Raw genomic sequence first — 103,157 nt, 5'->3', positions numbered from 1 at the left:
AGATTGTAATATAAAATTAAAAACAAACATACATATTTTCGCTCATTTTTAACAATCTTGAAAAACTTGTTGGACCTTGCAAATTTGTGGATGTTACGGTGGGTTTTGGAAATTTATAAATCTATAGGAATGGTGTGAAGGTTTTTAGAGGGTTTGGGGTTTTATTTTCCGCAACAGTAAAATTGCACTATATCGGTCGATACAGCACCGAAATAGGTCAATATTACCAGAACATTACCAATATGGGCACAATACGCTTCCGACATGACAAAAAGGGCCGGTACTAAGGATTTGCTATCATTCCCCATGCCAGAACCTCAAAGATACAATACGTATCAATTGATACATAATAGAATTTTGAACCTTGCTTGCACCATACTTAAGATGTCATTTGAACAAGATTGAATGTACTAATTCACCGCATTACCTTCAAGCACTAAGGCTAAAGTCTTGGGACTATGAATCTGGTTGGGAAGATATCACCAAGATTGAAAAGGAAGGGCATGAGAAGACAAGAAATTATTCTTTCTTAAATTTTCTGTTTTTGTCCCTACTTTTCTATTACTAATATACATATACACTTCCTATAACTAGTAGGGCCAGTTTGATGAATAAGCCACTTGATGCTTCATATGAACAGGAGGAGAGACCCTATGATCCCCATCAATAATTTCTTCCTGGGGAGGAAAGAGAGAGTTTGGATCTCCTGTGCATTCATCCTAAAGATATTTCTATACAAAACAGAGGGTGCCATGTCAACAACCTATCATGTGCCAATTAGGCATGTACGAGGGAGATTAATGGACATTTTAAACGTCCTCTCATCTTACTTTTTACATATTAAATTTTAAATCAAATATAAAATAGTGGATTAGGTTTCTTCTTCCTCTTTCCTTCAAAGCTTTCTCCAACAAATTGAATACACCACAAGAAAAGTACCACGAACCACATACAAAGAACCAAATTCTTAAGACGACTCTCACCTCTTTCTCTCGATACCAATGAAACAACACCACTTAGACCAACAATCAGGGTATTGAACTCACCTGTTCTTTTGATTTCAATAAGTATAGATAAACAATAAAAATTTGAAAATATAGGGGAGGAAGAAACCCTTTCTCAAAAACCCTCATCCCCTATTTTTTATTGATGTATTTCGTCTCAGGCATTCAGTTCTCTATCGGTGGTCCAAGGTGCTTAGGCATGTGGTTTTGTGTTGGTTCGTTTTAGGCACGTTCAGTTCATTGCACTATTGGAGAAATCTTTGAAGGAAAGAAAAGAATAAACCCTATCTCAAAAAGACAAAAATCCTTATCCTCTATTTTTTAATTTGATTTAAAATTTGGTATAAATTTTAATATGTAAAAAAGTAAAATGGGAGGACGTTTGAAATGCCCGTTAATCCCCCTAGCACATGCCTAATTCGCACACGAGTGGATGCTAACGTGGCACCCTTTGATTTGATGTATAGGAATATGTTCAGGATTAATGTGCATGAGATCCGAACTGAAAAAGAGATTATAGGAAAAATAATAAGCATGCCCTACCTCACTTGTTAATAGAGGTGTATCATTTGATTGATTGATTGATCATTTGTTTATTGGCTCAATAATTTCTTTATTTTTTTTATTTTACTTGAAAGACTACACAATGGGAGTAGCTTATCCCCCAACCTATAACCCCTACCCAGGTGTAGGCAGGATTCAATCCCAACTCTTCACTATGACCGGTGGAAGACCTTACCAACCAGCTAGCTGCACTCAATAATTTCTTCACGAGGGCAATTATTGTTAACAACATGCTCTCATGTGTCATGTCCTACCTTGATGCTTGTGCATTATATCTTCTTTTTTCACAAATCTAAATCCAAAAAGTTATAAATGATTTTGATAATGTCTTGCATAAGTAGACAAATAGCTACATATCTTTGTGTTTGATCACTGCCCCAAAAGTTCATCTATACAAAATTTATGAAGGTCAATAAACATTTCATTCCATTTTTGTACCATTTCCAATGATCTTTTTCAGTCAAGATTCAACCTATCCACCTCCATTCCAATGGTGACAAAACTGAGATATGGGGAACCCATTAGGTTGCTACTAGGTGCTTGAGGTATAGTAACAGCCCCTGATTCAACATATATTTAATATAATCCACAATGGGAATTTTAGGTAAGATTTAATCCCATATATAATTCAATGTTGGTGAATAGAGGGAGTAAACTAACCTTTCATTAACACATGAACCACAACGAAATACAAGAATCTAGAGAAACAACACTAACAAAACCTATAGAACAATCAAGAAACAATACAAAGGAAAAGCAAACCTACACTATAAACACAAAGAAAGAGAAACAACAATAGAACTTAAGAAACCCCTAAAATAGGGTTAAAGAGGTCTTCTAAAGTTAACATAGGTGTCACAAGCCAAAGAAGACACACACCAATCCAACATTCAGTCGGCAATAAACCTCTCTAAGTAGAAACAAGAGTTGATCTATTATCTAAGCATTTCACAAAAGAGAAGGAAAAATTCAGACCTTGAGCCATCTTTAAGCAATCTTGAATAAAAAAAGCTACATCAATAGAACTTCCTTCCCCACTCAGAGTGAAAACTAGGCTTCCACCCATTGAGGGGAATAAGCTAGAACTGATATACATTTTGAAGCCAAACAAAAACATGAATTGTCAATAGCCACCACTTCAATGGTCACAGAGTTTTTATTCAAAAACACCCTTCCCACATCTATTTTGATCCAGCTATTCTATGAAGCCAACCAAAAGGAAACAAGAGCTACTAACAACCTTAGAAGGGGGCTGTGTTGGTGATGATGTAGTTGCAATCCTCTACACCTCCATTGCTTGCTTTAGTACCCAGTCATTAGTCAATGACAGATAAGTGATTAGGAGAATTGTTGTTAACAACTAAATCATTTCGTTGTAAATCAAATGTGCCATATCATAAGAGTAGAGTAAGTCATTAGCTCCTCCTTTCTATCCTTTTGAGAGCTACACAGCAAGAACCAACTACTTAGCTAGTCCTAGAAGAGAACCTAGAAGAGTGTTGAAAGACTAGACTAAGAGAGCCACCAAACCAGCAATGATTAGCAAAATCACGCAAGCACAGGGCATGAAAAACCCACTCCTCTTCCTACAAACACATAGGGCACATCAGATCATTTGATAGATCTTCCTACAAATAAAATTGCTTTGCAACCAAACACAACCTTACAGTCATAACACATAGGGTTAATTACTTATATAGACCATGTACATTTCAGGAACTACTTATATATGTCCTGAACTTTTAAAAACAACTTATATATGCCTTATAACCCTAGCCCACAAACTGACTCCAACTAATCTAGTTAATTTCCTTGCTATTGATTTTAGGGGGCACAAAGAGGGACCATAAATGCTTGCCCCTCTCACACCAAATTCTAAGGGGCTTAACTTGATTCTTTACAATAACGTAAGATGATTTATCTAAAAACCTATCGTTTTTATCATGGATCTAAATAAGTCTATCTTCCTAATCACAATGTAGGATTTTAATTCTAAAATTTTCTCAACTAATGGGGGAATGAAGAGAGGATTTATAAAGATGGCATTCCACTCTCTACAATTTGAGGAGAAATAGGTCACTCACCTTTGAAGCATTTAGACCATCAGGTTTAGGACCAATTGCTCCAAGTCCAAGGATCCCAGGATTGAAATATTTCTGCCCAATCCAATTTACCAATAAACACCCTCCATTAGAACTCCTCTACCACTAGAGTGCTCTTCCAACCAAATGAACCAAACTCAAGTAGGTTAAAATTTTAGGAAGGAGCATTTTTCACATATTTTGTCCTAATAATCTTGGCCCACAAGCTGTCCTCTCCCTTAACAAAGTCTTAGCAAGGAGTGCTTATTGAAACCAATAGGGTCACAAAGGTCCAAACCACTCACCAGCTTAATTTTTGTTATGCTAACTCCCTTGCTATTATTGTCTTCACCCCATTAGAAGTACATTTTGTAACTTATTTAGCTTCTAAGAAACTCCCACGAAGAGTTTGAAACAAGACATACAATAAGCATGAATAACATTTAAAATCTTTTTTAGCAGTGGAAATCACTGGAGTCTCATACGAACTAGGAAGGGAACTATACTTGAGCTTATTAGTATTTGCATTTTGTTGTTATATGTCTTATAGACATGTAGCGAGTATGGGCTGAGAAAAGTGCATGCACACACGCACCGGGCTATGCTACGCTAACACACGCATGTGTTCACGTGTCATGTCGTTTTGTTTTTTCGTTGTCTTCTCACCAAACTAAATCTCTTTTAACTCATTAATGAATCTACAATTGCATGTAAGGCATGCTACACAAGTTTTTCTAAGGAGAGGATTTAGGTGAGGAGAGAGAACTCTATGAGTGTGGTAGGAGTAGAACAATCATAAAGAAGATGGCTGCTCCTTAATGTCCCGTGGCCAAGCCCACTTATTTTGTTCTTTCTTTCTTCCTCAAACACAGGGTTCCTACTGGTTTTACATTGGTTTTCACTTTGTTTTTTAGAGAATATCAACCTATTCAAGGACCTTACCTAACAACTTAAGCTTTTAGGTTGAATGGTTCTTTGAGATGGTATTAGCACCACTTTGACCAAGTGGTCTAGCGTTTGATCCTCGTTACCCCCATTATATAATTAATTGAGTTTCAACACAAGGTATGAGTGGGCCTATGTTTATTCACACTTCAAACTCAATGGACTTTCATGTAAGGGGTGTGTTAGAGAATATCTACCTATTCAAGGACCTCACCTAACAGCTTAAACTTTCAATCTTTGCTCTTCTGGAAAAGACTTACCAAACAGGTACTAATTCTCTTCTCAACTTTCTGTTTCTCTCCTATTTTCTGTCAAATCAAACACAGCCTAGTTTATATGTAAATCATTCAAGGGACTGGTTTAGGGAGCTTGAACTGGGTAAATTATAAATCACCACCCGTTTTGTTCAATGGAAAAACAAAGCTTTCAATCAGGCTGTGTTTGGTGTGAAGGAAACAATAGGGAAAGGTAGGGAAACCTATAGAAGGTTTGTAAAGGTTTCCCTACATTTCCCTTCTTTTCCCTACCTTTTCCTTCAAACCAAACATAACCTTAAGAAATTTATTTTGAAAATTTGCAAAAATATAATTATAAAATTCTTTTGATAAAAGATCCAAAGAATGAGACCTAAAAAACTTATCTCTCTCTCAACTAGTACTGTTGTGAACTGACAATGTAACAGGGCTCCACGTTTCGTGGAAATTATATTATTATCAGATTCCCAACGGGAGCATTTGCCATGTTAAGAATCAAAACAACTTGATAAGGCCAACAGTTTCAGCTAATTAAATCAAATAATAAACCCTTGAAAAGGTTAATTTATTAGTATAAATGGGTAACATGTGATCTGGTGGTCGGACAAAGTATTCATCTCTTACAGTAGGGAGTAGGGGTTAGGGAATTCTTATGGTAAAAAATTCATTAGACTCATAGCTGCTACAGATGTATTATATGCCGTACATTAGAAAAGTTATATAGAGCCCAGCGAATTAAAGTTATATTAAGAATACATCTGGCCCCGTAACAGATCCCTGATGCCAGGTGTTTGATGCACTTGTGGCAGATCTTAGCAATTAACTACAACTACAAGTTTGATTAATTCATAACGTTAGAATTTTTTGTTTTGAGGGTAAAATATAAAAATCTCCTTAAAGTTTCTGACAATCATAAAAACTTTTCCTGTAGTTTCATTTTAACAAATATTTCTCTTGAACTTTTGAAAAATTCGGCAAAAATCCCCCTTCTGTTACCTTCCCAAACGGAAAACGTTAGACTAATGTACCACTTTCTTTCAAATACCCATTCTACCCATTTATAAATTATTTTACATACAAAATTATTGAATAACCTTATTTTGATTTGACAAACACATTAGAAGATGATTGTTTTTGTCAAATAAAAACAAGATTATTTCAGTAATTTTGCATGTAAAATAATTTATAAAATGGTAGAATGGGTATTTAGAAAAAATTGGTGCATTAGTCTAACATTTTCCATCTAAAAAAGTGACAGAAAAAAGGTTTTTGTCAAATTTCTCAAAAATTGAAGGGAGGTATTTAATAATATTAAACTATAGGAGATGTTTTTATGATTGTCAGAACTTCAGGGAAGGTTTTTGTATTTCACCCTTTTAATTGGACAACTTGGATTTCTTTGGTGAACTACTTTGTTTTGATTGATATGCTGACAATGTCAGAATGTTGGGTTTGAGTTTGAGTTTTTCACAGTGACCAAAGCTATGTAAAACATGCAGTTCAGAGCAGCCCTAAAATTGTATTTTGTTAACTTTTCCTCTCAACTTGCTGTAATTCTCTTATTTTCTATAAATTCGTATACTGATATAAACCTTTCTTGTGGAAGGTCGTAATCGTATCTGCCTTCAATTTATAGTGCCAGAGCGTCGCTCAAAGACGGTCTCAGCAACCGAAAAATCAATTCGTTAGGCATGATTAGGAATGATTTGCCCAGTTAGAAAAGCGTTAGCAATCTTTATCTAGAATAACAGCTCAGGTTCTGACATGAATATAGCCACGTCATCAATTGGAGTGGCCCACTGCCTCTTCCATGCTAGCTTTGGGATTTTACTGTGTAACAAATTCACATCCGAACCGTGTTTTGTGAACATATCACAACAATGACAAGTATGGGAGATATATTCAATGCACAGTCAGATATGCATACGAGTAGACCTGTTCATGGGCCGGGTGGCCCGACGAGCCGGCCCGGCCCGGCCCGACCCCCGGACGGGCTTGAACAGAATTTTTGGCCCACGGGCTTAACCTCGGGCCAAAAAGCCCGGCCCGCATAAAATTCAAGCCGGGCTCGGGCTTTGCCAAAATAGCCCGGCCCGGCCCGACTTATAGTTAAACTTAAGTAAACCCGGCCCGACCTATAGTTAAACCTAAGTAAAAACCCTATGTGATGTCTATTTGAATAAATGTTTTGATTTGAGGTCATTGATTCACTTGTAGACCCATTGTTCATTTAAATAGGGAAAAAAAAACATTTAAATTAAAATAGAAAATGTCAGAAAATTTTGAATTTCTTTTATTATGTCGGGCTTCGGACTCGGGCCTAACAGTTTTCTGTTAATAAAGAGTCAAAGCCCGGCCCGGCCCATGAACAGGTCTACATACGAAGAATCTGTGGAGTACTGATGTACCAAGTGCCAACCAGCTGGTTGATAAGGTACGGAGACTTGGGATCCAGTCCCACCTGCACCTGGGTTGGGGTAAAGCCCAACATGTTTGTTTCAATAGGGTATAAAAAATGTGATCAATCAGTTGAGCTGCTTTCTGAGTAAACAGGCCATGGTTGTCCCATAGAAACCCTTGAAGTGTAGATTTGAAACAAACTACATGAACGATTTTTTCCTACCTAGGATCCCGAAGCATTCAGCAATCATGCATTATTGCATTGGAAAGTCCTTTTTATTTTTATTTTTTTTTAATTTCAAATCGTGGAACTTGATCAATCTTGCCCATTCTCTGCAAGAATGAACGATAATGAGCAGCCACACATAGCCTTGGACAATTTGTTTTGTTTTTTTTTTTTTTTTTTTTTCACATTGTACCAGCCAGCCTACTGAAGGAAATAATACATGTGGATGGGGAATGAATCAGCATGACGCGCTTTAGTTGCATATGATGCCGGGCTACTGATTATGTTGTAATCATAAATCCTAATGTGCATTAAGATCCTTTAGCTTTGTCTGACAATGAGGCAAAAATTGCAAACTATCTTTTAGCTAAGGCAACATTCATATATCAACCAAGGGTCCATTCCATTTGGTTCTCAGTTGGAATCAGAATCAGAATTATAATCAAAATCAGAATCAGAATGGCCTGTTTGGTTCAGACAGAAATTGGAATTGGAATCAAAATCAACTAACATAGATTCCCATTTCCAAGGGAGGGGGAGGGAATAACCATTCCCTCAATGAAAGAATGTCATTCAATGGACCCTGGATCCAAACATGCAATCCTGGAGTCAAATAAACGAGTTGAACTACTGGTTTTTAAATAAAAGAACTGTAGAACCGACTTGTATGAACTAATGAATACCTCCTCATAACAATGACTCAGGCTGAAATAGTAAAACCATGGTACTTGGGTGTTACCAAAGATTGCCACCCCTAGATACAAGGCAAAACAAATCAAAAGGAAAACAGTACGAAGTGAATAGTTGTGAGATAATTCGAACAATCAGGGAAAGAAAAAGAAATGAAATGGTGAAAGCATTTCTTTCTCAGAGATGACCTTAACTGCTGTAGCAAACAAACTTGTCCACATCATAGCTGATACTTATACATGATAAAGATGACAAGGGCTGGCAAGAACATCTAACCATCCCAGTAAATAATTAGATGTAGAACTAAAAATATAAGTTTAACAATAGAAAATGGAAGAAAAACACAAACTTCTCGTAGCCACAGTTGAGGACTTGAATCTAACTTCCTCTCATTGTACAACAATAAGCCGCTTAAGTTTGATCAAAATTGATTTGGTGTTCAAGCTACGTTTACCAAGATAAGTACTTGGATCCTTTCCAGTGATCCCAACCAAGTATTGCAACCAGAGTTGCTCTGCAGATAGTTCTAGTTCCCATGAAAAAGGAATAGAATACGGACCGCGCATGATATGAAGCTTGTGCCAAGGAAAGAGCCATCTCTTTTAACGGAAAAATCCATCTGTATCCTCTCACAAGATTTGATATCAGCATCAGAAACTTGAAATAATTTCACTGAACTTGAAGCATCTTTACACTGAAAAGAAGAGATGTACATACGGTTAGAAAAGGGTTGATGCAAGATATTTTGTGAAACGCTAGTCCAATAAACAAGATCTCTGGAAGTGGAAAAATGATTCAAATAAACCAACGTAACAATCCAAGACACATATTTTCAAGAGTTGGGGGGAGGAGGGACAGTTTCAGGGCAAATGGGTTGAATTGTAACGGCATTTTGGCTTAGTGTTTTCTAAGAAAATTTTGTAGGCAAGGATGTCCCACTGTTGCAAAAAAATAAAAAAGATTGTCACAAGTTTCACTACTTTAAAGGGAATCATTTCATTTGTATCACCAGAACTACCTAGCTGACAATGTTCTGCCAATTGAGTACCAGGGCAAATGGGTTGAATTGTAATGGCATTTTGGCTTAGTGTTTTCTAAGAAAATTTTGTAGGCAAGGATGTCCCACTGTTGCAAAAAAATAAAAAAGATTATCACAAGTTTCACTACTTTAAAGGGAATCATTTCATTTGTATCACCAGAACTACCTAGCTGACAATGTTCTGCCAATTGGGTAACAAATCATGCTCAACAAAAGGAATTCTACACAACTCAACCAAGGTTTGTCCTAAGTCCCAATTTTATGGGGTTATCTACATGAATCCTGTTATGCCATTCTACTCTGTTCAGTGCCACATCCATTGCTAAATATGGGCCCTTAAATGCAGTAGAAGATCAAGACTGTGATCAGTCTTGAATCCTAATAGGTTTTAGGTTTACAAAATAGAAGAAAACTGTAAGAAAGAAGAGAGAATAGAAGAGGAACAGGAGAACACAAGTGGTTGAAAGGAGGAACAGATTCTAACAGATCTGCTGCTGCCACTTTCTTATTATTTATAGGTTATGTTTAGTACACAATGGAAAGGACACATCTGACTCAAACTGACACTACTATAACTGAAACAAATAACTACACATGTTGTCCTACGAACACAGTGGGGACCACTGCAGTGGGGCCCACATCAGTGTTCTCTACACTCCCCCTCAAGTTGGGAGTAGATATCTATCATTCCCAACTTGGATAGGTCTGTCTCTAACTTCTTCTTTGGTACAGCCTTGGGGAGGATATCCGCGAGCTGCATATTAGATGTGATGTACGGAAGACACACTTGTGATGTGATCCTTTCTCGCACAAAATGTCGATCAACTTCGATGTGTTTAGTTCTGTCATGCTACACTGGGTTGTGGGTTATATTAATAGCTGCCTGATTATCACAATACAGCATTAAGGGTTTTTCATAGTCAATACCCAACTCTTCAAGTAGTGACCTCAGCCATAAGATTTCAGCCACTCCATTAGCCATTGACCTGTATTCCGCTTCAGAACTGGAGCGGGAAACAACACTTTGCTTCTTACTCCTCCAAGAGACAAGGTTACCTCCCACAAGAGCACAATATCCAGAAGTAGACCTTTTGTCATCAACACTCCCAGCCCAATCGGCATTTGTATAGACTTCCACCCTCGTGTGATTATTGTTCTTGAGCAGAATACCTCTACCCGGGCATCTCTTCAAGTATGCTAATATTCTCTCTGCCGCAAGAAGATGAGAAATTCTAGGGGAGTGCATGTACTGGCTAACAACACTAACTACATAGCTGATATCCGGCCGAGTGAGGCAGAGATATAGGAGCTTTCCAACCAACCGTTGGAACATAACTTTGTCTTCAAGAGGCTCCCCGCCCTCTGCACTAATCTTGTGATTTTGTTCGATGGGTGTATCAGCCGGCTTAACCCCCAACTTTCCAGTTTCCGCCAACAGATCTAGAACATATTTTCTCTGAGAGATAAAAATCCCCTGCTTGGATCTAGCAACCTCAATACCCAAAAAGTACCGTAGTGCACCAAGATCTTTCACCTCAAACTTTTGATGAAGGAGCTGTTTGAGGGACTCAATCTCATGATTGTCATTTCCTATCACCACAATATCATCAACATATACTGCAAGTAGTGTCAGAGAGGACTCCATGAATAGTGTATGATCTGACTGAGCCTGTACATACCCAAACTTTCCAAGGGCTAATCTGCACATATCAAACCAGGCTCTAGGTGACTGCTTCAAACCATACAATAGCTTGTTTAGTCGGCAAACCTTCTTACCTGCCTCAGTATCATAGAATCTAGGAGGCAACTGCATGTAAACCTCTTCCTATAAGTCTCCATTCAGAAAGGCATTTTTAACATCCATCTGAAACAGGGGCTAAGAATGATTTGCTGCAAGGGATAACAGAACTCGGATGGTGGTCATCTTGGCTACTAGAGCTAAGGTCTCCAAGTAGTTTATACCATAAGTCTGGGTGAACCCCTTTGCAACCAGCCGGGCTTTGTACCTTTCAATAGAGCCATCAACATTATGCTTCACAGTGAACACCCATCTGCATCCCACCGGTTTCTTTCCTTTTGGTGGGTCAACCAGTGCCCAAGTATTATTCTTCAACAGGGCATCCATTTCAACTTGCATTGCATCTTTCCATTCTGGAACTGATAAGGCTTCTTGCACTGTTCTTGGAATAGGGACATCGACAATGGAAGTAAGATAGGACCGGTAAGATGGAGACAGACAATCATAGGAAAAGAACTGTGAGATGCTGTGAGCTGTAGAAGTGGTGCAATGTCGTTTCCCTTTGCGAATGGCAAAAGGGAGATCAATGTCATCCACAAGAGAGGAAGTGGCAACAGTGAGGGGTATCTCAGTAGGCTCTGGATCTTGACCCGCAGAAGGAACTGAAGCTGGCCGGGACTACCGATGACTGGGATCAACCTGCCTGCATCGCCTGTGATAGACTCTCAACTCCGGCTCCCTTTGACCACCCTCACCACTACAACCTTCATCATCCAGTGGAATAGGTAAAGGAACAGCCCCACTTCCACTCTCACTACTCTCCCCCTGAGGAAAGAAACTCAAAACAGCCCCACTTCCAGCCTCACTACTCTCCCCTTGAGGAGAAACCCTAGGATAATAGGGTGTCTCCTCAAAGAAGGTGACATCCATGGAGACAAACCGTTTCCCTGAAACCGGATCATAGCAGCAATAACCCTTTTGAGCTTGTTCATAACCAAGGAAAATGCATTTGGAGGTCTTAGGTTCAAACTTGGAATGATGAGGCCCGAGAAGCTGAACGAAATAGGTACAACCAAAGGTTTTAAGGGGAACAATGAACAACTCCTCGTCTGGGTATAGAAGGGAAAATGGGGTCCTCATATCAAGAACTCGTGAAGGAACTTGATTAATGAGATAAACTGCCATGAGGATAGCATCACCCCAGAAGCGAATAGGTACATTGGAGGTAAACATAATGCTTCTAGCCACCTCCAAGATATGCCTATTCTTCCTTTCAGCAACACCGTTCTGCTGTGGTGTATAGGGCAAGTGCTCTGGTGAATAACTCCATGGCTAAGAAGGTAGGAAGTCAATGGCTGAGCAAAGTATTCCTTTGCATTATCAGATCTAAGGACTTTGATTTTGGTCCCAAACTGAGTGAGAACCATCTGATGGAAGTTTTGGCTTAGAGCAGGAACCTCATCCCGATAGCGCATAAGATAGACCCAAGAAAATCGGGTATGGTCATCAACAAACAATAGAAAATATCTGTACCCACCCATCGAAGAGACATGATACGGCCCCCAAACATCAGTATGCACAATATCAAAAGAGGAATTACTCCTTTTATTACTTAAAGAATAAGAGGTTCTACAATATTTGGCAAACTCACAACTCTCACACCTCAACTTTGATAACTCAACAGACTCAAATAAAGCAGGAAACAGACTTTTCAAAGACTTAAAGGGCAAATGACCTAATCGGTTATGCTAAAGCATAACCGAACTCACAGACTGGGAAACAAAAGACTTCTTACCCACTGACTCCTCCCGATGAGAACTCTCTCCAAGCAGATAGATCCCGTTCGTCTCACGGCCAGTCCCAATCACCTTCCTCGTCTCCAAATCCTGAAAAACACATCGGTCAGGGAAAAAGGTTACTGAACAGTTCATGTGTTTGGTAATACTACTAACTGAAAGCAGGTTAGTATCAAGTTTAGGAACATGCAAGATAGAAGATAAAGAGATAGTATCCGATACCTTGATGTCCCCCTTGCCCGAAATGGGAACAAGAGAGCCATCAGCAATGGACACTCTATCTCGGCCAGAGGACAAGTGATAAGAAGTGAACAAAGATGGCAAGCTAGTCATATGGTCAGATGCACCTGAATCTATTACCCAACAGTGGTCAGTATTACCTGGTGCTGAAGCATGGTAAGCTGAGGCTCGAGTACCTGAATGTGCAAATGCAGATGTGGCAGGAGCTGATGGTGACTGAAATGGCTGAGCTGAACTCCCAACTTCCTTTTCCAACTGTATGAGGGCAGCCTGAACAGCAGCTAAAGTCTCTAGGAATGCGCCTACTGAGGATGTTGAATCAGTATTCACGGCCACATGAGCATTACCCTTCTTATTTCTTAGTTTTGCTGGGACCAAGTGAGGATGTAGCTTCCAACAAATATCTTTTGTGTGCTTGGGTTTCTTGCAATGTTCACATACCAGATCCCGTTTATCTTCCTTCTTCCGGTCCCTTTCTGAGTCACCCCCTGGCTTAGGTTTGATAGCTGTCAAGGCTGGGAAAGAGGGTTGAGGCTGCATCATGACTTTCCTCCTGGTCTCTTCACTATGCACCAGGGAGTATGCTTGAGAAAGAGTCACACTATCTCTTGTCAATATCTGTTGTCGCACAATGTCATAATCTGAATTCAAACCAGCCAGAAACTCAAATACCCTATTCGTCTCGACTTGCTTTCTGTGAGTCTGTGCATCTTTGGGACTCTCCCACTCAAGGGTCTCTAGATGGCCAATCTCATGCCACAAGGATTTCAAGGTAGAGAAGTAGACAGAAACTGGCTTCTCTCCTTGTTTAAGGCTGTTCACCTCAAACTTCAGCTCATAGGCTCTGACAACATTAAGGGGTTGGGAATAGGTTTCTTTCACAACATCCCATATCTCTTTGGTTGTCTTTGCCCACAAGAAATTTCGGCTGATATGTGGCTGCATAGAATTACACAGCCATGCCATAACCAAATAGTTCTCTTGACCCACTTGGTGTATGTTGGGTCCTCCTTGGAAGGTTCTTTCACATCTCCCAAGAGGTAACCCAGTTTTCACCTTCCTCCAATAGCCATCATGGCTGATTGAGCCCACTCCAAGTAATTTGACCCATCAAATCTCAAAGTTGTAATCTGAAACCCAGTTTCAGATACACCACCAAAACTGTTGTTTCCAAAACTACTTTCTCCCTGACCCTTAAACTCCATCTTTGATCGAGAATCAGTGGCTACAAACTGTTAGAGCCACTACTGCTATACCAGAAAACAGAGTAAAACAAGCAGGTCTGAAATCTGATCTGAAACCAATACAAAACTGATCTGAAATCAAATCTGATCTGATCTGATCCGAAATCTGATCTGAAAACAATCACCTATCACAGTATATGCAAGAAATCAATTCAAATCTGATCTGAAATCAATCGGCATGCACAATATCAAGCAGCCTGTCAATCTGAGATGCTATTTTCTGAAATCACTATTGTGGGGCCCACTACTGCGAGAGCAAAGTTAGGGTTTCAACTGTAGGTCTGAAATAAGTGCGCAGCTGCACTCTCCAAACAGTCCACACAAGTGGGACTTATCGTAGGGCAATATGAAACCCTAAAAACTAATCACCTCTGAGAGGGAGGAGGGGGGATTCGGCCCAACAGTCAAACCCTAGAAACAAACTTAAATACAGTTCGACAAGTCAAATCCTAGAAACAAACTGGAACACAGTTCGGCCCCTCCTTCTAGACAGGTTCAACCTATCTCGACTGATTGCAGTCTCTAAAAACTCAATAAAAAAAAAACTTACTTATGTACTTTCGGTTTACTGTCTTCTAGGGTTACCTGAACCCTAACCTTCGCTGCTTCTTCCTGATTACCAACTCTCTGCAAGCCGCGACAAGTCTTCAACTGCTGCGAACCTCTCCTGGTAATCTCCAAGATTCAGCCACCGAATACTTCTTCAAAGCTTCCAGCCCTAGCTAGTCCTCATGTGGTCGGCCGGACTAGACACATATGAGAAGCCCTAGATAGGCTCTGATACCAAGTAGAAGATCAAGACTGTAATCAGTCTTGAATCCTAATAGGTTTTAGGTTTACAAAATAGAAGAAAAGTGTGAGAAAGAAGAGAGAATAGAAGAGGAACAGGAGAACACAAGTGGTTGAAAGGAGGAACAGATTCTAACAGATCTGCCGCCGCCACTTTCTTATTATTTATAGGTTATGTTTAGTACACAATGGAAAGGACACATCTGCCCTTAGTACTTACATAATAAATAAAGTAAATAAAAGCTGAAATAAATAACAACTGAATTAACAAACTGACTCAAACTGACACTACTATAACTGAAACAAATAACTACACATGCTGTCCTACGAACACAGTGAGGACCACTGCAGTGGGGCCCACATCAGTGTTCTCTACAAATGCTTTCCTAGAAAATAGAAACTCATAAGTCCAGAATCATGGCATAGAAGGGCCACCAGGTCAACCACCCAATTTTGGTCCTTATCTTAGGAGGAATGGACTATGGAGTTAACATTTAGTATTTTTGCACAATATGGCTGCTCTTACACTTGAACTGCATTCTCACACTTTGTTAGCCCAAGGATCCATCCTTGAACAATTACAATATAATTGGTTCTATATCTCAAACTGCGAAAAACAGAAAAAAAGGTAGCAACTTAGTTTGGGGATCTCTGATCAATCTAATCCGGTAACTACTGATGGTCAGGTTTTTCATTTCAGTGAGCACAAAACAAATTTGGACACATAAATTGGCTAAAAGCAACCTCTACATGATATTTCCTAAATTGCAGGCATTGAAGCAAAGACGATTTTTGAGAAATATTACCTCAGGTACACTTAGAACTGTGAATTGCTGAGAAATGTAATCATACATCTAGCACTTTGAAACATTTTATCCATTCTCTGCCATGTTGGACTATGAACTTCTAGAAGTTTCCTTGCTTTATCCTGAAGTTTTACCTGGCGCCTTACCGTTTCACCATGTATCTGACAAGAAAAATTTGGGAGATGTTAGAACAAACCCCTGAAGATCTTCCAAAAAATGGCCATATTATTCATATTATTCTTTTATTGGTTTCAACTTTAGCACATCAACGTTGTTAAACTTCAGCATGACATATTTACCATTAAAGATAAATTTCCATTATTTTTGTCCATATATGAAAAACAAATATGTGCATTCAACAAAAAAATGACCATTATAATTTGTTTCTTTTATCATCCAGATCCAGGGAATGAGGAAGGCTAGCAGACAGCACATATGCACTTGCAAGCACTGCAGGCACAATAGGACCCATTTTAATTTGTTTCTTTTATCACCAAAACTGATCCCTTCTCTCTGCAGTGATCTCAAGTCAGGACAAGAAAACATAATGAAGCAATCTTCCACCCCTACCCCCAATCTACGGGCCATTTCTTGATGGTCTAATATACATATGGTATAAAGACATACAACAGCTTAACCAATAAATTAACCCCCCCCACACAAAAAAAAAAAGAAAAAGAAAAAAAAAGAAGGGAAAAAATGGCAGCAGAGTTGTTACTTTTTTGCAGCTATTGCAAGAAAAAAAATTGGAACAATTAGAGATAATTGTCAACTGATACCTTCAAAAACAATCTAAGTAGAGCTTGAATAAAATCATAGTTGTCTCCACGGGAAATTTCATATATGAAATAATCCAATAGCAGTTCAATAAAAAATAGCTCGGGTCTTTTTTCAGGTTCTTGCTGATCTTCATCATCTATAATTTGAAGCATGCGAAGTTCCATGTCCAGTGTGGAGGGAGATACACCTTTGATGTAATCCGTGAATGGCGAAACTGCAATCAGAAAGGGTATGAGGAAGTATAAATGCAAAACCTTTTTCCCAACGATTCAGAAAAATCAAGTTACAATCTTGCGCCAAAGAAGAGATTTACTAGAGAATTAGCATTACAACACAAATGAAATCCAAGGAACTGTCAAGTAGCCTACAAGTACAACCCATCCAGGGAACAATGATGTCACATACACATTATTTCACACCTTCTGATGGAAGATATCCAATGCCAAAGAAGCTTCATAACGGATGGCAATAACCATCCGATCTCTAATGATTTCTTGCTTCCCTAAATTTATTTTTAGTCATCCAAAAAGGATGTTGCAGATTAGTATGTTCATCAAATCAGGTTGATCTCTTTATAGTAAGTTCATCCACATTAAAGAATCTCATATGGCAGGTCTTCCAGAGTAACAGTTTCTTAGTCTTGGATGGTTCTTACCATCTGTCAATCAGATTGGTAGATGAAGATTTTGTCAAGGATCCAAGGGTATAAAAAGACTTACAGTTTTTTCCTTCTGCAGAGGACTGAAGAAGTTGCACAAATTGGGAGGCTGGTAAGTCAAATTTCCTTTTACTATTTTCCAGCTCACCAACTTTTCTATCCTTCTCTTCAGCAGCTGGTTCACTAGGTTTAAATGATATTTCTCCAGACAATGATGGAACTGAAGGCAAAAAGAAAGGGGCTTTTTCTGGTTTTTTTGGCGGCTCGATTGGTTTATTACGGACCTGAAAATTGTGGAGAAGAATAAAAATCCACAAGGAAGAAAAATAAGTTAAAAGATAAATATAATTTGAGTACAAGAATTAGAAGTGCCACAAAACCAAATAGCAAACCCAAAATTAACAAAATTTAGAATATTATATGGAAACAAAGAGTATGAATTCAAAAATGACACATTCATAAAGTAAACCTTTATAATGTCCAAGTTGATCAGGCTTTGCCACTGGCTCTTGGGTAACAATGAGAGAGTAACTAGATCTGGAATTTGGCAATCCAAATGTGAAGGACAATGAGTTTCCTTCACTTGCGATTGATGAATCTTAGGTTTACCAGAACCCTCTTCCATAGATCCTTCCTTTGAAGAGACAGTAGGCAACTTAACACTCACAACTTCCTTCCCACTTGTATAGAAATCCAAATTGGAAGCTCCAGAGAACATTGCTTGATTAACCCTGATAGCATCCCACAGTCATAATTGGATTTAGAAAAGAACATAATATACACAAACATACATGAACAAACAATAATCATGGTACCAAGCAATGATAGGTTATAATGTTACAAACTGGAGATTAAATCGTACCTTCAGTCCTCCTAACCAGGGTGTACAGTCACAAGGTGTAAGGTTTATTTTCTTAACAATGCAAGGTATAGATTAGCTTCAACAGGTAAACAAAAATGGGCTATTGCCATCCAGTTCTGTGATCATAGTTCGAATTATTTGTTCACCATGAGTTGGGAGAACGAAATCTCAGTGTAGTAAATCATCAAACTAGGTGCAAAATGACATACAAAAAAGAAAAGAACAGAAGGAATCTCAATTATATACTTACCAGAGGTATACTCCATTTTGATCAACATGAGAAGTGGCCAAAACATCCATATTGGGTGAAAGAGACAATGCTGTGATAGACACATCAACTTGTATAGCATCTATCTGTCTTGCCAAGATTACATCCCAGATTCTAAGAGTCCCATCCATACTAGATGACAAAATCCATTTTCCATCCTCACTGAAACACAAGTCTGTAATACGATCTGAATGACCTTCAAACTTACGAACCATCCTTAGGGCAACGATATCAAACAAACGGATAATCATATCATTTGATACGGTTGCCAAAAGCCCTGAAATCATGTTGTTTATGTTCTGTTCAAAAATTGCTCCACATAACGTAAAACGAAATATAAAATACCAGAATACAGACAAACTAACTAATAAATAAATAATGAAAAAGCACAGAAAATTACAGTACCATTGTGACGGTGATAAACGAACTTGACCACATGGCAACCAACTTCCAATTTAGATTTCAGTTCACAATTTTTGAAATCCCATACCTGCACAAGGACTCAAAATATAGTGGAAACAGTGAACTTAGTTTTAGTGGGCCAATTAACACACAGAGGAAAGGAAAGAAAACTGGAGGTAAATCCCTCAAAATGTTAAAGCAAAAAATCATTTTCTTCTCTGTTTTTCAAGAATTTATACAAGTCATCAATTATAAGGGCAACTATTTATGTCATACTGATTCATGCACATTCGAGAATTTTGCATGGACTCGTGACTCGTCAAAATGGACTACTGTTCATATTGGCAAGAGTTAAATTTTGAAAAACCAACAATTCTTCAAGGACAATTCCCTCTATGGTTTTCCTTTTCTTGGGTAACAAATTAGAAATGTACCAAGGAAAAGAAGAATTCGGTACAAATGCTAAGTGACTTTGTGGTACCAAACAAAACAATAACCCAAAAAAAAAATACAATTATATACCGACTCCAATACCACAAGCAGCTCAAAATCATCATCAAAAAAAATTATGTTTACACATTATTTTTATTTGCTTGAATACTTTTCTGGGGAATTATGCTTCTGTCCCTTAAATGGTATTTACTACAGCTACAATGTAATGGGCACAACTAGAAACATGCTCAGGCACTGGTTTTTTAAGCTAAACTAATGAAAAATATGAGAATGCCATGACATATGGAATAAGTACCTTCATATCTCCATGATATCCTGCACTAATCATGAAAGTATTTGTACTATCACAAGCAACACCCACCACTTCCCCATCATGTGCACAGCTTCTTCTTTCAGACAGGTCTACATAACTGCCTCGCCTTAATCCTGATTGGAGATTAAATCGCTCAATCCAACCACTCTCTGTTCCAAGAACAGCATAATTGCCACATGCACTGATTGAACATGCCTGACACATGAACAATAAGGTATCAACTTTGTTTCAAATCTGTGCTGCCAAAATCATTTGCAAGTGTGCACAAGCAATTTTCTATGGAGAAGCAGCCATTGTATGTCTATTTAAAAACTGTCTAAATAAAAGGAAGCATGATGGAAAAAAGTACAATTTTTTTGAAACAGCAAACACAAAAACTTTATTAATTACTTAAATTAAAAAAAAAAAAACAGTTACAACAAGAGGTTGTGAAAACTGAGATACCCATTACAGCAAACACCTCATCACCCTGTTATAATTGCGCCCAACACATTTAGAAAGCATACCTTAACAGGTGTTTGATTCTCCGGGCATGGTATCAAAATATGCTTGCCAATGACAAAATTCTGAAGTCTCCAGACATATGCCTGTGAAGTATCCATATGACATGTAACCACGTTGCACCAATCTCGCTCACGGATTTCAGCTGAAATACATTTTGGCAGAGTTTAAAGACAAAATCAGGTCATCTTTTGGATTATTGAGAGAGGTTTCTATAAGCCAATGACTTCCATTTTCACACTATTTTAATAACTAGAAAAATATTACACTAGCCTAATAAACAGTTCATTCAATTTACATTTGATTCCATATGGATCATACCACTACTAGATTCCTTTTGGCATAATAACCCTAAATCCTAACGTTTATATAGGTATTATTAACTATCCCCCTTTTAATTACTTTCTTCTATTGCACATTATGATTTCATTCCCTGGATACCCGCATAGTTTAGTGGGTTCATCATCAATGTTTTAAAATGCAGAGGCATGACACTACCTAAGCCTCCCGAACACAAGGAGGCGTAAGCCTACTTAAGAGGAGGAGGATGAGGAGGAAGAGGGAGGAGGATCTCATTTTTCTTTATTTTTAATATTTTATATTAAGAAGAATGAAGATATATAGCACTAATTAAAGGGGGGCGGGGGGGGGGGGGGGCGAAGCCCCCCAACCGAAGGGGTCCAAGGGCTTAGTCCCAGGTCCACTTTCTTTCCCCTTATCTTTTCTTTCCTTCCCATTCCTTTTCTTTTCTTTCTTTTTCTCTTTTTTTCCTTCTCTTTATTTTTCTTTCCTTCCCTTCCCTTTCTTTTCCTTTCCTTTTTCTTTCTTTTTGTTTTTTCTATCTTTTTACATAAGGTGTACATGAGGCACGTACGAGGCATACACCTCAGAGGTGTCAATGCCTCCGGCATACACCTCAGGGCGTTTTGGGGGCACCTCCCATGCCTTTTAAAACACTGTTCATCATAAAGATATCCTATTCTTTCCTACATAATGTTGTAATACAATTAATTGAGAGCATCAAAGCAAAACGTAGTCTGAAAGCAGAAGCAGCAGGAAATGAATTTGAAGTTAAAGTTTAATCAACACAGTTCTAGCAGTATATTTCTGCTTAAGTTTAAAGTAAACAGATAACTGCACCAGGATTATCAGATAAATATATTTCTGCTGCATTGACAAAATTTAGGATGAAAACTACTTGGACTTGGAACCCAACGATTACAACTGGATGCAAGCTTTTCCATTAGCCTTTAGGGGGTCACTTTTGTTTCTTGATAGAATTTTTTGGTTTCTCACCAGTAAAGGAGTGAAATGGGGGAAAATGAGTCTTAAAGAATACCACCTGCACAGGGGAGTATCCAAGTATTGATAGAGCACAGGGACTTTTGTTAGACATGTAATAAGGGGTACTTCTGCGGTTCTGCCTTTTCTGTTAACCTGAATTTATCTGGACATGTATGAAGGTGGTTAGGTATTTCCACCCTCATTATTTGATTCTACAAAAGATGAATGATTGTGAGGGCTCTCTTCCACATTTTCTCACTAATAATGCGTTTTGTCTTTTATGTGGCCTTAATTTTCTGGACATGTATGAGGGTAGTTCTGTCTTTCCACTCTCGTTATTAGTCTCCTTAAGTCCTTATAAAATAATCAATTGTAAGGGAGAGTGCAATTTTTCTCTCCCACAGTTCTCTCTCTTCTGACTTGATATCAGAGCATATACCATAGGTTCTTCAAGGGATCATTTTCTTTCTACTGCTGCTCATGGAGCTACTGATAATTTGATACTTAGCTGCACCTTGTAGATGATTTGGTTTTACAAGAACAAAGTGTAAAAGCTAAAATGGATATTTCAACAGTTTATATTCAAACAAGGGGGAAAATGGTGAGCATGATATCTTATAACTGACAGTTAAGAAGAACTACTTTTCAATGATTCCACTTACAAATTAAAAATATACTTGCAAATACAAGGCCAATGTTAGGTTCATGGATTTTTATCTTTTAGTGTGTAGCCTCTATCTATAATGCCTTCTGTCAATCACCATTACATATAAAAACAAAAAGCAAATAGAAAAGAGCAGCTAAGAGAAGGAAACTATACCAAAATCAAATGCAATAACAGGCTTCAATTTTATCTCGTCCTCCTGAAAAAAGAATCCACAAGGAAATAAATCTGCAAGTTAATAACAAGACTAATGGGAAAGTTGGTAAAGTCTAGAAGTAGGTGACAAATAGAGAGAGAGAGAGAGAGAGAGAGAGTTCAGCAACAGATCATTCAACAAGATATTCATTGCGGTTGTTGGATGAATTTTCGTGCTTTTGCTAACCAAAGAAAAACAGCAGAATAGAAGATAGACATGAGTGTTGTTGTTGCTGTCACTTTTCTATTTTTAAAAATTAATATGAAATTCATTTTCTTCTATTTTCTTCCTACGTGTAGCCCATGGGTCCTTTGACAAAAGATTATTGAAACAAACATATAAAAGTCCATCATTCACTCTATTCTAAATGGCAAGAAAAATAAACTTTTGGTTGAGAAAAAAGTCTTCAAATAGGTTGTTATGATCATCCATGCAAACCGCACTGGTGAAGGAGACTTCAATGCAAATCAAATGGAAAGTGCCAGCAACAGCTAGAATGAATTCTGATTATCCAGAACAAGTGCTGTGTCATAAAGTGATTGAAGGGTTTGGTGCCATATTTTCCAACTTGTAAATTACACCATATACAGAACTAATCAAAATATACAAGCACAAGGAGAACAAGAGAAGATGTGTAAAACACATACTTAGCTACTGCCATACCTTCACCTTGAGTTTCTTTGCTCTCTTAGATACATGACGCTGAGAAAGCTCTCTACTTTGTTGATCCTGACAACCCAAAATTTGACTAGAATGTTAAAGAAGTTGAAAAAAAGGTGCATATCACCAATAATCCAAAACCAAAAGAAAAATGGCATTGCATTTAAAAGGAAAAGAGGTAAAACATAAGACAACAGGCAAAGTATAATCCACAGAAGAGCAAATTCCAGCCATACTTATGTCTATGTTCTCTCTTTTCTTGATGATGTTTCAAAAAGAACAAAGTAATCAACGAAGTGCCATGTTATGGTCTAGGATGTTAACCATGCCTCGAGAAACAAGGTAGCTCTATCAAGCAAATAAATTCTAGCAAAAATACCAACCTTCAAATATTTTGTCCCTATTTGGAATTTCAACACATCAACATCTCTAGCATTTGCAGCATAGTTTTTAAGGCACCAAGGTGAGGCTAGGCGATAGGGGGGCATCTCGTCACCTAGATCCCTGACACAAGTCAGCGATTGAACGGCCTAGATCCAACTGTTCTCTGGGAGGGTCCCCATCGGCTTCCAACTACAAACCATGTGTGGTGGGAGAAGGCAGTTCCCCTAGTCCCCGGAGGGAGAGAGTACCTCTGGTGATACTAGATCTACCACTGGCCTTTTCTCCTCTGATTTTTTTTTTATTACTGAAACCACCAACTCCCCTATATCATGGCCTTTCAACTTCATCGAAACCCAAACATCTTCAGCCTCTACCATCTCAGCCGGTGTTGTTGCACCCCCTCTAAACTATGGGCCTAGTTCCGACTAGAGAGCCACCGTCCAAATATCATCTCCATCGACTATGTTCACCAATGAGGGAGGTGGGCCTTGTCAACAAACTTTTACTATTATCCACTCCATTATCTTTTTGGCGGAGACAAAGTTATCCAACTTTTGGAAGCCTTCACAGAGGTCTCCTATTCTTCACCAGGTTTTTTTGACCAAGGATACAAGGGGAGACCCAAGATTCTAACCCAGAAAGAGGTGAGTTCGTTGTTCCCAAAATGCCAACTGCCTTGCTTGGGATCCCAAGGTTTCAGGTGGAGTTCCCCAAACAAGTTTTGAGCACTAGTTTTCCAGATACGTAGGGCCTCCAATTCAAAAGGAAGAATACATAAAAAATTATTGTTGGAGAATTACCTTACCTTCACTCCGAAAGGAACGTTCCAATTTCTACATGCTCAACGCCAAATAGCCTCCACCGAGAAGCTTTTGGTAACAGAACCAACCAAGTATTTTTGAGGTAGTCCAATCGTTGTTAGACAGCTTCTCCCTCCAACCCAATGTAGAAACAACTTGGACCGACTTTGATGGAAGCTGCTACTTTCGTCCAAGTATTCTTACGAGTTGCTTCTACATATGGGGTAGCATTTTATGGAGCATGCCCAAAAAGCGACCTCTTGAAACTCCACCTCCTCTCCTGCATCCAACCCTCTCAAGGGAGGTGCCTGCTTGGGAGCTCGGGCCTCCTCTAGAGGAAAGGGGTAGTTGGCATCACTAATTTATAAATTGTTTTGTATGCTTTTGTTGTTAGATTTAAACAGTTTTTTTCTTTATTTATGATGTTACAATGCTATCAGCTTAGACTGCTGTCAGCATGTTCTTTTCTTTTGTATTAGGGTGAGCCCCAGGGGCCTAATTGCAATTTCTTATATTTGTTATAAATTGTTAGAATGCTAGAATGATGTCTCTTTGTATGAGTTTAAGTTATCCTGTAACTGGGCCTGTGTTAATGGGCCTAAGCCTGTTTAATGTTTTAAGTAAACTGGGTGTCCCATGACTAATCAGGGGCATTCCAGTAATTACTTGTATCTTGTACTACATTCAAATATAAATAATAGCATGGTCGACTGGCTAGTACAGTTCTACATTCCAGCATCTCTTCTTCTTCTCCTCTTCTCTGCTACTTCGGCTACAGTAGTTCAGCTTTCATAAATTATAACACATTTTAAATAAAAGTGAAGCTGGTAACCGCCAGCTCTAAGATTTTTGACTCTCACATCTTTTCTCTTCTCCTTCTCCTCCTCTCCTCTCTTCTCTCTCTTCTCTCTTCTTCCTGTTTTCTTGTATGTTTACATGGTATCAAAGCGACACTCTGGGCAATAGAAATTGTGGTTTTCTCGCTGAGAAGTATTTCCTCAACCCAGGCGCCAATTTTCTTGGACTGTGAAGACAAAAATACTCAATCGGACTAATCAAAAATATCTCTTGTCACTTCTTCTGGTCTCTTCCTTGGTCGTAGCACCAAGGTAACCCTATTTGGTGGAGGCTGATGCTATGAAGCTTCCTTGGCTCCATCAACTGATGCTGTGAAGACCTAAACTTTCTTTTTTTGACCTTCGGCTGAGGCTGTGAAGGCCTGGCACCTCCGATTGATGGTGTGAAGACATAAACTTCCTTTTTTGACCTTCGGCTAATGCTGTGAAGACCTAGTTACGTCTTTTTTGCACCTTTGTACAGGTGCTGTACAAGGGTGTGTGTTCCCCGTTGTCCAGGTATGTGCTAGAATTGGTGTGTGAAGTGTGGAGTAGAGCAGTATTCTTCTTCTTCCTGGACTATTTAGGTGCTGCAATAGTGTGTGCACGTTTTCAGAAGTAGTGTGTGGAGTTTTGTGCCTTTTTTTTATGTGACTATTAGAAGTAGTACTGGTGTGAGGACTGGTCTTGTGCACTTGCAGTTTTTTGTTTGTGGCTTGTAGACCTGCCATTGAAAATGGCGAATAATGATTCTGCACCATACGCAGTTACTTCGACCCGTGGTACAGTAGGTATGGGGACTAAAAGCATGATGTTTCCTATGACGATCACTCCTTTAAATGGTCTGAACTACCTGGAGTGGGCTAAAGGTGTCAAACTTTATGTAACAGCAAGGGGGAAAGCTGGTTACATAAATGGAAGAGTTAAAGAACCCAAGAGTGGGACTGCTGAACATGACCGGCGGGACAAAGAAAACAGTATGGTGATGTCTTGGCTCCTTGCATCCATGGAATCTGATGTGAAAAAGAATTTTATGTGGGCAGATACTGCAAATGAGATATGGGAACAGACCAAAACCACCTATTCTGAGCAAAGGAAATTTGCTAAGATCTACCAGTTACAAGCTGAATCCTCAAATTATAAACAGAGAAACCGCAGCTTATCGGCTTATTATTCAGCTCCTGCCTCAGTTTGGAAGGAATTGGACCACTATCGGGCTATAGAATGGAAACATGAGGATAATGCTAGCGCCTATAAGAAGCTGGTTTCTCAGCAGCGGGTTTTCGCCATCTTGTTGGGACTAAACCCCATATATGAACCCCTTAGAGTTCAGATTTTAAGAAGTAAAGAGTTGCCTTCAGTCCAATAGGTGTATGCCCTTGTTCAGTCTAGGGAAAGTAGACAAAGTGTGATGGTTACAACTAAGGGGTGCAACAGGTAGCATTAGCTGCAATGGGTGGAAATAACATGGGAAAGAAAATTGGTTCCAAGAAAGAACCAAAGTGGGCTGTAAAGAACCAAGAACAGGGTAAGGTATAGAGTCAAAAGAGGCCAAATACAACCCACAACGCAGCAATTATGGTAACCCAAGAAGCTCAGTCTGTGGGGGTGCCAACTGATACTACTCGAGAACACTTCATTGGTTTTGACCCCAAGGAAAACATTATGAACTCCTTCTGTAGTCACTTGGAATCATATGGTAGGGCCTTGCGCCAAATGGACAGATCAAACACTAGTAACCCTTCTACTTCATTTGCGTCTACATCAGACAATGCAACTTTTGCCTTCCATGTCTCCACAGCCACCAATTCCCCTTGGATCATTGACTCGGGGGCTTCTAATCACATGACCGGTAAGCCAAAACTATTTAGTTCTTATAACCTTTTGTCAAGAAGGGATAAGGTGAGACTTGCAGATGGATCTTTTTCTTCCATTGCAAGTCAAGGATCAATATCCCTTCCCCAAGGACTTAACCTGAATAATGTTTTGCATGTCCCTCAGCTTCCTATCAACCTTCTTTCTATTAGTAGTATCACAAACTCATTAAATTGCAGTGTAACCTTTTTTCCTGATTCATGTATTTTTCAAGACCTAACTTCTAGGAGGACGATTGGTAGAGGAAGCTTAGTGATGGTCTCTACACTCTTAACCGCAAAACTGGTTTCTCGATGTCATCTTCAGAGTCTCATAGTCGGTCAAATAAGGGTAAAATTGTTGTGGCATAACCGGTTAGGTCATGTGTCTTTTGAAATGATAAAGTCTTTGTTTCCGTTTTTATTTAAGTCCTGTTCAGTGTCAGATTTCCATTGTCAAACATGTCAATTGAACAAGCAATGTAGAACAATATTTTCTTCAAGTAATAAAAGATCAAGTTTCCCTTTCCATATTGTGTATTATGATGTGTGGGGGCCTACTACCATAACTTCAAAGGACAGGTATAAGTACTTTATCACATTGATTGATAATTTCTCCTGTTATACATGGATTTTTCCCATGCGTAGCAAAGACGAAGTCCCAATGATCGTAAAGATTTCCAAAGGATGGTGTTTACATAGTTCCATGTGGAAGTTCAAAATTTTCAATCCAATAATGTGAAGGAATATTTCCATGGTGTGCTAAATGAGTTCTTTGCTTCCCATGGATCGATTCATAGAAGCTCATGTGCAAGAACACCACAACAAAATGGTGTTGTAGAAAGAAAGAACAAACACCTCCTTGAGGTAGCCCGAGGGATGATGTTACATATGAATGTTCCCAAACAATTTTGGGTTGATGCAGTGATTTGAAAGGTGCACCTAGGCACACAGGCGAGGCGCATTTCAAGGTATGCACCTCGCCTAAGTCCTAAGCGCAGGCCTTTCAAAAGGCGCCTTGTTTGGGCTTGCCTCGAGGGGCGTGGCACAAAGGCAATTAAAACTATAAAATCATTATTTTTTATGTGAAAACTAAGAATTTAAGACCTAATGTGGACTTGTTTGGGCTTGCCTCGAGGGGCGTGGCACAAAGGCGGCTCGTAGAATCAGGAATGTAATATGCTTTACATTACATTAGCTATGTGAAGTACTGAAATTGAGTGAAAAAAGAGATTAGAGGTTTTACATGCTTAAAAATGTTTTATATGTTTGATTTTAGTTTTAAATTCTCATTTGAATATGCTTTACAACTTATGTTATGTATTTTAATTTTAGATAATAGGTTTTTTAAAACATTATTTTAAAATTTAACTTTATATTTTCTAGTAGTATTATGTTTAATATTTTTTTGACTTTTTTGAAGTTTTTAGCTTTTTTTTTTGAATTTTCCGACATTTTTTTTTATTTTTTTTTTTGTATTTTTGCGCCTTGCTTAAAAAAGGCGCACGCCTCACCTTGCGCCTTGCGCCTCAAGCGCAAATTGACCCCTTGCACCTTTTTTTGCGCCTTGCGCTTTTAAAACATTGGATTGATGTTGTACTTGTTACTGCTTGTGTCATAAACTGCATGCCCTCTAGAGTGTTAAACTACAAGGCCCCTCATTATTTATTGTTTCCTCAGTCTCCCCATTTTTTCCATTCCCATGAGGGTGTTTGGTTGTCGTGCTTTTGTCCATGACTTGTCCCCGTCCTGTGGTAAGTTGGATCATCGATCTACTCCATGTGTTTTTCTGGGGTATCCCTCCTCGCAAAAGGGTTACCGACGCTTTGATCCCGTTGGCCAAAAGTCCTTTGTCTCCATGGATGTCTCCTTTTCTGAGTCTAAACCATTTTTTCTTGCCTCTCCTCAGGGGGAGAGTAATGTGGAAGAGGAGACGCAGGCTTAGGTTTGTCAAGTCTCCCTTCCTTCTATTCCGGATCTCGCTCCTTTTCGTGTCTTCCAACGTCAACGCCGTAGAGATCAGCAATGTGACAAAGAGGTGGAGCCACCAAAAACATAACAACCAACACTGTCTGATTCCCAGGAGGTAAGTCCAACACCTGTTGATTGATCCCATAGCCCCTGTCAGGTCATGCATTACCAAACATCCCATTACCCAATACGTGTCCTATGACCGCATTTCCCCCTTTCACCATGCCTTCTTATCTGCAATTGATAGTATTCCCATACCCAAAAACGTGGCAGAAGCTTCAGAACACCCTAAATGGATAGATGCTATGAAGGAGGAGATCTCCACAAGAATCAAACATGGGAGTTGGTGGATCTTCCAACAAGGAAAGACCCAATGGGGTGTAAGTGGGTGTTTACAGTGAAACGCAAGGCAGATGGGACAGTTGAAAGGTACAAAGCAAGGTCAGTAGCTAAAGGATACACCCAAGTTTATGGTGTTGACTATGATGAGATATTTGCCCCAGTAGCCAAGATGAATTCAATACGAGTTCTTCTATCATTGGCTACAAACCTTGATTGGAAATTGCATCAACTGGATATTAAGAACGCCATTTTAATGGTGATCAGAAGGAGGAGGTGTATAAGGAAGTGAAAGGTGTGCAAACTAAGAAAATCTCTCTATAGTCTAAAACAATCTCCTCAATTGTGGTGCAGTAAATTTCATATGGCAATTCAACAAGTGTTTTTTTTTAATCAATAACAATTTCATTAAACTTCATTAAAACAACATAAGGATAATTACAACAAGGAAGACAAACACTCTTATCTTCCAAATACAGCTTAATCCCTCAAGAAAAGAAAAGGAAAGGAAAGGAAGGAACAGTTAAATTAAAACTTGGCCCAAAACATTGAGTCCCTTTCTACTCCTTGGTTAGCTAATCCATCAACTACAGAATTAGCTGATCTTTTAACCCAACTCATCTTAACTTCCATCTCCCACACCATCCACTTAAATTTCCTCCTCCCATTGCTATAATTCCATAAGCCACTGTTGTCTTTGTTCAACCACCCTATCACCACCTCCGAGTCCCCTTCAATTATGAGTTTTATAATATTCATCTCCTTAGCTTTCTGGACTCCTTCCATAACTGCTAAGATCTCAGCTCTAAGGGAGTCACCCACACTAATTGGGCCTGAGAACAAGGCAAAAATGATCCCATTCTCATCCCTAAAAACACCCCCAATCCTTGATTGTCCAGGATTCCCCCTACTACTCCCATCAAAGTTTAATTTTAAGAATCCAGCAGGTGGGGGGTCCAAGACACACTCATTACTGATTTGGTCTGTGTACAATTTGCAATCTCACCCCACTTCCTCAAGCATATCATCCACTGTGTAATCTGTGAATAGCTCTAAGGATTTCAACCACTGTACAACCCTTATATGTAGACCTGGCAAAAAGTTGACCCAACCCGCGAACCCGACCCAATCCAACCCGAAAAAATAGGGTTAGGGTCTCATGTTTAGCTACCTGAATGTGAAAAAGACCTGACCTGACCCAACCCAAAAAAAAACTGGGTTGGGTTGGGTCAACCCACTGACCCGATTGTCAAGTCTAAATAGGACTATTTATCCATTGTTATAAGTTTTAACTCTTTAATTTTTTCTATTCAATCGTTACTCTTTAAATTATTAAATGTTCAAGTTTTTCTATTTTATATTTGGAATTTTAAGGTTAATTCCTTTAATTTTGGCATTTTCGTGTAGTTTTTCTTTATTTTTTTAAATTTCAATTATTTTTTGGGATGACCCAAACTGACCCATAGGTCAACCCTAACCCAAACATTTAGGGCTAGGGTCTAGCATTTGATAATCCTACCCGAAATTCAACCCGACCTAAAATCAACCTGAAGCGCCTTGACCCAACCCGAACCCGACCCACCCAACCCAATTACAGGTCTACTTATATGGATTATAGCCCTCAGTACTTCAGCCCCTCTCTCAACTTTTGAGAAGATCCTGGAATTTCTTTCTTCCCATAATGACCAACATACTGCAACCCTTAGTCCTCTCCACACAATCCTTCCCCTTTTCATACGCCACTTGAAAAAAGGAGAGAAGAGACTCTGCATGTCTGATGGAGGGTTCCAAATACACCCAAATAGAGAAAAAGCTCACTCCCAAATTGACTTTGCAAATTGGCAAGACAACAGTAAGTGAAAACCAATCTCCCCATCCGCTTTGCAAAGAACACACCAATGAGGTGACAAGCAAGTATTGGGTCTCTTCTTTTGGAGCAGATCACCAATGTTGAATCTTTCTAGATAGGCTTCCCAACAAAAACTACTAACCCTAGGAGGAATTGGTTGGCACCAAACCTCATTAACAAGGAAAGGGGAGGTTGTAGGACTGGTAGACTGGCTTAAAACATTGAAGAATGAAGCACGAGAAAAAGAGACAGTGGGGGTAGGGGTCCAAATTCTAGAGTCCACCTTAGAGGGGTCCAAGAAAACATTATCAAGAAGTTCAAGAAGTTCGAGGTCTAAGTCCCTCACATCCCTTCTCAAACCCAAGTTCCACCCAAGCCCAGAACAGAAAGAGGAAGGGGTGATGAAAGAAGAAACTGGCTCATTTTTTAAATCAGAAAGAGCATACTAAGAAGGAAACTAGTCCTTTAGAGGAGCATTCCCCACCCAAGTTTGTTCCCAAAATTTTATGGAGTTACCTAGATTCAAATCATACCTGACAAGAGGGGAGAATACTAGTAGCAATTCATGAATGGCTTTCCAAGGTGAAGTGCTTGTGGTCCTAGCTCTGATTCCAGCATCCCATCCATTTTGCTCCAGCCCATGTATGCCTGCCACTATTCTAGCCCATAGCTTCTCTTGCTCCAAAGGGAGCCTCCACAACCACTTCCCCAAAAGAGCCATATTCCTTTTTCTAATGTTCCCAAGCCCCAAACCACCTAGTTTCTTCTTGCATTGGGACAGTACTTGGCAGCTGAAGAATGGTCGTAGTGATTGCTTCAGTACTTGGCTGCTGTAACTCTCTAATAGATGAGAGAATCTCGGATCCATCATTGGAAGCACTGTTATAACCCATGCCTGAGAGAATGAAAATAGGGTAAACACCCAAACTGACTGAGAAAGAATGAAAATAGAGTAAAGAAAGAAAAAAAACAACTTTCTTAAGCTTGAATTAATAAAATAATCTTCTTTTTCCCCTCCGTAAAGCAGCTAATAATGTTCTTATATAGGTGTTCTGTTTAGGTTGGCAGCCAATAAAAACCCTAAAATTACAAAAACACCCCTGCCCCAAAATAATAAGAAAACCCAAAAATAACTTTATCTAATAGCTATATACCCTATAAGACTCTTCGTAAGAGTAATATTTCACTAGAAATCATTAAGTGACTGAGAAACAACCTAGGAAATCATCAAAACAAAAAAATATATATATATATATATATAGCAAAATTCAAGGCTTCAACCTCACGACTGCTTCACTTTCTTGTTCCTTTTAGATTTTTAATGTGTTTCTTCATAAATAAGTGCAGCAGCCTCAACATAAATTCACTTTATGTTAGAAACTTTCAAAACATAGTATTTTATTAGTAAAAAGGCCACTACCCAATTTGGGGTCTTGGAAGGAATAGACTGGATACAAATCTAACACTCAGCACTCATAATGAGGGGAGTTTGGAGGCAACTAGGGTGTTGTGAGCAATGCAGGATGGTTGCAGGGTTCCGGATCTTTCAGATGCTGCAAGGATTGAAGAGTGGAAAAGAGAAAGAAGAGGAGATGGGAGGAAAAGGAAGAAGGTACAAGGGAAGGGAGTGTTAAAAGGAGGAGCTAGGGAGCAGCTGAAAGGGTTGAAGAGGAAAGTCTGGAGTTTGTTTGCGACCAGGAGAATGTTGGTAAAGTGGAAGAGAGTAGTGCAGCAGGAAACTAAGAAGAGTTTTCAAAAGCTGAAGTGGTTGTTGGCAGGTTAGGAGTCGATCTGGGTTGGAAAAGGAGGGTGATTTCAGATGGCTTCATGGGTGAGCTGGAAGTGCCAAAGAAAGCCTGAGCTGCAAATAATTTCCAAATAGTGCATGTTACAAATTCAAGATTGAACGGGGGGATGGTTGGGGCTGGTCTAACAAACAAAATCAAAGAAGTCTACAAGAAAAGGGAAGAAAAAGGACAAAAGAGAACGAAATTCAAGGTTCTAACTTCCAATCAAGGACAGTCAAGAGAAGGGGCTCCAAGTTTCAAAGGATGGTTGGGGGGTGTCCCATTCAGTTGGGATTCCTGAGAAAAGAGTATGGCTAATTGTTGGGTCAGAGGGTACTGAAGAGAGGGGAGGTCTGGAAGAAATGAAATTTGATGAGTATGCCAGTCACCAAGGGAGAAAAGGGAGGTTCTGTGGAGATCGAGAGTCTAGCTGTTAGAGATGTCAAAGTTGGCAAGAGTTCAGGTTTGTCATTTTGGGGAGGTGAGAAGTTTTCTAAACGTGCATTTGAAGCTTTCAAAAGGTGTAAGGAGGACATGCTAAAGAAATACATAATAGGGGAAGAAGAAGAGGCATGGAATGAGGAAGAAGATGGTCAAGAAGAAGCCTTTGAAATAAGAGATTAAAGGTGGGGGGGTTCATATTGGGTTTCTTCTGCAGGGTCGGGGTTTCGGATTAGGAGTTTGTTTTTCTGCAGATCTTTGGAGTGTGTGTTTCTCTCTTTATTTTTTCTTTCTTTTGGTCTACTGTAATTGGGCAGTGTTGCTCCAGGTGTTGGCTCAACACCTTCTTCTGATTGTATTCACCTTTTATTTTAATGAATTTTTCTTTTTACTCTTTAAAAACGGAACAGATAGCATCAACACTCTCTTGAAAATGCAAGTCACACCTAAATGCGACATCCAACTCCAATCCAGAAACAAAACAATTGGATAATAGAGATATGAAAGATTTGACAATAGAGTAAAGGGAACCTACGATGTATATGGTTTGGGTCACTGAAAGATACGACATATATTAAAAGCAAGGAGCACAACTAAATTGCAAGGGCATATCAAAAAAACAGGAAAAAATAAATAAATTGCAAGGGCTTCATAGAACCTCAGGTGCAAGGCTCAATGAAAGGTGTGTGCTTGAATAAACTGTTGCACCACTTATGTATAAAAGAAATGGAAAAAAATAAAACTTAACATACAAGAATATGCAGGTCTAAACTCTTAAAAGAATAAAATTGTTCCTAAAAACCTATTAGCTTATTTTCTTACTGCACCATATTTTCTTAGAGAGGTTCGAGATGCTACCTCTCTATAAAAAGCAAAGAAAAATTACAACTGAGCCCAAAACAAATTATCCTAAATCACCCCTTACTTAGACAATGCTCTGCCATCCCGTTTGCTGATCTCCTCACCCATTGTATCCTGAGATTCATGATTCTATTGTCACTTAAACTTCTTCATTTCATTCCTGTAGCACCAGAGTATAGAGTCTGGGTCATTTAGCCACCTCACCGCCACTTTTGAATCCCCTTCTATTACCACATTTGCTAGCTGTAGCTCATTTGCAATCTGCACTACTTGAACTGCTGCAAGCATCTCTGCTTTGAGAGTCACCCAAACCCATGGGGCCTGAGAATAAAGCTACAGTTTGACCTTCTGAATCTCACAATACCCCTCCAATACCTGATGGGCCGGGATTACCTTGACGCTCCCGTCAAAGTACAGTTTCACAAAACCTTCAGTTGGAGGTATCCGATGCATCTCCACACTTTCCTTTCTAGAGGAACTTCTGGCAATTGCTTTCCTGCTCCTCCAAGCATCATCAAAGTAGAAGTGGGAGAAAAATTTCAGAGCCTTTATCCAATGGATCACCCATACCATTACACAATACCTAACAGCTTCTTTGCTCCTCTCTTTTTCTAAAAATATTCTAGCATTTCTCTCTTCCCAAATAGTCCACACAAGGCTGCTCTAACACATGTTCACATTGTCCATCCCCCCTTTTTTGGCAGCATAAACATGGAAGGATTGAAAAGCATGTTGACCTCCGATGGTGAAGTCCACCTACACCCAAACAAAGAGAAAAGCCAAAGCCAAATCTCTGCATCAAAGGGACAAGAGATCGACAAGTGAATAGCAACTCTCAGTATTGGAGTTACATAAGATACACCAGTTAGGAGAGAAACAAGAATTAGGCCTTCTCTTTTGTAACATATCCAAGGTGTTAATCTTCCCACATACTACTTCCTGTAGAGGAGATGGGCCGAATAGCCCATAGACTGTCATTTCATGTTATGATATGTTTCTCTCTGTTATGGGCCTTATTCTGGGCCCATACTCTGTAATGTTCTTTTTTTTTTTTATTATTCTGTTATTGGCCCAGAATAAGGTCCATAACAGAGAGAAACATAACATAACATGAAATGACAGTCTATGGGCCATTCGGCCCATCTCCTCTACACTTCCCAACACAAAGCTCTTACTTTAGGTGGAATGGATCTACACCAGAACTCTTTAAAGGGAAAAGAAGGATGACCCGACGGAATGCAAAGAGTCTTGAACAAAGAAGCACAGGAGAACAGACCCTTGGGGTGGGGAGCCCAAACACGCTTATCAGACTTCTCAAGGTCCAAACTAACATTTTGAGGGATTTGTAACAAATCTGAGCAAGCTGAGATCACACCATCTCTTAGACCTCTGTGGAAACCAAAATCTCAATTGAGGCCCACAGGGAGTATTGATGAACAATAAAATTCGAAACACACTCTTTTTATACAAGGAAACTGAATATAAAAAAAAATACTCTTTCAACAGACAAGATCCGATCCATGTATCCTCCCAAAATTTAACAGAGATCCCAAAGCAAACATCATACCTGATAGACCGACGTAAAAGAGGCAAGGTGCGGTGGATGGATTTCCACGGAGAGGTCAGTGTAGCCCTGTTAGATACTCCTACACCCGAACCATTTCCTAACCTCTCAAGTATGCTAGCAATGACATCATGCCACAACCTCCCATTTAACCAAATGATCTTTCTACCCATCACCCAGATCCCAAAGGAAATCTCTCCTGATTTTTTCAATTTTTTTCGCCTCCCTTTGGGGAATCCTAAAAACTGACAAAATATAAATTGGTAGGTTGGCAAGAGTGGATTTGATCAAAGTAATTCTTCCGCTCAATGATACATAATTTCTCTTCCTAGCATCCAGCTTCTTTGCACACCTTTTGACAACTGGATTCCAGAATCTGCTTTCTCTAGGGTTTGCTCCTAAAGAAAGGCCAAGGTAGGTCAAGGGCCAACTAGCTATGGAGCACTCTAAGATGTTGGCAACAGAGTTTGTTCCCCTTCCTCCAAGTTGATCCCCGCTACACAGCTTTTCTTAAGGTTGAATTTCAGGTTAGAAACAAAACCAAACTTCCTCACCACCTCCTTTAGGTTCCTCGCTACACCTTGCCCCCTCCCCCTTCACAGATAATTGAAAGATAATTTTATCAACGAAAGATGAGAGCTCTTACAAGCAACCCAAAGAGAGGCACGAGGTGTGACCTTCCTTAAAGTACGAAGATTACATCAAAGCACTAGAAGAAGAAAATAACAAAGTAGCCCAGTACAGATGTTCCCTCATAACCCCTTGTTTGACAAGATAATCAGCCAAAGTGTTTGCTGATATGCCCACCCAATCTAAGCTAACATTCATGTTCCTTGTTAACTAGCTAGCTTTCTTTAGGATGTCCTTGTAGCACCAAATGACAAAGTCCGAATCTGTTAACCAACCCACAACAACTTTAGAGTCTCCTCCATTTAGTAAATTCTCCACACCAGATTGATTTGCAATCTGAATACCTTGTAAAGCAGCTAGTAACTCCCCCTCTTATACCCCCTCATAACCCCTTGTTTGACAAGATAAGGACTTGAAAAACAAAAAAGAGACACAAGTAAAGGAACCTTTTGGATGGGGGGCCCAAATCTTCTTGTCTAGATTTACAAGATCCAAGCAGACAGTACCAAGAACAGGAAAGAAATCGGAAACACAGCCAACTTCATCATCCCTTAAACCCCTACGGAAGCCGAAGTTCCAACTTAAGGAAGGAGGTATAATAGAGGGGAGAAAATTAAAAACAATCTCATGCTTAAAAAAAGAGATTGCTTGAAAAGAAGGAAAAAGAATTCTTAGCACAAACACCATACCTGACAAAATTAAGAAATTGAGGAGAGATATTGTGGATTGCTTTCTAGGGAGTGGCCAAGCTATAACGACATGATACACCAACATCCCAACCATTTTCCAAGCAACCTTCAATACTAGCTATCACCTCATGCCACAACCACTCTTTTTCCAAAGACCATCTCCACAACCACTTACCTAGCATAGCTATATTCTTGAGAACCAAATTCCCTATCCCCAAACCACCTTCTTCCTTACTCCTACAGACTATCTCCCACCTTATCAAGTGATCCTTTTTCTCTTCCCCTAGCTCCCAAAGAAGGTTGTAGCCTTGTAGGTCCCAATCCTACGATTAACTGCTTAAACTTTAAACATCATAAGTACAACTTACAATATAGTAAATTGCCTATTCAACATCAAATTCAAAGTTAGTTCATCAAAATCTAGGAACAAGCCAGATAAGGTGCACTAAGTTCAACCTAGGAGCTCCCCATAAAAAATCCTTGCCTATGAGCCTATGTGCACTATCTAGAAAACTGTTTAAAAGAAAAACTAGATTGAGCTGACTGAAGCAATCATGCTCTATAGAATTGTGTTACTTGGATTTACTTTGAAATTTTTTTTTTAAAGAAGTTAACTGATTTCATTAAAGGAAAGAAGGGTACACGAAGGTGTACAAATACAAAACAAGGGCCAGACCCCTGAGAATGTGTAATTCTCATCTGGAACAACAAAATCAATAACAAATCATCTGGAATGACAAAATCATATCAGAATTTGATAAAATAAATACTACCGGAAAAGTACACAAAAAGAAACCTGATGTTCCTTCTACATGTAAACATAAGAGATGTAAAACTAAAAGAAAGCAATTGGTGCACTTTTCTAAACCATAAGCTAAACGATGGGAAGGTAGGTTTCCTATTAGTTTTTCAATATATATTTCTTATAATGGATGGAGAGGGCAGAATGGTGGCACTATATTCTGGTCCCATAAGAGTGGGGAACTCTCTGAGAGCTGAAATTTTGGCTCGCCTACAAGGCCTGAGATTTGCCAAGCAATAGGGATTTCAGAACTTTGAAGAGGAAGGGGATTCTAAACTGTTAATAGGGTGGCTGCAGCAAAATGTATGGGTGTATGGACTTTTAGACAACAAATAAGGGAAATAATTTGCTTGGCAAGGGATGTTGAGTTAATATTCAAATGGGTAAGGAGGTCAGCCAACTCTGTGGCAGATAGTTTGGCAAAGCAGGGAACCTTCAGGGAAATTTTCTTTTGGGCCGAATTGTAATTCTTGATGCTGATTGGGGTCAACACTCAGATTTTGAGTGGTTGATAGTGTATGATGTTTAATTGAGATCTTTAATGAAAGTTACCATTTCCAATCAAATATATATATTCTTATAATCACTACATATGAATCTATAAGATCATACGGAACTCAAAATCAATCATCTGGAATCATAAAATCGTTATGAACACTTATAAAATAAATACTACCAGAAAAAGTAAACAAAAAGAAACCTGATATTCCTTCTACATGTAAAACATAAGAGATGTACAACTAAAACAAAGTAATTGGTAAACATTTCTTTTATCAATAACAACAATTTCATTAACCAATCAATCTGAGCAGTAAGGTACAAGGAAGGGGAGGTAAACTTTCTTAACTCCCTCTACTGAGGCTAGAGCCTCCATAAAAAACTGCAGTTACAACTGAGCCCATGAAATAGATTCCCTAACCACCCCTTGCTTAGTTAACCCATCAGCAAAAGAGTTAGCAGATCTCTTCACCTAGCTGAGTTTGATATCCATGTCCTTAACCATACACCTGTACTTTTTCCTTTCATTGCTGTAAGCCCATAACCCAGCCTTGTATTCTTTCAGCCACCCTACCACCACCTCCGAGTCCCCTTCAATTACAAGTCTTCTAATGTTCATTTCCTTAGCAATTTGGACACCTTCCACAACAGCATAGATTTCTCTCTGAGAGAATCACCCATCCCAATTGAACCTGAGAACAAGGCAGAAACAATCCCATTCACATCCCTAAACACAGCCCCAATTCCTGACAGCCCCGGGTTCCCTCTACTACTACCATCAAAGTTCAGTTTTATAAAACCAGAGGGAAGGGGAATCCAGGACAAACACTGGCCTGTTTTGACCTGGGTACACTTAGTAACTGGTGCACTTTTACAAACTATAAGCTAAAAGATGAAAAGACAGGTTCCTTAGCTTTTCAATATGTAATTCTTATAATCACTATATATGAAACTGTTGGTTTTTTCTCCCCCTACCCCCTCCCTCACACACAAATATAACATACACATACACATGGCATTAGTAGATCTGACCCAGACAGTTAGTTAAACAGGGGATCATGATCCTGTCACTTTTCCAGGTTATCATCTCATTTCCGATAACTACGATAAGAAGCAAAAAAAAATGATAATGCAGTAAGGACATAAACATTTGAAGAAAGCACAACTTAATCTTTCTGCACAAATAATGTCAGACCTGGATAACAGAGAATAGGCGAAAGGCACGGTCCTGACCAGCAGACAAAATGTGTCTTCCATTGGCATAGAACCTGAAAGGATTATAGACAACTTAAGACCAAAGGGAACCTTCAATTCAAGATCTGACATAATAAGCAGGAAAAGAAGGAGAGACTAAATTTTTCATGCAATAAACATATAAAGGTGGCATAACATGCCATAAGGGATAGAGACCTCAAAGTTAATAAATTTAAGTCTTCAATTCACAAATTGTTTACCATGGGCATGACTTGTTGACACTTGACACTGCACACCACTACCACTTGTCAATATAAAGGTTGGAAAACTAAGGGGTATCAACAATTCTTCTCTTTAAGGGTATCAAAGAAACATCCCATTTTTCACAACCATTCAATAGCTTGGGAGGTAAGCTAATGCAATGGCTCATACATAGCTAAGCAAGGGGTATCAAAGATTCAAGCGAACATTTTTTTATCAGCAGATTCAAGGGAACACTTGTTTTGGGCTCAGCTGTAATTTGCACTCTCTTTTATTTTGGAAGAGGTTGCATCTTGCACCTCTTTCCAAGGGATGCTTGTATAATATGTAACTATTGAAGTATATTAATACATGTTATTATTTATCAAAAAAAATGATTAAATTAAACACAACAGTGGTTTTGTCTTTTAAAGCATGTAATGTTTGAATAGTAGTTAGGAGTGTGATCCTTTTTTAAGAAAAGATTACATCCAAATCACTCATCTGGAAAAAAAAGTCCTGAGATTTATATGGACCATTTAAACAGAATAATACAGAAATTGTTTCTTATAAAAAGATAATACAGAAATTAGTTGTCCAGTACTTTGTTAAGAGATTATCAAAGTATATCTGTTCATCAGGAAGTATAAATATAATCAAAATGTAGGAATTGTTGGAAGGGGAATTCTCTCGAATGATTACAATGAAAAAGATATGGACTCTTTTTGCATGTGGAAGTGCCATGAAAAAGATGTGCAACTGTTAGTTCATAGAGCAGCAGAGTTCACTTGGTCATACTCTTTTTGCATTGTTCAGGTGCACCAGATTTGAACACATGGGAATTTTCTCTTTGGCTTCCTTTCTCTGCAGAAAGGATTTATTTTATGTAGTACTATTATTTTTGCAATCTTTAGCACATTCGCATGAGAAAAATAGGAGAATATTTCAAAGGACAAGGAATGGTTACAAAATGTTTAAGGAAAAGGCACATCCTATATTTGAAGATATCAACAAAAATTTGGTGGAATATAGTTCTAGTTTCAATGTTGATTGAGCTTTTATCTTGGTCTTATGGTGGTTTGTTTGGAGTGCCATTGGAGGGGTTGCCACCTGGCTCTTATTACGGACACTCCCTCGCCCCCCCCCCCAAAAAAAAAATAAATAAATAAAAGATGCACCCTATGCCACGACTTATTAAAATACTAAAGAAAATTTCCATGAACAATTTGGAAGGCATAATTAATCTTTCAATGCAAGTTATTACCTTATGCAAAGTGGTGGAGCACTGTGCCCACTTCGGAAGCGCAAAAGCCGAGCATCACCATCACTTGTGTCAAAGATCCACATCTGTTACAATGTTGAAAAATGTTAAAGTCGACTAAAGAGGGGTATTTTGGTATTTTCCCCCAAGTAAGTTGTTAGCTGTATGTCTCCTCATATGCAGGGGCATTTCAGTCTTAGTACTTTATTTTGTCTTGTCACTTGTGTCAAAGATCCACATCTGTTACAATGTTGAAAAATGTTAGAGTCGACTAAAGAGGGGTATTTTGGTATTTTCCCCTAAGTAAGTTGTTAGCTGTATGTCTCCTCATATGCAGGGGCATTTCAGTCTTAGTACTTTTATTTTGTCATGTTTAAGCATATGGTCGACCGGGTTAGATGAATAGTCTTCTCAGCTCGACACTATTCTTCCTCTTCTCCTTCTCTCCTTTCTCTCTCTTTTCTCAGTTCGGCTGAAAAGCACTAAGATGGTATCAGAGCGCCATTGGCAGCAATCAATTACAGCTTCCGCAACTAACATTTCTCAGTTCTTTTTTTCATTTTTTATCTGGTGCAAGAATCTGGGGTTGAAGACTGCGGCACAACCCAGATTCCTGCGGCAACCTCTAGGGCTTCATAGGCTTGGCTTCTGGTGACAAGGAAGAGTACAACAGTCGAGTGAACAGAAAAAAAAAAGGTTTTTTTTGTGTACTGCTATCACCATGCGTGTGACAGCTATGGTGGTCGAGTAGGTGCAGTCGTGGTGGTCTGAACCCTCTAATGAGCAGTTCCAAGAGAGATTCTTTGTGGTTTTAAATCTGCCTGTTAGCAGTACAGTGGTGTTTGAAGTGGCAGAATGTATGCTAGGGCAAGTATGTGGTGATTGCAAGTGTGCTTGTGTGGTAGTTGACGAACAGTAGTGCAGTGGTTGGAACTGTTTTTTTTTTGTGTGTGTGATGGGCAAAACCGACTTTGTAAACTGAAATGGCTTCGATGGATGATGCGAGTGTTGACCAGAAATCGAGTGTCATGATCTCTGATTTTTTAAATGTCCACATACCCTCCATCAAACTTAATAACTATGTCCCGAGGGCCAAGTCAGTGGAGGTGTTTCTGAAGGCTAAGAAGAAAGTGAAAAATGTACGGGAGGAGAAACCTAGTACTAAATCCCCGGGTTTTAGTGATTGGGAGCAAGAGGATGCTCAAATTATGACGTGGTTGTGGAACAGTATGGAGCCTAGAATCAGTTTTAATTTCATGTTTTTAGATACAACAAGGGATATATGGGAACATGCCAAGAAACTCTATTCTGGACAAGACAACACCACAAGGGTTTATCAGCTTTATCAGGAATACTTCAGTTTGTAGCGGAGAAATCTGACTCTTGAAGAATATTATGCCAGTACAAAAAATCTTCGGAATGAACTTAATGTCTATCATCCCTTGACTCCAAACATCAAAGTTCTGCAGTAACAAAGGGAACAACTAGATGTTACTCGATTCTTGGTGGGACTGAAAGCAGAATATGAACCCGTCAGAGCACAGATATTGGGAGGGTTTGCTCTCCCTACTCTAAAAGAAGTGTTTGCCCGTCTCCGTAGTATATCTCTCACCCCCACAGAGTGTAACATACCTTCCGACAGATCAGTACTTGTTGGCAATCAAGGTGGTCCTTATGGGCACAGAGGAGGTGGTCGTATAGTTAAGGGAGTCCGTGGTAACCCTATGGGTGGTCGTGGTAGTGGAGGAGGTCGTAATTCAGGGGGAGGTCGTGGCACTACTAGAAAATGCACACACTGTGGGAGAGAAGGGCACAGTTAACTTCTAATATGATTTGCATGGCCCACCATCAACATGGGCTAATCATGCAGTTGTTGGTGGTAGTGAAGTCAGTGATATTCAACCAGTTGATCCAACACCCTCTACGGTCACAACTACTTCTAGGAAGGAGATGATGAGTATTCCAAGAGAAGAGTATGAGAGATATCTTTAGGCCACCCCACATCAGAATACTGCCACCCTTGCTCATTGAGGTATAGCTTGCCTAGCATCCAAACCTTCACCCTGGATAATTGACTCTGAAGCCTCTGATCACATGATCGGGACTCCATGTGTGTTTTCCTCCCTTTCTCCAACCTCTACATCAAATAATGTTACCCTTGCCAAAGGATCAACTTCCCCCATCTTTGGTGTTGGTAATGTTAACACAGCATCTCTTTCATTGACTTCTGTTTTATACGTTCCCAAGTTTCCTTTTAATCTTATGTCTGTTAGTAAACTAACCAAATCCCTCAATTGTTCTATCACATTTTACCCTTCCTCTTGTGTTTTTCAGGATCTAAGATGGAGAAGAAGACTGGTGGAGGGCATGAAGCTGGCAGATTGTATTATCTTGATGGTGGTGGATCTACGATTGCACTTCAAACCTCTTTGACTCCTCTTCAGTGGTATTGTAGACTCGGCCATCCATCTCTTAAAGCTCTCAAGCTTCTTGTTCTGTCATTGAGACGTCTATCATCTTTGCAGTGTGAGTCGTGTCAATATGGGAAACAAGGTTTCCTATGATCTTAGAGTTGATAGTCGTACGTTGAGTCCTTTTGATTTAGTTCATTCAAATGTTTGGGGTCCAATCAGAATTGAGTCTTATAATGGTTACAAATATTTTGTTATCTTTGTTGATGACTATTCAAGAATGACATGGCTTTATGTAATGAAAGAAAAAAGTGAATCATTTTCCATTTTCCAAAAGTTTCATGCTGAAGTGCGTACATAATTTGATGTTTCACTTAAAATTCTTCGTTCCGGCAATGACAGAGAGTATTTTCTTTCTTCATTTCAGCAATACTTGGAACAACATAGTATTATTCACCAGACATCTTGTGCCCACACTCCTCAGAAAAACGAGGTGGCTGAGAGAAAGAACCGACATCTACTTGAAACAGCTCGGTCTCTCCATCATATGAATGTTCCTAAACATTTCTGGAGTGATGAAGTCCTAACTACTTGTTTTCTCATTAACCGCATCCCTCATTTATTCTGGAAGGTCGTTCTCCGTTCTCTATCTTATTTCCCACTTTGTCTCCTTATTATCTGACTCCCAGGATCTTCGGGTGTGTGTGCTTTGCTCAGAATCTTGGTCCTGGGCTAGACAAGTTGGATGTTCATTCCATTAACTGTATCTTCCTTGGCTACTCTACGACCCAAAAAGGGTATAAATGCTACAACCCTATTATTTGAAAATCCTTTGTGTGTCCTGATGTTACATTTTTCGAATCGGTGCCATACTTCTCTACTTCTGATATCCCTTCTCTTACAGAGGTTCCTCTCCCTCTTCTGATTGACAATTCCATCCCGGTGGTTCCCATTATGCATGAGTCTACACCTTCCCCAATGCAAGAGCGTACTAAAAGACCACCAATCCATTAAGTGTATACTCATCGACAGATGCAGCACCTCCACCACCTTCTACTCCGACAGTTGATCCAGCTCTTTCCACAACTAAATTGCCTTCGGATTTGACCTTCCTATTGCATTGCGGAAAGGTAAACATATTTGCATGCTACATCCTATATCCAAATATGTTTTTGTATCTCACCTTTTTGCTTCCCATCGTGAGTTTATTACCCTATTGTCCTCTGTATCCACACCTAAGGATGTTCAGGAGGCTCTTACTTCACCAGGGTGGCGAAAAGCTATGGAAGAGGAACTCTCTACTCTTCATCACAATCATACATGGGAACTCACCAATCTTCCCCCAAGTAAACATGTTGTTGGTTGTAAGTGGGAGAATGGAACAGCTGAAAACCTGTTTAGTTGCAAAAGGATACTCTCAACTTTATGGTGTAGACTATGTCGAAACCTTTTCTCCAGTTGCAAAGATTGGCTCAGTACGTGTGCTGATTTCCTTAGTTAGACTACATGATTGGCCTCTCTTTCAGCTTGATATTAAAAATGCCTTTCTCCATAGTAATCTTCTAAGGAAAGTGTAGATGAGCAACCACCAGGATTTGTTGCTAAAGGGGAGGATGATAAGGTGTGTAAGCTCAAGAAGGCAATCTATGGGCTCAAACAGTCTCCCCGTGCTTGGTTTGGAAAATTTAGTGAAGTGGTAAAGGAGTTTGGAATTAGACAATGTCAAGTTGACCATTCAATATTTAGCTGTCTCCGTGGCTGGGAAAATCTTGCTAGTAGTGTATGTGGATAACATAGTCATAACTAACATTGATAGAGTTGGGAACATAACTGACATTGATAGATTGAAGCCATTCCTACAAAATGACTTTCAAACAAAAGATCTTGGAAAGTTAAAGTATTTTCTAGGTATAGAAGTTGCTAGATCAAAAGAAGGCATCAACCTCTGTCAGCGGAAATATGTTCTTCACCTGTTGGAAGAAACAATGTTGCTAGGTGCTAAACCAACTGAAACTCCCATGGAACTAAATGTGAAGTTGGGAAGTGACACAGGTGAATTTTTTGATAATCCTCGAAGGTATAGAAGGCTAGTGGGAAAACTGAATCATCTAACTAACACTAGGCCTGACATCTCCTTTGCTGTCAGTGTGGTAAACCGGTTTATGAAGAATCCTTGGGTGCCTCACTAGGATGCAGTTCATTGAATTGTGTCATATTTGAAGGGGGCCCCAGGTCGTGGGTTACTATACAAGCCAGGAGGTGATCTTGAAGTAGTTGGATACATCGACGTAGACTAGGCTGGCTCTGTATCAAACAGGAGACCCGCCACAGGTTATTACACCTTTTTGGGAGGAAATCTAGTGACATGGAAGAGCAAGAAGTAGACTATTGTAGCAAGGAGCAGTGCAAAAGCAAAATACATGGTTATGGCACATACTACATGTGAACTAGTATGGTTGAAGAATCTATTGCAAGAAATTAGGTTTTCAATAAGCAAACCCATGAAGCTATACTGTGACAACCAGGCTGTAACTCACATCTCATCCAACCCAATTTTTCATGAGAGAACTAAACACATAGAGGTAGATTGCCACTTTGTAAGGGAAAAGGTCATCAATTGTGAGATAAGTACTGAGCATGGCGAACAGGTGATCAATGGGCAGATCTGTTCACAAAAGAGTTGAGTTCGGGAAGAGTGAGTTATATATGTAACAAGCTGGGATTATATGATATATACTCTCCAACTTGAGGGGGAGTGTTAGAGTTGACCAAAGAGGGGTATTTTGGTCTTTTCCCCTAAGTAAGGTGTTAGTTGTTTGTCTCCTCATATGCAGGGGCATTTCAGTCTTTGTACTTTTATTTTGTCAAGCTTAAGCATATGGTCGACTAGGTTAGATGAATAGTCTTCTTAGTTCGATACTATTCTTCCTCTTCTTCTTCTTCTCTCCTTTCTCTCTCTTTTCTCAGTTCGGTTCAACAACACTAACAAAAAAAGAACAGTATATTAAAGGAAAAATGAAACAACACAGAAACAACTCAGCAAGGCACCTTTTCGCCTAGTTATTTATGAAAAGAAAATGGACGAAAAGAAATTTTAAAAAAATATAGGGACCGAACTCATGCTTATGTCCTAGGAAAAGAAGAGAATAGGTGGAAGAAGAATGCATTGACTGGGCAAAATTTCCATTCTTCCTTGCTGTTGGTTCAGGTTTTGTCATCTTGGAGGGTTCAAACCAACAAGCGTGTTAATTGAACCCTAACAAATAAGAAAATAATAAAAAGAAACTAGTAAGATAAACTGACAATGAATATTTTTAGTTTAATAATGTCCATTTTATATTATTATAATCTTAAAAAATTAGGAATATAAAAAGATTGCATAGTGCTATGCACAAATTAGCTTACTGATTAAGCAATGTAACAGCCCGTTGGCACCTTGTTGCTAGGCATCACCTTGACAAAACATGATCAACATATCCCCAAAACCAACAACCAAAGCCTCAATTTTTGTTCACTTAACAATATGTCAATCAGATTTGTGATGAAAAACCAAAAAAAAAAATTATAAGCAATGCAGAGATATCATAAATATCATCTTATGCATATAACAATATAACAAGACGAGCAGTGCTGTTTTTTACCAAAGATTGTTCGGACCTGTAATCCAGCATATGTGAAATGTGGGTGAAAGGAAACAAGTATACCTTTGAGGCTAAGTTATGCACCATACCATCTCTGCATCATGGACTCATGGTTCACAATATCAGCAAGGTTTAGTGAAATTTCCCTGAAATTTCCTCATTTTGCTAGGTGGCAATATGCTCCTAATATGTCTAACATTTATATTTCATTGATCTACTATACATTTAAGATTTAAAATTTTAGAATATCATTAAAATAATCATATTTTTTAAAACGTTTTCTAAAAGAACAAATAGGTATTCAGTGATTATTGGCTTACCATTTCGATATTCAATTAATATGTCACTATAATTCAAAAGAAAGAAAAAAGGCACCTAACCACAAAAGAGAATTCTCAATCTAATCAGAATGTATAACAGTGTTTTAAAAGGCGTGCCTGAGGCGCAAGGCGAGGCGTTTTCGAGAGTAGGCGCCTCGCATGGGTCAAGGCGCTTACACTTTAATAAGGCGCTTACCTCTGCGCCTAAGGCATGCACCTCAGACCAGGCACCAGTCGGTCCAGGCACACGCCTATATTTGTTGCCTTTTGTTTTTTAATTTGTTTTTAAATTGACTTTTACAGCTAGATTATAATGCTATGTATATAGATTATTTCCTTTTATAGATAGATTATAATTCAAAAGAAAGTCACGACCCTCTCGAGAGAAAAAAACTTGCCATGCAAGGCTTCTCAGACTCCCAGTATCAGTCAAAGTCTCAAGCCCTCAGCCCCCACGTTCTTCTTGGATCAACAAGTTCAGGCCATCTCTCAATCGAACAGCCACCTTCGATGTTCTATCAGAGGCAATCTCTTAGTCGGACGACCAACAGGCTTTCAGAAATCAGCATCAGGTATTTCAGTATTTGTTTCCTCTTTTTTTACACTGAAAACAGGGGTTCCGCCCGCCCCCTTCTTCTTCTTCGTCTCCTCCTCCTTCAGTTCTTCTTCTTGTTCACAGAAAAATAGGAGCTAATAATTAAGTAATTAACTTTGTTTTTTATATTTTTTTCTATTTTTTTAGTTTTTTTAATTTTGTGCGCAAAAAGGCGTGCACCTCGCCTTGCGCCTTGCACCTTGTGCCTCAGGCGCATTTCGAACCTGTCGCTTTTTGTGCACCTTTCGCTTTTAAAACACTGATGTATAGTAAAAAAAAGAGACAAAAGTCAAAACGGCAAATAAATGGCATACATAATGAAGAAAAGATGGCAATTATACTTATCTAATTTGATCTGTACAGTAATTTTCTATTGTTGTGCAATTATACTTTTTCTAACAATTCCACGAAGGTTTATTTACTAACTCCAAGTTTTCAAAAAATTTCACTGATTTTTTAGATTTTTTTGATAAGTAAATAATGATTTTATTAATAAGAAAGGATGTGTACATTCACCCCAAGAGGAAGCATGAGATGTTACCTCCCCTTAGACGTGAGAGCATAAACAAAACTTAACAGAATACAATCATAGAGTGGCAGAAAATAACTCAACCTTTGAGACCCCTTGTTTTACCAAAGAATCTGCCATGCATTTGCCGATCTGCTGACCCACTGATAGGTAACTGACATATTCCTTGTGAGCCAATTAACTTTCTTAAGAAGATCTCTATAGCCCCATAGAACTGTTTCTGAACTCAACAACCAATAAACTAACCCACTACCACCTTAGAATCTCCCTCAACTATCACATTTTCTAAAATATCTTAGTGAAATATCCCTGAATTTTCCACATTTCTGCATGGAAAAATGTCCATCGATATCAAAATTGTTAACCATGCTCTGCATCACAAAATCCACACTTTTCTTCTTGTGGGCATAGGCACAAAGAAGTCGCTAAAATAAGCTATGTGGATTTGGGCCAGACTTTTCTTCACTCATCCTTTATGGAAGTTCACTACATTTCCAATGAATCCAATATAAATATAGAATAAAACTTTGAGGAAAGTTCTCTTGAAATTTTGGTATGATACAGTATAAATATGTTATTAACAGAAAAGATGATAACAAAGTATTGTTGTGTTGTGGCCTAGGAGGACGTTTAATACAAATTCTGCAGAGGATGTGCTTGACAAGTTCAAGGATTGCTACAAAGAAGTGCCTGCTGCTCTAAGTGTTAAAGTTAACATCCTTAATACCCTAAGTTGGGCAAATCCCCAAAATGTACACTTTCAAGTTAGTGAAGCTATCTCATCAGATTAAATATATTAGAACCACATTCTCAGCTAAAAATAATAGCAAACAAATAACAACGTCAATGGTAAACAAGTTTAAAGCAGCTTACTTTTATAGAGTTGTCTGCTGAAGAGCTCATCAGCACAGGTTCATTGGAAAAAAAGTACAATGATATTATTGAACTATCATGTGCCTCCCTTATGACCGATTGGAGCCTTCTTTTCTCAAGATTCCATATGCTTATCACACCCGATGAACCTCCAGATGCTAGAAGAGGCTGTCCATCTAAAAGTTATAATCAAGAAGATAATTAGGTCAGTTATAAATGCTAGAGGATTCCAAGAAAATGTGTCTAAATTTACTGCCAAATATGATTGTATACAGAGATTTAAAAGATTCATAGGTGAGGCACATTTCAAGGTCTGTTCCTTGGCTTGCGCCTTAGCCCAGGTGCACACCTTGCACCTCCCCCTTTTTACTAATGTGCAATCTAGCATGGACATTTTTGGGCTTTTGCCTCAAGGGACCCAGTACAAAGCAGCTTCTAAATTTAGGGTAATGCAAGTAGAAAGAAATAGATTAAAAGTTTCACACACCTGAATCATTGAGTGCTTGTATGTGTTTTATATGCTATATTTAATTTTATTTTTACATTATTCACTTTTAATAAGTTTTATATGTTATGTTTATGTATTTTATTTGAGCTAATAGGCTGTTTAAAACATTTAGTTTAAAGTTTAACTATGAATTTTTTTATTAAAACTATTTTAATATTTTATTTGAACAATTTGTATTAAATTTTAGCAGTTTCCCTTTTTTCTTGAAAATTTTAAATTTTGTACCTCACCCTTGCACTTTTAGAACATTGATTGTAAATAGGTCTACCAATGGATTGGATCACAACTACTCCACTGAATTAAATAAGTTTAAGGTGGATGGAATCTTAAATATGATCTGTTTATAATTGGACAAATCCCATATGAGATATGGCAATATTTTCTTTTTCAGAAAAAGGTAAAGTATGCATTAAGATGGAAAAAGGGAAGAGTGTACAATATAACAATATGTGGAAAAATATACATTTCTATTCATAACTTTTGTTGACCATCAGCTTTTGGTATTGAATTTTCCTAACCAAAAGTTATAAGCCCAAAACTTATGGTATCCTATTTTTAAAGCATGTATTATAACCAAATTCAACCCAAGCCCAATCAGCCAATTCAAATAAGGATATACTGGATGCCTGAATACTTGATCAGAAAATCTTTAAGCATAGTTACATATCATATTTTCTTTCTAGGTGAAACTTAGTGCAAGTGGTAATTTATTTAGGGAAAATCTATGATACCAGAAAGACATGGTACCGGAAGAGCTTTGAGCAATCAAAGCACCCTCTGATATCATAGTCGAACCCAACTGCTTAACATGTTTTTTTATTAGTATATTTGCTTAACATGTTTCACATACACACACAATTTAATAATCAATTAAAGAAACAAACCGCAAGGATTTACCAGTCCTAAAAGACAGGGCGGTCACAGCACCTCTGGTTGCATGTGTAAATGTTACCAATTCTTCATCATACTGAATATTATGAACATGAACTTTTCCATCAGCACAGCCAACTGCAACTACATCCAACGCAGGTGAAGAAACACAGCAACAAATAGATGAGTTCCATCCTTTGAATTCATAAAGTTTCTTCTTTGTACTGATATTCCAAAGCTGCAAAGAACCTTCCTGGCTTCCAATTATAACCTGCACATTGTGTACCTCACATTAAGAGGTTCCTTTGAGACAGAAATATCTAAAACATTCTGTCAAAGGAAGTATTGCAATGGAATACTTCCCTTCACACATCAACAAATAGACAGAAATATCTAAATTTCCATGTAACATTTCCCTTCACAAATCAATAAAGCCTTCTCTAAAGGAGTAAGCATTTACCTTGTTTAAATAGGTATCTGGATGCATTATGCATGTAGGGTTGAATTTGTCTTCTAGCAAAATGTGTGTGATAGGAGCAAGGTTCTGGTTGACTTCTTTAAATGCCCAAATGAAAAGATTACCTTTAACATCAACACTTAGAATGTGTTCTCCAAACAAAAGCAATAAATGGACCTTCTCATTATGCCTACTCCATGTTGCTACCTGTTCATAATATTATTATCAGAGACAACCTCAGAAACAAGAGAAACATAAGCATGTAATTTATTAAACTAAAAAAAGAGCAGCATCTGCAATAGATATAGATATAGATATAGACATAGATATAGATAAGCGGCACTAAATAGAATTTAACTGTAAAAAAGAAACAAAACAAAAAACTAAACCCTCCATTTGAATATTAATCCTTTGAGAGGAAGTAACCATTACTTCAGTGAAATAAAAACAAAAGTGAGCATAAAAGGATGTAAAATAGTATGCTAATACCAAAAATACTATTTTTTCATAAGAGGTAATTAATACTTCGAAAAAGGGTACATGAAATGATGTCCAGAAAGAAACAAACAAAACGCATCTCAGGAGTGACACAGGCATAATTCTATTAATATACAGAACTTCCATGTGAGCACCAGATTTGGCAAATCCATCGGCTATTGAGTTTAGTTCCCTAGAAATCCAGTTAAGATTACAATCAGTGAATCCATAAGTCTCTAGCCTCAGTCAAGTAGTCGGCCAATCTCCAGGAACCACCATCCTTCTCCCCTGATCAATTTATAGTTGTAGCAGATTTTTTTAAGATAAATAATATAAATTTTATTAATGATAAAAAGATACAAATGTATTGGGTGCCAAGGTGTCACCACCCAGCAATACAAAAGAGAAACTACAATATAACCAAACTAAGACAGACCAAACTCAAAAACCATACAAAACTAAACCAACAAAGTATACCAAAATTTGAACCAAAAATCTTCTTTTTTTCTGCTACAAATTCTGGAAAAATTAAAACCCAACCAACAAGCTTTGAGCTGATTGATGCAAAAAAAATTTCCTTTGCTCTTCATTTTTCCATCAAAAATTCTACTATTTCTTTCCTTCCACAACTCCCAACAGACAGCAAAAGGAATGCAGCTCCATAGGATTTTTACTTAGATGTTTCCTTATAGCCTTGGCTATGCTTCCGAAATATCCACAGGCCTAGCAGGAGACCAACCATCAAAGGTAAAAAGCTTGAGGAAAAAAGCCCATATTCCCTTCTACAAAATTACAGCTAACCATTAAATGGAAATGTCTTCTTCCTCTGAAAAACACAAAGCAATCTGCTCGGCATTATAAAACCTCTCTTCAGGTATAGTATCAGAAAAAGGCCCATATTCCTTTTACAAAATTTATAGTTTTAGCAGAATCACCTTTAATGTTTTGGAAAGACATGCCCAACTCTTTAGCAATTCAGAGCCCATAGAGAGCAGACAGAACCTCTACCTTTGTAGAATCAGCAGTTCCTATCAGTCCACTGAAACCTCAACAAAGACTTTTAACTCTCCCCCTGATCATAGAACCATTGCTCTATAAAAAAGCCCTTCCTACAACCAGTTTAGCTAGGTCATCGGAAATTGAATTTTAACCCCCTAAGAACTCATCTCATTCTCATCTGAAAAGGCAACAAGGATAGCATGCACCTTATCCAGTGTGGAAAATGTGAAAGCTTCCAAGGACCTAGACTGCATTCCTTGCTCCAATGGTACACTTGTCAAACCCCCTGCTATACAAACACCACGTAATGAGGGAGAGGACCTCAACCTTTATAGAGTCAGCAGCATGCCATCACCAATAGGTCCATGTACACTCATAAGGATCTAAAAGAACCATTTGTATGAAAAAACTACAATCTCATGTCTCCTCTTGGTCAGTGATTTAAAAGGTGTGCCTAGGCGCACAGACGTTTTTTTGCTTTTTTTGAATCTAGCGGCTGGGCCGGGAGCTCCGCCCCTGGACCCCCATGTCACACCCCTCAAGGCACACTAGGCGCGCTTGAAGCTTCACTCGCTCACCGAAGCTTCAAAAACCCCCTATTCGGTAATGTTGTTCATTCATTCATTCATCCTAATAAAATATCTTCTTAAAAAACAATTAAAACTATAAAAATCATTATTTTTTGTGTGAAAATTAAGAATTTAAGACCCTAACATGGACTTGTTTGGGTTTGCCTCGAGGGGTGTGGCACAAAGGCGGCCCGTAGAATAAGGAGTTTAATATGTCACATTAGCTACAAGAAGTAATGTAATTGAGAAAAAAAGAGATTGTGGGTTTTATATGCTTGAAAATGTTTTATATGTTTGATCTTATTTTTAAATTCTCCTTTGAATATGCTTTACATGTTATGTTTATGTATTTTAATTTTAGATAATAGGTTTTTTTAAAACATTTATTATAAAATTTAAGTTTATCTTTTTACTAATATTATGTTTAATATTTTTTTGCATTTTTTTAATTTTTTGGCTTTTTTCTGACATTTTTTATTTTTTAGCATTTCTTTTATTTTTTGTGCCTTGCTTAAAAAGGCACATGCCTCGCCTTGTGCCTCGGGCGCAAATTGACCCCTGTGCCTTTTTCGCACCTTGTGCTTTTAAAATTGTTTGCTGGAGAAGAAGAAGGAGATCTGAGAATGGCGGCTTAGTCTCTTCAGCCGGCCCTAGAATCTTATATAAGTGTTCACAATGTAATGTTACAAGAAAGGACTAGAATACCCCTGATTAGTGATGGGACACCTAGACATAAAAAGAATAAAACAAGTTTAGGCCCAATAACTAAGAACTTAAAACATAAATAAAGCTAACATAAACACTAAACCAATTGAACCAACACTCCCCCTCAAGCTAAGCATGGATGTCAGTCATGTTTAGCTTGCCAAGTAAGTCTAAGAATTTCATTGAAGCTAGTCCTTTTGTTAGCACATCTGCAATCTGCATCTCGGAAGGAGTAAGGAATACAGAGTTCCTCTGAGACTATCCTTTCTCTAATGAAGTGTCGGTCAATCTCAATATGCTTCATCCTATCATGTTGCACTGGGTTATTTGCAATGTTGATGGCAGCCTTGTTGTCACAATACAGCTTGAGAGGACACTCGACCCTAATCCCAAGCTCACCAAGAAGGGTCCCAAGCCACAACAGTTCAACAACACCATGAGCCATAGCTTGATATTCAACCTCTGCACTTGATTTAGCAACCACATTCTGCTTTTTACTTCACCATGTAACCAAATTCCCTCCAACGAACGTGCAATACCAAGAAGTAGACTTCCTGTCTCCAACAGAAACAGCCCAATCTGCATCAGTATACGCTTCAATTTCAACTTTATTGTGTTTTTTGAACAGAATTCCTTTTCCTGGCAAGTCTTCAAATACCTAAGAAGACTTTCCACTACTCTCATATGAGAATCTTTGGAGAGTGCATGAACTAGCTGACAACATGTACGGCATAAGCAATATCTGGTCAAGTGAGAGACAGATATATCAACTTCCCTACCAGTTTTTGGTATTTCTCTTTATCAAGGTAGTCCTCTCCAACCGATTCCTGTAGACAATGAGTCTGTTCTATTGGAGTAACTGTTGGTCTACTCCCCATCATGCCTGTCTCCACCAGAAGATCAAGGACGTACTTCCGTTGACATATATAAATGCCCTTTTGTGACCTAGCAACTTCAATTCAAAGGAAGTATCTCAGATGGCCCAAGTCTTTGATCTCAAACTCAGATGCCAAGAACTCCTTCAATCGTTTAATCTCTTCTAGATCATTCCTTGTAATCACCATATCATCCACATAGACGATGAGTGTCGTAAGTCTGTTATCATGTTTCCATATGAACAAAGTATGATTTGCACCATTTTGAGTGTATACCACTCTCTTCATGGCCCCACAGAGCTTCTCAAACCAAGCTCGAGGGGACTGCTTAAGACCATATAATGCTTTCCTCAATCTACACACTTTCCCATCAAAACCATAACCTGGGGGAGAATCCATGAATACCTCTTCATGTAGATCGCCATTTAGGAAAGTGTTCTTCACGTCCAACCGATATAGCTCCCATGAGAAGTTTGCAACTAATGACAATAGAACCCGAATTGTGTTGAGCTTTGCAACTGGAGCAAAGGTCTCTTTGTAGTCAATCCCTTCCTTTTGAGTAAACACCTTCGCCACTAGTCTGGCCTTGTATCTTTCAATGGTCCCGTCCTCCCTATGCTTCACAGTGAACACCCACTTGCATCCCACAATGCTCTTCCCTACTGGTAGATCCACTAATTCCCAAGTCTTGGCTTTCATTAAGGCTTTCATTTCTTCATTCATAGCCTCTCTCCATCTTGGGTCAGACATTGCCTCTGAGTACCTAGTAGGGACATGCACAGAAGAGAGAGCATACACAAAGGAATAATAACGAGGAGATAAACGTGAATAAGAAACATATTCAGCAATGGGGTTTCAGATAGTACAAGAATGGGTAGGCTTACGAAGAGCAATAGGGAGATCCAAATCAGAAGGATGAGTGATAAGATTACCTAGAGTTGTTGAGACAAATTGATCTGAGTCCGATTGGTTGCTGCCATGAGTTGGAGGGTCTTTATTTCCTTCTGTTGTAGGTGAATCTCATATCTTTTTGTAGCCTATTAGTGTCCTCAATTACATCCGCAACACCAAGAGTGGTAACAGGTTCAATGGGAGCCTCACTAGATTCACCTGGGATGCGACAACTAGGAGGATCAGGAGGAGAAGATGGAAGGCCCGAGGCTGAAAGAGGCACAAAAAAAGAGGGAGAAGAAGAATCCTCTTCCATCCCACTAGTCTCCCCCTAAAGAGGATTCTGAGAAGAATGAAAATAGGATTGAGACTCAAAAAATACCACATCCTTTGTGGTATATTTCTTCTTGGTAACTGGATCATAACACTTGTAACCCTTCTGTGTAGGAGAGTACCCTAGAAAGATTCCTTTCGTAGTCCTAGGATCCAACTTGGTCTTCTTTGGATCCTTTACATGAATAAAACATACACAACTAAAGACTCTAGGTGGAAGAGGAAAGTCTGGAAGATTAAGGCAAAGGACATAGAAAGGAGTTTTCATACCCAATGCCTTAGATGGCATCCGGTTTATCAGATATGATACAGTAAGGACTGCTTGAGACCAATAGTGCTTGGGAACCTTGTGCTGAAATAGTAAAGCTCGAGCTATCTCCAATAAGTGTCTATTTTTGCGCTCAGCAACCCCATTTTGTTGAGGGGTACTAGCACAAGATGACTGGTGTAGCATGCCTGCATCCTCCATGAACAGGTTCAAGGAACTTTCAAAATATTCAGCAGCATTGTCTGAACGAAATTGCTTAATCTTCTTGAGAATTGAGTTTCAATCATTTTACAAAATGCCATGGTTATCCGTGGCACTTCATCACGTCCTTTTAACAAGTAGATCCATGTGCATCGTGAATAGCGATCAATAAAGCTGATAAAGTAACGAAAGCCATCTATAGAAACAAGAGGTGAAGAGCCCCAAACATCAGAATGGACCAAATCAAAAGGAGCTTGAATTCCATTACTAGAAATTAGATAAATATTTCTACATTGTTTTGACAACTGACACACTTCACAAACTAAACTTTGACTTGAAACACCCTTGAATAATTCAGAAAACAACCCTTGCAATGACGAAAAAGGTAAGTGACCTAGCCTAGCATGCCACAAGTGTAACCTAGCTATTGACTCCTCATTATTCCGACTACTGGCAGCAAATGATTGTAAGGTCGAACTGATGTCTACATCAAAATAGTAGAGACCTCCACACTCATGACTGCTCCCAATTGTTCTCTTCGTCAGTCTACCCTGAAAGACACAATGAGTAGGAAAGAAAGTTATGCTACAGTTTAAATTCTTGGTAAGCTTCGAAACATATAAGAGGTTGGAAGTAAGATTGGGAACATGTAGAATAGATTTAAGAGAGAGATCCTTGCTTAGGTCAACCCCCCCTTTCCCAGAGATGGTGGAGAGAGAACCATCAGCAACTCTCATCTTATCTTGGCCAGACATCAAATGATAAGAAGAAAATAAAGAGGACATGTGTGTCATGTGGTCAGTTGCACTGGAATCAATAATCCAAGAAGTAGACTCCATAGAACTAGTTGCACTACAAGCAGAGACAATACCTAATCTGGCAAGAGAGGTGGAAGCAAGGGAATTAGTCCTTAGACGGGTTAAGGCCCGGCTAAGGACCTCTACCTCATCAGCAGTGAAATCCAAGGACCGTGATGTGTGGGAATTAGCAGTCTGTCCCATGGGAGGAAGTGTAAATATAGATGTGTTCTTCGGGCTCTCACCACTGTGACTATCAACAAGGTTCCCACTTGCTATTTGATTCCTCTGAGGCTTCTTGTCTTTCCTTAACGTAGCTGGTTTCAGATGAGGATAAAGAACCCAACAAGTCTCTTTTACATGCCTTTCACCTCCACAATGAGTGCACTTAAGATGCCTCTTGTCTGAATGCTTGCTCCCTTTTTGGTTTGAAGAAATCAAGGTTGAATGTTCAACAGGCTGTATTTGAGTGTCAACTTGCATCTTTTTCCTCCTAACCTCTTCATTCCTTACTAGATAGTAGACATGGTGTAAATCTGGCATTTCATCCCTTCCCAAAATTTGAGACCTTATGCTCTCAGACATTGGGTCTAAGCCAGCCAAGAACTTAAAAGCTCTACCTTCTTCAATTTGTTTATCATACCTCTCCTTGTCTCTTATATTCTCCCAACCAAGAATAAGATGATGATCAAGTTCTTCCCATAGTCCTTCTAGGGTTGCAAAATAAGTTGCAACTGTCATATCTCCTTGTCTCAATGCAGCAATGTCTTGGTTTAGCCTATAGATTCTTGCATTGTTCTTTCTTTGTCCATAAGTTTTAGACACTTCCTCCCAAATCTTAGCAGTAGTGGGAAAGTATTGAACAGTCCTGGCCACTCTTGGAATCATCGAAGCAAGCAGCCAGGACATAATAGTAGCATTTTCCTTACGCCATATTGCGTACTCTACACCACCCTCTTCAGGTTCCTGCTTCTGCCCATCTAAATAACCCGTAAGTTCCCGAGAAGTAATGAAGAGCATGGCTGAAACAGACCATTCTCTGAAGTTATATTCGTCCAACAATACACTGGTGATCTGCAAACTGTGCAGATTTGGGTTTTCTAGATTAGAATACCTCCCACCAGTTCTATTATCCTTAGAAGACACTTCTCCTGATATTGAAGACATCTCCTTCCTCATACAGTGATCACAATTGAAATCTCAGTACAAAGAACACGATTTCAGACTTACCGAAGCTGTTACAAGTCTGAGAACCCCCCGTAACAGGTCTAAAGCACCTCTATAACAGTTCTGAAACCAAGAACAATCCATCCCTGTACTGTGCTGAACACTTCTGGACTAGGCTTTGACTTCTGTTGTCGTAGTTGTAGCCGAGGGCAATACCTCTATGGAACATCTGGTGGTCGAACCTAAACTGTGACCACCTTTACGATCTGTACTAGGACTGTCTAACTCAGTCCTTCCACCTAGATCTGTTCCACACAGATCTCTCTTAGCAGCCGAATGGCTACTACCTACTACAAGGTTTCTATTAGGGCATCAGCTTCTGGAACAAACTCCCCTTGGGCCCGACAACCAAGGGAAACCCTAGATACAGACCTTGTTGTGTTCTACGGTCAGCCCTAGGGTTTCTTCACAGTGGCCGAGATAGGAGAGAGAAAAGAAAAGAAGGAATAGAGAAGTGGAGAAAAGAGGCGGCTGTAACCAGTCAGACCGATTAGTGCTCTGATACCATGTTTGCTGGAGAACAGCAGCCGAAGAAGAAGAAGAAGAAGAAGAAGAAGAAGAAGAAGAAGAAGAAAAGGAGATCTGAGAATGGCGGCTTAGTCTCTTCAGCCGGCCCTAGAATCTTATAAAAGTGTTCACAATGTAATGTTACAAGAAAGGACTAGAATGCCCCTAATTAGTGATGGGACACCTAGACATAAAAAGAATAAAACAAGTTTAGGCCCAATAATTAAGAACTTAAAACATAAATAAGACTAACATAAACACTAAACCAATTGAACCAACAAAAATAATGCTCTTGGTTCCTTCACTACCTACTTTAATTAAGTCAACTGAAACAAAATCATCTCTATTATAACCTTTGTACTACTTAAAGAGGCCACGCACAAGATTGGCCACAGTTGGTTAAGAACAATACCTTCTTATACTATTAGTTTGTAGCCATATATCCTTAGATTGTCAATGAACTTCTCATTAGTAAGAAAGAAATGCAGAATGAACTGAAAACAGAGTCCAGGACAAGGGCAAAAAACAGAGACAAACAGCTGCACCAACCCAACAAAACAAGACTCAAACCCACATAGGGATGAGCATTATTTGTTTAAAACTGTTCAGTTCGGTCATTTCAGGTTTTGTGTATTTTGGTTTTCAGCTTCAATTTTCATAATTGAAACTTCAGTCAACCAAAGAAACCAAATTTCCTTGCATACACAATATAATATTATAATGAAATTCAGTTTGAACTGAAATAACCAAAAAATTTAACTGAAAAATTCAGTCCGGTTTTTTCGGTTTTAGCTACTTCAGTATTTGGTTCAGTTTATTAAGTTTCGATTTATTTGGTTTGGTTTTTAACAAAAGAAACTGAATGCTCACCCCTATGCACATGTGCAAAAGCATACCCCAATATATAGCCTCAGATGTTCCATTTAACATTCCACCAAATTGCTCAACTAATTTTTAGATATAAAAGCAAAAACTAAAAGAAGAGAAAAATTGAAAATACAAAATCCAAGAATAGCAAAAATCTTGTGTATGTTTCAGATCTTTTAAGCCTTTAGGGCAATGTCTGTCTAGACCCTACTCAATTCGATAGGAGAATTTGGATCCCCCATCCAAAAGGTTCATTCTCTTGTGCTTCTTTCTTCAAGTCCCTTTGTTCCCCTTCTGGTCAGAGGTTTTTTCCGGTTAAGGTGGTTTGGTTTAGGCCTGTTCCCCCTAAAGTTATGGTGTTCTGTTGGGAGGTGTTTCTTGGGAAAATCAATACTTTGGACTGATTGCAAAAGAAAAGGCCTTCCATGTGCTTGTCTCCTAACTGGTGTATTCTTTGCAAAGCTAATGGTGAGGATGTTATGGGCCCGGGCATAGGATCTCGTCACAGGTCGGTCCACGGGGAAAACTCCTAGCTTTCCCTTGCCCCTCCCTTTGTTCGCAGACCCTATGGTGGCGAACTAGGGATGATTTGTTCAAGAGATCACCCTAACTCTCCTAAGCTCTTTCTTGATTGAAAACTGAATACCTTTATTTCAATTCCTAGCTCCTTAAATAGGAGATTACAAGAGGGGGTTCCTTATTGTATTCAGCTAGGCTAGGATAATCTATCTCTAACCAAACTCAAATTCCTACTTCTTATGGGAAATAAACTACCTACTTCTAATGGTAACAAAACTCCTACTAAGAACAGGAGATAAGATAAGGATAGATGGGATAAGGGATAAGGTAAGCTGGTGGCGAGTTGGCCAGAGATAAGTGTGGGCCCCTGGTGAGCTGTCGCGTGGGCCCCTCCTCAGTGCTGCTGCCGGCGGCGGCAGTAAGTCTTACCAACGAATGTGTCCATAACAGAGGACTGCTTCCACTTATTAATATCGTGCTCTTTTCCTTCAGCTATTTGGAATTGGATAATTGCTTTGCCTGTTTGAACCTTCTTTCTTTGTGTGGACCACTAAAAGAGGGCGGAGCATGTGGAAATGCATTAGAGCAGCGGCTCTATGGACAATTTAGGAAGAGAGAAAGCAAGAATTTTTCAAGAAAATGAAAGAAGCCTCCTAAACGTTAATGACTGCATTTTCACAAGAACAATACTTTGGTCTTTGGTTGAGAACTGTGGACTCCTCCCAATCCTTTTCCTTCGATGGCCTTTGGAGGAGCTGGTCAGCTGTAGCAGCTTGCTCTTAGGTTAATTGCAGATTGGGTTCCTCCTCCTGAAGGAAGTGTAAAGATGAATTTTGATGGAAGAAATCAGGGTAACCCAGGACCCTCTGGAATAGGACAGGTCATGAGAGATAAGGACTATAACATCTTAGCTCTATTCTCTGGCCCAGTAGGTTTGGGAGACTTTAATAGGGCTGAACTGTTAGCGCAGCCCTACAAGGTATTCAAATTGCAGATCAACTTGGGGTGTAAAATTTAAAACTAGAAGGAGATTCTAAAGTTGTTGTGAGGTGGCTAGTAGATTCAGACTCAGTGGTTTGGTGCTACAGGGACCCTCTAAAGAAAACTAAGTGGCTAACTAGAAGCATGAATAACAGCCTACACTGGGTAGGAAGGTCAGCAAATGCGTTGGCCGATTGTCTTGCCACAAACAAGGGGTTGGGAAAGCTTATACTAAGCTGCTTTGTAATCTTTTCACTACTGTTTTTTCTATAGTTTTCTTTTAAGGAGGTTGGACCTCATGCCTCTCCTTGGGATGCCTGTACTATCTATCATTTCTTGATTAATAAAATCATAATTCAATTATAAAAATAAGAGTAGCAAAAACTAAAATTTGAAATCAGCTTGGAGAGGTACTTTTTTAATCAGGGCCTCTGGGATATGGAGATTCTGTTAGGGCAGAACTACTAGCTGCTGAACAAGGGATGGATTTTGCAAATCAATTGGGAGTAGAGCAACTGATTATTGAAGGGTATTCCAAGGTAGTGATGGGCTGGTTGAAGAACCCCGAGAATGCTGTGTGGTGCTACAAGAATGAAATTAAAAAGTTAAACTTGCTGGTAAGGAATATGTCGATTTTTATACAGTGGGTGGGGAGATCAGCAAATGCTTTGGCTGATGTGCTAGCCAAGCAAGGGGAAAAAAGGGAAGATTTGTACTGGACTCAGTTGTGATTTCTGTTTTTCACTTTTAATTTCCTTGTAATATTTTGGGGGAGGCTGCAGCCTTTTTTTTTTTTGAAGAGAAAATAAAAGATTTCACTAAACAATAAAAAAAATACAATCAAGAACCGTCAAGGTGACACCTCAGAAAACAAGAAAACAAACAACTAATCTACTGTGAACTGATCATCATTACAAGCTTGACTCTCAAAAACATTCAAGAAACACTCCTTCGAATCAGCCTGAATAACTTAAGCGAAATCAAGGAGAACCAGAATCCAATCCACACTAGATTTCCAATCGAAGCCACCAGCACCTCAATGCTCTTTATTTGTCTTTGAACAACCTTCTAATTCTTTCATTCCAAATGATCCAACGAACAGCAAATGGAAAACCTCTGGATCCCAAAGCATAGCCAATCCCCCTGACAACCCAACAGCATTTAACTCCATCCACTCTTGGCTCTCCACTGATCACTCCCCAAATTACTTTCCTCATACCCATATCAAACTTTTCCAATTTTGTTCCCTGCAGCCAAACAAATTCTGGTCTATGTTTTCCAAGTAAATTCCTCACCAGCCCACACCTTTCTGAGGGTTGTTGTATGAGTTTACAGATCAAAATCAGTTCCTGAACTAATAAAATTATTCTTATTCATCAAAAAAAAAATTTGAAAATAGATAAAAAAAAACATAGAAATCAAGGAGAACTTTTAAATGTTTATTCAGTGCCAGTAGGAGAACACCAAGGGCTAAGCATGGAAGAACACCAAAATATTGCAACATAGTAACTGAGAGTGGCTGAAAGGTCAAAATAGACTGGTCATTAGGATATGACAACCAAGTTATTGAGGGCAATCAAAGGTGGTGAAGATTTTTTTTATCAGCATGGTGATGATTGATTTTGATGACAAATAACCTAGGACCTCAGCCAGACGCATCACTAGATTCAGGAAGCTAGAGAACTGATTAACAAATGAACATCTTGTTTAGATGGCTTGCAATACCTGCTAATTCATTAATTAATTCACTAGTAGCAACGGAAAAGGTGCCTAGATTTGATTTGGATTAAGAGCTCTAACCCCCTGGGGTAAAGATTTTTTTCTTTGTACCTTGAGGTTGTTGGACTATAGTGTGGATTTGAAATGGAGAAGGTATTGAAGCCAGATCTTTTTTGTATTGTTTTCTTCATCTTTCCTTTACTGATCAATAAAAACAATGCCAACAACAGCAGCAATAACAACTATAGAAAATCTTTAGAGGACCTACAGTACGCTGCAATTTCTTTGTTCACTTTGGTATTCTTCTTGATCAAAGATGAGTAGAATGTTTTTTTATTTTTTTTCTCTTTCTGGGACAAATATCCCTTTAAATCTTCTAATGTACAAGGGTTAAACCTCATTATTTTGATTACTAAAGCTAACTTGTAGTAATCTTACGTTTTTCAAAAAAATAAAAAAAAAGTCAATAATTAAACTTTTTTCAGTACATTTCTGATAGATAATGCAATTTAATTAAATATCAAGAGTAAAAAAAAGATGCTAAGAAAAAATAGGAAAGAAGCACAATGAAAACTATGTCCACCCCCATAAACAGGATATACAAAGATATCCCAACAATCCAGGATACCCCCCCCCCCACACACACACAGGAAAAAAGAAAGTTCCTCCAGAAAGAAAAAGAACAGCCATCACCAAAATGAGTATAACCTAACAGCACACCTCCTCTAGCCTTCTCCACTCCACAGAATAACCCCCAACTGAAACAACAGCAAGGTACCCAACTGGAAAACTCCGCAACCATACCCAACACAGAGAAGGAGAAGAGAGATGACCCTTCCAATACATGATAAATCAGGAACCTGGTCTACCCACCATTTTAAGACCATGCACAATATATAAGCATACTTAAAATTGGGGCACCAGATTTTTAAGTTCACAAATTTCTATAAAGTGCTGCAATTTATGGATTACCAACAATATAAAATTTTTGTTATGACAGTATTCTAAATATACCCTCTCTCCATGTAGAAAACATAAGATTGACCGAGCCTTGTCCTGTAAAAGAAATGATCTGTCACTCAAATTCTCATTTCCTTGGGGAAGTAGAAAAATTACAACCAAAATGATTAACCTTTAAGTTGGAAAAGCTAATGAGAGACTTTCTATGGGAACCGAGGGAAGAGAAAAAGGACCATAGGGTTGGGTGGGAGGTAGTGAGTAGAGGTAAGAAATATGGTGGTCTTGGCATTGGGAATAACAGCAAGAGGAACTTGGCTCTCTTAGGGAAGTGGTTGTGGAGATTCCCTATTGAGAAAGAGAAATTGTGGGCAAACGATTGTAGCTACTATCCAGGGGTTTGCGGATAATGGTTGGGATACTGGGATTCTGGCTAGGAGCACAAGAGCTTCACCTTGGAAAGCAATTCAGGCTATCTTGCCTCTGTTCTCTCCCTGGATCAGGTATGATTTACATTCAGGTAACATCACCAAATTTTGGGAACAGGTTTAGGTTGGAGATTCCCCTTTGAAAGACAAATTTCCAACTTTATTTGCTATCTCTGCTTTTAAAAGTGAGCCTATTTCCACTTTCCTTGTACTTTCTAACTCAATTTCAGGCTTTGGGTGGAACTTGGGTTTAAGAAGAGCTATTAGAGACAAAGTTGGACAGTATTGGGCATCATTGATGGGATTTTCCTAGACCTCACACAGTTAGATAGTAGAATTTGGACCCCATCACCCTCAAGATCCTTCACTTGTGCCTCCTTTTTTAAGACACTTACTCGACCAGTTGACTTTTCTGGTTTGTCTTTCCCTGTTAAGGAAGTCTAGTGTCAGTCTATCCCTCCAAAGGTTGGGAGTTTTTGTTGGGAAGTGTTTCTGGAAAGAATCAACACAGATGATTTGATTCAAAGAAAGAGACTTAATAGATGTTTATCTACTTATTGGTGTGCTCTCAGTAAGGCTGATGGTGAACCCAGTTACCACTTATTAATTTCTTGTCAAGTTGCAAAAAGTATTTGGGAATGGTTCACATATTTATTTGGGTGCAGTTGAAATCCCCCATGAGAAGAGAAAGCTTAAGTGGCTGACTAAGGACATTGATGTAAAGTGTATTTGGGTAAAAAGAAGTGCCAACTCATTTGCCGATGGATTAGCTAAGCAAGGGGTGCATAGGGATGCTATTTTCTGGACTCATTTATAACTGTTTTTTCTCTCCTTGATTGCTTATTATGAAACCTATGGGAGGTAAGATGTTTTATCTCCCCTAATATGTATTCTAATCTCTTATTTTAATGAAATGCTTCCTGTTATTGATCAAAAAAAAATCTGATTTTGGAGTTTTTTGGGCTTTCTGTTTCTTGCATAGAACATTCATGTACATCCCCCCACCCCTTTTACTTCAATAAAAGTTACCTTTTCTCCACAAAAAATAAAATAAAATAAATGACCGCAAATTCCTCTAATAGACATTTCTGGGCTGGGCAGTAATATAGGAATAGAAAAGCATATGCTCCATTCACAAATCACAAAATGTCACCAAACACAATGAAACCAGATATTTCTGACTCAGCATTTTGATTAGGATCAACCACTCCAGTCCCATTAATCAAGTCGGAAAACCCCAGATCAAAAACAACACCCATAGAAAATGTACTTGTTTCTTCTAATGGCTCTTACCAAGTTGTGAATCTTGGCATGTTTGCAAGGAGAAGAGAAGTAGAACTAATGAGAAAGTTACAATTATACCTCTGATCCAATACTTTACTCTGCTACCATAGTGTATAGTCCCAATTGTTTCTACCAACAATCTTGAAAGAAATAAGATGGCATGCTAGGATTTTTAACCAAAGTTTGACTATGTAGTCTTTAAGAAAATAAGAAAAAAGAACCTCTGAACAAACTTGCCCTAGTGCAACTCCGGGTGACTAGTTCTTTTTTTTATGACAAGTAACAGAATTTTTTGTTAAAGAGTAATAAGAAGATTACAAGGAGTACAAAAAGAAGGAAATAAAAGATCTTATCTCCACAAAGAACAGTTACAACTTAGCCCAAAACATATTAGTCCTCTCCATCAAATCAGCCATGCTATTAGCCACCCTTTGCACCCATTGAATTTTAATATCCATATCCCAGGACAGCCATTTAAACTTTTTGAACTCATTATTATAAGGGAAAATCTCTTAAAGTACTCCTAAGTTTTAGGAAATTGACTTACTCTACCCCTACTGTTTAGAAATTGTCTTAAAATACCCCCAAGTTTTCTGACAATTGACTAGATCCTCCCCCGCCGTTAGAAATAAACAAGTCATTCCCTTTATTTAGAAGCCACATGATCAGCATTTGTGAATCACCTTGAATGATCAAATTGAGAACATTCAGCCCCTTTGCTCTAGATACACCTTCCAAGACTCCACCACTTTATCTTTTAGGGAATCCCCAAAACCAACCATACCAGACATGCGTGACTAGTCCTTCGATTCCCCATTTAGGAACTTGGGGGTATGCCATATGCATCATATTTCTTTCATTAGGAAATCACCCCCCTTTCCCTCTAAAATAATTACCCATATATCAGGAAAAGATATTTTTAGCATGTCATCTCAGATTCTCATATAAAGCAATAAACCTCTAGAAACAAAGCATATAATCAACAAACCTGATGAGCACGTTTAAAAACGCCAATGTCTTTTCCATATGCAGCAAATGTGTAGTCACGATAGGATGCAAGAGCTCGGATCTTCTTTGGCAATGAAGGTCCTTCATTGAAAATTTTCCACATCAAAATAAATGTTAGTCTACCAAACAAAAATAAAACTCATCCAAAACAAATGAATTAACTGGCAATGCTAATCCAATCTGTTAAATATTACAATCAGATTCACAACCTCTTGTTGTATCTTTCCCTTCAAATTTAATGAATCAATTTTTATGTTCCTGATAAAAAAAAATATTGCAATCATATTGAGAAGGATTGTCCTAGGAACTGTAAGTTTACATGAGTGCTAAACTACACAGGATAGGTCCCCCCCTCCCCTTTTGGGAGATAAATAAAGAAGAAAATATTAGAAAACAACCAGCAGATAATACAGCATTGACAAGGCATCACCCAAAAAACCCAACCCACCCCAACTTCCAGACAAACCCTCAAACAAAACAAAAAATATTAAACTCAAAAACCTGCCACAACCAATCCTGAATTCAAAGCCAGAATCCCTATTTATAGCTTATCTCCCTGCTTATCAAAAATCAAACTATCAGATACCTAACCCCAAACCCTTCACATGCAGAGAGCTCACACCCTTCCTTTAAAACCCTCATCAGTAGGAATCAGAACTTATTTCCATTCACAGTTTTCCTCGTCTTCTTTACCCTTTTAATCATACCAACTCCAAAAAGGTCACCCCTTAGTCTAGCAAAAATCTTTCAAACTGCCACATTCGGTTTTTATTCTGGTGCTTAAATCTCCTCACTGCATTAGGAAGAGTCATATTATTTTTCTTCTCCTCCCCCCCCCCCAATTATCATTAATCCTTTCCAACTCTCTAACTGTGTTCTTCTCAAATACTTGTTATGTTGTAACTCCCTCTCCATTCTCCATTTCACTGATAGAAACACAAGCCTTCAGAAGATGGAAAATCCTTCCCATTCCTCAATGTAATTCCACTGTCGCTTCTTCCACTTCCTTGAAGGCATTCCTCGCAAATTCCTCTCCACCTAAGAAAAACAGACACAAAATTTTATTTACCTCCACCTCTTTGTTGATGACCATCTCGAAGTCAGCTTTTTTTTTCCAATTTCATCATTTCATCCAACAGAATCTCTCCTTCTTCACCTTCCACTTCCTCATGACCTCATCACAATCTTTCTCAATAGGTTTTGTTCTGTAGACTCTTTTTCTCTGGTAGATCCTCATATCCTTCACTCCAAACTCATTTGTTTTTTTTTATTGCAAAACGGTAACTTCATTAATACAACTTAAGAATAACTCTCCAGAGTTAAGTACAGCTGTCAACCCCTAAACAGGGGTTGAGCCCCCAGTAATCTATCTTACAAAACTGCCCAAAACATTCTCTCCCTCAGTCCCTTGTTTAGCCAACGTGTCAACTAAACAACTAGCTGATCTCCATGTCCATTTGAAGCATGCACCGATCTCCCTTGTTGTGTTGAAGATTTACCTTATGGGCTGTTTATAAATCTAGGCTCCCAACTTACCAGATTGCAGCAACTCAATCAACAATTTAGAGTCTCCCTCTATCTCAATTTGGTGTAACCCCAATTGTTTGGCATATCTTACACCTTGAAGCAAGGCCATCACCTCCGCTCTCAATGAGTCCCCAACTCCTATTGGTCCTGAAAACATAGCCACAATTCTGCCATTTTCATCTCTGAATACTCCTCCTATACCTGAATGGCCCGAGTTACCTATAGAACTCCCGTCGAAGTTCAATTTCACTCTTTGTTGTGTTGGTGGGGACCACAATTCCTGCACAATAGGTTTTATGGAAGTTGTAGATGCCACCACTTCCCAATCCCTGTAAATGTCTTCAGCTGAGAAGTCTTTAAACAAATCCAAAGTTTTCAATCATTGAACAGTCATAATGATTATCCTTTCTACAATTGCCTCCTTGGATTTCTCCACTCCTTTAAAGATTCTATTGTTCCTTTCTTCCCAAACTGACCATAAGATAGCTCCTCTTGTGGCTCTCCACGTTATTCTTCAACGTCTCTTCGGTTTCCTGAAAAAGCTTGGGTCAAAAAGGCTTGCCACATCTGGGGGAGGTGTCCACCTGCAACCAAAGATAGAAGAGAACCAGGCCTAAATAAAGCACACAAATGGACAAGAAATTAATAGGGGTGTGATTGTCTCACCAAAGCCCAAGCAGAGGCTACAAACATGGGGTGATAGGCATACATTTGGCCTTTTTCTCTGCAACATATCTAGAGTATCAATTTTTTGGAGAACCACCTCACAACAAAAAGCCCGAATTTTTGGGGGTACAGGCTAACACCAAATCTCCTTTGAAGGAAAGCTCCTTGCAGGGTTTGATGAATGAAAGAGGACATCAAAGGAGGAACAAGTGAACATGCCAAATGGGGAAGGTTTCCAAATTCTACTGTCCAAACAAGATTGATCCAGGTAGGCTGACCTAAGAGTTATCAGTAAAAACTGAAGATATCACTTTTCTTTTATTTTCTGATAGTGAATAAATAGAAGGGAACCTTTCACTAAGGGGAACGTCTCCAACCCAAACATCTTCCCAAAACAACACTTTATTTCCTGCACAAGCATCAAATTTGACGTAAGGAGGTAATGAAGGTAAAATACCATGAATAGCTTTCTAGGGAGAGCATCGATAAGCCCTGGGTCAACTCCTGCATCCCAACCATTGTCCACCAATCCATGAATGCTAATAATCACTCTATGCCAAAGTCTATCCTATTCCAACGGCAATATCCATAACCATTTCCCCAATAATGTTGTGTTTCTTAGCCTATGATTTCCTATTCCTAGGCCCCCTTCATCTCTACTTCTAGAAATCACCTCCCACTTCACTAGGTGGTCTCTTTTGGTGTCTCCCGGTTCCTAAAGGAAGTTCCTCATAATCTTCTCTAGCTGGTCTGCCACTTTCACCGGTATCCTAAAGGTAGATAGGAATTACACTGGTAAGTTAGCCGAAGTTGACTTTATTAGGGTTATCCTACCTCCCAAAGAAATGTAGTTTCTCTTCCAATTCGCAAGTCTCTTCGTAAATCTCTCAATCACTGGATACTAGAAGCTATCTATATTAGGATTTCCTCCCAATGGTAGTCTCAAATATTGTAATGGCCAATCCCCTACTTCACACCCCAATAGTCCAGCTAGCCGAATCACCTCTTCACTCCCTAAAGTTACTCCTACCACACAACTCTTGCCCCAATTAATCTTAAGGTTGGAGATCCTCTCAAATTTATGGACTATCCTTTTTAGGTTCATAAGCTCTTCTGTTTTCCCTTCACAAAACAAAATAAAATCATCTGCAAATTGTAGGTGTGTAACCACCACTTCATCCCTTCCAATTCTCTAGCCTCTAACCATATTGTTGGCATCTGCACTTATGATCAACTCACTCAACACATCAGTTACCAGAGTAAAAAAGGAAGGGGGATAGAGGACCTCCTTGTCTAAGGCCCCTTTTGGCAGGAAAAAAAAACTCTTGCTACTCCATTTACCAGAATTGAAAAATGACATGAAGAAATGCAACCCTTCACCCATTTACACCCTCTCTCTCCGAAACCCCTACACAAGAATTTCCAACAAAAACTTCCAATCCACCATGTCGTAAGCTTTCTCTAAGTCTAACTTGCAAACCAGTTCCTTTTGCTTTTTCCTTCTTCTAAACTCTACACATTCATTGGCAATGAGAATTTGATCCATTATTTGTCTCCCAAACACAAAAGCCCCTTGATTTGGAGAAATCATCGAGGGAAGAACATATTTTATTCTTAGGGATAACACCTTGGAAATGATTTTGTACGTGCTTCCTATCAAACTTATGGGCCTAAAATCCTTCGGCTAGATTGCATCTACTTTCTTTGGCATCAAAGCGATGAAAGTTGCATTTGCACCTAAGTTAAATTTGCCCCTCTCATAGAACTCATCAAAAACCTCCATCAAGTCACCCCCAATTATTTCCCAACAATCTTGATAGAAAGCCATTGCAAAACCATCAGGTCCTGGGGCTTTAGATCTCTCCATCGAGAAGACTGCATTTTTCACTTCCTGAACCTCAAATTTACTTTCCAAGGAATCCAACAACTCTCTATTTCCAACCCTCCAGTCTAGGCCCTCTAAGTTTTCTCTTGACCTCCTTGGATCCTCATAAAGTCTTTTGAAGTGATTCACAAAGGCTTGGGCTATGTCCTCATCTCTTGTCAATACTTGCCCATTCCATTCCAATTTCAACGCTGAGTTTTTCATCTTTCTCCCATTTGCCAACATATGGAAAAAACTAGTATTGTTATCCCCTTCCCTGAGCCATTGACATCTAGATTTTTGTCTCCACATAACCTCCTCTTTTCTTAGAATGTCTTCCAGATCCTTTTTCAACCCCCAGCTTTCTTTCCTCTCTTCTGAACTCAAACTTCTCTAAGCTTCCTCACCATCTATCTCCTCTATTCTATTAAGAATTTCTTGTTTTCTTTCTTCAATATTTCCAAAACTCTCTTTATTCCACATCTTAATTCTTGCTTTCAACAATTGCAATTTATAATAGAATCTATAACCCTTCCATTTGAAATCCACTTGATCTTCCTCCCACCACTCCTTCACCTTTGGAAAGAATTCAGGATGCAAAAGTCACATGTTCTCAAATCTAAAAGGGCAGGGGCCACCCCCTATCCTCTCTTGGGTCAAACTTATTGGGCAGTGGTCTGAAACAGGTCTTGGTAGTGTTGTAACTACTAATCCCTACCAAGCCACTTCCCGATCAGTTGTGAATAGGAATCTAACTTATAGCAAGTGGAGCCTCTTAAAAATTTGACCAAGTATAATTTTCCCTCTGAATAGGTAAATCCCGCAACTCAAAGGTCTCTATGAAGAGGTTAAACTTCCTCATACTCGTTGTAACCCAGTGATTTGGGTTGTTTGATTCACTCAAAAAACTTATGACATTAAAATCTCCTCCCATAGACCTCTCACTACTTATAACTCCTCCCAAAGTCCCTCTCTTTCCTTACAAGAGGTGGGTCCATACACATTATTTAAAACCCACTCCTAGTCATCCATCCTCCTCTTCAACTTAATGGACAGTGAATACTTCCCAATTAACTCCTCAGTACACTCCATCTCTGCATTTTTCCACAAAGTTACAATTCCCCCTGAATCTCCCCAAGATTGTGTGTATGCCCAACTTATGTCTCTCACTGACCATATACTTCTTACCCAATTCCTATCTAACTCAAACAACTTAGATTCTTGAATCAACACAATATTTGGTTTTTCTCTTCTCAACAGATCTCTAATCATTCCTCCTTTTCTTGAGCTTCCTAACCCTCTTAAATTCCAGCTTATGAATTTCACGGAGACTACGACAACTTAAACAAACTAACCACTCATCACTTCTTCTTCTCCTTTTTTCCAACACTCCCTTTATCATAATCCACCTTACATTTTAGCCTTTCCACCTCACTTAATTTTTCTTTCTCTGCTTTTTTACACCAACTCCTTTAGATCTAGGATCCTCTAGCTTCTCTTTCCCCTCTTTCGTTCTATTGGGAACCTTTTTCTTTGTTTTCCCCTTTTATTTTTTTGAGCCAGCTTCTGCATTTAATCTGCCACCACCCTTTACTTCCTCTTCAACAATAGGATTAGGAGTGTCACCCTTCTCATCCTTTTCAATCTGTTCATCCATCTCTTCCTCCACCTGAATTCTAAACAATTGCATAATCAGCTCCCAAATTCTATCCCTGATTTCCATGTCTACAATTTCTGCAAACAAATCTCCAATCACCTCTGTTTCCTGCATTTGATCATTCTAATTGGCAAACTACAAGGTTGGATTAGTCTCCTCTGTAGGCACAACATACACAAGAATAGAAGAAACATTAATAGCAACAAAAAACGGGTTCAAAAGAGACTTTTGTAAACAGGTAGGATTTACCGGAGGATTTGGCGACCCCTTAAACCAACCATTGGGCTAAAGTGAGAGGTGTTACCTTCAGAACCACCCTCTAGATAGTTAGCCATGGGAACAGGGCAGTTTGTAGCTCTACTAAGAGGTTCTGGGTTGACTTTACAGCCCCTACCAATATCCTGTATTTGGTCTTGTTCTGAACACAGATCTCCGCTATTCTTTGTCTTAGATTTTACTTCCCCCAAAGTGGTGCCTAATCTTCCTTCCCCTTTGTCAGGCTGGACTGAGAGTCTAGGAAGTGTAGTAGAGAGATCGTCATCAAACAGTAGTCTCAAGCCATCTTCCGCTTCTTCCCCAAGTCGAGAGTGGCACTTACTTTGAACACTTCCAAGGCTAAAACGTTCAGTGTTCTCTCCTACCATACTGTCCTCTAAACTTATCCACCCTGAATTTAATGTTTCATCCCTGTTCTTTGTTCTATTGTACCTTGGATTTAGCTTCTATTGTACCTAATCTTCCTTCCCCTTTGTCAGGCTGGACTGAGAGTCTAGGAAGTGTAGTAGAGAGATCGTCATCAAACAGTAGTCTCAAGCCATCTTCCATTTCTTCCCCAAGTCGAGAGTGACACTTACTTTGAACACTTCCAAGGCTAAAACCTTCAGAGTTCTCTCCTACCGTACTGTCCTCTAAACTTATCCACCCTGAATTAAATGTTTCATCCCTGTTCTTTGTTCTATTGTACCTTGGATTTAGCTTCTCTGGACTGGTAGAGTAGGAAACCAGTCTCGGCACCCAAGCAAGCCCCAAACTGGAACTTCTCGTCAAGCCTTCTGCTGGAGAATTGAGTTTAGAGGAAGAAAACACTGCTGCAACCTCAGTTTGGGACGATGATACACCCAAACAATGGTCCCCCAATTTTTTTATGAATGAATATAATTTATTAAAACAGAAATATGAGGCAATACAGTAGAGCCAAGAGGAGGCACGAGTTGTTACCTCTTTTAACAAATATTACATCAAACTAAAGCAGAATTGACCAGAATTAACCAGAACTAAAATTACAAAGCAGCCCAAAATAAATGTTCCCTTGAGGCCCCTTGCTTAGCTAACCCATCCGCTAAGGCATTTGCTGATCTTCCCACAAAGGTAACAGCCATGTCTTTGGTGATCCAGTTGACTTTCCTTAGCATATCTCTATGTCGCCACATAGCTGAAGCTGGTTCTGTCAGTCATCTCACAACAATCTCAGAGTCCCCTTCAACTACCAAGTGCTGGACTCCTAACTGTTTTGCAATCTGAACACCTTGTACTACCGCTAATAACTCAGCTCTATTGGAGTTTCCTATTCCCACGGGGCCTGAAAACAATGCTAATATTTTGCTTTCATTATCTCTCAGCACCCCTCCTATCCCGGAAGGGCCTGGGTTTCCTTGGCTGCTTCCATCAAAATTCAGCTTTACCCATCCTTCAGGTGGAGGCATCCACACAACAGAATTCCTGTCCTTCCTTGCATGGCTGTTAGCCACCGCTAACCAATTTCTCCAAAAATCATCAAAGGAGAACGTATAAAATAGGTCCATAGTTCTCAACCAATGAATGGCCCTAGTTAATATACAGTCCTCAACAGCTTGAGTGCTTCTTTCCTCCTCCTTAAATACCCTTTCATTCCTTTCTTCCCATATTGTCCACAAGGTGGCTGCTCTAATACATCTCCACATTATTTTTCCTTTTTTTGTAGGCCACACAAAAAATGAAGGATCGAATAGCTGACTTAAATCTGTGGACAGATTCCACCTGCACCCAAACAAAGAGAAAATCCAACTCCAAATACACTAGGAAAGGAACAAGATACAAGTAAGTGAGAGCAGTCCTCACCACTAGCCCTGCAAAGTACACACCAGTTAGGGGACAAACACAAAGAAGGCCTTTTCTTCTGCAAACAGTCCAGGGTATTAATTTTCAACCTCTTGTTGTAGTCACATGATCACTTAAGTGATCACATGACTTCCTTTTTAATGGGCCATGCCTATTTGGTCCAACAGCCCCATTTTCTTCCATTTGAGTCAAATTTAATGGGCCAGGCCTAATCAGCCCAGCAGCCCCCCCATTCTCTACTAGAGTCACGTGTCTATTTAGTTTTTTCTCGTGACTGGGCCAAGCCATTCGAAGGCCCACCAAGAGTTACTTCTCTCCCATTTGTCCCCACCCACGGCCATTTGTTTGAATTTGAAGCTGCCACGCCTCCACCTTTTGAATTCATTAAAGCATGAGCGAAGGTTTTACACCTACTTGTTGAAACTCTAACCTGCTGCTTCGAATTACCACACTGAGAGATAGCTTGGTTTACACCTTTCCAATTCTCAGTCTTCTCAGTTTCCTTATTCATGTAACTTCCTAATTTTCTCTGTTCTCCTCTCCTTCCAAGGTTTCCTCAAGACCAGGTTTTGGCCACGTCAGCTTCATCTTCTCCAGTCCTTCCTTCCACCATTGAGCTTCCACAGGGGAGGCTATCCAAGCTTTGAACATTTGACCGTCTGAGAAAACATCTACAGAACGTGGGATGAGTTCTGGCTTCACTCCATTCACCTCCATAAGCACAACTCGGAGATCTGAGGCATCCACAGTCGAGAGTTCCCCACCAGACAACCTTGCAATTCTGTATAAATCTCATCCGACCATAGATGATAAGGCAGCCCCAGAATTCTCATCTCAATGCTATCTGTTGGGTTTACAGTTTTCTCATTACAACTTGGGGACCATCTTCCTACCAGTGCCATTCCTTGCTTTGTTACTGCCAACACAGCTTCAAAGTCCGGCCAGGGATTTCTACAAGAAATCACAGTCTTCTGCCCATCAATAGGAATAATCTGCAGCATTTCTGATAGCTTCAAAATTTGTTGAATCTCTTCACCCAGGGTTTTCCAATCCGTAACATCCTTACTCATGGATAATACTAATTTGTTCTCCCACTCTGTTTTGGCTTTATTGATCCACAATCTCATTGACCCTAATCTTGCATCAATCTGAACATCCTTATCTGTATTGGTTCCCTTATTTTGTGTTTCCTTCCAGTCTGTTAGTTCCATCTTCTCTTCAAGATTCTTCTGACCCTCTTCCTTTCTGATTGGAGACCTTCGTCTTTCATATAACACCAGAAAATCCTGCATTGCTTGTATTAGTTTATCCCAACCAGATGCTTCTCTCCCTTCAGGGAAGCAAGTGAACTGTTTCAGACCCTCTCCATAATATTTGTATATACCCACAAATCTTCCTTTTTTGTTTTCTCTTCTTTCAGCAGAATACCTTCTTCCCTCTTCCACAAGACTACACTTCCATTCTATTGTTCTCAAAGTTCTCTTCACTCCCTCCAGGAATCCCTGAAACCAGGATATAGCTTTCTCTTCAAGAATCAGCGAAGCTTTTCTCAACTCCACTACCTTCAGGGCCACTCCTCTTCTTGTCCAAACTTCTTCCAAGACAACCGTTTTTGCCTCAATCTTCAGAATTCTTCTCCATCTCCTTGCTGGTGCAAACTCCACCCTTCCAGATTTGAAGGTATAATCTTCAGAACTCTTCCACACCATCAAGCTCCCTTTTCCCCTTGCTCTCAACTATATTTTCTTGTCATCAAGTTCCTTGTTATTGCCTGTGTCAATGTTGTCAATTGAATCTCAACTCCAACAACCATTTTCAACTACTAACCACTTCAAAACTACAACAATCCAATTCTGGTGTTTATGGAAGGAAAGGAATGTTTTTGTGTTGCTTTTGATAGATCTCAAAGGCCTTTGGTAATTGGGGATAGAATTTGGTATCCCAATATCAAAATTAATTCTAAAACTTCAGTTGAGAATGGAAAATAAAGTGCATGGAGCTATCAACTTACTTCATTTACATGTGCATCCCTCAGCATATCAATCTGCGATTATTAACTTGTAAACTTCCAAGGCTGGAAATCGTGAACACCCAACTTGCATGATTCCAGTAAAGGAACACTTGAAATGGGAGTGCAGGGAAGCCTGAAGACAAGGATGGAACTGGAGGCATTGAAAGTGTGTCTTCTTGCAGCCTTGACAGCAATTATGGGGATAGAGAATCAGATAGATCAGAGAAGAGCACAAATCTGCTGGTTTCCAAACTCATTTGTTTCCTCCCTGTCATTTGTTTCTATGTCAGGTGACTGGTCCCAATCTCCTTACACCAAATTCCTTCCTCCTGAACATTGATCGGGACAACTCCAGTTACTTCATTCTCCACATTCATCTTCTGGACATTCCTCGAAATGGAACATGAAGGACCAACATCATCATCCCTCAACCCCCCAATCTTTTCCAGAAATTGCACTCGACCCATGTGTATCTTCCCCATTCAACCAAGCTCCTTTCCTGGTTCACCCTCCTGATTTCTTCTCCCTTCGCCTGGTTCAACTGCACTATATTTCCGTTCTGCCCTTACTACCTGTGGCCCCCACCTTTCATGTGAAGAGGCACCCATCTTGACGGTTTATGCAAAAGTTTTAATACCCACCGTTCCATTTCTATTTTCGAAATGGCTTAAGTTATTCTCCTTTTTCAAAGTCACCTCCCCATCTTCACTCGTTCGATCCGTTTCATCTTCCCTAGGACCTCGAGCCTTGACAATCTTACCTTTCTCCAATCTCTCTCCTCCATGTGTTCTCCATTCCTCCAAAATTCCATCTTCTTAAACCTTGGAGCATCTGTTCCATAGAAACGCTAATACTTCCAGAAGAATCCAAACCTTGAACCAGTGACCATCTACAAGCAAGTCCCAAGCTCGAGGAACATCATCCGTTTTTATTCCCATAATCCTAATTCTCACAGCATGGAAATTTGTTGATTAAAAGCAACAAGAACTCCCCCCCCCCAAATGACTATACCAAGCTCTCAAAAACGTTTTCATTCCAAAGGTTGAAAGGAAGCCCCACCAGATGAAGATCAAAGCTTCCATCCAAGAAAGCCTTCTGGTTGCAGGACATAATCCATGCCTCCACCCTCACCAAACCCTATATTGTTTCCATCATCTCCACTGTAGATAAATCTTTCCTTCTTTTGCCAAGGATAGGTCCCCTTTTTCATTTGATGTTATTAAAGAATTAGTTCAAGAGGACACACAGATAGATATGTACAAAAAGAACCTTAGAAAGTTGGTTTGCCTCTTGGCAATATATAAAGAGAGATTTCATAAAAAGAACAAATGTAGTTTCAAGTGAAAGGGTGTAACGGGAGTATACAAAATACACTTCGAAGCCCCAGCTATCAATAGCAAACGATTATGTAGGCATAGAGCAATTGTATTCAAAAAATCCCATCCAGTCTGAACTTAGCAAGGCAATCAGAAATTAAGCTCCCACGGATTCATCTAATCTGAACTGGGAGAAAGAGGATTTTCCCAATCTCATTCAGGTAATGATCAAGCTACCTAATCTCATTTGATGCCAGATCAATGATTTGGACTCTTTCCAATTCTTTTCCTTTGATGATCTTTGGAGGAATTAGTCAACTGTGGCAATTAGCTCTTCCAGGAAGGATTGTGTTACCATAGAGTGGGTCCCTCCCTCCTGAAGGAAGCATAAAGCTGAACTTAGATGGAAGTAATCAGGGTAATCTAGGCCCTCTGGTATAGGAGGGATGTTGAGAGATAAGGATAGCAACATTTTATCCTTGTTCTCTGGCCCAGTTGGATTAGAAGACTCTAATAGGGATGAATTATTAATGGCTATACAAGGTATTCAGATTGCAATGAACTTGGTGTGGAGAATCTACTAATTAGTTAAATATTGATCAAAAAAATCTACTAATTAAAGGAGACTCTAGAGTCATTGTGGGGTGGTTGGAAGATCCAGACTCAGTAGTATGGTGCTACAGGGACTTCTTAAAGAAAGTTAGTGTTTAAAGTTGTTTAAGGTGAAGCCTAAAAACAAAGGAAGAAGAAGAGAAGAAGAAATGCTATGAAGGTGTGTCTTGACCAGAGACTAAAAATTTATAATGTTGCTGAAAGTACAAGTTTGCCCTTACTTGGGTGCCCAAAACAAAGAGGAAATTAAAAAAAACAATAAAGTCCTTTCATCATATTGCATATTCTCAACTAGGAGTGTAAATGGTATTCGAAAATTCGAATTGGAATTCGAGATTCGACATAATCGAAACGAATTCGGATTATTCGAATGTCATTGGCAATCAAATTCGAATGAAGTGTTTTTACCGATTAATTAATCGAATCGAATTCAAAAAGGAGTCGATCTGATTCGATAAATATTCGATTCGATAATATATATTATACGTATATATCAATATTAGTGATACAATTATATTCATATTAAATAAATATATTAATATATTATTTTGTTGGAGTACAATGAACGATGACTTTTGAAATTTTCTTTTATAATATTATTTTAATAATAAAGAATTGAATGAAGAAAGAGACACTATGATTATTTTCGATCAAATAAAGTAATATTTTAATAATATTTGAATAATAAAAAGTTGAACGGATACAGATGTCATGATGATTTTTGGAACAAACAAAATTAGAGAGAATTTGGGGACAGATTTGTGCTTTCCTTGAGGAGTATAGGCAAAAAGAGGAATCTTTGGAGGAAAATCAAGGAATTGCGGAAGGGCGGAACATAACAAAAGCAGTCTTAAGTAGATCTGGAACAATAAACAACCTAAGGAAGAAGAAAAGATCAGAGGTGGAAAGGTTGATCTCAGATATAGAAGGAGAATTAGAATTGAGCAAAAGAGGGGAGAGAAGGAAAACCTCCAAGTAGGGGCCTGACCTCAGAAGGGGAAGTCAATTCTCTTATCTCCATGAAAATCATCAGCTGGAATGTGAGGGGCCTGGGGAGTGCTAGGAAAAGAAGGCTTATTAAGGACCTCCTTAGAAGAGAAAGGCCGGATATAGTGATGCTACAAGAGACCAAATTAGCTAATATTGATAGAAGATGGGCAAGAAGCATATGGAAATCTAGAGGAATAAGTTGGGTTTCAGCACCTTCTTGGGGGGTTTCGGGAGGCATTGCCACTTTCTGGAGAGAGGATACGGTGGAGGTTTTGGAGGAGCTAATAGGTAATTTTTCAGTGTCATTAAAATTCAAGATGGTAGAGGATGGATTTACTTGGGCACTAACTAATGTGTATGGACCACGCAACTATAGAGAAAGGAATGATTTTTGGGAAGAACTTTATGGGATTCAAGGGATTTGGGATGGCCCATGGTGCTTGGGGGGGGGGGGATTTCAATGTAATTCGTTTTACGAATGAATCAAATAACCCCCAACAGGTCATTACAACCAGCATATGGAGATTCAATGATTTCATTAATAATTGTGAGCTGAAGGAACTCCCATTGTTGCAAGCCCTCTATACTTGGTCCAACTTTCAAGAGACACCAACCTGCTCCAAGTTAGATAGGTTCCTTTTCAATGAAAGCTGGGAAAACAAGTGGGAGGACTATATAACAAGAGCTCTACCTAGAGTCACATCTGACCATTGCCCCATTGGCTTAGGACAGGAGTCGTTTAGGCAAGGACCCCGACCCTTTAGGTTTAAAAACATGTGGTTAACTTGCCCGGATTTCATAAAGAAGGTTGAGGAATGGTAGAGAGAAGACCTAAGGGGGGTGAAGTGGAAAGGAGAAAGATTTCTTAAAAAACTAAAAAGTTTGAGAGCACATGTGAAGGATTGGAATAGGGAGCATTTTGGAAGAATAGAAGAATTGAAATCCTCTTTGATGACCCAAATAGAGGAATTAAATGCGAAGGAATCCCAAAGAGTCATAAACTCTCAAGATAGAGATTGGAGATGAAAACTGAAAAGAGAGTTAGATGAAGTCATTTTGAGAGAAGAAATTTCTTGGAGACAGAAGTCTAGATGCAGGTGGCTCAAGGAAGGAGATGGGAACACTAAATTTCATGAACTAGCCAATGGAAGAAGGAAAAACCTAGTTTCCAAACTAGAAGTGGATGTCTTTGATTCCCAAGAGAGGATAGCCAATTGTTTTGTTGACCATTTCAAATCGATATTAAGGAAGCTCCTAGGTCCTAGTGTGGAGTTGGAAGGTGTGACCTAGCAGAAGCTTCCAGAAGAGAGTAGAAGTTGGCTAGAAAGGAATTTTGAGGAAGAAATAAGAAAAGTTGTCTTCTCCATGAACAGATCTAAAGCACCAGGGCCAGACGGTTTCACAATGGCTTTCTTTCAAGATTGTTGGGACATAATCAAGGAAGACTTGATTGAGATCTTCAAGGAATTCGAGGATAATTCAATGATTAGTCGTGGAGTTAACGCTACTTTTTTAGCCTTAATTCCCAAGAAGAAAGAGGCAAAGCATCCAAAGGACTTTTGACCTATTAGTTTGGTGACTAGTGTATACAAGATTGTGGCTAAGGTCTTAATCTTTGAGGATTAAAAAGGTGCTTCCTTGCCTTATCAGCCAAGCCCAAGGAGCTTTTGTTAAGGGGAGACAAATAGTAGATCAGATCCTAATAGCAAATGAATGTGTGGAGGAGATGAGGAGATCGAGTCGTAAAGGTTATGTTTGTAAACTAGATCTTGAAAAGGCTTACGACATAGTGGATTGGGGATTCTTATTACTCGTGCTTAGGAAGTGTGGGTTTGGGGATAGATGGAGCAAATGGATAAACGGTTGCCTTTCCTCTTGCCATTACTCCATCCTAGTCAATGGAGTAGTTAACGGTTTCTTCCCAGCTAGCAGGGGTCTGAGACAAGGTGACCCCATGTCACCTTTCCTATTCACTTTAGTTGCTGATGCTTTTAGTAGACTTCTCTCAGAAGCAGATAGGGTCGGATCCTTAAGAGGGTGGAGAATAGGTAGAGATAGAGTTTCAATAACCCATCTTCAATTTGCAGACAACATAATAATCTTTTGTGAAGGTTGTGATCTAATGGAGGTAAGAAATCTGAAGGATTTGATAATTCACTTTGGGAGGGCCTCAAATTTGAAGATAAATTTTGGGAAAAGTTGTGTTTTGAGAATAAATTTGAGTAGAGAGGAGATGGAGTTTATAGCAGCCTCGTTAGATTGCACTTGGTCTCAGTGGCCTCTATCCTACCTAGGACTTCCTTTAGGTGCAAATCCAAAGGAAAGTAGGTTCTGGAACCCAGTGGTGGAAAAATTCAAAAAAAGATTGACAACTTGGAAGAGAAACTATATTTCCATAGGGGGTAGAGTTACTTTGATTAAAGCAACTCTAGCCAACTTGCCTTTATACTTCCTGTCAGTCTTTAGAATTCCTAAAAGGGAGGCAAAGAGGTTGGAAAAACTTATGAGGGACTTCTTATGGGAACCTGGGGAAGAGAAAAAGATCACTTGATTAGGTGGGAGGTGGTGAGTAGAAGCAAAAATGAAGGAGGCCTAGGCTTAGGGAATGTGGTGAGTAAGAATGAAGCTCTTTTAGGTAAGTGGCTTTGGAGGTGGCCCTTGGAGAGGGAGAGGTTGTGGCATGAAGTAGTGAAGAGTATCCTTGGCTGTTTTGAATCAGGTTGGGACGCGGACGTATCTCGAAGGGCTTCGCTCACAACACCTTGGAAGGCTATTTATGGCATTCTCTCAAAGTTCCTCAGATTTGTAAGGTATGATGCTTGTTCTGGAAACTCCATTCTTTCTTGGGAAGATATTTGGCTGAGCACCCAACACCTAAAAGACCACTTTCCTTCTCTCTATTCCATCTCCCTCTTTAAAAAGAAACCAATTTCATGGTTTCTTCCCCCCCCCCCAGTTCACCCTTTGGATTTAAACTGGAATTTTGGGTTTCAAAGAGGGTTAAGGGGTGAAGAACTTCTTTGTGTTTCAGAGCTCTTGTTGCTTCTAGACTTAGTGTGCTTTGACCCCCCTAACCTGGACAAAAGGGTTTGGTCTCTAACCTCGATTGTCTCCTTCACTTGTGCTTCTTTCTTTAAAGCCCTCTACTCCAATCCCTCCTCTCAAGTGTTCCCTGTTAAAGAGGTCTGGTCAAGGCCAATTTCCTCCTAAAATAGCAGTGTTCTGTTGGGTAGCCTACTTGGGTAAGATCAATACGGTGTAAAACTTGCAAAAGAAGAAACCTTACTTGTGTTTGTCCCCAAATTGGTGCTTCTTATGTAAAGTGAAGGGTGAGGACTGTACCTTTTACTGATATCGTGCTCTTTTGCTGCCAATATTTGGAACTGGGTTGTTGCACAATTTGGGTGCAGGTGGAACTTGCCCTCCAAAGTAAAGCTACTGTTCATTCCAGCTGCCTTTGGGAGATTGACAAAAAGAGGGAAGCGAATGTGGAAATGTATCAGAGCCGCTACCTTTTGGACTTTATGGGAGGAGAGAAATGCTAGAATATTTCAAGAAAAGGAAAGAAGTCTTGCTGAAATTAAGGAATGCATAATGATAAGGACAGTCTTGTGGCTAAAATCTTCACACTTGTTGGCAGATTACTTGTTTGATGACTTAAGGAGAAACTGAGCAGATGTGGCTTCTACAGTCTCCACAAAGAACAAATCACAAGTTGAATGGGTCCCCACCAGATGGAGTGGTAAAACTGAATTTTGATGGTAGCTGCCAAGGTAACCCAGGGCCATCTGGAATAGGAGGGATTCTGAGAGACAAAGATAGCAACATGTTGTCTCTATTTTCAGGACCAGTAGGTGTTGGTGATTCTGTAAGGGCAGAGATACTAGCAGCGGTACAAGGTATACAGATGGCCAGTCAACTTGGAGTGAATAATTTGATAGTAGAAGAGGATTCCAAGGTAGTAGTGAGCTGGTTGACAAGTCCAGAGACAGCTTGTTGGGGCTACAGGGATCTGTTAAAGAAAGTTAAATGGATGACAAGGAATATGTCAGTCAGGTTTCAGTGGGTCAGCAGATCAGCAAATGCAATAGCTGATTCTTTGGCCAAGCAAGCGGTGTCAAGGGGAGATCTGTTTTGGGCCACTTTGTAACTGTGTTTCAGGCTTGTGTTTGTTTAGTGTTTATGACTCAGTCCTAGGGGGAGGTAACACCTCGTGCCTCTTCCTAGGCTGAATGTACTACTATTTCTTGAATTAATAAAACTACTCTCATTTATCAAAAAAAAAAATATTTGTTATCAAAAGGCCTGCATTTCATTAATTATTTTGTACTTTTCATTTATTATTCATCTTTCTTCTTCCTTGGTTCTTATTTGCAACATTTCTTCTTCGCAAGTTCTCTTGTTTGGTCTGCAACTTGTAAGTTTTAACGTTAATCTCGCTTTCTTCATTCCTTTTTTTTATTCTTTACATACAAATGTTTTTTATTCTTTGTTCCTTAGTCGCTTTCTCTCTCTTCCTATCTCTTGCTCTCTTGCTCTCTTGATGTTGCAGAGCACATGAACATGGTGGACAATCTCTCCATTGCAGACCACACTAATGGCGACGCGTGTTGCAGCGACATCAAATAGATGGTTACGATTCAAAAAATATATTTTTTTCTTTGTTTTTTGAATATTAGATGACAGGGAATGAAAAAAAAAAAACAACTTCAAACCAGGTTTCTTCTTCTTCCCCTAGTGAAGAGGTTGGTGTTAAAAATGTATTTCAAATTCGAATCGAATCCGAATATTTGATTATTTAGGCGAATTCAAATTCAATATATTGCTTTAAGAATCCACCGGATGTCGAACCAAATTTGAAAATTCATCTATTTAATCGGTTCCGAATTCGAACCAAGCATGATTTGATTTGAATTCGCTCCGTTTACAGCCCTATTCTCAACAGTTAACAAGGAACATGAATATTAGCTTACATCGGATGGGCAGGTCGGTAAATGCATTGACTGATTATCTTGCCAAACAAGGGGCCAATAGGGAACATCTGTACTTTGCTGCTTTTTAATGTGTTCCTTCTAGTGTTTTAATGTAATCTTCACCCTATAAGGAGAGGTTGCACCTCACGCCTCTTTGGGATGTGAGTAACAATCTTCATCTTTTGCTAATAAAATTATTCTTCAATTATCAAAAAAAAAAAAAGATTTGGAAGCAGATACTCTTGTGGAACTATCAACCCAACTTCATGGAATACATCTATATGCCTAGGGGAGGATGACAGAAAAATCTAATCAGGGATTCAGGATGGTGGCTTCCTTCATCCTAATGGTCATAAAGAATTCTAGATCCTTTAGATAATCCGTCATGCACAAATGATTAAAAGGTTCCTCTTTTAAATCCTTCATGAAAGAAAGCTCCAATCAGTGTCTATGCCATAAAGAGTCTTCTAGAAGACAAGATATCAACAAATTGTACATAGTAACCTCTGCTTGTTACCTAGGTGGGCTGTGCATGACAAATGACTGCCATGAGAAAAACAGGCAAATAGATTATAATAGCAATAGGCCAAAGGATAAAAAGCTCAGATGTTTTTCAATTGCTTCTGGAAGAGCTATTATTTGTTTCAGGAAAAGATTCATAGATGATACCTTAAAATATAATTACTCAAAATAGAACAAACTAGGACAGAATACATGCACTCTACCTCCATTTTAATAACACCGAAAACCAATAAATCAATTAATCAATTAAAAAGAAATGTAAATGTAAACTAGCAATTTAATATTCCCTCCTTGTGGGCACCCACAGTGCAAAGCAACGCTGTTCATTCTGTAGATATAGAGGGTGAATCAGCGCATCAGCATTTTCCATTTTTTTAACAAAATAAAAGTGATTACTGATAATAGAGCAGTACAGATAAATTGGCATCCAAGGAAGCTGAACTTGATTGCAGATGCTATATCCAGATATAGGACCGGGAGGGTCTTTTTTGCACAGTAATAGATCTATACCCATCTAGTTTTTTGTATGAATGGGCCATTTGTTCATATTATGTGCATCCTTGTACTTCCCCTAATGTGCATCTATCTTTCTTGGCATATAATTCAATACATGTTAGTTGCCTTTATATAAGTAGAAAAAATAATGCACTTCTTCAAGGTTCAAAATAATCAATTAGCAATGAAGTCATGAATAGAAATCTATGTAGTTAAATTAACCGAATGTTATTATAACAAAAGATGTATATTTAAATATGTATTGTTTGTAGTCACCAGCTAAAAGCATGGAAGATGATATGCACATGTAACACATATTAAAAGATAATTTAAGCTTAATTATATGGAAAACCCGAAATTCCAAAGGTGCATGTATAAAAATTTATGACACATCTTGGCTGTGTAAAGTGCTCCTATGAAGTCACAGAAGCACCAAAAACACAAAACAGATGTGATACACCTGGTCATGGCACACACATCTCAGCAATACTCAAGCATGCATTATATAAATCAAAGTCTTACCAACAATCTCCAACGTCAGCTTAGCACACTGCAACAGTAAAGAAAAGGCAAGAATGGATAAAATAGATAATTAGCTTTTGTTGAAAGAAAACATTTGAACTTCTAACATGATCATACACTTCTTGACATGAAGAAATGGGCATTCACCTGAAGATAAGCCTAATAGCTACTATATAACATGCTGGTGCAAGTACCAGTGCAAACAAATACAAACATGTCCATAAACAAAATAAATATTTACAATACAAGTTACCTCCAATCAAAAAAAAGTACAAGTTATCAAATATTCCAAGAATAACAAACTGATAGAAGTTATTTTCCAATAACAGGATGAGAGATCATTCTTCTAGGAAGAAGCACAATGAACATATGTCAAATTGTTGAAGCAACATTAAGCAATGCCTCCCCTCCATCATTCCCTTTTAAAGAAGTTTGGTCCAAACCCATTCCACCCAAGGTTAGTGCTTTTTGTTGGTAAGCCAACCATAGAAAGTTAACTACGACGGACACTTTGAAAAAGTGAAGACTCTTCCTTTGCCTCTCACCTAATTGGTGTATCCTCGGTAAAGCTAATGGTGAGAGTTATCACATTCTAATCTCCTGCCCGCATGCTGCAAGCCTTTAGGAAAGGTCATTGGTACTTTTTGGTTGCAGGTGGCCTTTGTCTTTGCAGGTCAGTAGCCCTTTTGACCCTACAACTTTCAGTTGGTCGCGGAGGAGGGGCATGATTTTGTGGAGATGTGCTAGGGCTGCAATGATTTGGACAGTATGGGAAGAGAGAAATGCCAGAATTTTTAATGACAAGGAAAGGAACAAGGAGGTTATTAGAGAATGGATCTTGAATAGGGTCATAAACTGGGCCAAAACTGTGGATTTACTTTCTTGAATCTCCTTTGATGATATCTGGAGGAATTGAGAAGCTATAACAAAAAGTTAAAAGATTAAGGTTAGGCCTTGTCTTGGGTACCTCCTGAAGTAGGGCTCATAAAACTAAATTTTGATGGAAGCAACCTTGGCAATCCAGGGCCTTCAGAAATTGGTGACGTATTTAGGAATCCAAAGGGCATATAATTGCTTTATACTGAGGTCCTGTAGGAGTGAGGGGACTGGACTCCATACATGCTGAGTTTCAAGCCGTATTGCAAGGAGCACAGTTTGCTAGAGAGCTGAACGTGGACAGATTGATAATAAAGGGGGGCTCAAAACTGGTATTTGGTAGTTGGGTGGTTGACAGATCCGGAAACTGTTAATTTGACTTACAGGAAAGCTGTGAAAAGGTTAACTGTAAACATGACTGTAAGGGTCATTAGACAAAAGGAGATAAGCCAATGAGTTCGCTGATTGACATGAATAGGGAGCATTTGTTTTGGGGCAATTGTAATTGAGGCTGCATCTCATGCCTCTATATGGGAAGCCTCGTTGTATAGCTTGCTATTTGATTTATAATTGGTATGCAGCTGTTCCTCCCCAAATTTCTGGCTGAACTTTTCTCTAAGTGGCCATCTTTCAGTGGAAGCAAAAAGGCCAGAATTGTTTGGAGCTGTACTCCGTTTGCTGTTTGCTGATTCATATGGAGAGAAAGAAGCAAGAGAGTCTTCGAAGATAGTCGGTACGAGCTAGAGAAGGTGGTGGAGTCCATTGGAAGGGCTGTCACTGATTGGGTGCTCACCTTACCGGATTGCTCAGATATCCATGTCAGATTTAGGGTCTAACTTTTGGAGTGCAATTGAGATCCAAGAATGTAATCTGGAAAATTTTTTGTAATGGGTTGTGGTGTAATCTCTACACCAGGCTGTAATATTTATTTTTTATTTTAATAAAATCTCCTTTTCTGTTATTATCAAAAAAAAAATATAAGTTGCCATCTATCTTATCAGTCAAATTCTTCTTACTTATCAAAAAAGAAAAACATTAAGTAATATTTGTTTGACCAAATTTTTTCCTGCCCTCTTTTTTCTCTATTTGAAACTATAAAAAAACATGGACTTCATCGTATAGAAAGAATCCCACATTCAATGTATATTATATGTAAAAAAAAAATGTTTATTACAAGTATAGAGAACACATTGGGATAATAGCCACTATTCAAAAAAGTTACCCTCCAATACAATCAAGGTTCTAGTGTTCTACCAGAAGCATGGTATTAAACGTGCACTGAAACTGAACTAATTCCATTAAAATGCTTCCATTTTCATGGAGAACAAAGCACAACTTGCCTGATTGAAGTTTAATTCAAGCTTCTATATAGCTTTCGCTCCAATTTTAGTCAGTTTTGATTGTTAAAATTGAAATGCTAACATTAATCTGCAGTCGTTCGAGCAGAAAACGAAGAAGAGTCATGTTCGAGCTAAAGTTCTTTATCGGAAGGAAATTTGAAGGCCTAGAGATCACAGAACGTGGATGAAGAGCTTGGATGAGGCTGAACCTAAGGCTTGAGGAGGCGGTCTGGCTGGCGAAAACCCTTCAGATGGTTGTGGAAGACAGAATAAGAAAAATAGAGCCCAAGAAGAAAGCGGAAAGGGGGCAGGGTGATTCTTTTTCAGGTCAACAAAAACAGATGGGGGAGCAGACAAACTGCGAAGCATATGCATCCTGGAGGAAGAAAATAGAAGCGGATGGAAGACTTTCTTGCAAATCTTAGAAATCTTTGTCCCTTCTAGGGAGAACTGAAGTTTTTCAGCTCCTTCACCTGAATCCTTCCCCACTTTGGAAAATCAAAGCAGAGTGGTGAAGATAGGAAGCTTAGGCCATATTTCAGCCGTGCATCAGACCAGTCCGTTCGGACAGTGGAAAACAGCTTTTATATGTACAAAACCAAAGGAGATGAGTTGGGAGTAAGTGAAGACGGGGTTGACTACAAACCTGCATGCCCCAAAACAAATACACCTTACTCCCTGTGATTCTAATCATGCAGTGGGTTTCGCCCCATCAGAGGATGTAGTTATGATTTGGTTGAGGCTAGAGAAAGTCTTCATTTTCAGTCAGTGGCTCTCTATATCCCGTTGGTAGCCGACGGTTAATGCAGTCCCAAAATCCTTGATGTTCGACGGGTGGATTCTCACTCAAGGACTTCCATTTCATTTATGGAGAGAAGAGTTTTTTTCTTTGATTGGGAGCTTTTGTGGTGAATTAGAAGAATAGACACAAAAACTAAGCATTCTCAGGGGCTAAGGTTTGCCCAATTAAAGGTAAAAAACAGAGGAATCCATTCCATACCTCGTTCAATTCCCCTTCTCAAGAGAAATGTCTGGTTTTACCTGGCCATCGATGATTCGACAAGTCACTGAGCTAACTCGCCCAAACAGCTCTCAGACATGTGGAATCTAGCCAATGGAAGCTGAAGCAATCACCATGCAGAGAAGCTTCTATGAGACCAAAGATTTCAGAGGAAAGCCATTGCCACTCAAAGCTTTTGCCAAAGAAGGTAAGAGGTCAAAGAGAAGAAAAGGTCTTAGAGAGATGGGTAGGCACAAACGACAAAAAAGGGGTAATGACAAAAGAGGAAAGTATTTTCAAAATTTAAAGGGGACTGATGAAGAAAGAAATGGGGTTGGGTTGGATTCAAATTGACCCGGTGAACCAACCCGACTAAACTCCATTTCATTAAACCAGCCAGGTAAGTTGGGTTCAACCAGGACTAGAACCCATGAGCCCTCCTTGCAACTTCCAAGCGGCAACTCCAACATCCCTAATACCCCCACCTTCAACAATGGAGAATTACCTAATACTCCTGTTAGTTCAGAATGTAAAAGAAGAAGCATCAACAGGCCTCCAACTCCTATCTCGAAGACTTCTTCAGGTGAAGAAGAAGAGTCAGAAACAGATGTAACCACTTACTTCTCAGAGGAGGTATCAGATGGTCAGGAGGTGGCTTTTAGATAATCAAAGACTTTGTTCGAAGGAAGGGAAGATTGGGGAAGTGTCAAAATTTTACAGCCAATTAAATTAGTGAGCCTAGACTATGGAGAGGATTCTAACCTAGGGCACCTAACTGAGGGACAGAGTTGTTCTTCTTCGACCATTGCTAACCATTGTCTTTCAGCCCCTTCTCTCCCCAACTTTTCTAACTTCAGTCACAATTTTTTATCTTCCTCTTCCAATTTTTTAGTCTTTCACCCTAACTCCTCTATTGTCTGTCTTTCAGGTTCAAGCATCTTGCTATCCCAATCGTCTGCAATGCCTTCCTCGCCATCGGTAACAAGGAAGTAGGCAGCCTGCAAAGTTTAAGAGGGGAAGCAGTGGCAGTGAAGGAAATTCCCACCGGCGAGACAGACTTGGCAGAGTTGGCAAGAAATCTGGGTTTGGCAGATCGGATTGAAGAAAGGGAAGTTAGACCAGAACAAAAAGATGCTAGAAGGAATTACAATAAGGGGATCTTGTGCAAGATGGATGCAGGAAAGAAACTAGGGATGAATAGGGAATTGAAAAGACTCCAATGGGGATTGACAAACCAGAAGCTGGATACTCATTATGGTGCAGGAAGTAGAACCAGTAAGGGAAAGAATGTAGTAGAGGCGTGATGAAGATTCTGAGCTGGAAAGTTAGGGGTTTGGGAGAAAAGAAGCCTAGTAAAGGAAACTCTTAAGAGGGAAAATCCAGACATTGTCATGCTCCAAGAAACAAAAGAGGAGATGGTGGATAGAAAATTATTAAAAGTTAATTGGGGTTTAAGGGGCAAGTAGTGGACAACCTTACCAACAACAGGGACTGCAGGAGGAATCATAATTGCTTGGAAAGAAGAGTTAGTTTCAGGAATAGAAGTGGACATAGGGGAATTTTCCATTTCTGTTTTATTCACAAACACCTCAGATGGTTTCTGTTGGATTTTAACAAGGGTTTATGGGCCTAACTCTCCCTCCGAAAGAGCAAGATTATGGGAAGAACTGGACTCTATCCACGAGTTTGAGGAATTTCCTTGGTGCATTGGGGGAGACTTCAATGTCACCAAATATAGTCATGAGAAGTTGAGTGGTAAACAGATAACCAGAAGCATGAGAGATTTTTCTAATTTCGTAGCAAGGAATCATTTACAAGATATCCCTCTCCGCAATGGGAGATTTACTTAGTCAAACATGCAGGAGAATGCAGTGAGCTGTAGACTAGATAGATTACTGATGACTGCAGACCGGTAGGAACACTTCCCAAACCTTCTACAGGAGATCAGACCCAAATGCACTTCAGATCATTGGCCAGTTGTGTTACAATCTGATTTTTTAAAGAAGGAAGTCCCCATTCAGACTATAGAAAGTTTAGACATTACATAAGGACTTTAATGTGGCTTCTTAATGGGAGGAATGTAAAGTTGAAGGATTGGTTGGGTTCGGTTTCTTACAAAAGTTGAAGTTTCTTAAGAGGAAGTTAAAAAGTTGGGGAAAAGAGGAATTCAAAGCTTTCTCTGAGGAAAAAAGAAAAAAGCAAACTGATTAAGGTTTTGGAAGATCTAGATAGGGAGGAGCAAAATGAGACTTTGGACAACGAAGGTAGAAGAAAAAGAGTGGAGGTGCGAAGGTGGACTATCCTTCTTCACGGAGGAAAAGATTTTATCCTTCTTCAAGGAGTTGTACACTAAATCCGCAAGTAGACCTTTTTAGACAGCTAGATGGGAAAGGTGGACTTTTATTGGAGGATAAGCAGGTTTAGTTGGAAAGGGAGTTCAAGGAGGAGGAAATCAAGGAGGTAGTTTTTAGTATGGATGGAGATAGGGCTCCAGGGCCAGATAGTTTACCGTCGTGCTTCTACCAACTCTGTTGGGATACCATAAAATCATATTTGCTAGAAGTTTTCATAGACTTCTTCAATTCAGCCATAATAAATAAAGGCAACAACTCAACTTTCATAGCCCTAATCCTGAAAAAAGAAAGTACTCTGGAAGCAAAAGATTTCAGGCCAATCAGTCTAGTGGGTAGCATCTACAAGATTGCGGCCAAAGTATTGGCATGCAGGTTAAGGGAGGTGTTGGGAGAGTTTATTTCCAGCAACCACTTTGCCTTTATAAAAGGAAGGCAGATCATTGATAGCATCTTAGTGGCCAATGAATGTGCAGAAGATTGAAGACAAAGTGGTAACTCTGGGGTGGTTGTAAAACTGGATTTGGAAAAAGCCTATGATAAAGTGGACTGGGATGGGATCCTAAACATCTTGGAGTTAAGAGGTTTTGGAAGAAGATGGGTGTAGTGGATGAAAGGGTGCTTCACTACAGCTTGGTTCTCGATACTAGTAAATGGAGGGCCCAAAGGTTACTTTCAGGCATGCAGGGGCCCAAGGCAAGGTCCACTTGAAACGAGTGAAAATAATCCTTGGAAAGATATCAGTTCTACCTATTCTTCTTTTATCCCTTTATCAGGTATAGAGTAGGGAATGGATCTAAAATTAATTTCTGGACTGATCCGTGGTGGGGAGAAAATACATTAGCTTTTTCTTTCCCTAGTTTGTTTAGCCTTTCCCATAACCAAGCGAGCACCATAGTTTCTTGCCTTTCAGACTTTTCTCCTTCTTTAAGCTGGAATTTTAAGTTTAAGAAGACCCTTAAGGGATGTAGAGAATGCTGAGTTAGCAGATCTGACACATTCCTTAAGGGAGGTCTACATTTCCCCCTCACACAAGAATCTGGAAACTCCTTACTTCTGGGAAATTTTCAACCAATTCCTTTTTCAGGGCCTTGGTGTCAAAAGATTTGAATTCTGGGTTCCCGTTTCGGAAAGTTTAGATTGGTCTCATCCCTCCTAAAGCATCCTTCTTTGTTTGGGGAGTCTGTTTGGAGAGGATAAATACTTGTGATCTTTTACAAAAAAAGCACTCTAGTAGATTAAACATTTCCCCCAATGTCTGTGTTCGTTGTCTTAACAAAATAGAGAGTCAGCCGAGCACCTCCTTCTTCACTGTTCAGAAACTAGGAAAGTTTGGAACCAGGTCCTAAATCTGATCAGTTACAACTGGGTATTTCCTAAAAGCATCAAAGATTTTTTGTGGCAATGGCAAGGGAAAGGGCTAAGTCAAAGGGGCAAACTCTACTGGAACACAGTGGCACAAGCAGTCATGTGGGGTATTTGGGAAGAACGAAACAACTGCATTTTTAACAACAAAGCTAGAACCTTGGAAGACCTAAGCTCTCATATCTCTCAAGTCTCACCTTTGCAATTTGTGGATGCTGAATTCAGAGATGTACAAAGACTTCTCTCTAAACATGCTTCAGCAGAACCAGGTGGAGCTGCTGTTGTCTTCACCTATTGCTAAAAGAGCCACTAACCTTCCTCAGTCAAGGGAAGAGGAGGAGGTGACCTTGTACTTTCCAGCTGGTTGTGGGGGTGTGTATCTAAGGAGGGATGCTAGTCCTCTGTGGTTCTTTAGTGGACCATTAGGGACTGCAAACTCTACAAAAGCTGAAGTTGTAGCAGTGCTAAATGGCCTCTGTATCATAAGAAGACTAGGCCTGACCAACCTGGTGGTCAAAGGTGATTCTAGTAACACAATAAAGTGGCTGGGGGAGATAGATGGAGGACCTTGGAGACCGGCTCACTACCTTGACGAGGCTAGAGATCTGTTACATCACTTGAATGCATCTTTAATCTGGATTCCCAGGAATTTAAACTGTAGCAGATAATTTAGCCAAGTCTGGTGCTCACAGGGAAAACTTTTATAGTAATAGTATAATGCCTTTGTAACTTGTGTGCAACTAGCCTTTTGAACAACATCTCATGTATTCTACTTTTTCTCTTTACTATTATATAAAGTTACTCTTTTTCTCAAAAAGTATTTGAAATGCTACACCCCTTTTTTATCAATATGAAATACTACACCCATGGCTGCAATTATGTTAACGGCTAACCAGTGTTTTAAAAGGCATTCCTGCATTATATTCCCGGATATCGGCATGGACACTGACACAGATAAGGAAATGAGGACATGACTCCCCAATTCCTAAAATTCAGGACATGGATAAGGGTACTGGTATCCCATGTGATATGCTTATATCATGCATTTATGTTTAGTTTTTGAAGCTAAATGTCATTTCTCAAGACTTGTGTCTTGCCAAATTTAATCAATTTTATTAACATGTACAAAGGTTTATAGTATAATCTGTTAAAACACACCACTTTACATATTTTAAAAGTGTTAATGTTATAAAATGAATCTAAAAGAATTCGTGCAGTATCTGCTATTGTATCTAGTAAGTTAGTAAGTATCAGATACAATACTAGTACACTAGACGTGTACAGGAATCTATGTATCATATATTACTGAAAGTCTGAAAGAAAAACTATATGGTTTACAGCATATACTATGTACAGAGAGCATATTTACAGCAGGTCACTTTAGAGGGGCTATTAATCTGGTTTCATTGCTTTGCATATAGTGTTGTATGGACTCTCCTAAATGGACTTGAGGGGAATAAATAATCCCTGTGGGATGAATAATCTCTACAATATTTCTTCACAGGAATTGAAAAATAAGCCCTTAAACTAACTAAAAACATTGGATCCTGGTTACGTCATTTGAATTGAGCTGATAAAGTCTTAGTCACAAATAGCACAATCTTCCAGCACCCTACCATTCACATATTGAGCTGGTTATGTCTTTGAAATTTCTTTTCAAAGATTTTGTAAACATTATAGTTTATACTAAGTTTTTGCTGCTTTTTTTTCTGAAAGACTCAGAATTTTTTCTTGAATTAAAATACTAGAGAGAAGATACTTCAAATGAATTCAATTATCAAATTTTTTTTTATCAATTCAATTATCAAAAATAAAAAAGATGCTTCAAATTAATTGGCCATGACGCTATTAGGTTGCTGGCATACAATGACTATTTCAGTCAATTTGGATATGCAGACTCGTCAGTGTCACCTTCCAACCACAAATACTATACCCTTCAGCAAATGCAACCCACACTAACTAAATAGGTAGAAACTTGACAATTTATCCATTGTTGTGAAATTAAGTTCATAATATAAAACTCATGGTTCCTCTAAGTTTTCTCTAACTTCCACTAAAAGCAATTCTGTCCATTACAAGTTCACTATCTCTTGTACCGAATACAAATGTATCATACAGCATACATCTGGAACAATGCATCAGTCCGGGTGGGTTCCGCATCAGTCAGCCACTCCGGCAGACAATGTTTCGGATGTAAGATGCACTTATAGGTAGCATTCCCCTTTGTACTAAAGCCTCGTGATCAAATCATCAAACAAACAATTGCATAGTTCAAAAGCTTAACAATTCCACATAAAAGCAAACAATAAAAACGACCATATTTAACTGAAGAAAGAAACGAAGCATATAGGGGAGGAAAGTAACGGGAAGAAAAATCTTACGTTGTAAACTTGCCATGCCTTCCCGACGCTAACAGTAACAAATGTCTCCGTCCCCAATCTCTGAACAGAGAAGGGAACATTGCTCGTGATGTAACCAATAGCTCGATAAGGTTCGAAAATCCCCATCTTTTCTGCAGTTTAAAGGAAGAAGACAGATAAATACCAGCTTGCATAGAGCACCTGAACTGACACAAAAGCAAAAATAAAAACAAGGAAAAAAAAGATGAAGCATTTAAAGATTCCTGTTTGAGTTTAAAAAGGATACAGAGATTACAGGAGCCAAAAACTATGGTAATCGTTTGAGTTTCGAATAAGAGACACAAGAGGCACAAAGAGAAGCAGAAGGGTGCCGCCTTACTCAGGGTCGGGGGGGGAGGCGGGAGCAAGAAATAAACGAGGAATCATGCTAATAGGGAAAGTTTTAATTTTTATTCCGACACTGCCCCTGAATGCTATTGAAAATACTCCTGTGTCATCTCTCAAGGATCTAGGGTGGGTTGGGTTGGGTTCAGAGTAGGACTGCAACTTGGACCGGGTTTGTCCGAACCCGGCCCGGAAATGTAAATTTGGGTTGGGTTTTATTGGAGTTCGGGTTAGGGTTGAGGCTTTCACCAATCCGATTTAATTTCATGTTTATATTTACAAATATTATTTTAATATGTATTTATGAATGTATATTGATGCATATATGTATATGCAATATAAATCTATATATATATATATATACACAAGCATTTATATTTATGTATTATGAATATAATTTATCTATATATGCATGTATGCATGTATATTGAATGTTCGAAATTTTAAACTTAAAGGTTTTTATTTTTATTTTTAGCAATTTAGAGAGAATTTTTTTCTACACATAATAACCATGTTTTTTACACATAATAATGCTACTATTGAATTAATAATATGGAACCTTGGAGTTTAGGAAATAAGTAAATTGAACAAAATAAAGTAGGGAAGTTGGGCCAACTTGAGTCTGACTTGAACCCAATTCGAAGTTTTAGGGTTAGGTTAGGGGTTCAACAAATAGGATTATTCTCGACTTGACCTATCCCGATTTAACCTTCACCCCTTATTCAAAATATCCTAGTATTTGAACACTATAAATGACATATGCTTTGTTGAGAGAACGTACACACGCATTCTTCTCCATGCATCCTTCATGTTATACCATTTGCAAGATCTAATCATCAAATGAGGTTCTCTATTCTCCGTCCCCCCCCCTATATGCACAAATTCATTCTTCTCCATGCATCATTATCTTTTATATCATTTGTCCATCATTATATTTTGCAATTGTGTTGTGCGGCTCATTTATGTTGTGCTTGATTATACATATAGTTTTTTTCCCTTTTTGTTGTTTTGATGGTCAACTTACTAGGCTATTTATGTGATTTGTGTAAGATTGATGTGCTTGTTATTCATCATTGCACCCTTTGTTATTGTAAATTTCAACTTTTCATTAAGCACTCATGAGTGTTCAATGAAAAACAAAACATGATAGAGGTAGTATTGGTACAATAAAAATGACATATTGGACTAAGACAGACCAAAGAGCAAATAAGCGTTTAAAAAAAAAAACTAAAAACTAGGGCATCTTCAATGAGTGTTTATTTTCAATAATAAATACTTGTTTGGACTTATTTTGCAAACAAAAAGTAAGGCGGCATTTGATGAATCTGAAGTATGATGTATAAAAAGTAAAAAAAAGTTATTATTCTAATTTTAAATCTATAAAGAATCAAATTTTATTTTCTATTTCTTAGAGGCTATGGGAAGATAACATTGTTTGACTTTAAGCAATTTTCCAATACGTAAAACTATGAAGGTTACTATTTTACCCCTATAAATAAACTATTTGATAGTAATACAAATAGTAAAAAGAATATTGTATAAAAGTATTATTAGTATTAAACAAATATTATGATTTTTAAAATAAAATAAATATTTATTATTTAATTAATAATAGTATTTTAAAAATATTATTTGTTATTATTAAATTAGTATTGTTTATTATTGAACAATTGATGATAATAAGGACATTAACATCATTTCATCATGCAAAATGCATTTGATTATAATAAGACATGAGACCACGTCATATTATTTTGTACGTCTTTTTTCTTGTTAGAAGTAGACATTATCTTAAAACCCCTTACCCCTAAAAAACAAGGTTTCATACTTATTTGGATAAGAATTAGACATCTAAAATGTGTTATCAATAAGCGCTAGTTGGTGTGGTCTTCCACCCAAAAGCACTCATAAATAGGGGCTTAATATTTCATTGCAATTATGCATTTATTTATTTATAAATATTTACTTATATTATTACTTTGTACTTGTATGCAATTATATAATAAGATTTATGCTTTATAAAATATTTAATTTAATATTTTATGAAAATAAGATACCTTATACATATGATGAGATTATATTAACAACTATTTTTTATGTGAAGTCGACAAAAATATATAATTTTCAATGGTAACAACATCAAAGAATTTTAAACAAATACATTTCGAAGGGATAAGATATTAAAATATATAGACTAATAAAAAAATATTAAAATGTACAATTATTAGAGGTTATAACATTCAAATAACCAAACAGAGCTCAATGTTATCAAAACTTTTCCATTTTTTTATGAAATTATACTTTGCTATAGCTATGTATTTATTTATTTTTGAATATTTACTTGTATTATTATTCTATATTTGTATGTAGTTACATAATAAGATTACTGCTCTACATAATATTTAAATTATTATTTTATAAAACTACTATACTTTACTTATATTTGAATGAAGTTACATTAACGACTATTTTTAAGTGAAAATTGGCAAAAGAATATAATTTTCAAAGATAATAACATCTAAGAATTTTAAACAAGTTCATTTAAATTGACAAAATGTTAAAAATATATAGACTAACCCAAAAAATATTAAATTATACAATTATCAGAAGTTATAACATTTTGATAATAACCAAACAAAGCTCACTGTTATCAAAACTTTTCCATTTTCATGTGATCAAAACTTAGTGTTATTAAACACAATCTAAGGTTCAAGCACAACTCAGCAAGTTTCTCCATCTTTATCTCTCATTCTTGACTTATCACTCATTTCGAATCAAAGTTATTGGATGTTAGCTTCATTAATGTTGATTTAATAGGTTTCACATTTGTTTTTTATACTCTTATTGTTTTGTCTATGGTACACTTAACAAGTTATGCCCTTGCTATTAGTTTGAAATTATAGATATTTCGATGATCATTCAAAGCCTTTACCAACCATTAAATTTGGGTTTACATATGTATATACACATAACCATGTCATCACTTTGTTAAGGACAGTGATAGAAGGGATCAAAAAGGATATGGGAAAGTGTTAACAATGGATATGGCACTAAATAGAACAAAATGGCGAAAGCAAAATTCATGTAAATAACTTAATATAGTTGAGATTTGTGTTTTAAAAACCACACGAGGTGTACGTCTAGATGTCATGATCTAATAGGCTTAATTTACCTAGTAGTCAATCAAACTGAAAACTATTTTTTTAAACTAAACCAGTACTACCAATTTCTCAAACTAAAACCGAGTTGGTACCTTTAGTTGACTAATTGATTGGTTTTGATTTTTGACTAGTTTGGTTCTTTTTTTTTTGTTTCTTACAATCATAACATATATTATAAATAGATATATAGGTATATATAATTAATATATTATAAATATGTATATTATATTATAATTACTATTAATGTATAATATATATATATATATATAGTAGTTGATTTGGTTAATCATCAGTTTTTTCTAAGTTAACTGAAAACCAAACCGATTTTTCAATTTTTCAAAAATACTGAATTTGAACAAAAGGTATTGGTTCAGTTATCTGCACTTTTTTGTTTGATTTTTTTTTCATTTTAGTTCAATATTCAATTTCAATGAGCTCTCATAAATTTACATACATTTGGTAGGCAACATTGAATGGCATTATCATAATAATTTTTGCAATGTGATTTTTTAGCATTTCAATTTCATCTTTAAGCAGACCATCAAAAGCTTAATTCCCTTTTTGAGAAGGGTGGTTAACCTCCTTATATGCCTACTATTGGCATTCAAAATAACACACATCCCACATGGGGCAACCCTAGTTAATAGCCACATGGCTATTAAGGTTCATAAAGACAATGCATGGACCAACATAACATTTCATGCAAAAAAGGGAAGCTTTGCATGTAGGTTGGCTATAGCCATGCCCCTTTACTTTGCCAATCACATGTTTAAGCTAATTGAGTTAGCCCGTATCCCATCACTTTGGTGTATACAAGGCCTAATGATACCCTAGCATCGACATTATTAACATAATCTCCCAATGTCACGTAAGTGATGCATTTCATGAATGAACATAAGCCAAATAAGAACATCGACCATGTGCAATGAAATTATGATCTAGTGCCAATGACCTTAATGGAGACATCAACAAGCTTATACTTGGCCATTACATTACTAAAGGTTTGTCCTTTGTGCATAACGCTTGGACACCACATGGGTTCTTTTTGTTGCCAAATCTAACCCCGTGACAATTAGATTAGAGCACATATTAATAACTATTATTGCAATTCGTATTGGAGCACATTAGCCAACTATTGCTATATTTGGTATTAAAGCAATTAAGTAAAGCCTATTTGAAACGATTAATATGGGGTATGGTTCATTTACAATCCCATTCATCGGATTTAGGCAAGCACGCAAAACTAGCATGGCAAGAGGCTTAGTCACAGAGTTACCATTTCAATAACCCTAATTATAAATGCTTAATGGCAAAACATGCAATTTACACTTGAAGGCATATTATAGTGATTTTAGTGGAGGAGTATGTGGTGCATGGTTCTTTCATTGAAATCAAACTTTATCCATTTTGACGAGTTACATGTGTTCCATTACATTTTAGTTTCATAAACAGATAAGTTAGCACTCTGTAACCTTTCGAATTCACTATTGAATGGACAATAATTTGAAATTAGTTTGTATTAATGGTTGTTAAGGAATACAACATTAACCATTGAAGTAATGAATGTGGAAACATAAACCATTGAAGCATAGTAGCACAAGAACCGGATCACGCATTGGTGGATATGCTCAATAACAAATTGTAACATTCGTAACAATAATAACATTAATAACACTTTAAGGGCTTCATGTTCAACAACATCACGGGTAAGACACAATGTAAAAAATCGTCAATCATTCTGATAGGGGTGAAATCTACATGCCACCATGCTGAAGTAGTTTTTTAGGACATGGATGCCAACAACAAGTGAATACCAATACGTGTTCGATGGCACCATTGAAAATGTACCATAAATTGGACCAAACCTTGAGGTAGAAAATACATGAGAATTTTCACGAAGTACCACATACATATACACAATTTTGATAGTGATCACACATGGTACATGGCCACTACAAGGTTTGAGTAACACTGGCAAAGTATGGTGAAATCCAAGTAGGTCGACGTAGTGAAATGGTTCATCTCAAACAAAGAAACTAACATACACGATACTTGAATTTATTAGGAGGCATTGATTACATAATATATAACAAAATTATAGTATATGTAGACGAGGTAAAACCCATTTACCAAGAATTCCATTATCGATAACGAAAATTGATCGAACACGGTTTAAAATCATGTATAGTTTACTTATGCTTGGTGGGTTGCATTGAGTGTTAAAGTAAATTCTAATGCATTATTCTAATGCTTAGTGGATTGCATTGATTTTATGTCATTTTAATGTTATCTTCCGATAAATTCTCAAAAGCTTAATGCCTTATTTGAAGAGAGGTAGTCGACCTCATTGGGTGCTTACCCTTAACACTCCAAAGACCACACATTTCTCACAGGATGGCTCTATTTAATAACTACTTGTTTACTAAGGTTCCTCATTGGCACACGTGTGTTCATAGGTATAGTAGTGTATGGATTGAAAATATGTCTCACGCATGAAAATAAAGGTTTGGCATATGGATTTTCTATAGCCATGCTCATTCCCTTCGCCAAGCCTATGTATAAGTTGATCGAGTTGTCCTATATCCTAATACTTTGGTGTATTGGGACTCATGTGAGTTGGCATAATCCTCATTTTTCACATAAACAGTACATTTTATAGATAAACATGAGTGAGTCAAGAATCATAACCATACACAAAAACATCATGATCTAATGTCATCGATCTTAGTGGAACCATTAACGGACTTGTGCTTGACCCTTACATTATCATAGGCTTGTCCTTATCACACGAAGTCTGTACATCATGTGGATTCTTTTCATTACCAAATCTAAGTGCACCTTTAAATCAAGTGCTTAGAAAACAAAAAGAGATACACATGAAACGTATGCCTCATGTATAAATGATTAAATACATATATTGTCACATGCCTTATGTTTGATATCTATTTCATTTGATATTATGTTTTTTGTTTTTAAAATATTATAGGCGGATCGGTGTGTTCCTGTCTGGGAGTGACTCGAGGTCCATTGGGAGGAGCTTGGGTATTAGGAAAGGTTAGGGGACCCCGAGCTCGAAGGCAGCTCGGGGTGCCTCAGCCCTGGGGAGGGGGTGTAGGCCAGGCGGCTCATTCGTGAGCTAAAGTTGCTTCGGGGTATTCCTTCAGAGGTAGCTCGGGGAACCCGGAGCTCGCGTCGTGGTGAGCTTCTCCTGTTGTGGGCTATGATATAGTTAGCTGCTTTATGGGCCCGTCACTAGGCTATAATGCTGAGTTGTTGCTCGTGTTGAGTCAGTGTCTACGTGTCATCGTTTTCATATGTTGGGTCAAACCGTCCTCCATCAATTGCCCCCCACTCCTTGGGCTGAGAGCATTGCCTTTACGCGAGGAGTTCATGAAGCGTGATGGATTGATTCGACCGAAATTCAAACTTGATTGACTACTCGCATTAAATGCGTCCGCGAGAATCAAGAGATTTTCTGACTTTTTGGATTCCCAAAACATGCAAAAGTGGCTTTTAATTTCGAGCGTTGTGTAGCCATCATTGCCTTAATCGTGAAGGACGTACCGCCAATCACTTTTTGTTTTCAGAAGGCATGCGGTCAGTGCGCCTACAAGCTATTGGATCTGCTTAGATCTGGGCCGACGCTTCAGAGAACCGCCACTCACCTTTAGTTTTCAGGAGGTGTGCGGCCAGCGCGCTTGCGAGCCGTTGGATTTGCTTAGATCTGGGCCGTTGCTTCGGAGACGTGGGGGCTATAAATAGGGGGCCCTCTAGGCCTCGTTTCCCCTCATGCCATCTTGTTGTCTTCGGATTCTGAGGTCGCGCACCTGTGAAGTCTACCCGAGTTCCTCAACTTATTTCATCCCGTCCCCTTTCGGTGAGTCTTACTTATTGTCAGTCATGTTGGGATACCGTACCATGTCCGTCACCATGCCGATGACCAAGATGATGATGCTCCCTCGAGCTCGGGAGGAGCTTTGGAGCAAGTTCCGGAGGCCAGGGAGGTCTCCGGCGAAGGAGCTTCCACTTCGCGGGGAAGGGAGCCCGATACATTCAGCCCTTCCTCCATGACAAAGGGGAGACTTAGGTCTTTAATTAGCTACTTCCACCTCCCTAGGGACCTTCTCTACTGCATCCCTACTAGTAACTTTCCGTGGGAGCATGACCCCAATGACATAGTCATTTACCAGGAACAGTTCGAGGCTGGCCAGCGTCTCCCTCTGCACCCCCTGATAGTGGAGGTGCTAAACCACTTTAATGTCACTATTGACCAACTCCATCCCAATGCCATCCGGAACTTGGTTGGGATGATATCCTTGTGTTCGGAATACTGTCTTCCCCTGAGCCTGGACATCTTTTCCGCCATCCTTTGTATAAAGAATGTCACTCCCGGGGC

At 38.7% G+C, this 103,157-nt stretch overlaps 1 protein-coding gene across 7 annotated transcripts; it reads right to left on the bottom strand.

Annotated features, from left to right (window-relative positions):
- Positions 1-8,317: 8,317 nt before the first annotated feature.
- Positions 8,318-95,642, bottom strand: LOC104601656 (transducin family protein / WD-40 repeat family protein). Of its 7 annotated transcripts, XR_016079499.1 has the most exons (23): positions 95,512-95,642; positions 95,238-95,368; positions 85,925-85,952; positions 66,653-66,753; positions 51,064-51,267; positions 50,631-50,874; positions 49,226-49,401; positions 40,860-40,942; positions 39,357-39,429; positions 22,861-22,926; positions 22,158-22,200; positions 20,059-20,198; positions 19,535-19,747; positions 18,790-18,874; positions 18,367-18,661; positions 17,724-17,985; positions 17,316-17,538; positions 16,596-16,810; positions 15,817-15,977; positions 14,772-14,998; positions 12,960-14,346; positions 12,737-12,827; positions 8,318-8,858 (listed from the first exon to the last, which is right to left on the bottom strand). XR_016079499.1 is itself a non-coding variant. In XM_010265094.3 (20 exons), the coding sequence occupies exons 2-19, from the start codon at positions 95,361-95,363 to the stop codon at positions 15,828-15,830; spliced, it is 2,727 nt and encodes a 908-aa protein (XP_010263396.1). In that variant the 5' UTR covers positions 95,364-95,368; positions 95,512-95,642; the 3' UTR covers positions 8,318-8,858; positions 15,817-15,827. The 7 variants fall into 7 exon arrangements, 2 of the variants coding, with proteins under 2 accessions (XP_010263396.1, XP_010263397.1); XR_016079498.1 differs by having other exon boundaries at positions 12,960-14,998; XR_016079500.1 differs by having other exon boundaries at positions 13,118-14,998.
- Positions 95,643-103,157: the final 7,515 nt, after the last annotated feature.

This window comes from Nelumbo nucifera, chromosome 8 (genome assembly GCF_055504915.1).
Source record: "Nelumbo nucifera cultivar China Antique chromosome 8, China Antique-T2T, whole genome shotgun sequence".
In the NCBI taxonomy this organism is placed as follows: Eukaryota; Viridiplantae; Streptophyta; class Magnoliopsida; order Proteales; family Nelumbonaceae; genus Nelumbo; species Nelumbo nucifera.
This window is presented reverse-complemented; position numbering and strand designations above follow the sequence as displayed.

What these genes read in the sequence shown, in the direction of transcription:
- LOC104601656 (XM_010265094.3), bottom strand. Translation starts at nt 95,363, where the DNA reads ATGGGGATTTTCGAACCTTATCGAGCTATTGGTTACATCACGAGCAAT. An exon ending in CGCCCTGTCTTTTAGGACTG is followed by an intron (nt 49,402 to 50,630) that starts GTAAATCCTTGC and finishes TATAACTTTTAG; the next exon opens with ATGGACAGCCTCTTCTAGCA. An exon ending in GCCTATTCTCTGTTATCCAG is followed by an intron (nt 22,927 to 39,356) that starts GTCTGACATTAT and finishes TTGGGTTGTCAG; the next exon opens with GATCAACAAAGTAGAGAGCT.